Source organism: Thermobia domestica, chromosome 5, assembly GCF_964235325.1.
Source record: "Thermobia domestica chromosome 5, izTheDome1.hap1.1, whole genome shotgun sequence".
NCBI lineage: Eukaryota > Metazoa > Arthropoda > Insecta > Zygentoma > Lepismatidae > Thermobia > Thermobia domestica.
In genome coordinates this window covers 123,704,135-123,808,709 of record NC_137458.1, presented here as the reverse complement: position 1 = coordinate 123,808,709, position 104,575 = coordinate 123,704,135, and the positions used below count along the sequence as shown (strand labels likewise).

The 104,575-nt window shown below is 36.9% G+C and overlaps 1 protein-coding gene across 2 annotated transcripts; it reads left to right on the top strand.

Moving 5' to 3' along the window:
* Positions 1 to 49,227: 49,227 nt before the first annotated feature.
* LOC145686095 (RNA pseudouridylate synthase domain-containing protein 1-like) lies at positions 49,228 to 102,118 on the top strand. 2 transcript variants are annotated; one of them, XM_081759035.1, is made up of 6 exons: positions 49,228 to 49,384; positions 66,835 to 67,068; positions 78,970 to 79,213; positions 94,195 to 94,331; positions 94,991 to 95,130; positions 101,686 to 102,118. In XM_081759035.1, exons 2-6 carry the CDS (start codon positions 66,856 to 66,858, stop codon positions 101,876 to 101,878), a joined length of 927 nt encoding a protein of 308 aa, XP_081615161.1. In that variant the 5' UTR covers positions 49,228 to 49,384; positions 66,835 to 66,855; the 3' UTR covers positions 101,879 to 102,118. The 2 variants fall into 2 exon arrangements, with proteins under 2 accessions (XP_081615161.1, XP_081615162.1); XM_081759036.1 differs by lacking the exon at positions 49,228 to 49,384 and adding an exon at positions 49,597 to 49,747.
* The last annotated feature ends 2,457 nt before the right edge of the window (positions 102,119 to 104,575 follow it).

Below are 104,575 nucleotides of genomic sequence, written 5' to 3'. Positions count from 1 at the left end.
AAACCTTTACCAAGCGCTCATGGATTTCAATCGGCGCAATTCCTTCAGTAGTGAGGAATTCAATCACATATCGTTGTTTTATACGCACGCTCATATTAGGCTACATTTTGGAACACTCCTATGCTGGCACCAACCACCGCAGCGCAACGGGACCAACTGCAAATAAAAGAGGAATGTTCAAGCATTAGCACTACGCCAACGACATCTGGCACGGACATACAGTCAACACTATAAAGGAGGCGTTAATTTCGGAACGACCTTCATATTGGGAACTGGGCTATCACCCTCAAGGATTTGAGATGCACAGAAGAGCAATTACTACTGTTATTTCAACACGAATATAGGTGCTCTCAACCATCTTTTGTTTGAATGTGATCTTTTTCAGCATAATTGAATTTTTTCCTACATTGGCTTTCTTTCTAATAGTGGATCCCTTTTCATATCAACACACCGTGGCAACATAGAATTGGCTGGGTATCAGAACTGTTGCTTATTATCTATCAATGACAATAACATTTAACTTTTAAAAACTTTACCCTGTAATCTAAAATAAACTGCATTGGAATCACAAGGAATTAATAATCTTTTACTACAGAATCATTGGACAATGTTGCAACCTCTATGATAAGACTATCCCTGATGAAGATGGCAACATACGATGAAGATCATACGTCGCTCGATATATTCCTCCACCAACAATAGGAATGAAATCGTAGGCTATTCATCAACCTCAACAATACAACACTAATAGCCCATAATGATATGAAGTTTGGGCCGTTGTCGGTAACGATGCAGAAGAAGAAGTGCACACAAGAAGACAAAAGGAAGTGAAGAACTGACTTAAGCCATTGTAACCTTTGTAACTAAATCATCTTTGATTATAATTGCTCCTTACTTGTGTGTATGTTACTGACAGCAGTTGGTAATGCGACTTTAAAGATACTACAAGGATAAGATCTTTAAGTTTCGTTATATTGTACGGTAATAAGCAAATTGAAAGTGCAAGGACGGATTTTTGATTTCGCTTCGGTTGGACGAACACCTGTGATAGGTATACAGCAGATTAAGAGTGATTCGAAGTGTTAATTTAGTGGTGATATTGTGTTCTAGACTTGTGTTGTGTTCTTCAACTTTTATTTTCTTCCTGTCTTGTGCACTAGTGCAAGGTTTTTTCTTTCGTCGCTGCCTAACATGGCAGCCTCATCTCACAGACACGTGCTTCGGCCAACTAATACGGGTACTTCCCCGCCTTCCAATTCTTCAACTTCCCATCCATCCAATGTGTCCTATCCACATACTAACACAAATTCATATAAAGACGACCACCTTGGACCTTTTGTCGTCCACGTTGCATCTACTTCTCTGGGCAAATAACATCCCATGAAACTTGGTAGGCTTCTGTACAATAATAATCTAATTGATGTCACTGACATTCATACTCTCGACCCTCAGGGATTAAAGGTATTTTTTCGTACCGGCAAAGCCGCCAACGATTTCCTTCAACACCCATTATTGATGACACATAATTGGCGTCCTTACATTTCCTATTATGCTTTTCTTGTAAGAACATTTTACTTGGAGTCTACCCGTTCTTAACGGACGATGAACTCATTACTGCATTGCGACGTAATGCTCCTATTTTACATGTTCGCTGCATATTTCGTAAACTCCCTTCCTCTGATGATTCTTCTGTTAACCATTCATCTGACTCTTCTTTACCTTCTAACTCCCACCTTAACACTTCTGTTACAGATTCCACATACTCTTCAATCCCCACCGGAACAATCGTTGTTACTTTTAATGCCAGCACTCTTCCCTCTCATTGTACCCTTTTTTATTTTCACCTTCCCGATGAAACATATATCCCACGCCGAAACAATGTACTATTGTGCTGCCAAAATGTCTTGAGCCGTGGCAAAAATGCGAACTAAAGCTCACACCCCAACACACCCACGCGTTGAGCCAATTAGGGTTCAGCTGTTGCTAAGCGAGAGAGCCTTAGCGAAAGAGAGTAGAATTCCTTCAGCCGCTAGCAGCGCCTGAAACGGAAGACTAGGTGTCAAGTCAATGTGGTATATTTATAACTGTCTATTTTACTGCCATTTTAAGCAAGTCTCTCGTGGTAAGCAATCTTGTGTTGTGCAGCCAACTTGGCCACCCTTCTTCCTCCTGCTCTGAACCTTCCACGTGCAGGCACTGTGCTGGTGACCACGTGGCTACATTCCCTCAGTGTCCCGAACGCCTCATACAAATTCAAATCAACACCCTCATGGCTACTGAACACCTATCCTATACCGATGCTAAACGACGATATTTAACTACGACCCCTGATCAGCGCTCCTTAAAGGGAGATCAACCTCTCCATTCTCATTCGTCCTCTCCCGCCACTTTTAGCTTTACTCCGTCCTCTATCCCTACCTCTGCTTTTTCATATTCAGCCGCTATCACTCGGCCTTCCTCTTCACATTCTCCTTCCTCTCCTTCAGGTGTTAGAAAAAAGCGCTCTCTTAGTTCTCACTCTTCGCCTTCTGTTTCTGCCCGGCACCCATCTCTTCCAACTGAACGATCCCCTTTAGCATTTCTCCCCTTCGCAGTACCGTCACAGCTTTTCAGAACCCGTCATATGCGACAGATCCTATACGTTCTTTTTCCTCCTCTGTTTCTTCTATCCTTTCTATTTTGGAAAAATCTCAACATAAATTTTCTCCTCCCGATTATAAATCATGCGTCACCATACTCAAGCTATTACAATCTCATTCACTATAACATCATCTGGCTCACTCTTTTCCAATCTATTACAATGGAACATGAGGAGTTCTCGTAGTGAACTCTACGCCTTACATTACCTAATATTTTTATTCCATCCGTATTTTCTCCTACTCCAAGAAACCTGGCTTACAGATTCGTACCGCTTTAACATCCCTTTTTATCAATGGCTTCATGATGTTCGACAGGTGGTCGACGGGAACTCTCTCTCGGTATTCATAACACTCTACCTTACGTTCTTCACCCTCCTCCCATACAATACCCAGACGATTAATGCCAAATGGTCACTTCCACTCTCTCACCCTGGTTAACCTTTATATTCTCATTCACGTTCACCTTTTTGATCACTTCTGGCTCTATCTTTTTAATTTCTTTCCCCTCCCTGGATTTTAGACGGTGACGTAAATTGTAACCACCTATTCTGGGGAGCTCCCTTTTCCAACCCAGCTGGATCTGCCCTTTATCGCCTGCTTCCCACCTTATCCTGTACCAGGGCCATGCCGTGGGGGGCGAATGGGGCGACGCCCCGGTCGCCGAAGTAAGGGGCGAAAAATTCGGGAGAAAAAGGAAAAATATAGGAAAAATTGCTTGGAATATATGTATGGGGACGCCGTCGTATACTCTGATTTTCCACGGCACGGCCCTGTCCTGCATTCTTCTGAATAATGGCACTCCTAAACGTCTTCCCCGTTCTCACGAACTTCCTACTGCTCCTGGTCTTACCTTTTGTTCTCCTGCTTCTTCTAGCCACCTCACATGGACCGTTTCTTCTGACCCACATGGCAGTGATCACTTCCCCATCATTTTACATAACGATACTTCTCCTCTCTTTCCTTCCTTATCCCCTACAGGTCGCCCATATTCTACTAACCTCGATTGGTCCATTTATTCTTCCTGTTTTGACCATTTATCACCCCCTCCCTCGTTCCGCGATCCTTTACATCTTCACACTGCTTTATGCTCTCGCATTTCCCTGGCAGTATCACACTAGTAGATTGGTGGCACTCAAGAAGTTTTTTGACCTGTGCGCATGCGCAAACTGTTCCGGTTCCTGTTCCAGTTCCGGTTTCTGCTCCGACTCCTGTTCAAACTCAGGTTCCAGTAGCCGTTTCGGTTCCCCCAGAGCAGATTACGCGTCAAAAACACCACACAGGAACACGCATGCTCAGAAACATTACAGTTCGAATTACACACATCAGCAAGACTATGAACATAGCAGAACGACCATGACACTACCGGTAGTGTTTTTACACCTATTATATAACATCAGGGATGTACGTTCTTTTTTACGAGCACTTTCCTGATGTGGAAGAAAAGACAATGACAGCATAGTAGAGCAGAGATTTAAAAAATAACGACACCATTTAACAATATAGCATAAGCCTGGTTATTCACATACACACACACACACACACACACACACACACACACACACACATAAACACACATGGTTTAAGGAGAACTTAATCCCGCTCCAGTGACTAACACACAATCACACATTAAATTTCTCATGCACAGTGAAATTAAATTTTTAATTGACTCTGTAGTAGACATTAAACGCATGCGCAGAAAAATTACAATTCCAACTCCCACTTCCGGTTCCGGTTAAACACACCACCACCAGCAACAGACTACAACATAGCAGATTATGACCACAGACTACAAAAGCTACACAAGACTATGAACACACATTTCAACTCCTATTGAACATAGTAGAGCAGTGGTTCGCTACGCGTTTGCGTGGGTTTGTACGCCCATAGTATTCTCTCTCTCACACACAGACACAAATACACACACATACACTTGGTTTACTGAGCACTTGGTAGCGCATGAGCAAACTGTTCCAGTTGCAGTGCCAGTTCCGGTTCCGATGCAGACTATGCAACGAGTACCCTTTTATGACTGTGACCTATTGCAGCGATTGCGCAAGCAGTTCCGCTTCCAGTTCCGATTCAAGTTCTAGTACCTGTACCTGTTTTGAAACAGACTACGGAACGAGTAGGCTGTTACCATCCCTTTTTTAACCGTTGTAAAAGACTATGACCTATTTTTTCCCTTAATAACATAGTACACACACTTGTTTACGCATGCGCAGTTCCAATTTAGTAGAAATTACAGTTCCAGACTTCCACTTCCGGTTCCGATTGAACACAGCAGCAGCATGTGAACGGGGGGAAGAATTAATGTATGTGATGCATAAATTTGAAAAATAATTGACTAGAATGGTAATGTGGGAGGAAACATCACACACAAGCTAATAATTACTATGATAATGCGCACCCTTCCACTCACAAAGTTTAAATAAATGAAATTAGGTCAGTCGGTAGAGTCTGAATTCTTAATAACAAAATTTTGAAAAGATAATTTAGAATATATGCAGCATGAAACTCTTGCTTACAGGGATGCGCAGTTTTAACATCCACCCTGAGTGTGAAAATTACCCACAGTTACATGAGACATGCTCATCGTATTCACGGTTCGTGTTAAATTCCGGCATCTGGCCTGAAAGAAAACATAAGGACAGGAAATTTTAACACATACCTGACGGCAAAGCTGTCTGAAGAAAAGGGGAATCCAAAATTTCCGCTCCAATCCTTTTTAATGTGCTGAACGAACATTCCAATTATGCAAATACATTTTTGTTACAACGCACTCACGCGCAGACTCGAAGATAAAAAAAAATATTTTAAAAAAAAATTTAACTTTTGAATTACACTTATAGTGAAGCGGAGCTCTCGCTTATAATACCGTTTGTGCACTCTATTAAACCACTTTCACCGATGTCTTCATTCTTGAAGTGTCCATCTATGTGTGTCCCGATTCTCCTGCAACTCAACGCTGATTCCTTGGGCTCCCTTTAGTTGACGGCCAATGTTGTCTTGGGTTACCATATCCCCTCTTCTTCTGAATCTCTGGATCTCAGCTGTTCTCCTTCCGCAGGTGTCTGTCAGCAATAACATCTGGGTCTCGCTACTCCAGTGGCGGCTGTGAAGGCTGTCCTTCTGCATATGTTACTATTAATAATACATACTTGCACTGAAAGTTTTACTAATTCGCAGCAACACGAAAGCACTTAAATATTATAACTATTTACACGAAGGATGAGTACAAGGCTATAGACTTAGTCTTTTGTACGCGGGTACTCTGTGATCGAAACGAGCTGCGATGTATAGAAACATTGGTCACGGGCCTAAAAATGTCTGGCGCATTAAGTTCGTCAGGACCAATAAATTAGTACTTTTTAATATTCACTACGAATAAAATAAGAACATGCTCTCCTGAGCTTAGTATATGATCCCCATGTCTAGATTCTGCAGGGCACTTCACCGGTTAAGATAAAAACTGTCACTTCAAACCGAACTTGCCGCAACACGATGTGTATACCACCAAGACCATGAAACAACTGTCTCGAGTGTTATCCACTCTTTGGTTTTAATCCAAACGGAAGTTCATTGTCTGTTTGAACTCCGCGTCGGGTCAAACCACTTTCAGCCACTTCTACCAAAATAGGTAAGGTAGGTTTCACCCTCACAGGAAGCCTTCCTGTGACCTACTTAGCTTTTAAAATCAACAAGTTGGTTTACTTTTCTGCGTATTGTAGCTCTCACTAATTAAACTGTTTTATGTCACTATATGCGTTCGCCAGCTTATTAAATAAGTTTATATTTGGTGTATATAACTCACAAGCACTATATCCTGTTAATTTGCAATGTTTAATTAAACACAAAAAAATACTAAACTTGTCACTAGTCATGCTAGTTGACTTCTCGTGACGTGTGCTGCCATCTCGTTACGAAGTACTTAAACTCTTGTCCAAGTGACGTTTAGAATGTCATCAACCTGCAATGTTTACTTTTAATGTTTTAACTTTAGAATGGTTTCTCAGCGTAAATGAAATAATATAAACAAACTACACATATTACATAATATTAGAACAGTCCCTCAAGGGCTGTCATAAACTGGCACCTGAAAACAAGGATTGTTTCTTGGTTTGAGAGTTCCCTTCTTTAGCATCCAGCATTGGTATATGGTCGAGGTTTAAAAAAAACTAACGTTGGTGTTTGCCCATAAGTCACCTCTCAAAACCATCAACCAGGCTTATAATTGCTATTAGTACAAGCCATTAATATTATAACAAACATAATATCGATTTAAAATATATCTAAATAATACGGATCCATCCAGAAAGTTTATTTACACATTACTAAAACATACTCTTGTAGCAGACCATGCAGAGGAAGGCAGACGAAAATTACCACACACCAGAGACATCTGACGGGTGTTTATGAATTATTACAACTAGGACCAAAGTGGACTCTTCCAAAATTTCAAATTTCTTCAACTTCTCCGCTCCGGCAGAAGTTCGTTGGTAAAACGACGCATCTTGTATCTGGGACGTGAAAAATAGGCGTGGCTAGCAAAGTTCACACTCTATTGTATCGTCAATTTGCCACGGACACGCTAAAATTTCGTTTGCTTCGAACTCATTGTGAACATCGACTTGTTGTCTACACAGAATCAGTGTATGTTCCTCACAAGTAACACACTAGGAAGTGTGGCTCTCTGCTTATAGACAAAGTGTGAAGCTCATGGTTACTATATCAAAATAGGGTGGCTACAGTGGATAACTGTACATACCCAAGCTGCAGTCAGAACAAAGCCCCATCAGAGAAGCAAGTTTTCTTAAAGTTTTTTTTCTCTCTGAGGGCTTCTCTGCCTCTACGAAAAGCGAACTAGCGTATATGAAGCTCAAAATGTTCTATCTTCTCCATTATAATATGTAAATCATATTGAAATATCTCTGTCCTAGTATCATGTCCAGTCCTGATGTTAATCTACATATAATCAAATACGCTAAACAAACATTATATATACATAACATACTAATATGTCGTCTGCTCCCTGTGCTACATATGCAAATCAAATAGAATGAATATGAAAATTGTTCTAATTAAAAGATTAAATATTCCCATAATATAGCAAAAATTTAATATGCAAATAATATATAAAAACACTGTTAATGTGCTGTTGACATTATTCCCCTCCTAAGGAAATGCAACCGTTAATTACTTAATCGTTGCATTTTCTCAGAAGTGGAGACAATACATTTTACGCAAACATCATACAAGAGCCGTATATTCCTAAAGTAAAACCAAATAATCCTAACCTACGTAAATATATTCCCACAATAATGAAAAAGAAAGAAAAAACTAGAAATCAATACAACATAAACAATACACAACCTATTTATATACAAAACAACATTCAGCGCAACAACTCTCTTCTGCCAGCGGTGGAGAGGTGCGACCGTGAGTAATGGGATCATTCAGCCTTCCTTCCTGGATGACGCGTTTTGTTTACATTTCCTCTTCTACGACGTCATCGGATCAGCTGGTTCCTGCTGAGGCGCGGCTTCGCGCTGAACATACCTCTTCAAGTGGAACACGTTTCTTTTCATTTTTCTTTCTTTCGTCTCAGAGATGTTAGTTATCTTATGGGAACGCTATTTTGAATACTGCGTACTGGACATTACTCGGAACCGACAATAATGCGTAATTGTTATTCACATGCATAGGAGACTACTGTGGCTTTATTTCACTATGTATCTTAACGAGACTTTCTTCACTCATCAACCCTGATGGTTGTGTTGCACACACACTTACGAAGCACACCTCTACTTCGTACCAACTAGCGATTTCTTGAATTATCTAGCTTATACCACCGTGCAGGAAACTCAATTATTTCTGGCTGTTTTCTTCTACTACAAATGCGCAGTGATCCATTCTACTTTGGCGCTATGACCAGCGGACTCAGATAAGAAGTGGGATGCTTCTTTATGATTCCCCACGCCATCCATCGATTAATAGTGTTCGTGACGGAAGTTCTGTGACGTAACGGGTACGGATACATTCGGGTCTTCATTGGTCGGTCATCGGTCACTTCTATTGTGTGTTGGTAGTCCTTTACCGTACCGGGCTTCTCATCAAAGATCTCCCTATGTTTGTAGAGCACGGCGTACAACTTCTGTTTCTCATCCCCACTTAAGTCAGTATACTTTTCGACGTGGTCTCTAATGTCATTTGGTGTAGCCTGGGTTCGAACCTTCGCCCACTCCTGTGGCGAGTACACAACATTTGCAAGTTCGGCTGCGGTTGGGAATTTCCCGTCGTCCAACCGGCTGCGCAGAGTAGCCAACTCTTGCTGGTGGCATCCATCTGCCGACGCTAGCGCGAACTGCGGCGTAGTCAGCGGTCCCATCCTCGACGCGCACATACTACTTACAGTGGGATTACATAAATCAACCATATCATCCTCGAACTCCCAGGATAATTTTCTTATAACGAGCTCTTCTTCTTCGACCTCTATGTCGCGAAAAGAAACTTCTATGTGGTGGGGTTGATTCAACAAAAGGACGTTCCTCTCATAGTCAAGTATTGCCCTACTTTCTACGAAAAACTGTGAACCCAAAATGAGTTCACGGTTGAGCCCTTTCACAATTATTGCTGAAGTATAGAACTCCTTTCCCGCAATAATTAGTTCTAATAACACCTGACCAATGATCGATGCAACGGAACGACCGAACGCAGAACTGACACGTATATTGGATGATTTAATAAACGCTGGTGGGGGGTCACGCTGTCGTATTGTTTCCCAACATTGGAGCGAGATCGCAGAGATACTTGCTCCGCTATCCAATAATGCCAGAACTTTGTTTTCAAACAAGCCTACTTCTACTTCCGGTAGTGTCACTAAATTATTCGTAGGTAGTTTCTCAGTTGACGTCTCTAAAAGATCTCTAAAAATCGCATTCGTCTCATCGAACAAATTCCTATCAATTTTAATTTTGTCCCCATTTTTTTGAAAAACATTATTTCTGAATGACGAATGTCGTCGTTTCCTCCACGATTGAAATGTGTGGTGCCAATAATTCTCTTACATGTATCACAGTCCTCATTCTCTAGTGTACCTATAATTTTCACATATGTCTCACAACTATTTTCTTCCTTTTCTTCTAATACATGACTATGTTCCACTACACTATTACGCATATTCCCAGTATAAAAGTTCGCCGGTTCTCCAAGAATATTCAGCACGCTAGTATTCATGGTACCGTCCTGAGAACATGCGGACAGTTCTCAGTTGCTCTGAATGCTCCCTGGGCTATTCGCACGGGAATTGCCAGGAGACAAGACTTGTCTCGTGGACTGAGTAGCCCTCTGCTCGTGAACACGGAGCTCGTTCACCTCTGCAGCATAGTCACTGTTTCGATTGTTGTCTCGCTGCTGCATGTTACCACGACCCCGGTTCGTACCTCGCCTTTGCCCTCTGTTGCTTTGGTTCCCTGTTCGAGACCCTCCATCGTCATGAGATCGACCATTGGAGTTTCTCGAATGCCAATTACCGTTTTGGTTGCTGTTTCGATTATTATAGCCTCTCCTGTTACCCCTAGCCTGATAAGGACCAGTGTCCCTATGGAACCTCCTGTTTCTCGTGGGGTTACTCGGCCTACTGTTCCTTGGTGGGGGGAAGAGCGCCCTGCTTCTTCTTCTTCTTCTTCGATTGTGAGGGCATTGATTCCCCTCCGGTTATTTGAATTCGGTGGCTGGTAGGTGGACTGTAGCTTACCTACTATACTAAGCAACTCATCTATAGAGCGCGGTTGCGAAGAAACTATGCACCTATAGATGGAAAACGGCAACTGTCTTGGTAACACCCTTAACAATACTTGGGGTGGCAAAGGGGGGTCGAGAATACTGTTAGTATGTAGTAACTCCAACAAGTAGTCTGTAGGTTTCTTGCTGCCCCGTGTCTCGAACCTCGAAGTTAGAATGGAGGCACGGAGGTTAGCTAGCTTCTCTTCGCTCAAGTAAGCTTCGTTGAAGTGCTTTACGAGGTCCTGATAGCTCCGGCACTTCCCTATCGTGACCTGCACTCATTGTCTTGATATCTCACGAAAACAGTGGGATGAAAATGCAAGGCGCCTCTCTTCAGGCACACCAGTCAAGTCAAAGTAATTTTCTAGTTCGACCAAGAAGTTGTGGGCCTGTACTTCTGATTCTGACCCAGAAAAAGTGGGAAGAGATAAATCTCTATGCAGTAGCCCTAGCGCAGATGCAACTTGACAGGTAGAAACGTTACTACTGCCATTGTTGTTGTTATTGTTGTTGGTGGGAGGGACAGCCTGCTCATCTGAACTCTCACGTTTCGAGAGCTCAGGTGACTGTCTCGCATGGCTTGGTCCAGCGACCGGCGTGTCAACTCCATCATGTGAAACAGAGGCTGTGTTTTGACAGCTGGAACTACTCTCTCGCACCGACTCCCTTAATAGTTCCAACTGTTCCTCCCATCTTATTTCCGCACGTCTTAACTTTGACTGCAAGTGCCCTACGGAGCTCTCCACGGTGGCCTTTACACGGTCTACTTCGTTTGACATAGCGGTAACATTCTCGCCCACTCTCTCCATGTCACCACGTAAATGGTTGACATCTCGAGAGACCTGCGCTAGATCCGAACCAGTTACCTCAGATATTTCACCTATCCTATTCTCAGTATTTACTTCTAATTGGTTCACTCTTTCTTCTGTGGCCTCGACAGAAGTTTTCAGTTCCTGGCAGGATGCTGTGATCCGTGACTCAAGAGCTCCCGCTGAGGAATCAATCCTGGCCCCTAGCTCTGAGACATTTTGAAGCATTTCCTGCCTGAAACTGGCAGTAATCTGCTTCTCGACAGCTTCTAACCTCTCTAGCATAACTCTACTAGAGTTCTCCTGCCTGTGAGCTATTTCTTCTAACGTCTTCTCCTGTGCCCTTTCTTGCTTCTCTAGTTTCTTCTCGTGTTTTTCTAACCTATCTGCAATTTCCAAAAGTGATTTCTCATGTTTCTCAGAAAGCTCCAAAAGTGACTTCTCCTGTTTCTCCGAAAGTTCTAAGAGTGACTTCTCCTGCTTTTCCGAAATTTCTAATAACGTCTTCTCTTGTTTCTTCTCTTGAGTCTCTAGTTTCCCAGAAATCTCCCTTAGCATGTTAAACAGTGACGCGAGACACGGGTCAGTAACGGTATTAGTGACTTGCGCTGAGGTGGACGGAATCGGTTCCCTAACCTGTTCCGGTTCGTTTACTCTTTCAGTGTGTACTGTACTTTCTCCAGGCGGAATTACTTCCTGGAGAGAAGTATTTACATCGCCTATTGCATCACCTACGGTGTCCTGAGGCTCCGACGGGAACTCTATAACCTGCGCAAATTCATCTTGTACAAAACTGTTGTCTGCGGAACCCTCCATTTCTCTAGCTTTTCTACGCGTTAAAACCATAAATGTGTTATACCAATAATAATAACAATAAACAAAAATATTCTCTAATGTGCCTAGCTGTTCTCTAATATATTATTCCCCTCCAAAAGCTCTAAAGATGTCAACACACTTTCAAAATGCACATAAAACACAGAAGCAATAACACAATTTACGCACCGATAAGCAAACACAAATAAATTTTAAACTTTCTGGATGGCTTCCCGCGACAACCTGAAAGAAAACATATACTGACTCGCGTCTGGCTTGTCCTAATAACCGTGAATCCGGTGGGTAATTTTCTTCTCTCGTTGGGGCATCATAATCCAAATAAACAGACAAATGAAAATTTTAAACTTTACTTTCTTGCCACAACGTTAACTATCCAAAACAAACTTTACAAGGGACATTTATACAAAAGTTACACTCAGGTTGGTGTGTGCCGTGCCCCACGCTGGGCGCCAAGTTCTTTGTGAAAGGGGGGAAGAATTAATGTATGTGATGCATAAATTTGAAAAATAATTAATTGACTAGAATGGTAATGTGGGAGGAAACATCACACACAAGCTAATAATTACTATGATAATGCGCACCCTTCCACTCACAAAGTTTAAATAAATGAAATTAGGTCAGTCGGTAGTCTGAATTCTTAATAACAAAATTTCGAAAAGATAATTTAGAATATATGCAGCATGAAACTTGCTTACAGGGATGCGCAGTTTTAACATCCACCCTGAGTGTGAAAATTACCCACAGTTACATGAAACATGCTCATCGTATTCACGGTTCGTGTTAAATTCCGGCATCTGGCCTGAAAGAAAACATAAGGACAGGAAATTTTAACACATACCTGACGGCAAAGCTGTCTGAAGAAAAGGGGAATCCAAAATTTCCGCTCCAATCCTTTTTAATGTGCTGAACGAACATTCCAATTATGCAAATACATTTTTGTTACAACGCACTCACGCGCAGACTCGAAGATAAAAAAATATTTTTAAAAAAAAATTTAACTTTTGAATTACACTTATAGTGAAGCGGAGCTCTCGCTTATAATACCGTTTGTGCACTCTATTAAACCACTTTCACCGATGTCTTCATTCTTGAAGTGTCCATCTATGTGTGTCCCGATTCTCCTGCAACTCAACGCTGATTCCTTCGGCTCCCTTTAGTTGGCGGCCAATGTTGTCTTGGGTTACCATATCCCCTCTTCTTCTGAATCTCTGGATCTCAGCTGTTCTCCTTCCGCAGGTGTCTGTCAGCAATAACATCTGGGTCTCTCTACTCCAGTGGCGGCTGTGAAGGCTGTCCTTCCGCATATGTTACTATTAATAATACATACTTGCACTGAAAGTTTTACTAATTCGCAGCAACACGAAAGCACTTAAATATTATAACTATTTACACGAAGGATGAGTACAAGGCTATAGACTTAGTCTCTTGTACGCGGGTACTCTGTGATCGAAACGAGCTGCGATGTATAGAAACATTGGTCACGGGCCTAAAAATGTCTGGCGCACTAAGTTCGTCAGGACCAATAAATTAGTACTTTTTAATATTCACTACGAATAAAATAAGAACATGCTCTCCTGAGCTTAGTATATGATCCCCATGTCTAGATTCTGCAAGGCACTTCACCGGTTAAGATAAAAACTGTCACTTCAAACCGGACTTGCCGCAACACGATGTGTATACCACCAAGACCATGAAACAACTGTCTCGAGTGTTATCCACTCTTTGGTTTTAATCCAAACGGAAGTTCATTGTCTGTTTGAACTCCGCGTCGGGTCAAACCACTTTCAGCCACTTCTACCAAAATAGGTAAGGTAGGTTTCACCCTCACAGGAAGCCTTCCTGTGACCTACTTAGCTTTTAAAATCAACAAGTTGGTTTACTTTTCTGCGTATTGTAGCTCTCACCAATTAAACTGTTTTATGTCACTATATGCGTTCGCCAGCTTATTAAATAAGTTTATATTTGGTGTATATAACTCACAAGCACTATATCCTGTTAATTTGCAATGTTTAATTAAACACAAAAAATACTAAACTTGTCACTAGTCATGCTAGTTGACTTCTCGTGACGTGTGCTGCCATCTCGTTACGAAGTACTTAAACTCTTGTCCAAGTGACGTTTAGAATGTCATCAACCTGCAATGTTTACTTTTAATGTTTTAACTTTAGAATGGTTTCTCAGCGTAAATGAAATAATATAAACAAACTACACATATTACATAATATTAGAACAGTCCCTCAAGGGCTGTCATAAACTGGCACCTGAAAACAAGGATTGTTTCTTGGTTTGAGAGTTCCCTTCTTTAGCATCCAGCATTGGTATATGGTCGAGGTTTAAAATAAACTAACGTTGGTGTTTGCCCATAAGTCACCTCTCAAAACCATCAACCAGGCTTATAATTGCTATTAGTACAAGCCATTAATATTATAACAAACATAATATCGATTTAAAATATATCTAAATAATACGGATCCATCCAGAAAGTTTATTTACACATTACTAAAACATACTCTTGTAGCAGACCATGCAGAGGAAGGCAGACGAAAATTACCACACACCAGAGACATCTGACGGGTGTTTATGAATTATTACAACTAGGACCAAAGTGGACTCTTCCAAAATTTCAAATTTCTTCAACTTCTCCGCTCCGGCAGAAGTTCGTTGGTAAAACGACGCATCTTGTATCTGGGACGTGAAAAATAGGCGTGGCTAGCAAAGTTCACACTCTATTGTATCGTCAATTTGCCACGGACACGCTAAAATTTCGTTTGCTTCGAACTCATTGTGAACATCGACTTGTTGTCTACACAGAATCAGTGTATGTTCCTCACAAGTAACACACTAGGAAGTGTGGCTCTCTGCTTATAGACAAAGTGTGAAGCTCATGGTTACTATATCAAAATAGGGTGGCTACAGTGGATAACTGTACATACCCAAGCTGCAGTCAGAACAAAGCCCCATCAGAGAAGCAAGTTTTCTTAAAGTTTTTTTCTCTCTGAGGGCTTCTCTGCCTCTACGAAAAGCGAACTAGCGTATATGAAGCTCAAAATGTTCTATCTTCTCCATTATAATATGTAAATCATATTGAAATATCTCTGTCCTAGTATCATGTCCAGTCCTGATGTTAATCTACATATAATCAAATACGCTAAACAAACATTATATATACATAACATACTAATATGTCGTCTGCTCCCTGTGCTACATATGCAAATCAAATAGAATGAATATGAAAATTGTTCTAATTAAAAGATTAAATATTCCCATAATATAGCAAAAATTTAATATGCAAATAATATATAAAAACACTGTTAATGTGCTGTTGACATTATTCCCCTCCTAAGGAAATGCAACCGTTAATTACTTAATCGTTGCATTTTCTCAGAAGTGGAGACAATACATTTTACGCAAACATCATACAAGAGCCGTATATTCCTAAAGTAAAACCAAATAATCCTAACCTACGTAAATATATTCCCACAATAATGAAAAAGAAAGAAAAAACTAGAAATCAATACAACATAAACAATACACAACCTATTTATATACAAAACAACATTCAGCGCAACAACTCTCTTCTGCCAGCGGTGGAGAGGTGCGACCGTGAGTAATGGGATCATTCAGCCTTCCTTCCTGGATGACGCGTTTTGTTTACATTTCCTCTTCTACGACGTCATCGGATCAGCTGGTTCCTGCTGAGGCGCGGCTTCGCGCTGAACATACCTCTTCAAGTGGAACACGTTTCTTTTCATTTTTCTTTCTTTCGTCTCAGAGATGTTAGTTATCTTATGGGAACGCTATTTTGAATACTGCGTACTGGACATTACTCGGAACCGACAATAATGCGTAATTGTTATTCACATGCATAGGAGACTACTGTGGCTTTATTTCACTATGTATCTTAACGAGACTTTCTTCACTCATCAACCCTGATGGTTGTGTTGCACACACACTTACGAAGCACACCTCTACTTCGTACCAACTAGCGATTTCTTGAATTATCTATCTTATACCACCGTGCAGGAAACTCAATTATTTCTGGCTGTTTTCTTCTACTACAAATGCGCAGTGATCCATTCTACTTTGGCGCTATGACCAGCGGACTCAGATAAGAAGTGGGATGCTTCTTTATGATTCCCCACGCCATCCATCGATTAATAGTGTTCGTGACGGAAGTTCTGTGACGTAACGGGTACGGATACATTCGGGTCTTCATTGGTCGGTCATCGGTCACTTCTATTGTGTGTTGGTAGTCCTTTACCGTACCGGGCTTCTCATCAAAGATCTCCCTATGTTTGTAGAGCACGGCGTACAACTTCTGTTTCTCATCCCCACTTAAGTCAGTATACTTTTCGACGTGGTCTCTAATGTCATTTGGTGTAGCCTGGGTTCGAACCTTCGCCCACTCCTGTGGCGAGTACACAACATTTGCAAGTTCGGCTGCGGTTGGGAATTTCCCGTCGTCCAACCGGCTGCGCAGAGTAGCCAACTCTTGCTGGTGGCATCCATCTGCCGACGCTAGCGCGAACTGCGGCGTAGTCAGCGGTCCCATCCTCGACGCGCACATACTACTTACAGTGGGATTACATAAATCAACCATATCATCCTCGAACTCCCAGGATAATTTTCTTATAACGAGCTCTTCTTCTTCGACCTCTATGTCGCGAAAAGAAACTTCTATGTGGTGGGGTTGATTCAACAAAAGGACGTTCCTCTCATAGTCAAGTATTGCCCTACTTTCTACGAAAAACTGTGAACCCAAAATGAGTTCACGGTTGAGCCCTTTCACAATTATTGCTGAAGTATAGAACTCCTTTCCCGCAATAATTAGTTCTAATAACACCTGACCAATGATCGATGCAACGGAACGACCGAACGCAGAACTGACACGTATATTGGATGATTTAATAAACGCTGGTGGGGGGTCACGCTGTCGTATTGTTTCCCAACATTGGAGCGAGATCGCAGAGATACTTGCTCCGCTATCCAATAATGCCAGAACTTTGTTTTCAAACAAGCCTACTTCTACTTCCGGTAGTGTCACTAAATTATTCGTAGGTAGTTTCTCAGTTGACGTCTCTAAAAGATCTCTAAAAATCGCATTCGTCTCATCGAACAAATTCCTATCAATTTTAATTTTGTCCCCATTTTTTTGAAAAACATTATTTCTGAATGACGAATGTCGTCGTTTCCTCCACGATTGAAATGTGTGGTGCCAATAATTCTCTTACATGTATCACAGTCCTCATTCTCTAGTGTACCTATAATTTTCACATATGTCTCACAACTATTTTCTTCCTTTTCTTCTAATACATGACTATGTTCCACTACACTATTACGCATATTCCCAGTATAAAAGTTCGCCGGTTCTCCAAGAATATTCAGCACGCTAGTATTCATGGTACCGTCCTGAGAACATGCGGACAGTTCTCAGTTGCTCTGAATGCTCCCTGGGCTATTCGCACGGGAATTGCCAGGAGACAAGACTTGTCTCGTGGACTGAGTAGCCCTCTGCTCGTGAACACGGAGCTCGTTCACCTCTGCAGCATAGTCACTGTTTCGATTGTTGTCTCGCTGCTGCATGTTACCACGACCCCGGTTCGTACCTCGCCTTTCCCCTCTGTTGCTTTGGTTCCCTGTTCGAGACCCTCCATCGTCATGAGATCGACCATTGGAGTTTCTCGAATGCCAATTACCGTTTTGGTTGCTGTTTCGATTATTATAGCCTCTCCTGTTACCCCTAGCCTGATAAGGACCAGTGTCCCTATGGAACCTCCTGTTTCTCGTGGGGTTACTCGGCCTACTGTTCCTTGGTGGGGGAAGAGCGCCCTGCTTCTTCTTCTTCTTCTTCGATTGTGAGGGCATTGATTCCCCTCCGGTTATTTGAATTCGGTGGCTGGTAGGTGGACTGTAGCTTACCTACTATACTAAGCAACTCATCTATAGAGCGCGGTTGCGAAGAAACTATGCACCTATAGATGGAAAACGGCAACTGTCTTGGTAACACCCTTAACAATACTTGGGGTGGCAAAGGGGGGTCGAGAATACTGTTAGTATGTAGTAACTCCAACAAGTAGTCTGTAGGTTTCTTGCTGCCCCGTGTCTCGAACCTCGAAGTTAGAATGGAGGCACGGAGGTTAGCTAGCTTCTCTTCGCTCAAGTAAGCTTCGTTGAAGTGCTTTACGAGGTCCTGATAGCTCCGGCACTTCCCTATCGTGACCTGCACTCATTGTCTTGATATCCCACGAAAACAGTGGGATGAAAATGCAAGGCGCCTCTCTTCAGGCACACCAGTCAAGTCAAAGTAATTTTCTAGTTCGACCAAGAAGTTGTGGGCCTGTACTTCTGATTCTGACCCAGAAAAAGTGGGAAGAGATAAATCTCTATGCAGTAGCCCTAGCGCAGATGCAACTTGACAGGTAGAAACGTTACTACTGCTATTGTTGTTGTTATTGTTGTTGGTGGGAGGGACAGCCTGCTCATCTGAACTCTCACGTTTCGAGAGCTCAGGTGACTGTCTCGCATGGCTTGGTCCAGCGACCGGCGTGTCAACTCCATCATGTGAAACAGAGGCTGTGTTTTGACAGCTGGAACTACTCTCTCGCACCGACTCCCTTAATAGTTCCAACTGTTCCTCCCATCTTATTTCCGCACGTCTTAACTTTGACTGCAAGTGCCCTACGGAGCTCTCCACGGCGGCCTTTACACGGTCTACTTCGTTTGACATAGCGGTAACATTCTCGCCCACTCTCTGCATGTCACCACGTAAATGGTTGACATCTCGAGAGACCTGCGCTAGATCCGAACCAGTTACCTCAGATATTTCACCTATCCTATTCTCAGTATTTACTTCTAATTGGTTCACTCTTTCTTCTGTGGCCTCGACAGAAGTTTTCAGTTCCTGGCAGGATGCTGTGATCCGTGACTCAAGAGCTTCCGCTGAGGAATCAATCCTGCCCCCCAGCTCTGAGACATTTTGAAGCATTTCCTGCCTGAAACTGGCAGTAATCTGCTTCTCGACAGCTTCTAACCTCTCTAGCATAACTCTACTAGAGTTCTCCTGCCTGTGAGCTATTTCTTCTAACGTCTTCTCCTGTGCCCTTTCTTGCTTCTCTAGTTTCTTCTCGTGTTTTTCTAATCTATCTGCAATTTCCAAAAGTGATTTCTCATGTTTCTCAGAAAGCTCCAAAAGTGACTTCTCCTGTTTCTCCGAAAGTTCTAAGAGTGATTTCTCCTGCTTTTCCGAAATTTCTAATAACGTCTTCTCTTGTTTCTTCTCTTGAGTCTCTAGTTTCCCAGAAATCTCCCTTAGCATGTTAAACAGTGACGCGAGACACGGGTCAGTAACGGTATTAGTGACTTGCGCTGAGGTGGACGGAATCGGTTCCCTAACCTGTTCCGGTTCGTTTACTCTTTCAGTGTGTACTGTACTTTCTCCAGGCGGAATTACTTCCTGGAGAGAAGTATTTACATCGCCTATTGCATCACCTACGGTGTCCTGAGGCTCCGACGGGAACTCTATAACCTGCGCAAATTCATCTTGTACAAAACTGTTGTCTGCGGAACCCTCCATTTCTCTAGCTTTTCTACGCGTTAAAACCATAAATGTGTTATACCAATAATAATAACAATAAACAAAAATATTCTCTAATGTGCCTAGCTGTTCTCTAATATATTATTCCCCTCCAAAAGCTCTAAAGATGTCAACACACTTTCAAAATGCACATAAAACACAGAAGCAATAACACAATTTACGCACCGATAAGCAAACACAAATAAATTTTAAACTTTCTGGATGGCTTCCCGCGACAACCTGAAAGAAAACATATACTGACTCGCGTCTGGCTTGTCCTAATAACCGTGAATCCGGTGGGTAATTTTCTTCTCTCGTTGGGGCATCATAATCCAAATAAACAGACAAATGAAAACTTTAAACTTTACTTTCTTGCCACAACGTTAACTATCCAAAACAAACTTTACAAGGGACATTTATACAAAAGTTACACTCAGGTTGGTGTGTGCCGTGCCCCACGCTGGGCGCCAAGTTCTTTGTGAAAGGGGGGAAGAATTAATGTATGTGATGCATAAATTTGAAAAATAATTAATTGACTAGAATGGTAATGTGGGAGGAAACATCACACACAAGCTAATAATTACTATGATAATGCGCACCCTTCCACTCACAAAGTTTAAATAAATGAAATTAAGGTCAGTCGGTAGTCTGAATTCTTAATAACAAAATTTCGAAAAGATAATTTAGAATATATGCAGCATGAAACTTGCTTACAGGGATGCGCAGTTTTAACATCCACCCTGAGTGTGAAAATTACCCACAGTTACATGAAACATGCTCATCGTATTCACGGTTCGTGTTAAATTCCGGCATCTGGCCTGAAAGAAAACATAAGGACAGGAAATTTTAACACATACCTGACGGCAAAGCTGTCTGAAGAAAAAGGGAATCCAAAATTTCCGCTCCAATCCTTTTTAATGTGCTGAACGAACATTCCAATTATGCAAATACATTTTTGTTACAACACACTCACGCGCAGACTCGAAGATAAAAAAAATATTTTTTTAAAAATTTTAACTTTTGAATTACACTTATAGTGAAGCGGAGCTCTCGCTTATAATACCGTTTGTGCACTCTATTAAACCACTTTCACCGATGTCTTCATTCTTGAAGTGTCCATCTATGTGTGTCCCGATTCTCCTGCAACTCAACGCTGATTCCTTCGGCTCCCTTTAGTTGGCGGCCAATGTTGTCTTGGGTTACCATATCCCCTCTTCTTCTGAATCTCTGGATCTCAGCTGTTCTCCTTCCGCAGGTGTCTGTCAGCAATAACATCTGGGTCTCGCTACTCCAGTGGCGGCTGTGAAGGCTGTCCTTCTGCATATGTTACTATTAATAATACATACTTGCACTGAAAGTTTTACTAATTCGCAGCAACACGAAAGCACTTAAATATTATAACTATTTACACGAAGGATGAGTACAAGGCTATAGACTTAGTCTCTTGTACGCGGGTACTCTGTGATCGAAACGAGCTGCGATGTATAGAAACATTGGTCACGGGCCTAAAAATGTCTGGCGCACTAAGTTCGTCAGGACCAATAAATTAGTACTTTTTAATATTCACTACGAATAAAATAAGAACATGCTCTCCTGAGCTTAGTATATGATCCCCATGTCTAGATTCTGCAAGGCACTTCACAGGTTAAGATAAAAACTGTTACTTCAAACCGAACTTGCCGCAACACGATGTGTATACCACCAAGACCATGAAACAACTGTCTCGAGTGTTATCCACTCTTTGGTTTTAATCCAAACGGAAGTTCATTGTCTGTTTGAACTCCGCGTCGGGTCAAACCACTTTCAGCCACTTCTACCAAAATAGGTAAGGTAGGTTTCACCCTCACAGGAAGCCTTCCTGTGACCTACTTAACTTTTAAAATCAACAAGTTGGTTTACTTTTCTGCGTATTGTAGCTCTCACCAATTAAACTGTTTTATGTCACTATATGCGTTCGCTAGCTTATTTAATAAGCTTATGTTTGGTGTATACAACTCACAAGCACTATATCCTGTTAATTTGCAATGTTTAATTAAACACAAAAAAAATACTAAACTTGTCACTAGTCATGCTAGTTGACTTCTCGTGACGTGTGCTGCCATCTCGTTACGAAGTACTTAAACTCTTGTCCAAGTGACGTTTAGAATGTCATCAACCTGCAATGTTTACTTTTAATGTTTTAACTTTAGAATGGTTTCTCAGCGTAAATGAAATAATATAAACAAACTACACATATTACATAATATTAGAACAGTCCCTCAAGGGCTGTCATAAACTGGCACCTGAAAACAAGGATTGTTTCTTGGTTTGAGAGTTCCCTTCTTTAGCATCCAGCATTGGTATATGGTCGAGGTTTAAAAAAAACTAACGTTGGTGTTTGCCCATAAGTCACCTCTCAAAACCATCAACCAGGCTTATAATTGCTATTAGTACAAGCCATTAATATTATAACAAACATAATATCGATTTAAAATATATCTAAATAATACGGATCCATCCAGAAAGTTTATTTACACATTACTAAAACATACTCTTGTAGCAGACCATGCAGAGGAAGGCAGACGAAAATTACCACACACCAGAGACATCTGACGGGTGTTTATGAATTATTACAACTAGGACCAAAGTGGACTCTTCCAAAATTTCAAATTTCTTCAACTTCTCCGCTCCGGCAGAAGTTCGTTGGTAAAACGACGCATCTTGTATCTGGGACGTGAAAAATAGGCGTGGCTAGCAAAGTTCACACTCTATTGTATCGTCAATTTGCCACGGACACGCTAAAATTTCGTTTGCTTCGAACTCATTGTGAACATCGACTTGTCGTCTACACAGAATCAGTGTATGTTCCTCACAAGTAACACACTAGGAAGTGTGACTATCTCTGCTTATAGACAAAGTTTGAAGCTCATGGTTACTATATCAAAATAGGGTGGCTACAGTGGATAACTGTACATACCCAAGCTGCAGTCAGAACAAAGCCCCATCAGAGAAGCAAGTTTTCTTAAAGTTTTTTTTTCTCTCTGAGGGCTTCTCTGCCTCTACGAAAAGCAAACTAGCGTATATGAAGCTCAAAATGTTCTATCTTCTCCATTATAATATGTAAATCATATTGAAATATCTCTGTCCCAGTATCATGTCCAGTCCTGATGTTAATCTAAATATAATCAAATACGCTAAACAAACATTATATATACATAACATACTAATATGTCGTCTGCTCCCTGTGCTACATATGCAAATCTAATAGAATGAATATGAAAATTGTCCTAATTAAAAGATTAAATATTCCCATAATATAGCAAAAATTTAATATGCAAATAATATATAAAAACACTGTTAATGTGCTGTTCACAAGCAGCAAACTACAGACTACAAAGGCGGCAACATAGGACTATGAGCACATATTCCAACTCCTATTGAACATAGTAGAGCAGTGGTTCGCTCTCCACTTGTGAGTGGTTTCCTTACCAGCTTTCACACACACACACTTGGTGGCGCATGCGCAAAATGCTCCATTTCCTGTTCCAGTTCCAACTCCTGCTCCGGTTCCGAATACACAACACAGGAGAAACTGGAGCCGACTACGAACATAGCAAACGATTTAAGATTACGTAAGAAAGGCTACGCAACACATATTCCAACTCCCAGTCTAGAAAAGCTATGACCACTGGCAGAAATGAAGAAGTGGCCCCGTTTTACCTACTCACTCTTTTACGACGAAAATAGTGAAGCAGAGATTAAAACACACACACACAAACTCATGGATTATGGAGCACTTGGTAGCGTATGCCCAATAAAGTTACAGTTCCAATTTCGGTTCCAGTTTAGTAGAAACAACACGCATACGCAGAAACATTACAGTTCCGGTTGTTGTTTTTTAATTTCTACTCTGGTCCCGACCCCTGTTCCAATTACACACAACAAGCAGAGTACGAACATAGCAGAACGAGTGTGTTTTGTGACCTTTTACAACCACGTTTTTTAAAAGTTATGAAGTCGGGCAGTTCTAACTGGTAACGGCAAGAGACGGTCACGCAAGAGAAAAGCTCCTCCAATTGTAAAGTTTTGACCAATTGTAAAGTTGTTAAATTTTAAACATATACACGATATTTTTTCATAATTTTCATAATAGTTTTGAATGTTATACCAATGAATTTGATTTCTATACCAATGACAAACAGCTATTGAAGCAACTACAAATCCTGAATATCGCCCTGTTTCTACATTAACCTCAGTAGGATCTATTGAATTTGTTCTTCCGGGAGAAACAGGTGAATTTATTCATCCTGATATCTATATCTTTATGTACGCTGTAAAATTACAAAAGCTGATGGTATAACTTTAACTCAAGATGATACTGTTGCACCAGTAAATAATTTCTTACAATCTTTATTTAGTCAAATTGATATTTCTTTAAATGATAAATTAATTAGTTCTTCATCAGAATCTTATCCTTATCGTGCATATATTGAAACATTATTAAATTATTCTTATGATGCTTCTGAAACACATTTAGCATGTGCCATGTGGCATAAAGATACTGCAAAATATTTTAATAAATTAGTTAATACAAATGCTGGTTTTCAAAAAATACAAATGCTAATAAGGTGAAAAATAGTAAATTTTTGAGATGTATGGACGTCTTCATACTGATATTGTAAGTTTAGATCGTATGCTACCTAACAAAGTAAGTTTATGTGTAAAACTACACCGTATTAAAGATAATTTTTGCTTAACGTCTCCTGATAATACAAGTTATAAAGTTGCACTTGAGGAAATTATTCTTCATGTACGACGAATTGATGTAGCTGCAGATTTAAGCTATGCAATTAAATACACGAATGGGTTCGGAAACCGCCAAGTTGCCTCTGACGAGAGTGGAGACAAGATCTTATACTATACCTGCACGAGTAAAGTCTTACAACATTGATAATCTCATCTTGGGTAATATTCCTAAAAGCCTTGTTATTGTTTTCATCTCCAACACAGCCTTCAATGGGAAATCACATCTTAATCCCTTTGAATTTCGAAACTTTAACGTTAACAAAGTGCTATTATAAGTCCGCTCAAAATCATTTCCTCCCAAGCCCCTCACCTCTGATTTTAATAACGATTTATACCTTCTAAGTTACTATACTTTGATTTCAAGTACTGGTATATGTTATTAAAATTATTCACATACTGTTACTCCTGATGAGTATCCAAACGGATATCTTTTGTATGCTTTTATTCAATCTCCAACAGGAATTTTAGGTGATAACACGTGGGATGTAGTACGCGATTCCCATGCAAAATTTAAAAGTATCATTTTCAGAAACTTTAACTGAACCTGTTACATGCATTGTGTATGCACAATTAGATTCTTTAGCACAAGTAGACAAAGAAATATTTATACTGATAACACCTAATTTATTCAGTTGAATACGATTAGGGTTGTTGTACACTTCTCAGCATATCACGATAAAGAAGATGAGTTTATTGTAAAGGAGCTAGCCATTGTAAATCTTAACGTTCCCTTTCACCAAAATTGAATTTTTAAACCACCATTTCCTTTAAATAAGTTAGCTGAGCCGATCATAACTATAAACAAATATATACGTGAGAATGTGTATGGCATTACCTGGCACGAAGTCGATGTAGAATATTCACATCTTAAGGAAATACTTCAAACATATTGTTCAAATACTACAACCATATACACATACGGAATAACTAGAAAGTGTTTTCTTCAAGAAATTCTTCAAAGAGAAGTTATAAATTTAGAAGAAATAAACTGTCCAAAGTATATTGCATTAAGTTTTCACGTTCAACGGTGTGCACATAATAAGCACCGTTTCGGACAATATTAGGTGCACTGTTCATGAAGCATTACTATATAGTTAATATGTGAAAGTATGACTATGTGTTACATGTGAATATCAGTGATAGTTACATACCTACTACGATTAAAAATAATAATCTTCATCATGTATAGTGACGAATTGTTAAAAGCGTTACTAAGTGATAAAGTGACTGGTGCAAGTGTTACTGGAATTTACCCTATTGACAGACTTCTTGTAACGGTAGAACCTCCTGCTGCAGTTATGATTAATCTTCATACATGTGATACTGCTGGTTCGCATTGGGTTGCAGTGTACATCGATAAGATAAAACATGGCTATTACTTTGACAGTCTTGCTATGGACATTCCCAAGGAAATAAACTTTTTATCAAAAAATACTAAAATGTACTTTACGAATAATCATCAATATCAACATGATAATTCTGTATTGTGTGGATATTTTGTTTTATTCTTTTTGCATCATATTATTCGCACTCATTCATTTCAAAAGTGTTTAAAAATCTTTAATAAGAAAAATTGAAAAAGAATGATGATATTGTTTATAAACATGTAAACAAATTTTTTCAAAGAAGAAAACACAATTTTTATATTTTTATTATATATTAAAATTTTTATCATATATACAATTTTTTGTTTTTTAAATTTTCAATAATTTTTTAAAACACATCCCTACATTTTATTTACAATTCCTAAGAAAAGACATTACAATCTTGATAATGCATTAGTTAATGCTGTTGATCTTTCATATTTCCACCAAAAATTCAACTATTATGCATTACGATATTCACATCCTGACTTCTTTACAATATTTGTGTGAAAAGTACAATATTCATTGAATGTGTTTCCACATAATTCACTTAATGAAGGACAATGTTTTGTTTCTAAATCAATGAATTATCTAATAGAAATATTCTTTTAATCCAAAGAGATTTCTCTAAACCTTTACAACAAAGGATTGAATTCTTTGAACATAGTTGATATACAAGGTTTCGTATGCATGATACAGTATATCCAGTTTTGCTATTCCATTTCAAACCGTGTAAATTTAAAGTTAACTACTCAATTTGTTTTTGACAACCAAATGATAATAAATTATAAACTATTGGTGATTTCGCCAAGCAATCGAAATTTACTGTATCATCGCATTCAGTTAAACAAAACTTACGAATGATAAATTCGTTATCAGACATTTTAAAACTTTGAATATCGATAATATGCTGATTTACACAGGGTGAAATTTCATTTGTGTGATGAATGAAAAACGGAATAATCTGTCCAACAAATTCTGTATTTTTTAAAAGATCACAAATTTTACGCATAAACCATATAAATGAGATTTCAGTATGTTCTTGTTCAACAACTTTAAAAAAGTTCACTAAAAGTTTTATCAAGAGATAAGTACTTCGTTGCTCGAAGATTTAATTTGCATTCAACTGGATTATTGTTACGTAAGTATACTTTTATAGTTTTAATACACAATTCACATCAATGATTTCATCACTACATAACATACATGAAACACTAGATCTATTCAAATATATTTTTTTTCAATCTGGAATGTCCGATTTCCGTCTGTCTTTTCTTATGGAAATGTCCACTAATTCCGGAAGATAGTCTATATCACTTAATAATTCCGCATACGTTTCACAGAATTTTTCTCTTGTTAATATTCCAATAATATGCGTGTTTGCATAGAAGTAAAACACATCTTCTTCAACACTAGGACTTGCTATACTCCAAGCACGGGTTTCCAGTGATTTTGGTTGTACATTCATACAATTATGCGCAAAATCATGAAGAGATCTTTCTCTACATTCGTCGCATATTAATGTATCATTGAAAAGCCATTTTTCAATTGCCTTCTTTATACATTCACGATCCACCTTTTGAATATTACAACAACAATCTAAACCTCAAAATCGTGATGTTCTTGATAAATACAACTGCAGATGACGGTAGGGTTGGTGAAACTGTTAGCACTGTTCATTCTATTGCATCAAAATCATATTCTTCATCTGACGATGATTCATATATTTCTGTTTCAGCATCAGATATTGCTTCAGTGTTAACCTCGTAGGGTTCTTCTTTCTGAAAGAGATGCATGATGTCTCTCTATATATTTTCCGCTATAGCCCGTATTTAAAGTATTTTCATACCCACAAGGTAATCACGTGTTCCACATTTGTGGCCCACACTTCTTCTGTACTGCCAATTAGCATAGGGGCATGTTTAAACCTAACCCGACGCCAAACTTGATTTTATTACTTTGTCGGCACTCTGTGATGTCTACCCGACACGCGCCAGTTTTCTTTCGTATTTGTCTTCATGTTTTAACACGCACCTCTTACCCGACAACGCCAACTTCCACTCTCGCCTAACCTGTTTCCAAAAAGCGCGCGAAAAGTTCATGTCTTGAGTTCACCAGCGAAAGACGTACGAGAACCACGCTCTGTATATGTACTCCGTACACAAGCTTTTAGCACGTTCACACAGTGTTCGAGTAATCATTACGAGAGAATAAAAGATAGGATCCGTCGAATTAAGAAGTCCTGCATGAATAAAGTTTATTCCCTCCACCATTTTAATATGATCACAGCATAACTGTTCTATGGAATATGCTTAAGCATGCCATTTGGGAAAAATAATATGATCAAAACCAATTTTCCATTTACATTGCCAAACCCTTTAAAATATTAAGTCAGCTTCTGTCATATTGAAATTGTATTTAAAAAATCGCATGCGAAGGCGAAGATGACGAAAGACTGGAGCGACTTCTTGTACAAGTTTCGTAACGAAATGAATTCATCAGTATCATACTTCAGTATCATAATTTCTTTGTCATAGATGAAGAATGCAGAATTTGCAGTTTTTCTTTATGACATCATTCAGCCTCTGTCATATTGCATTCTCTCTCTTTAAATTATGTTACTGGTGCTTAGTTACTAAGATATCAGTCCTGCGTTTGTAACATTGAACTTGTCATTTACTGCAATAGGGATTACCGTGTTACCTAGTGATGCTATAATGTTGCATTGAATCCAATTTTTTCTGGTGCAAGAGGTTTTCAGTTCGATTCCTTTAGAGTGCTTCCCGTCGTTTTCATGGGATTATCAGTGAAATCATGTTACTTATTTCATGAGAGATCTTGCCAGTAGTGAATGATGCTACATTGAATTCAGTTTACTATGGTGGAAGAGCTTCCCTCATAAGATTGTAAATGAAGAAAGAAAAAACTGTTACGATACCATGGTTCGGCTTTTCTTGTGTAAAAGAAATGAACGATTTATCGTTATGATCTGATATTGTTTTGTACCGTGGTGCTGTAATGCGAGTGATTTGTATTAAATAACATTCATAAGGAGATCGATTCCGGCTGGAAAACAATTTCATAAAAGTGTACAAGTGCGAACATCTAATGCGAAAAGGGTTCTAGTTTGATCCTGCTGACGCTCACTATTTTAAGTGAAGTTTTGTACGATGAAAGTACTGCACGAACAGTCTGTGCCTACTGCTAAAACTTAATTACATTTTCATTGAAATCAAAAAGTAATATATTTGTATTCAAAAAATGTAATCAGTATGTAATAAACAACATTGTGTGTTTGTGTGTGTATCGTATGTGTATGTGTGTGTGTGTGAGAGTGTGATGTTAGTCTAAACAACAGTCTTTCATGAATGGTTTTTAAATTATAGTTGTGGTATCTGCTCCCCGAGAAAAAGCTGAGGCCTGCAAAATGATCTTCCTCAACTCAGTGACCTTGCTTATCATTATCGGTTTTACGTCGTGATGACTCAATGACAGAGGTGTATAAGGTCGCTGGTTCGATCTTAGCTAACGCCAAGTTGCTTTGTAGTGAACAAAAAGCCGTGTGCGCGAGTTTTCTAAGGGTTCTCCCCACTATATTTAATCCATCATTACATTTATTTCTCATAATCATCGTCTTCTTTAGCCTAGTTAGCATAACCGTAAGACGTAAAACTCAAAGATTTAATTTCATTTCTCTGAACCACTACGAGTGTTTTTTGTTCTCTTGACAGTACCGAGGACGTAAATCTTGTGTTCCTAGACTGCATAAGACGTGAACGATAAAATCTGAACCACCATAAATGTCTTATGTTGTCTTAACAATATCGAGGCTGTATAGGACGTGGACCTACAGTTCAAAGTGAAATTCGAACCATCATAAATGTAGCTATAAACACCAAATATTTGTTTCTATTTTACGTATAAGATGGAAAGCGTTTATGACCTTTGGCTGTATAAGACTTGAACGTACTTTTGTGGGTTGTGTACTTAAACCCGTAATAATAACGCCAAAAATCGAACCTGGACTTAGCCCCTGAAATCTCAAATGGGCTTAAGGAAAGATTTTTTTTATTGTAATGCATTCAACCTGGAAAATGCTGATTAGCACCTTGTCCTTCAAGTGAGAAGAGTGAGAGGCAAGGAAATACTTCCGTGCTTGACGTCACATGAAAGAAATTCTGTCCATCTTAGCATTTTGTTCGTTCTGTGCTTTGATCAGTAAGCTGTTATTCGTTTCATACAAGTTCAAGTGTTAGTGTGGCTAATATTTATTAAATCACATCTTAATGGTCGCTAAATTACGTAGTATTTCATTCCTGGTGATCGAACAGGCTATGTCCAGAAAAAATGGTCACGGCTATACAACTACAACAAGATTGCTTTCATGAGCTACGATGTGAAATCAGGCTATGGCTGGCCAACGGGTTCATTATATAAACGAACTCAATCGTTCTCAAGACAATATAAATCTTAAACCGTAAACTATGTTACATTACTAAAAGTTACTGCTTACCAAAGATCTTTGGCTAGCGAAACGATTTGTGAGTTAGGGTTGACTAGATAGTTTGTCTTGTGAGATGAGCTTGAGAGTTCATTTCAATGTTCCGTTACGAAATAAATGACAAGCAATGACTAGCCAAACGGTTCATCATCATATATCAAATTTAATCCTGAATACTTCTCCAAGATAATTTAAATTCAAATCAGTAAACCAAAAGCAGTTAAACTGACTGCACTTTCAACTTTAGCAACAATTCACAATCTACGATGTAATCTGTTTAGGTGATCAATTTCAATCTCTGTTAAAATTTTCGAAAAGTTTGAGTTTGATAATTGTAGTTCGAAAATATTTTTAATACGAAACATGAGTTTCAAATTTTAATTTTAAAACTTTCTGAGTTCGAAAATTTTTAGTTTGAACTTTGAGTTCGAATTTTTTAGTTCAAAATTTTAGATCGAAAACTTTTAGTTTGTAATTTTGATTTGCAAGTTTTAAGTTTGAAACTTTCTGAGTTCGAAAAAAATTGTTTGAAAATTTGGTTCGAAAAGTTTTTAGTTTTCAAATTCGATTTGAAATCTTGTTCGAAAATTTTAAGTTTAAAAAATTTCGTTCCAGAAAGTGATTTTATTTTATTAGTTTTAAAATTTTTAGATTTTCAAAATTTGTTTTCAAAATTTTATTTGAAATCTTTTAGTTTAAAATTTTTGTTTGGCATTTTCTGTTTAAATTTTTATTTGAAAATTTTAGTTCGAAAAATTTTTCGTTTTGAAAAGTTTGTTTAAATTTTTTTAGTTTGAAAATTTTTAGTTTTTCAAAATTTTTAGTTTTTCAAAATTTTTAGTTTTGAAAATTCTTGCACTCAGTGAAACCGATTCGAAAAAGAATCGGAGCAGTTTAGATTTTCAAGATCTGGCAACATTGTTTCCATCAATGAAGCGCTTACTGATCAACAAACGCTGAGATTTTAAAAAAATCGCTCGAACAATGAACTAACCCGATTTAAGCAAAGAGTCATCTTTTTATTTAATCCACGAACGGAAACGAGAGGTCCAAAATCACATCATCCCATCCCTTTTATCCTTCTCAAAGAATAAATATATCCTTTCAAAGTAAACCATTGACAATTAAATACTGTATATGTTTAATATGCAATAACAAAAGAATGGCAATGATACTGACAACGAATACGCAAACACATGTAATACAATATAGCTGACGTTTGCTTCTAAATATATGATTATAAGCCAATGCACGAAGAAGCTTTTTTAAACTTTGTATCATTTTTATTTAATCTGCGAACAAAAACGATATAAATTAATGAGGCCCGGAATAGTTCCTCCTTTACACTTCTCAGAGATATTCAATAAACGAACTGACATTACACTCTTCGTAATAGCAGATTCTGCAATTTCACAACAAACTCGTATGCGTAACAAAGAGCAGAAATGCTTAATGTAACATAAAATGTCCATGTTCTTTTCATACGTAAAATTGCTCACACCGAATGGGGCATGGTGGCTCAGCGATTGTCTCTAATGTGTGATGTCCCTGCTTCAATCCGCAAGCAAGTAAGTTCATGTTTTTTTTTCCTGTTTCGTCCTATCATTTCTCATCATCGTCGTCTTCCTTAGCCTCGAGGGGGCGTTCAACTCAACATTTCCTGAAACTAGCACCAAGAATCGAACTCGGGACGATTGCAATGTCTATAACGTAGTAATCAACACACGTAAGGTATCCATGTTCACCCCTAAAGCGGAACAAAATGGATCACAAGTAAATATCAAATTTAAGGAAATAATCTTAAGTACATCTCCAAATAATCATTTAACGTAATAAGGCTCCAAATTCAATCATTGATAATCATCAAAGGAAACGGATTATACATATAAGGTAAGAAATAAAGATAACAATCTCCAAAATTTTATACCCATAAAAGGAAACAAAATAAACCCCTCAGTGAAACTACCCCATAAAGGTAGAGCATGGCCTAACATCACGTGACCCCATAATGTAATCCTAAAAGCAATGCTAAGGTGCACGGGAACATCAAAGGGAACAAAAATAAGGTAGGCTATATATACACCCTATAAGGTTTAAAAAAAAGGAAATAACATTCTTCAAATTTATACCATAAAAGGAAACAAAATAAACCCATAGTGAGACTACCCCATAAAGGCGGGGCGTAAAACTATGTAAGCTAGAGGGGCTGTGGCGCAAAATTTCAGCGGGCGTCACACTCCAGGGGCTCAAAAGTTAAAATCAGGTAACACAAAATAAGCTATACATACACCTGTACTCCATCATAAGGTAACAATCTCCTAATTTTATGCCGCAAAAGGGAAAAAAATGAACAACCTACCCCATAAAGGCGGACGGGGTGTGGCCTAGGGGCGCCGGGGGTGCAAAAGTTAAAATTATATACAGCAAAGTAAACTATACATACACCTGTATTCCATTAAAAAGTGACAATCTCCAAAATTTTATGCCGTAAAAGGAAACAAAATCAACCCCCCTCGGTAAAACTACCCCATAAGGGCGTGGCCTAACACCACGTAACCCAAAAAAGGCATGGCCTAACATCACGTGACCCTATAACGTCATAGCACGTAATCCCAAAAATGGGCACCGGTGCCCGGGGGTGAAAAATTTTGGCGGCGGCGGCGCTCGCCACGCTCCAGGGGGCGGAAAAATTTGCCTCAGGTGGGCGAGTACTACTGTTAGTCACTGGAGCAGGATTAAGTTCTCCGTAAACCATATATATATATATATATATATATATATATATATATATATATATATATATATATATATATATATATATATATATATGTGTGTGTGTGTGTGTGTGTGTGAATAACGAGGCTTATGCTATATTATTAAATGGTGTTATTTTTAATCTCTGCTGTGCTATGCTGCCATTGTCTTTTTTCTACATCAAGAGAAATGCTCGTAAAAGAGAACGAGTACTTCCCTAATGTTATATTAATAGGTGAAAAAATACTACCGGCAGTGTCATGGTCGTTCTGCTATGTTCATAGTCTTGCTGATGTGTGTATTTCGAATCGTAATATTTCTGCGCATGCGTGTTCCTGTGTGGTGTTCATAGCCGTAAAAGGCTACTCGTTGCGCGTAGTCTGTCCCAGAGGAACCGGAAAATGTACTGGAACCTGAATCGAAACAGGAGTCGGAGCAGGAATCGGAACCGGAAATGTTTGCGCATGTGCAGTAGGTTTAAAAACTTCCCCCAAGTGCCACCACTAGGGATGCGCACGAGTCGAGACATGTCTCGAATCTCGACTCGACTCGACTCGAATTCGAGTCGAGACACACGTTGTAAAATTCGAGACGAGTCGAGACAAACGTATTTCTCGACTCGAATTTTCGAGTCGAGACACGAGTCGAGTCGAGACAGTTCATAAAAATCTCGACTCGACTCGAATGTCTCGAAAATCTTTCTATAATTTTTAATATTATTTTTAAGAAAGTACTCATTTAGAAACACTCGGCACGAGAATTTCGGAAACTTCAGGACTTGTCAAGTGTTCGTGGAGTGCTGCGGTGGGTGTCTTCAACAAGTGGTGAAACCAAGGGGAAATGACGTTCAAACGTCGAGGTGTGGGGCGCCCCCAATCTCATTACAAATGTCGGACGTTGTAGGCTGAGCAGACTGGTAAAACAGGACAGGCAGCGAACTACGTCGGAACTAACATCAGAGTTTAATGCTGGGCCAAGTACAAATGTGTCTGACCTAGTGTTGTAAAATTTCCGGAAATTTTGACCCTATTGGTAAAAAACAGGCTTTTTTTCGATTTCTTTCCGGAAACATTGGAAACATTGAAAAAAATTTAAAAATGTTTGTATTAGGTTAATTTTACTAGTAATGATATCTTTTTTTCAAACGCGTGAAAAATATAAGTTCAAAAATTTCAATGTTGCGAATATTAAAATATAGCACTCGAAAATAAAACTATTCCAATTATTATCTGTATTAAAATACTGGATTTACGCGTATATGTTTGTCTTACTGAAAAGTTTATATGTTTGTCTCCAGTCCTTTCGACAATGAGATATTGAACCCACAAGTGCTAGAAACGTGCCATTTTCATTGGTCGATTCCAAATTTTGAGTAAATTGTCCAGTTCTAATGAATATTTAAAAGACATGGCCATTAGTTCTTTATTAAACTTTTAGGGATACACTGGAGTATTGATTTTTTTTTAAAGTAAAACTCATACCCTACGAATTATATATTCCAACATCACATAGATGTATATAGGGAGTTGTATATCACTCAGGTGTTTGTTTCTTCATGACCAAATGATAAGAAAACGAAGGATAACCATTTCTCCAATCTCCAGGATCTTCATTCTTTGGAGAGTTTTCTTTAATGAACTCCGTATATAACTGACATAATTAATTGTGTATGTAATTTATTTACTTATTACATAATGCATGCAAAAAGAAAGAAAACACTGGTCATATATGAATTAGAAATTCCAACCACAAGTCGGCTCAAATCTTGGAAACAGTGCGAGATATTGAAAAAAAAAATAGTCGAAAAAATTTCCCCTTTATGATATCCCTTGCCGATTTTTATGAAGGCGTTCTTCACTTGTATCTGTAAAGGGACATATACAGATATGAGGAATGACAAGGAGATCCATGCTCATATGTGAATGAGCGCTGTATAGAGAGCGCAGGTTCACCTAGTTGAAAATTAATAGTCTGCACATATCCTTTATTCGTGGATGTGAATTAATTACAGAAGTTACACTTACATACAGTTACATGCATTAATTACAGTTACATACAAGCCTACCAATATGAAGTGTTCTGTTGCAACAAATAGGTCTCTTAAATAAAACTGAGTTCTCAATATGCTCTTTGGTTTGGTGAAGTTTTGTTAATTTTAACCAAATTACTTCTTAAGAGAAAGAGCAGTAGGCAAATTTCACTAAAACTCATGCACTAAAACATATAATTACTATTATTTAATATTTTAATATAGACACATATAAACTTTATGTACAAAATCCTCTTTGTAAACAAATACATGTTTTCTAGTGCGACAGATCATCTATTACAATCAAAATGAAAGTGACTTTGTTTCTAACTTAATAACTTTTGAATCATCAGACCGATCTCGATAAAATTTTCAACATAGATGAGGTTCGGGATGGTTTTTATCATTTTACTTTGAAGGTGCAACTTGAGGAAAGGAAAGAGAGAGAAATGACATATTAGTGTCGAATCCACAATTTTCGGGGTCGCTGAAATGAACAATGACACTTCCGATGCCATTTATTCAAAATTTAGCCCCACAACTTGGAGGAGGGAGGAGATAATATATATATATATATATATATATATATATATATATATATATATATATATATATATATATATATATATGGCGATTTTTCTGTAAGTACGCAACGGTACGACATACTGGCACCGTTTAATGTTAGCGGAATATTTCCTTTTCTGTCTTAAAAGTGGGTTGACAAGAAACTTAAAAATAATACCAAATAGTAAATGTAGAGGTTTATTGAAAATCAGAGTCTTTTTTTTTTTTTTTTTTTTTGCTTGTTTGTTTTCTTTTTCCTTTTTTCTTTCAGGAGAAAGAGCTGCGAATCTGTTCCTTCAGGGATCTTTCCTTTGCTGGTACGCCTCGCGCTTCCCACTGTTCACTCCTTTTTCGCACAGTAATATAAACCATAAAGGCTCTGGACCGACCAGATTTTTTTTTCTGAAAAGACTGATGTCTCCCAACAAATTTGTTTGTCGCTAATTCAATGGCCATTAGAGATGGAAAGTTGAGGGTTGAATTCCTGAGATAAATAAAGTGGACGGCGAACAAAAGTCACTCTCTCTCTCTTTTCATTCTTACAAATGGGCATTCAGTAAATGGAAATGTGCATTCAAGATGCAACATTCAACTATCAATACAAGCCGTTTTGTTTTGGCCACGGGTGCAGTCCAAACCACTCTTTCCTCTACCAATTTTACAATTTAGGATTTAGTTTCTTACGGGATGTGTAGCCTACCGAAGGACCACACAGATGTTATCGAAACTATTCTGCTATTGTACGCTTCTTTGGATATCGAAGCCCGCTCACTTTTGTTACTTGCCGACACGTTGAGTAAAGCAATTTAGTAAACCAAGCTTACTGTCTAAAATCTAAGTTTTTTTCTTCTTTTCCGCATTGAAAAGCAACTTCAACTCGTCGCGCTCTCGAGTTTGTGCTCAATTCCAGGTGGAAAAAATTGAAGCTCCGACCACAGCGGCTCAAGAGATTCTGTGAATCTGAACATTTTGCAAGCGGCTTCGGTTTCGGGGACACTAAAACGTCGTGGGATGAATTTTCAGCAATTAAGTATCTTTCATTTAGTTGGTCGTGTGATTTGTTGCGTGGTGTGGCAGATAAAAAAGCTGTAAATATTTTCGAATTATGAAAATTTTAATTGAATCTTAAACGTACGTATAAGTGTGTAGTGTGTAGAGGAACATCGAGTAGTTATCTTCAGATGTGACAAAAAATATAGTCGCTTTTTTAAAATTGCCAAGGACCATGTAAGTACATTTTTTATTATATGAACCATGTTTTAAAATATTATGCTGTCTTTTCGTAATTTACGTTGCTGTCTAGAATAGTCTATGAAAGGTAGATATTTCAAGAGGGACGAACGCAGGGAGTGAAATTTGGGGATCCGAACCCCCCGAAATCCTGATTTTTGTGCAAATTTAGCCTAATTCAAGGGGAAGTTTACAAATTTTAATATACTTTATCCTCAAATTGAACTTGAACCCCCCAAATACCTTTGACCCTTCCGAAATAAATAGAGGGCGCGGTGTCTCAGTGGTAGAGCGTTCACCTCCGATGCTTGGGGTCCCTGGTTCCATCCCAGCTAGCGCCGTGTGGACTTTGTGGTGGACAAACACCTAGCTCGTGGGTTTTCTCGGGATTCTTCCGTTTCCTTCCACTTTCTTCATTCCACCATTTCATTCGTTTCTCATTATCATCGTCTCCTTTAGCCTAACCAGCATAACCGTGGGATGTAAAACTTGAAGATTTCATTTAATTTTTCTTCCAAAAAAATTGCTGCGTACGTGCTTATATTTCAATTATCTTTTATGAAAATGCTGTTCTACTCAAAAGTGTAGGGTTTGAAGTCTGAATATTGGGAGCTAATTATGCTATAAAGGTAATTGAAAATTACCGACATTATTGTTGAATTAATAGTTTTGGGGCTTGATAAGTTCATTGATGGCAGTTTTGGTGCCCTTTATGTCCAAAATGAAACGTATTCTCCCCGTGCAAGGTATTAGGCTAGTGTGTAATAATAACGAACGGAAGTTTCACATATTCAAACCTTTAATATATTTCTCGCAGCTCAAATTTACTCACTTGTGCGGTATATCTGTGTATGTATAAATAAGATCATATCTCTTTTTGAGTTATTCGAAAAACATACAAATAATAAAGAGGGAGGATTTTATCAGAAATCCGAAAACTAAAAAAAGTAAAATTAATACCTGTTGCGTTAAGTATTTTTCCTGTTAGCAAAATACATTGTGTAATGCTGCAAACATGTTACAGCAAGTAAGATTACTAGCATCAGACGAAGAAATAGTTTTTAAATTATATTTTCCGGTTTTTGTTAATATTTCCGAACAAATTATTTTTTATTAATGGCTTCAAAATTTTTGGAAGTTTTACCGATCTCGATAAAATTTTCAACATAGATGAGGTTCGGGATGTTTTTATTATTTCTCTTTGAAGGTGCAACTTGAGGGAAAAGGAGAGGGGAAAATGACAGATATTAGTGTCGAATCGATAGTTTTCGGGTTCGGTGAGATGAACAATGACACTTCCGGCTGTTTAAATCCAAATTCAGTCTCATTAATACTCTAAGGGGGAATGGTGACATGGAAAAATAATTGAAAATTACCGATATTAATGTCGAATTCATAGTTTTGGGGCTCCATAAGTTTATTGGTGACAGTTTTAGTGCCCTTGGTGTCCAAAATGAAACGTATTCTCCCCGTGCGAAAAACGGGTATTCTGCTAGACTGTAATAATAACCAATGGAAGTTTCACATACTCAACCCTTTAATATATTTCTCGCTGCTCAAATTTACTCACTTGTGCGGTATATGTGTGTATATGTAAATAAGATCCTCTTTCTTTTTGAGTTATTCGAAAAATATACAAAGAATAAAGAGAGATTTTACCAGAAATTAGAAAACTAAAAATTAGAATTAAATCTTGTTGCTTTAAGTATTTTTCCGTTAGCGAAATACATTGTATATACAGTAGGACATCGATAATCCGAACGTCAAAAATCCGAACGCGGTCCCTAGAAACTTTTTACATTTTGTCTTAATATAACGCTAGCAATAAACAAACAATAGTGTGTCCGTCGACGTTGTGTGAAGTCAGTGTTTTTACAAAAGTTCATTCATACGTAATTGTCATACATATTTTTATTTTTTATTTTCTCTTAGGCCTATAAGTTTTAAGTGTGACTTACAAGATCAGTGTAATTTAGTGTACGAGCAAGTTCTTCAGAAACATTAAATGTAAGTAGCCTTTCGTACGGCATTGCAATTAGTGTATATACTGAATAACCACTGTATCGATAGAAGAATGTACCGTACAGTATATGTAAGCCTAAATGGCATTTTCTTGGTCATTTTCGAAAATCCGAACTACCTGTCATCCCAATTAGTTCAAATTTTCGACTTCCTACTGTATATGCTGCAGACATGTTACAGCAAGTAAGTTGACTAGCATCAGGCCAATAAATAATTTTTAAATTATATTTTCCTGTTTTTGCCAATATTTCCGGACAAATGATTTTTTTAATGTTTCAAAATTTCCGGAAATTTTACATAGAACAAGGAAGACATCTCTATAAAATACATGCTTGATTTAACATACTAACTAAAATGATTCTGGCCCTGTTATTTTAACACTTCCCTGTCATCAAGGGGGAACTTCATAAGATTGCTCAAGATAATTAAAGCGTCTATACTAATTAAGCTAACTAGGACTATATTTTAGTTTATTTTGTTGTCATAACTCCGTTCTATCACGGTGCTAATTTTGAAGTGTTTGGATAAGTTGCGCACAAAATTTCCCTGTTCTAATACAAGAAACATAAGTACTCAATTAGCTTAGCTCTAAACTAGTAAATACAAAATAGATTTAATTTTGAAAGCATAATATAAGAAAATATTCGAAAATTTCAATTTTACCCAAATTTTCCGGTTTTTTTTTTTTTGCAAGTTCGGGAAAACCATAAAAAACTGTTTTTTTTTAAACCCAAAATGTTCGTTTTTTCCCAGGCTTTCACAACACTAGTCTGAACACGCAGTGCACCGAACACTCCTAACAATGGGCCTCCGCAGCCGACGACCCATTCATGTGCGAATGTTAACACCACGATATCGGCAACTACGACTGAAATGAATACGTGACCATCGCTACTGGACCCTGGTATAGTGGTAGAGCATTGCATTGTCTGATGATCCCCGATAACTTCTTCATCATGACGATGGGGTGGTGCGAATCCGTCGTATTCCAAGGGAACAGCTCCTTGACACCTGTACTGCGGGACGCGGCTTAATTATTATCTGGGGAACATTCACGTGAGCATCCATGTATCTAGTAAGGCAAGAGCAAGGCACCATGACAGTCGAGGCGTATCGCACAATGCTTGCAGACTACGCACACTCCTTCAGGATGACCATGTTTCCCAACGGTAATAACATTTTTCGATAATGCACCATGTCACAAGGCCAGGAGTGTGATGGGGTGGTTCGAGGAGCGCAGAAGCAAGTTCGAAGTGGTTCTGGCCCCCCAACTCGCCGGATCTGAACCAATTGGACACATCTGGTATGTGATTGAACGTGACGTCAGGGTGCATCACCCCTTCCCCGGAATTTACGATAATTAGGTGACCTGTGTCAAGGCGTGTCGCCGTTGTTATCCGTGCCAAAGGTCGACATACTGACAATTAGGTAGGTAGTCATAATGGTCTGGCTGATGTGTGCGTATATTTTAACTCGTATATTTTGTCTCGACTCGAATTTCGAGACGTCTCGACTCGAATTCGAGTCGAGTCGAGACAGAGACTGTCGAGTCGAGACAGAAACATATTTTCGAGTCGAGACAGGCTTAAATCTCGATTCGACTCGACTCGTGCGCATCCCTAGCCACCACTCTACTCACACTCCCATCCTGATCCCTCCCACTCAATTTGTTCCTCCATTGTCCATTCTTATTATCCTAAATGGTGGACTAGGGAATGTCAGCAATAGATTTTTCGAAGGCGTCAAGGCCGTAAAACATACTTCGCCACTCGCTGCTATTCTAACTCCCTGCTATATCAACAGACCCAAGCCATTTCGACCCGTATTCTTCAACAACGCTGTCGTAATGCCTGGAGACAATTTTATTCAAGCCTTCGTTGTGGTTCCTCTCTATCCGCCATTTGGAAATTTTACCGGTCCCTTCGTAACAAGACGTATCGTCTTCTCTCTGGTGAATCCATTTCTTCTCCCTGGCTCCATCAATTCCATTCCCAATTAGCCCCATCCACGTGTCTCTTCCCTCCTCTCTGGCTTTCTTCTCTTTATTCCCTAGAACCATCCAGCCCTATCCATCTTCCTTTCACAATGTCTGAACTCACTCTAATCTTATCCTACAACACCTTCCTGCAACGTACCAGCAAGTCTTACTAACCTTATATAACACTGTATGGTCTTCTGAACGAATTCCCCCTCCGTGGAAAGACTACCTTATTATTCCCATCCTTAAACCCACAAAAAAAACTTGGTATCGGTGAACATTATCGCCCTCTCCTCATGTCTCTTAAAGGTCTTCGAACATCTCCTGAAACAACGCCTCCAATCGTTCTCTGAACACGACCTTTTATTTTACAAACAACAATACGGTTGTCGCCTTTGTTCCAGTGTTTCCGACTGTCTTTCCGTTCTTATATCCGATATTTGGCTTGCTTTTTCCCGTACCTAGTTGTTTTTGCCGTATTCATTGACATTTCTCAGACTTATGACTGCTCCCATTTATGACCTCATAGATATATTTTGGCAACAAGGCATTCCTTCGAAATATCTCCGTATTATATACAGCCTTCTGGTCTAACGTACCTTGCATCTTCTCTTCGGTTCTCAACTCTGATGGTTGCACCACTTCTCTAGGTCTTCCTCAAGGTTCTGTATTATCTCCTCTTTTATTCAATCTCTTTGTGACTCCTATTCTTCGCCAAACAAATAACATTGTACGGGTTCTTTCTTTTTTTATTGTGATGATTTAGCCTTCTATATTCCTTCTTCCTCCCTTCAACTTGCTATACCCTAACTTATTCCTGCTCTCACTACATTTTCCACCTGGTGTTCCAATCACGGCTTAAGAATAAATTGGAACAAAACATCCTTTCTCGTTTTTACCCGCAAACGCACTCCTGCCCTACCCTCCCTTACTTTTACCGATATTACCCTTCCTTGCCGTCCCTCTGTCAAATATCTCGGAATCGTCTTAGACGCTTCTTTACGTTGGATTCTCCATTATCAACTTTTACATCAAAAAACGTCTATCCTTCTTACGCTTAATTCGCTCCATTTCCACTTCTACTTGGTCTACAGATTTCCGTATTCTTCTTCTGTTATATAAACATGTCTACTTACCTATTTTAAAGTATGGTGTTTGTTCTTTTTCTTTCTCTTTCTAGGGTCTTTCAACGATTCCAATCTCTTCAATATTCTACTCTCTGCCGTACTCATAGCCTTCCTACCACCAATGCTGCAACAGCGCTTTATTCTGAGACCTGAGTTCCTCCCTTAGCAATTCAACTGAAACACGTCTCAGACAAATTCTGTCTTCAACTATTCCAACTTACCCGATCCTCTATCCTCCCTAAACTCACTGCTCCGTACCTTCATATAGCCCCCAAACGTTTTCCATATCTCGCATTTCTCCCTTGCATATACAAAGTTACCTTGACCTTGCACCACATCTGTTACACATCCAGCGCATGTATACTCTCCCTTGTTACTTCCACGCCTATCCTGTTTCTTCCCAATCCCTTTCTATTATTTTCCCCAATACCCTCCCGCCCATTTTTCCATTCCCGCCTCTTATCAACATCAGTTCTCCCTTTCAATTCCTCCTCTCCCTCAGCACACAGTGCATTTGTACTGCGACAGTTCTGGCCAGGGCTTGCATTTGGGATCAGCCTTTTACGATTCCTCTCTTCAGCAATGTTTCAGCTTTAAACTGCCTCATTATGTCACTACTTTTCTCACTGAAGCTTATGCCATATTTGCGACTCTTCTTCGTTCTCTTCAGTATCAGTATCCATGTATCTGCATAGCCACTGATTCTAAATCTGTCCTACAATCCCTACAATCTTCCCCCTGGACTTCGAAATCCTTCTGGATTCTTTCTGAAATTCGTTTCCTTCTACACCGTCGCACATCCCTCAACGTTACTATTTACTTAATCAGGTATAAAGATCATGCAAGTATACTCGGGAATTCCCTAGCAGATTCCGCAGCCCGATTCAGAGCTCTGCACGGCACTCCCATTGATTTTTCAGTCTCGCATATTGACCTTTTTTCACTACTAACTACGCTTAATTATCAACGATAGACTGCTTAAAATGCCTCATGTACAAAGGAACGTTGGTACTGGTGCCATCCATGTTCTCTCCGTTCCACATCTTGGTTTTTTCATCATAATTTCCTTCCCTCTTACCTCCATTTTCTTCTCCGTAACAGACTTCACATTCTATATACACCCCAACGCTTATACCTTCTTCGAAAACGCACAACTCCACTTTGTAACTGTGGTCTTGATAATGGCTCCATCAATCATCTCATTTTCTCTTGTCCTCTCTACCAGCAATATCGCCCACCATTTCTCGCCATTCTCTATAAATATCATGTTTCTAGTCTATGTACTATCGATTCGTTAATTTTCACCCTATCTCCACCTGTTCTTAATGCCTATTATCTCTATTTACAAAGATCTATGTTATTTCGCATTTCTAAAGGTTTATCTCATTCTTCCATCTTTAAAAAAAACACCAATTGTAAATGAAGGGAGGGCGATCTTGGAGAACGAGATGGAAGATGTTGTTACTGATATGAATCTGGTGAATTGTGAATACATTGAAAGCTAATAGTGAATCGAAGTGCATTTAAGTGTTGGCTTTTGCTAAATATTATGAACAAAAACTTATACTGTTAGCAAAAGTAATATAAGCACCTTATTATTCTGGTTAAGTCAAAATAAGTGTTGAAATTGCAAGGCAATCGTTCAGTTAAAAGATTGTGTGTTGTTTACAAACTTACTCAATTTTTACTTTAATATTAATTTTAAGATATAATTTTAAGTTATAATTAGCATGACTCTTGCATGAACTTTACCTGATCTACCTTTAAAGTAGATTAATAAGTTTTAGGTTAAGTTCTTGTTTCAAATATGGATGAGAATAATCATTTATCATCAACAGAAGCTTTTGATTCGTACATGTTGAACAATATGGCGGATCAGATAGATAATATGTCAGTAGCTGAAAAGATTGTGGTTTCAGAACTAAACCGGAAACTACCAGTATTGTCAAATACGGGAAACAATCTTATCTACAATTCCAATCCTAAACTAAAAAGTAAATCATTATTTGTAAATCAAAATACGAACTTTACGCAGATTGAATCTAATAAGTACAAAACATCCCACTTAGCACCATATTACGTTTTTATAAAATCAAAACATGAGGAACGGGGCAAGAAACACATAATGCCAATTAGCTGTAAGCTATACTTTGCGGAAATTCCAGGTAGAGAAAAAAATAAAGACATAGGTAGAAATCTTCTTAAAGTTCAATTCCGTTCAGGCGAGGAAGTAAATATTTTTTTTTAATGATATATCAATACAATATAAATGGAAAGCATTTATACCGAATCATATGATCTACACTACGGAAGTAATTAGTGATATTGATACTGATGTTACAATGGATCAACTACTAACAGATATTCAGTATGATGTTCCAATAACATCGGCGAGAAGAATACATAGAAAGGATACCAATGGCGAAATTCAACCGACCACAACAGTCATTGTTACATTTAATTCACAACAATTACCACTAGATGTTAAGCTATATTATATACGCAGGAAAGTTGACACATATATTCCCTTTATAAGACAGTGTTTAAATGGCTTTTACAAATACGGACATTTAAAACGAAATTGTCGTTTAAATAACACCATGTAAAAATTGTGGCGCTGTTCATCCATTTGAAACATGTACGAACCCAAGCAAATATATTAATTGTGGTCAACAACACATGGCAGACAGCATTGATTGTCCCGAGAAACTGCGACAAAGACAGATAGTAGAAATAATGGCAATAAACAAAATTTTCTTGAATGAACCAAGTAAATTAGTAAATAAAAATGATAAATCCAATCCTTCATACCAACTTTCTCAGGGAGTATTCTCAAACCCTATAGAAAATAGAGAATATCCCAATCAAATGAAAGCAAACACAACATATGCTAGTCTATTATATAATACATATACCCCTCAAGTTTTACAACAGAAAACCAATGTTAGGGATTCACCTCCGAAAAATAAAAGATGAAATATTGATGATTCACCAAATCTAATTTCCCTCCCTCTTCGGAATAAAACGAATGTTGGGAATGAATTTATCAGTAAACGACTTAAAGATCGTTTGTCACAATCTGAACATTCGAAATTTAATGAACTAGCTACAACTAATGTACATAAGGAAAATCGCTCCACCAAAAGGAAACAACCGTTATCCGAAATAATTCACATCACGAATCAGTGATAAGAACTTCTTTCATCAATAAAAGTCAGAAGATATTTTTAGAACCAAATAGAGATAAACCCTCAACTTCATTTCATGTTTTGCCCAAGACGGAAGGATTAGATACAATTACCGACATTAACAACAAATATGAAGATGCAATTAGAAAGTGCTTATCCACTTTTTGGTAGCCCTTCAGCAAATAAATTTGATACTCATTTAGAGTCTCTATTAGCATCTTTATATTTTCCTGTAAATTTAAATTAGGATGAAACAGAATCAATTTAATAGATTCACAATAATTCAGTGGAATAGTCAGAGTGCCAGGGGTAAAATCCATCATATTCATAATTTACTTCAAATTTATCACCCTGACATAATTTTACTTCAAGAAACTTGGTGCAATACCAAGTTCACCTCAAAAATAAAAAAATATACAGTTGTCCATCAATACAGAACAGATAATTATGGAGGTATTGTTATTTGTCTTAAAAATAAATACTCATATTCTACTTTTACACTTCCAAATACTACTAATTCTCCACATATTCAAACGCTTGGAGTCATTGTTAACAATATAAAATTTCTTAATATTTATATTCCACCTAAATCTCACATAGTTGATAATTTTTGGGATCCATTACTAAATAACAAATTAAACATAAATTACATTGGAGCAGATATGAACATACATCATGTCATATTTGGCTCAAATCTCACAGATTCAGCTGGGAAATTATTTCTATCGAAATTAGCAGGCTCTCAATATTTCTATTTAAATAATGGAGCTCCCTCCACAATTTCTTCAACAGGCTCTAGCAAGGTGTATAAAATAAGGCTCTATCACACCACTTCTAACATTAACAATGAATAATCACTATATCGAGACCGAATGGTGGATAAGTTTTACATCATGCGATAGTAACCACTTTCCAATATTTTTTAATACTCATTTATTTCCTTATTCAGATGTAAAAAAATATGCAGTACAATTTGGTTTTTAAATCGAAATTACAAAAGACACATGAAAAAATAAACTGGAATGAATACAAACATATATTGGATGAAAAAAATTTTAATACCTCATCTGAACACATAATTATCATCCTGCACAAATCTTTACTTTCATCAAATCAACAGTATATACTATTACCAACCATACTACAGTTACATCCTTTAATCAGGTTCAAAAGAAAGATAAAATTAAGCAAAGACTCGCATGGTGGAATCAAGTCTGTCAACAAAGTATAAACAATGCGCAAAAAGATTTTCGCACCTTTATTAATAATCCATCCAGGGATAATTTTCTCTATTTTTGTTCAAAGAAAGCTCAATCAAAAAGAGTAATACAACATAACAGAAGACAGAGTTGGCAGGAATTTTGTAATAAAAATTTCTAATACAGATACACTCCAGCAACTCTGGTATTTTTGGAGAAAGTACACAAAAAACATGTCTAATCAGAATACACCATTATATTTTCGACAATTAAATTGGATAGATAAATTTCATCAAAACTTATCACCACCTTTCGTTAACAATTCACGTCTTCTATTACAGAAACAACTTTTCCATAACCAAAACGCAGTATTAGATGAAGACTTCCTGAAGGAGGAATTAGAAATTGTACTTAAACATATAACAAAATCAATTTCATCTGGGATAGATGGGATGATATATTTCCATTACAAAAAATTAACAGTAAATGGTCTCAAAATACTTCTACAATATTTTCATAATATATGGAATACCAACGTTATACCAAGGGAATGGAAAAAGGTTCTAATTATCCCAATTCCAAAAGCAAAACAATCAATTGGCATAGCAGAGAATTATCGTCCGATTTCATTACTCACACGTGCATACAAAATATTTGAAAATCTCATCCTCAATCGATTAAATTGGTTTTTATAATATAATCAAATTCTGCATAGTAATATAACAGGATTTAGAAAAAATACTTCCACCTATGATGCTTTAGGCCCAGTAATATTAGCTATTTATTATTCTTTTTTATACAAGGCAATATCTTTTAGCAGTTAGCATTGATCTACAAAAAGCATATGACTCCGTAATCTTAGATATATATTAGTAGATAAATGATATAATCTAAAGATACGGAGTAAAATTATTCGTATAATACATAATTTAATTCATAGAAAAATTTATATAAAATTGGGAATACATACAATACGTCTCATACTACATCATTAGGGCTCCTACAAGGTAGCAAATTAAGTCCTTTACTCTTCAATATATACAATATATATATATATATAAATGATTTATTTAAACTAAACTCTGAATAAATACAATTAGTCTCGTTTGCTGATTATATTTTAAATAATACACTGGCCACTGACTTGGTGAGTGGGAAAAAATTTTCTTCAATCATTAGCAAACTGGACCCAGCAAAATGGATTACAAATAAATAGGAGAAAAACTAAGTTTATAATTTTTCACGCAGGAAATCGATACCTATAACGTCAATTAATATACAAAATAATCAATTAAACGAATTCATTCAATAATATATTGAACGAATCTCATATCAAATATCTGGAATTAATTTTAGATAAAAATTAAACTGGAATCAACATTTATGTCATCTTTCACAGAAAGCTATTAAATACTCAAAACTTTTTCAGTGCATAGCATCAAAGAAATATGGTATTAATCCATTCAGCTTATAAAATATAGTGAAACAAAGTGTTATGACAAAATTTATGTATGAAGGAATATTTTACTCTAATAATGCTAAACAATTTTATAAACGATTGGAAAACATCATTTATGATTTGCTTAAAATTATTTTCTCACAACCAAGATTCTGTCCAAGACAAGCACTTTTAGAAGAAACCAATTCAATACCAATAAGTATATTAATACAAAGATCGGCAAAAAGATTCATTTTAACAAGATTTAGCAGTACATCTTCATTAACGATTAATAATTTAAAATATATTGAAAATTAATTCAATAGAAAACAGATACCATATCTCAATAATCGGCCGTGGATTTATCAGCCATATAGTGGTTTAAAATATTTAATGCCATATATTTATAAAGTCCCTTTCCTACCATGTTTTAGCTGGTAATATACAACTAATTTAGTCAATATTAAAGCTAACATGAAAGCTAACATCAATATTAATGTCATGAAAATAGATAATCCAGAACTTCGTACTAAAATATATAGAAACATTTGGGCAGAACAAATCCGAAATGCTGTCTTGATATATACAGATGCATCCAAATATCCAGATATTTCAGTGGGAGCAGCAATATTCATTCCATCTAAAAACGTAGTCTTAAAATACAAATGACCATCATCAAATATCACGATGGCAACAAAAACAATAAACTTTTTCCAGGACATTCTTACTGGGAAGTAATTGAAAATCATTCCCAAAAACTCAGAAATTTTAATAATCATTGGTCAAGAAAAGAAATAACAACATATAGAATTATTTTAGGTACAGCACTTACTTCAGCAAATTATTTCAAAAAAAGAGATACTTATCAGTGTTGGTGTGATAAGGGTGTAGGTAGTGTTAATCATCTTTTATTAGAATGTAGTTATTTACAAAACCAGAGGTTAATTTTTCTTCAAAAGTTAAGTTACTTTCTTGGAATGGGTCCATTTTCATACAAATACATAATGGCAACTTATAATTGGAAAGCAATACGAACCATGATACAATTCATTATCCATAACGGTATAAATTTATAAATTTATTTTTAAAAATTGGAAAAATAAATTTTATAAATTAAAATTGTAAGAAGGTATATATATATATATATATATATATATATATATATATATATATATATATATATATATATATATATATATATATATATATATATATATATATATATATATATATATATAATCATGTTAAACTAAATACTAATAAAGAAGATAATCTGGAAAAATACTCATTCACCCGAAGAAAATAGTAATTTAAGTGGAAAAAGCTAAGGTTTGCCTAACAAATTCAATACTTATAGCCTATTAAAACTTTAAATAAGTTGGAGACTATAGCTGTAAGACTACTAATAATGAAGAAGAAAGAAAGAATATTATCTTCACAATGTACGAAGATTCTGATTAAGAAGAAGAAGAAAAAAGTGCAAGGACAGAAAGGTTCGCCAGTTCCGTAGTATGGATTGTTCATGTAAACAGAAGGTGTATTAAGTAAATTAGATCTTCCTGCGGCAGGTAAACGAGTGTTCTAAGTAATAATAAAACCTTGGGTGCAGTTTTACTATCCGGATCCACAGATTGAAAAATGTACAGAAAAATTTGGCAAGTCTTTAATTTGCCCATTTTATGTCAAGAACAGACCCAATCAACCCCTGCGGAGCTTCCAACTCGTTCCTACTTCTACGCCTAGTCCTCCTCCTACTACTACTAATACTGTGTATCTGTATAGTAAAACTGCAGGAAACTTTTTCTGTGTAGACCATTACTTGAAAGAAGCTTCTACCGTGTATTTGTGGTGTGCTTGTTCAACGGTAAAAATTGTTCAGTTTATCGAAGATTTAGTTAAACATGACATGCAGTTTCTTCCACATATAAGCAGTAAGTGTTTTGTTTGGTGTTGAAATCTGGTAGTACTAGTATCACTATACAAATACTAATAGTGTTCTGGTATGGGAATATATTGTTGATTGCTAGTATGCTTTCATGGCGTCAACAGGCATTGCAAAATATGTACCCAAAATGTAAATAAAAGTCGCCGGATCATACAAAAATGAATATTGAACTAAACAAAAGGAATATTGTTTAGTTTCTTCTGCAAACTACAAGGTTGTGATCCTGGCTCACTTGTTAGTGATTATTATTACAAATACAATGTAGACGTATGGCATAAAAACTAGTGCATAAAACACGAACCAACTTGTGCTAGGTGGCCACTAAAAAGCACGAATGCTATCTAAAAGGGCAGGCGCACAAGCGAATGAGTGCTTCCGTAGGGAGCAGGCGCGTCAGCTGTAGTGGGTATACGCATTATCGGGTATAGTGGAAAAACACTTTGTTTCAAAATATATAGCTTACGTGCTGCATAGCTGTGAGGAGATACTAAATGCCATCCAAAAAAGTAAACAGATTCTATTAGGTTTGGTTAGATGTTCCTCTTCTTTTCTGTAGTTTAAATTCGTTTCCACACTTGGGGCCGCGGTGGCTCAAACCCTGCTTCCGCCAAGTGAACTTTGTGGTGGACAAACACCGTGTGCGTAGGTTTTCTCGGGGTTCTCCCGTTTCCTCCCACTTCCTTAATGCCACCATTTCACTTATTTCTCATCATCACCGTCTCCTTTAGCCTAGCCGGCATGATCGTGGGACGTAAAACTCAAACATTTCATTTCGTTTCCACACTTACGATAAACCATTCGCCTGTTTAGTGGACTATGAGTCTCACACAATTTCAACAACTGACACACTTTACTTTTGTATAACTCGATAAAACTCAAATGCGATGTCAGAATCTTGTCATTTACGCACCATTTCCACACTGCCTTTCCCATAAATCATAACAAGTATACCTCTGTGCCAAATAGTCCCTTCCGCCTCCACATATAGTGCTGTTTACAGCATTAAAAACAACTGACAACTTTTTTCTTAATTTCTACTATTTCCCCTCATCTGACTTTCGCTCTTTCCCACAAACCAAAATAAATTCTCCAATTCATCTGGTAAATTTTCTAAAATTGGTTCGGCTATACAGCAGTTAACCCAAATAAAACAGCAGTCAGGTTTACAATAGACTGTAAAATTAAATAAATAAATTGAAAAAAAAATTTATGTTCGAAATTTTCTCTAAGACGTTCTGCACCGTTATTTTTTTAGTGCATATTTAAATGAGTACAGAATAATATGCGTGCAAACTGATGTGGCATGGAAATGATTACGTGCTATCCTATTACATTGTATCATATGCAATTATTTCATCAGGAAATTCACTCATAGGTTCTTAGAAATGTTTTTTAACCAACTTTTACTAAAGCGTTTTTCACAGTCCTTTGCACCTTTCGAAAACAAACCGCGTAATATGATGTATCATTGCGCGCACAACTATTTGCTGATTGGTGAAGACAAAATTGTTTCGTCTGTTTCCCGCAATATTTCTGCTGCAGCATGTGCATGTATTTCTGCTACAGCGATGTGCATTACTCGTCTCACTCTCATACCATTGCCATGATATAGGGCAAAATACCCAATACTATATAATCTCCCCTCCTTTAAGAGCAACTGAACATTGTTATTTTTCCCCAAACTGTAATTATTGATGAAATTACAATGAGTTATATCAAATTATCAACTGAACGATAAAGAGATGGCGCTGTTATGTAACAGCAAGCATTTATCATTATGGGAGATTATTTCTTTTTCATCTATTTCCTAAATCATTATGCATATCCATGACAAAAAAAAAAAAAAAAAAAAAAAAAAAAAAAAAGTACTTTTCCCCCTTAAGTTCAATTTATTGATGTGTTTTCTTACATTGTATAGCATGCGAATGTACAAATACTAACTTCAGTACTACAAAGTAAGTAAATAAATATTCCATGAGAACATGAAAATTAGCTATTATAGGTCTTAATTTTCTTCAAGTGAATTGAACAGCGTTGATATCGTTTGATAAAGTATTTGCTTTTCTTCTGCACTTACGGGTTTGCCTTGTTTGTGTTTAACAGACTAACTCGGAGCAGCAGGTAACCTGCTGGCTTCCTTAGGCGACATCTTTAAATTGTGGCGCGCACTTCGTGTGTTTTGTCATTTGTTGTAACAGTTTTTTCTTACAAATTCGATTTTGGTTCAAGATTTCAATCCCATATAGATATACTTTGAGTCGAAACCTAAATGTTCTTACTGCGCCTTAACAATACACTATGGCGTGGGAGACCCGGGTTCGATTCCCGGTGGAAGCTCATGTGGTTCGGATTCCACGTTAATCAGTAGGTCCACGTCTCATATAGCCTCGCTGCTGAACGAGACGTTAAACTTAAAATCAACTCAAGTCATTAACAATACATGACATTGCATTTGTTGTGTACTATTTGCTCATGGAAGAATAAACTGTTATTAGTCTCATTTTCAATGTTGCTACCTCATTGTTATTTTTCAGTTTTTCACAAAGAATGGTTGTCAAACAGTTGTCATTTCATGAAAATGGGCTAAGAAAATGAAAAAGAGAAATCAAGTGAACTCGCTGTTCTTATTGAAGATAATAAGTTCCTTATAGTATTTCAGATCTTTGTTTGACCTTTCATTAGAGATTAGGAAATAGTCAATTAAAAAGAGAGAAAGTGAGGTTGATAGATAGAAGTTAAAGAGGATAAAACCTGTTTTAGTGATTCATTACTAAGTAATATGAGGCTAATTTTTTTCAGCTATAATTTGTATATTGCCTTTTTAAAATGCGATCAGAATAAATGACCATTTAAAAGATGCAAAAACCGAATATTTGGTGCCAGAAATGAAATAATGTACAAAGGAATCTTCAACATTTAAGAATTTTTATAATATTGGATAGGAATGTTCATAACTTTTGAGTCTTTTTTTTTTTTTTTTTTCTGGCTGCAGTGAAATTAAGATAAGGTACTATGTGCATGTTAAATAATGTGTCTTTATTCCTATGTAGAATCTAAAAAGTTTCTTGGAATTTGTTGAATAAGGTGTCGATAGAGTCTTCATACTCTCATGACTGATATTAGTTTATAGCGTAACTTTTCTGTTAGATATCAAATGAAAGGATAAGTCACGAGGATTCAAAATATATTTTATAGGTATTTTATTACATATAACAAAGGAAATAAAATAATAAATTCTCTATTCAATAAATAAGTAAACTCAGTAGTTTTCAAGTTCTTGCAGAATGAACAATTGCTTGTTCCAAACACTCGCTCGCCTATAATGAAAACGTACAAGGAGCTCAAGTTTAAAATGAAATGAAATGAAATTTTTCGAGTTTTACGTCCCACGATTATGCAGGCTAGGCTAAAGGAGACGGTGATGATGAAAACATGAATGGAATGTTGGAATGAAGAAAGTGGGAGGAAACTGAAGTACCCAGAGGAAACCCACGCACACGGTGTTTGTCTACCACAAGGTTCACTTAGCGCGAACTTGGATCGAACCTGGAACCTCATTTTCCAGAGGTGAACGCTCTATTACTGAGCCACCGCGGCCCCCCAAGAGCTCAATTTTGAATAGAAGTCGTGAATACAACTGCACATGTTTCTAAATTTGATAATTAACTCCTTTGTGGTTATATGATCCGCGTACTCGTCGTCGGGCGGGAGACCCGCGTTCGATTTCCGGAGGAAATTCATGTAGTTCGGATCACTCGTTCGGCTTTAGGTCCAAATCTTATAGCACCTTGTTATTGAAGAGGACGATAAACTTTAATCCATCCATCCAACCATAGATCTGCTAGTAGGAACACTAAGTCATCATGTAATAGTGGCTCTGAATCCTAACATTTTAGGTAGGTTCTCAGCTAGATGAAACGTTAGGAGTGGGGATAGTAAGTTTTAGTTGTAATTTACACTGGTAGAAGAAATTCAACGTTCTGCCCTTCTTCCTCCTGATGCGTGTCTGCGTTTACATAGTAGTTCAAAGATTCAGGAGAGCAATGCGTACGCCACTGCAAACGGAAGAAAATGGTTCCTGATTCTCTTATCGCAAGCCCATGCCATTTTATTTTTAATCTCATTGTTTTTCTCCCTTCAGTTTGTTTATTCATTTCTTAGCACAAAATTGCATATAACATTTTTTGTTTAATTAGTTGGCAACATTTCTGCACTGCAATCTGCATTGTTTACAAGGGGTGCAAAGCTTCGTGAAAATCAGATTAAGTGGTCACTGAAAGCAAGAGTGTGTGATGCCTATATCCAAGTCAGGACAGAGCACATTCAGCGGAGTGCGTCGGTATTGGAGGCTATGTATAAGCGAAGGATGTGCAAAACACTAAGCAACATCTGCTAGCTGGCCCCTAAAAGAGATTGCTTAGCAACCAAGTCAGCCAAGAGCGCAGCAAGCTTTCCGCGAGGAGGTGCGCGCATAGGGAGCAGGCGCGTCAGTGACGAAGGGTATTAACATCAACGAGGATAATGGTATACACACATTATGTCTCTTACAAACAACGCACATGTGTACATGAGGGCAGTTTTCATGGTTTCACATTAGTATATGTTTGTGAAAATAAAATAGATATTTCCTACATTGTACAGAAACACTCCACTGGTGGAAATTGATATGGTACTCAATTGTCTATCATATGAACTCACTCATTATATCCGTAATATAATCCTTGTAACCTTACACTTGTAAACATAAAATACTGATTTACTGCCTTGTGTACAACCGCAGATGGAATTAATATCATAGATACTCTTCTTTTATATGCACTCACTCATTTTAAATGTAAGATTACCATTTTTATGACAGTCTATTGGGCGATTACTGCTATTTCGTTCAGTAACAACTTCAACTATTTCCCTCACTAGTCTTCCACTCACTCTTCCTCACAAACTAAAATAAATTCTCCAGTTCATCTGGTAATTTTTTTAATATTGGTCCGGCGATACAGCAGTTAACCCGTCTATTGGTATGCTGCACCAAAAATGAAGTGGAATTTAAGGACGATGATAATATTCATCGTAGTCACTTATATTCAGCTCAGTTGACATCCTGAATCATTTGGGACTCAACCTACATCATAATATAAATCGAACTCTATATTTGAGTCACCTGAAAATGACGGAAGGCAATTCAAATAGGCCAACGATATAAGATAGGACACGGACCAGTCCCCTCCTAAGAGTGGATGCTCATTCGTTAGGTTCTCCCTTTTGGTACCCTTCTTCGATATGAATACCAAAATAAATCTAGAATCATGAACCAAGATGCAATTGCTCCCCCCCCCCCCCAAGAAGAGGATTCGTGCTGAAAAAAAAAAATCGATAATTTTGAAAACCGAAATTGAATAGAATGATTGTATCTCATAATGAAGGAACAGCGTAGTTTGAAACCTAATCCATCTGTGAAAAATTAATAAATACGGTAAGTCGATATCCGAAATATTGTTATGTTACGCATGAATCACAACTATCTTTTAAAATTTCGTTTGTTTACATTCTTCACTGTACTAAGTTTCTATAGAACGCACACAGAGCACCGCAATATTTAATATTTTCGAACTTTTCTTAACGGGATGATCTACCTTTTCTCGGCACAAAAATTTTTATATTGGACCTTATGGGGAGAACACGGCTACCGAATTTCCTCAGTTTCTAAGGAACTAGGTATCTCTAATGGGGAAGAAAAATTTTGCAGCATTCTATAGAAGTTTATTAACGGGTTGAAATACTTAAATTGTATATTTGTCTGCTAGTTTAGCAGAAATAAATTATTAAAAAATAAATAAATTAGTTTCTTTTTATACAAATTAAAATATGTTTAACTTTGGAACCAATTATGGTAGAAAGATCAACTTTTTTTTGTTTTATTCCTTGAGAAGAAACGACTCTAATAGTTTTAATCACAACCATTTCTGATACGCCAATAAAAAAATAGTATTTTAATATAAGTATTAAAGTCCACCTGTCAAAGTTTGACGAGGGTAAGTCACGCCCCACTCTAAGCTTGGCCGCGGAATGGGCGGGGGTTGGTGAAATGGAGGGGGAAGGGGGTGGATGTCTGAATGAAACAGGTTCTCGACCAGTTTCTGAGATTACCTGTCAGCTGCCAAATACTGTTAGCTTTATAGAGTGTGTCTTCCTCAATGGTTCCATACTAAGAGACTGGACGATGTGGTGTGAAGTTTCCTCTTTTCTCCGTTACCTCTGGAAGTTCATCAAGATGCATTCTAGAGTGCGCGGGAAGAACAGTATATATCAGAAAACGCTGTTATTTTGGGATTTTTCCCCCTTCCCTACAAATATTATAGCATACAGTACTGTCGTAGAGAAGGGGGGCAGAGGGGTGTCCCCACAGAATTCCGACAATGTAAAGTCCTGGCCCCCATATATAGGTGTCCGTAAAAAAAATGTCCCCTAAGTTTTTTTTTTTTTATAATGTCTTGGGAATATATTTCAAATTTGAGGTGTTTTCCTGGTAGCCGCCGCCCTACGTAAATCTCTGTGTATATATATATATATATATATATATATATATATATATATATATATATATAAAGAGAGAGATCGTGAACCAAGGCACTTAGAAAGATAATTTTGGTGTCAAAGTATAGGTTTTTGAGGCCGATGAATTTAAATATGGCATTGTTTATTGCCACTTAGAAACCTTACAACCTGGCAGCACTGTTGTCTAACGATTAACTGTACAAAGTTACAAATGCGTATATGCACGCATTACTCTAGGATGTAGCGTACTTCCTCAGGACTAAGCGAAATCTACTTTGTCTGGTAGCTTTCATCACGACAAGACATATTTTACATGGTAACATGAGAGAACATTTGTCTAAATCCAATATGGCAGCCAATATGATGGCTAATTACTAGGCAACCAAGTAATGGACTTATTCAAATGCCTGTCAGTCCTAATTGGCCTAGAGCCTAGAGAATGGGAGAAAGAGGCAGGATACGGTCTAATTGAAGAAGGGTCTCCTGAGGGGGCGAGGGAAATTTAAAATACTCCATTTTTTAATGGAAAACACGGTTTTGCCTCCTTGTCCGCAGACAACACTGCACACCAAATGCTCTATAAGACGTTCTCTAAATAGCCCTGTTAGATCCAATCTGTATTCCGTGCATTTTTACGGAGGAACAGCGGAGCAAAAGCCCTGTTTTTTTGTGATATTTCTGGTTTCTCGTGCTTACTTCGCTAAGACTAAGCACTGTAAGCCAATCTCTAATTATCCTATAGCAGTGTTAATTTCAGATCATTTCCTCCGGAGGCACCACGCACAGAGGGGGAAAGCGACTAAAAATTGCGTGCTCCACAGAAATTTCTGCGAAGATCTCAAGCACCCGAGGGTGCATTTCGTAGCTCTTGGAAGAATTTCCCCCCAGAATCACCGCTGAAATCATCACTGTCCTAGGGAGTTGAAACAAGAAGCAGGATACGCAAAAAAGAACAAACTTTCAAAGCATTTAAAGTTTAGGCTCGTTGTGCTAAGCGCCTTCTTAGGACGAGGATATGGGATTTGAAAAATGCACGTTTTCTTTTATTTATTTATTGAAAAACATGTTTGCCCTTTTTTGTCCCCAGACAACCATGCAGACGACACACACCACTTGTCTTATACAAAAGTGTTGCCATGATAGCTCCTATAAGACCCATTTGGAACGGTGTCCATACTGTGCATTGTTATAAGGGGACAAGGGAGCAAAGCCCTGTTTTCTTTGACTTTTTCGTTTTCCACGCTTACCCCGCTAAGACTACGCACTGTCAGTTAGTCTCGATTTATCCTAAAGAGTTGAAACAAGAAGCAGGATACGCAGAAAAGAACATACTTTCAGAATGATGACGTCCTATGGGTGGGACCTACAGCTTAACGTAGGATCCGAACCACTTGTGTCTCCATCGGGAATCAAACAAGTGACTCCTTGATTATAAGGGATGAGCGTAACTATTCATCCACATATATATATATATATATATATATATATATATATATATATATATATATATATATATGCAGACTATAATAGACTATTGTACGTGGTAATAAATAGCTATAATAATATTCCAGGAACTTTTTGACAGTCCCCCGTACAATCTTTATTTTCTAGTAATGCATTCACATTGAAGGCTACGTCTTTGAAAATAATGTTGACAAATTACAAGAATTCTTTGAATAACTTCTATCGACTTTTTTCTGTAATAGACTATTGTACGTGGTAATAAATAGCTACAATAATATTCCAGGAACTTTTTGACTGCCCCCCCGTATAATTTTTATTTTCTAGTAATGCATTCACATTGAAGGCTACGTCTTTGAAAATAATGTTGACAAATTTCAAGAATTCTTTGAATAACTTCTATCGACTTTTTTCTGTAATAGACTATTGTACATGATTCTAACACAATTACTTAATATTGACACTTGTAATATCCAACATTTCTAGGATAGCACTGCAAATCTTTGATCACGAAATTAGTTTGAGGTTTCTCATTTAAACAAGCGCCTCTTTTAGGGTCTCTTCTCTTTTACATTCTTGAGTTTTTTGAAGGACCTGCAGCTCTAGGTTTCTGCTCTATTATCTTCTCCACCAAATTCAAAATAGAGGTTCTTCTACTCATGTTTTCCTGTGACAACTCTCTACAATATCCAGGAATTTACAGCTCTTGTATCCGTACGTGCACTAAGAATCGTCTTGAACCTACCCGAACGAAGCATTCTGGTCGCTTTGGTTGAGTATGTCAACACCATGTTATGTTGCACAACAGCTCTCCTTCCTTTTTTCCTTCAAATGACAGAGTTATGATACATTTCAACGTAGAGTATTAAGGACTAGCATCAGGGGCGGATCCAGGACGGACTTCTGGGGGGGGGGTTGTAATACTGCTACTTAGAGGTACTTTTAAGAGCTCCAAACTCTGGGATGGGTTTTATTTATATGTATAAAATAAGAAAGTTTCCTCTTCTGGGAAAAGGGGCGATCGCCCCCTGGATCCGCCACTGACTAGCATATATACGGTATATAGCTAGTCGTGACAAAAAGTATAGACCAACTCGAAATTTCAGAATCCTGCGATATACTTCCGCAATGATTTTTGAAGAGGTAGTTGGTGACTACTTCAAATTATATGCCCGTAGCTAAAGCCCCTCTATAAAAAATTGTTGCGTGAGTACCTTAGGATTCTGAAACATGTATTTTTGGATAGCGCACCTGTTAGTTCCTAAGTGGAGTCTTGACCCGACTACGGTAGGTCCGATAATTATTTCTTGTGAAAATGTCATATATTACCTTTTACAGCCCGTGACGACAGTAAGATTTCTGTGATTCGGCCAATCCCTGTTTCTACTTGCAAATGGCTGATTTATAGCATTTACGCTATTAGTAAGCGCTACTGAGGTCAATAAGAGTTGAATTAGATTTTTGCGAGGGGCGCATTGTTATAGCATGTTTTCTAACGCACAAAGGGATGTTCTGAATGGAGGCAGCTGTGTGTATGTTTAGCCAATGGAGCCATTTGTATGTTCATGGCTTTGCACTCTAACTCCAAATAATAATAATAATAATAATAATAATAATAATAATAATAATAATATAACTTTTGCCTCCTAAAAATAACCAGATGGTAAAGTTATGGTCGATACATTTTTGGAATTCCAAGGCATTTTAGAATGCTTGTCTATGATCTGGCTATCAGAAATAATTGATCACCATTTTCTCTACATAACTATAATTTTCTTACAGGGTAGAAACACCTCCTCGGAAGAGAGAGAGAAAAAAAAGAGGGAGAGAGAGAAAGTGGCCGAACTTGGGCTATTGAACGTGAGGACAGGATGTTTACATTCGCATTGACACCTGCTGTGAAAACGGTCTGTGTACATAGCTGAAAGAGATTTGTGAAGACCCTTCCCTTCATATATCTCGGGACGAAAACAAAAGAAAGGGGTGGGCGCGGATGCCTTACCCTCGTCAAACTTCTTGGCAGGTGGACTTTAATACTTATATTAAAATACTATTTTTTTATTGGCGTATCAGAAATGGTTGTGATTAAAACTATTAGAGTCGTTTCTTCTCAAGGAATAAAACAAAAAAAAGTTGATCTTTCTACCATAATTGGTTCCAAAGTTAGACATATTTTAATTTGTATAAAAAGAAGCTAATTTATTTATTTTTTAATAATTTATTTCTGCTAAACTAGCAGACAAATATACAATTTAAGTATTTCAACCCGTTAATAAACTTATGTAGAATGCTGCAAAATTTTTCTTTCCCATTAGAGATACCTAGTTCCTTAGAAACTGAGGAAATTCGGTAGCCATGTTCTCCCCATAAGGTCCAATATAAAAAGTTTTGTGCCGAGAAAAGGTAGATCATCCCGTTAAGTTGTTTGTACTGCGACTTGCATAAGTAAAGTAAATTGATTACTGAAGTTAGTTTATTTACAAACTGAATATTTGAGAAACGGCTAAACATGTTATTCTACACATTCTGCAGAAGAGCAATATAAAGTATTTACTGTGAAAATTCTGTGCATTTTCATTTTGTTTCCATTTTTCACGTGCTCAGAGGAAGAGCATACGTTATTTCACGTTACGACCTGCTTATTTGAAATGTATTCCAGGAGCAGCTAACTTGCAAAAGTAGTGCATTTCGCTGCTTAACTTTTCATGTTTATTGCATTTTAAGGGTGATGCTTGTTACTTTACTAATACACTTCATCCGACATAGTTTGCGTACATCAACATGGTATTAAACGTTGATGGGCACTGTTATATGTTAATAAATTACACGCCACAGATAAACAAAACACTACGGTATATGAAAATCTTACCGTGTACCCGAACCAGTTACTCTATAGCCATGAGCATCCTGTCATGTTAAAGTGGACAATAAGAGCATATGCTGCTCATTGTGAAGCAGTGGGAGTGTTAAATCAAGAACTACAGCTCTTCAGTTTGTAGCACTATTAATACAATTCATTGTGATTGCCTGCAATGACAAAAGGTCATTTGCAACAAATTTAGAAGTTTCCATAGACTTCGAACCTCAGTTGGCTTCTCACCTTGACATAGGAATTATATTATATGGTGTAGTACTGCCTAGGAGTTGCCCAAATATATCCAGAATCGTTGCCCAAATATATCCAGAATCAAGGTTTTATTTTCCGAAACCGATTTTTTTTTTGTTTGTTTGTTTGTTTGTTACTTTTCAGATTTCGGATAAAATCCAAATTTCAGAAAAGTTGCAATTTTATAAACAATTCGCATATAAAATCACAGTTACCCTTCTTTATAATTAGGTGAAAGATAATACAGACTACTCCTTGTATGAACAGAAATCAGCGAAGAAATTAAAAAAAAAAAAACAGCTAATGTGACCAAAGGCATTGTCACGGCTCTATACAGTATAGGTTTACTTTTATAAAGTATATATAAATGATATGCCTACTAGAGTCTAATCTCGAAACATAAACATTTGTATATTATTTGTTTTTAAAAATGAATTAGTACTTTTGAGGTCACATTCTACTAACATACCTAGTATAATTTGTTCCTATTCAGATAGGCCTAGATGTGTAAAAACAAGTATCGAAAACTGTTCCGATTCATTTCATAGTACCATATGCACAAGTTTCAAGCGTTACTAACAAAAGGGTTAAATTAATCTTTTAAAATTACTAATTTTAAACTACTTAATATCAGGGTGGATTGATTTAAATCAGTCTGATTTGATTTTTTAAATAAAAATCGTTGATTTAAATCAAATTCCGAGATAAATTAATTTAAAGTGAAAATAAGTAAAATCCCGTTTCTGTTCTGTTATTTCGATTATGGAAGTTAATAATCATAATACATTGAGACTCAAATGTACAGTATAGTATGAAAACAAGTGTCATGCAAAGGATGATTAGGGAAAATCCCGTTTGGAACAGATAAGGGAGCAATCCTGCTTTCTTTTTTTCGAAACATTGGGTTTGGGTTTTAAAATCGTTAACTATTTCAACGGGGAAATCACCATCGATATTTAAGACGAAAATTCTTTTTTGTGCGTGTCTGTTTGTTTGTTCCCAGATAATAGGGCGTATTTAGAAGGGTCCCATCCCCTCTCAAAACAAAAAAATGTTAATTTTATTATTTTAGGCGAAATTCATGTATTTCATGCCGCAAGCTAGTTCTGAGTTTTTAAAAATAGGCCCCTGCCAAATATCAGTAACTTTTGAGAAAAAAAGTGTCATTTTGATAAACGTTGCTGTACTTTTTCCTTAATGCTTAGCCTTTTAAATGATATCACCTATTTTTAGGTGATAAGGTAGAATCTTCATTATTCGGTTAAAAAAGTACCAATAAGGTTTTTTACTTCGTTTTCTTCAAGACTAGAAGCATTTTAAAACACGTTACATATGCTTTCACGCATTTCTACGTGGAGGCATAGTGCTGTGATGACGTCATAAATTTTAAAAGATATTTTTTGTTATGCATATTATTATTATTTTTTGGCAGGTTACATTTTGCATTCAGAAGACTGAAATTTTGCACACTCGTTCAGTGCATTCCTTAATAATTTTCAGATGTTTTCAGATCTCTGCGTGGAAACAGCGGGGTCCAGAGGGGCAAACATGTTTTTAAAAAGGATATTTTTAACAAAAATAGCTTTTTTCGTGATTTTCCCGCCTCAGATGGAGACATTTGAATGGTACCGGTTCTGTACCGAAGGCTGTTTTATTCTGAAGAAAATGATGTACGTACTATGCTCCTAGGATAAATAGGGATGTCTCAGGAAACTGTTACCTGAGATCCTGTTTTATACAGGAATCTGGGGTATTTGGGGAATATTATTTTTCGCGGGCTTAGAATACTTTTACACCTACAAAATTGAAATTTTGCACATTTACTCAGTGTACCCCTCAGTATTTTTCAGATTTGTTTCAGATCTCTGCCTTAAAACAGGGGAAGGAGTCCACAGAGGTAACAAAATAATAATAATAAATAAATAAATAAATAAAATAAAATAAAAAAAGATATTTTTAACAGAAAATTCCTTTTTTCGTGATTTACCCGCCCCAAATACGTGATGGAAACATTTGAAGGGTACCGTTTGAAAATTTGTTTTATTTTGAAGAGAATAATGTACAAATCATCATCCTAGGATAAATAAAGGATGTCTGAGAAAATTTTTATATTACATCCGGGTCATCTGGGGCATTGTGGGAATGTTCTTAGCTTACTGTTAAATAATTTTCTCACCCTTATTACTCCAGATAGAAGCTTGAAATTTTGTACACACATTTAGTACACCCCCTTAGTATTTCCCAGTTGATTTTGAGATCTGTGCGTTAACACAGGGGAATCCAGAGGGGATCAAAATTCAAAAAGTAAAAGAAATGCCGATTACTCTTAAAATTTCCCGCTTCAGGGACATGATAGGGAAATGTGAATGTTACAACTTCAAAAGCTGTTCTATTCTCAAGAGAGTGATGTATGTACCATGATCCTAGGATAAATAGGGATGATGCTGTAGCTGCTTGACTGAAAGTCTATAATTTACCTTTAAAAAGATCCATAATTTAAAAGGGTTAAGAAATATTGCTTGGGATTGATGTAGGTTAACGATTGGCGATAATTCAAAATTCAACCCCAATATTTTCACTTAAATGACATAATTAGCATTTAATACTAATTCCTAATGCTTTTTCTTCAGTTTGCGACTTGTACTATACGAGGAGAAAGATTTGATTTAAATCAAAAAAATCGATTTAAATCAAAAAAATCAACAAAAATGATTTTTTTTAAAAAAAATCATGATTTTTTTCCACCCTGCTTAATATTATAAATACTTGGAGGACAAGTTTCGCAGCCAGTTCTATGAAAGAAAGAGGAGTACGGTAGCCATAGTTACATTTCCAGCTAAGTACCAGAGAATGTATTTCACAAATCAGAGCTGCATTTCCTGTAATATGAGCTGGCAAATATTGTAACTCGTTTCAATGATTTTTAAAAATAACAATAATAATAATAAAAAATCGGAGTTTTTAAAACTTTTAAGACAGAATAGATCTTCGCAAAAACCAAAAGATATATAATAGGTCACCGTTCAAATAGGTCACCGTTCAAATTTATGCCGTGTGAGCCTAATGAGGCAGTAGAGGAATATAGTCATACTAGTGAGAATCTTAACTCCAAAAGAAATAATGTGATTCAGCAAAGATAAGTAGAAATTAATGAAATAATGTTCAATAAAGATCTATGAAAATGCGAAATGTAAAATTTATTTGAGTTTCCAATACCCTTCTCACAAGTAAACCTTACGTTTGGGTGAATCGAGATGCTGACTGAAATACATATGAGAAAGTAGTACTAAATGTGGTCAGTATTTCAGTGAAGTTGTAGGTGCGAAGCTCCATGGGTTTAGGAGATACAGCTACCAGAACATCACATGGAAGTACAGAATAGTCTTCATACAGTTGGAGGTAAAAGCTCTGTAAGACCTCTTGTAACGACAAAAGGTGAATAACAAATATATGGGTACATATTAGGACTAGGGGGAATTCATATAGTAAGGGTATACCTGACGGCAGCCATCTTGAAATCCGCCATTTTGAATTAAAGTTAAGTTTTTAAAATAGGAATAGGGTCATGTGATACATGATTTAAGGCGCAAATTTAATCAGAAGAACAATGGTGACGTTAATTTTGATTTACGCGCAATTGGTAAAAAGTTACAAGGAAATTAAATATTGTTGCAGCATATGTATTAGTCCTTTTCCCCACCTTGTAAATTTTGTGTTAATGATAATAATTAAATAAAAAGCAAGTGGATAAATATTAGGTCTATGGTAAGAGTTGCCTTGATGGCGGCCATGTTCAAATCTGCCATTTTGAATCAGACAAAAGTTTTAAACAAAACGCATAACAGTGACACGTTGGATTTATGGTAAAATTTGCTATTAATAAGGTGTTAATGTTACGCGTTTTGTTTAAAACTTTTGTCTGATTCAAAATGGCAGATTTGAACATGGCCGCCATCAAGGCAACTCTTACCATAGACCTAATATTTATCCACCTACTTTTTATTTAATTATTATCATTAACACAAAATTTACAAGGTGGGGAAAAGGACTAATACATATGCTGCAACAATATTTAATTTCCTTGTAACTTTTTACCAATTGCGCGTAAATCAAAATTAACGTCACCATTGTTCTTCTGATTAAATTTGCGCCTTAAATCATGTATCACATGACCCTATTCCTATTTTAAAAACTTAACTTTAATTCAAAATGGCGGATTTCAAGATGGCCGCCGTCAGATATACCCTTACTATATGACTTCCCCCTAGTCCTAATATGTACCCATATATTTGTTATTCACCTTTTGTCGTTACAAGAGGTCTTACAGAGCTTTTACCTCCAACTGTATGAAGACTATTCCGTACTTCCATGTGATGTTCTGGTAGCTGTATCTCCTAAACCCATGGAGCTTCGCACCTACAACTTCACTGAAATACTGACCACATTTAGTACTACTTTTTCATATGTGTCTCAGTCAGCAACTCGATTCACCCAAACGTAAGGTTTACTTGTCAGTACCATGGCCATACAAACCCGTCTGCCAAGTAGTACTCCTGGTCACAACAAGACCCGACCCCTTATGCGGTGGTGATGGTGGTGATGTTGGTGATGGTTGTACAGATGGTGATGCTCTTAATAGAATTGGTAAATATGTAAGACATTAAGAGATTTTTTTCATAGGTTTTATTTCCCAAAAGGGGATGACAAAAACAAACACGAAAAATATAACAACAAAATAAAATAACCTTGAATAAATGCAACAATCATGATAGTCATTCAATAAATAAATACAAGAATAAATAAGTTCATTGAGCTACAGAAACATTGAACTCAAACTTTTTTTTTTACGGCTGAACGCAACATTTCTTTCTTCGTCATTTCGACTTTTATCCGAAGAGGAAGAACCTGTAAATTCATCAAGTTAGAAGGAAAGAAAAAAAAGTATACAAAAGTTATCGTTATTCACCAACTCAGTTCACACACTAATTTTTATAAATGATTTCAATCACTAATTAAAATTAATGATACAAGTACACAGGAAGCCAAATATTCTGATATAATTTTCTAAATAATATAAGCCGAAGGTTCATTAAATATCCAAATGCAACTGTGTTTCATTTGTTCAGAAAGTAAAGTACTTTTGATTTCGATTTTTAAGTACTCTAGATCGAAAGTTCAATTAGATATCCAAACCAGAAATCCGAAGTATGTCTGCATACTATATAAAACTATCACTAACATTCATTAAATGATCCAACCAAATATAATACTTTACTTTGTTAGCTTCCTAGATTATTCCACAAACTGAAGGTATATCCAAAATAAGATTGGTAAGAAAATACTCAGTTTGGAGTTGTCGATGTCCAGTTGTCTATATAAAGAACGAAGGAAAATGCAATTCCCTCTGTACAGATCTATGGAAAATGTGAGGTATATAGGCTCACTGTCTTGGACTTAGTTTCTGAAAGGGATTCTAGGCTTTTGTGAACAGAAGTGTACATGTGGCATTTGTTTTAATTCGGATATCAGTAGTTTTTCTGTGCACCATCCATTCACTATGTTACTGTCCTTTGCTAGTAAGAAGCAAAAGCGCAGCACATCATATTTTTTTTTGTAATATCAGATCGCAACAATTCTGGTACTATTGGCCCCTTCCTCTTGACAAGACTAGGGAAATAGGAATTATAGTCCTGTCTCTCATTTCTTGTTACCCACTGCTTTCTGAAAATTACGTCAGAAATGTATTCGAAACTGATCTATTAACTTTTATCTCTACCAGTAATCTAACATGACACTTGAGACTAATATTATTATATTTTCTACACTCTTCCTTACTTATATAAGAACGATTTAAGTTGATGAAAAAAATTTCTGTTGAAAATAATTAAATCAAAAGATTTTTTACATTCATTTTTATTTCTTTTTTATTATTATAATTATTTTCTTTTTAGAGTTTCAAGTGCTGAACTTGTATGGAAGTGCTGTTTCAGTTGTTGATGAGGTTACTTCTTTGGAAGCTAGATTTATTCTGCAGCAAGTGGCTGGCTTATATTTGTAGATACAAATTGGGCGTTGCCCGCGAAGCAACATTAAATGACGTTGAGATTCTTCACCAGAGTCCTCATTTCTTGGTTCTGAACAAAAGATATGATGTACTAATTAACAGTGATGATCCTTCTGTAAAGGTAAGTTGGGATTCTCAACTGAAATGAGTGCCTGTCGTATTTTAAATCGTTAGCTATCCAAAACATTTATTATGTAAGATATTTGTGAATAAATACGAGGATTGTTACATAAATTCTAAGCCTAATAAAGAAATATTAGAACTGCACACGTAGTACTTTTAGGCCTATTTTTTCAACCTTTCTATGATATCGTACCAAATTTGGTATTAATATCGAATTTTATTCTGTTGTTAGAAGTCCAGAAAGACAGGAGAGTGAGCAAAGTATGACCAAATGGAGAAATTGAAGGCGAGAGCTGTTATTGAATATCCCCACAGGAAAGATTTAAAGCCGCAGGAGATCCACGCCGACGTGATTGCTACTTTAGCTGATAGTGTCCCTCTATATGCCACAGTGAAGAAATGGGCAGCCGAATTTAAGAGGGACAGAACCTCCATTGAAGATGGCACTCGATCAGGAAGGTCTGTGGAAGCACTAACTCAGGAGAATATTGACAAAGTGCATGAAATCATCATGATGATCGACGAATGACGATCAGGCACTTTCATACTGCAAGCGTTGACTGAATTATCACCCAGCATCCGGAAATGAGGGAGATTTTCGTGAGATGGGTGCCAGAACTTTTAACACCTGATCAAAAGCTCATCAGACGCATTTCAAGGGACAATCTTCATCTCTTCCGGACAAATCCAGATGCCTTTCGCACTTGATTCATAACAGTAGCTCAAACCTGGGTACACTCCTCATGCCCCTACCCCCTTCCGAAGAAGGCAAGTCAGTACCCTCAGCTGGAAAAGTAATGGGGAGATCTTAAGTTGACAAAACCAGAGCACCACACAATATGACGTCACTAAATGTGATAGTAAGTTGAGCAGTGTTTGCAACTGATTTGGTCTCAACTTATTAATTTTATACTTGAGTAACAGACTGGTAAATAAAATATGTATAAAAATGATTATCTGTTAATGAAGTAATATACTTAAAGAGATATTTGTATATTTGTATGAAAACATAGCATCTCCACACGCGAAATTTGATGATGTGCTCCGCGGAAGATTTGTTGCTACAAAAAATTTGGAGATCCACAATATATAATTGACATAAAAATTAATGATAGGTCTACATCATATTAGTATGTGACAGGCCCGTATCCATGGGGTCTAGGGGAGCGTTCCCCCTCTAAATATTTACTGGTCCCCTAAAATTTTCACAGTACGCTTGCAAATGAACTATAACAGGATGCAAAATTTGAAAGTCAGACGCACTCGCCAATCCAAAAATAATGGTCGCCAGTATCTCTTACGTACAAATTGAGATGTCCCCCCCCCCCCAAACGGCCTTTGGTTTGACAAAGAAAGACTTCACATTCCGTGTTTTCTCTCACTCAGTGACAATTATTTTCTTACGAAACAGAAAATGTGTTGCCCTGTGAGTTCAGGCAGAAACCATTCCTACTGAACACTGGTCGCCAGCTCTAGATTTCTAGTCGCCAATTGCAACTTAGCGACCGGAAAATTTGTGCGCTGATGATCAACTATAATGATGATTAACTATAATACGTTTGGATCGGGACCCACTCCCAAACTTCTACCGGGCTTCCCCTAGATTTTTTGGCTGGCTACCAGCCTAGTAAGTGATAAGTGACACGGCCGTAACTTGAGGAGGGAGGGGGCAAATGCATCCCCAAGGAAGCTCCCCGCCGTTCGAGGGGACCCATTTTAAGACAAAATGTTCTTGCTTCGTATACGATACGAACATGAAGCTATAAATCAAGCATCGAATATGTCCACTATATTACATAAACAAAACAACACATAAAAGGTAAATAAAACAAAAATGAGTCGTGGGCCCATTTCAATAAAAAAGTTTACTATTAGGGGCCCTAGAAATAATGTTTATTCGTATGGCTTTGATATTTGTCAATATTGTCCCCTTAATTAATTTGTCATGTATGGAACGGGCTCAAAGGTGTAACCGGGCCCATAAAGAGTAAGAGAAAGATGGAAAGAGAGAGCCCAAGAATTAGAGAAACAACTTTTTTCTAAGAGCACCAAAAACGCATATTAATGCTTACCCCCCTCCCAAGAAAAATCTAAGTTACGGCGCTGGATAAATGGATGCAGGTGTAGAATACATAAACACAGAAACAGTAATTTATCATTAAAATGAACGACTGCCTGTGAAAGAGGACTGTACTATTAATTTTTAAAAATTATATAACGTTTACTCTATGTAGAAAACGATGGTGCTGTCCTATTTTATGAATTTGAATTTGCAACATTTACGAAAGAAGTATGAAATATATTTCTCGGGTTCTGTAGGATTACGGAGAACCAAAACTACGTAAAAATACAATTTTTATAGGTGGAATGAGTTCATGTTGCGGAAAGATAATCGATATTGATATGTGAGTAATTTGTGAACTGAGTAGACTGGAAATACCGTGTGCGGAATGGAAAATTCTGCAATTACTATTAGCTATTAATTACAATGGACGAATAGAACGTGCATTGCGGCGTTCTAACCCGACTTCACTTGCTAGCGCTCGCTCGTCAATATTTATTTATTTATTTATTTATTTATTTATTGATACAAGTCATGGCCATTACCAGCATCTATGGCCTTAAGCACGTCACTTGGAGGGATGACATCCTCGGCGAGCACACAATCACTACAGGGAGGGATATAAGGAACGGATAAAGAAAGAAGCTGCCTGAGGCCTGTAAATTAGATACCATCCCGGCATTTACCTGGTGTGAATGAGAAAATCACAGGAAAAACCTCATTTAGGATAGCTAGCCTGAAAAAGCTGTTATACCTTTTCGATCGACTGACCCTGCCGGAAATCGAGCCCAGGACCAAAGGCGAGAGCATTAGCGACTACTCATGCTCAGCAATACTGTCTGAAACTCTTTAGTTAGTGGTATGTTTGGCTTTAGGTAGATTAACCTCAAAAACATTTAAGAAAACAGCAATGATTTTCAACAAAAAATGCTTTCTCCCCGTAATTAGACATATGGCTAGTTTTCAAAGCACATACTGAGAAAAAAATGTAGATAGTGTAAAAACGGTAGATAACATGCGTAATTCCTGTAGTTTTTGGACTTAACGTACAGCAAACGTATAATTGAAAACGCATGTTTTATAATACTTTCCGTATAAGTGTTCCATCTATACGTATTTTCCGTATGAAACAATATAGGCGGTCAGGATCTCACATACAAATTGACGCAGAATGTCAATAGTGAATAGAATATAGCTGCAGAATGTAACATAGGTGATATACGGAAAACTGTTAGATGTCAGACATCCTGCAATGGCATGATGTAACATCTAAGGGCAGTACGTATGTAGCATGTGCTCCATACTGATTTCTGTAGTAAGCAAGAGGATTTCGTATATTTGCACAATATACCGCTGTCCGGAGAAAGGATTTTTCTTAGTGTGCAGTTCATAAGCAAGGGCACTCATGTTGTGGTTTCCAAGGAAGGGGGCAAGTATAAGCGACGTTTCAAATATAGTTTCAAATTTTGCTGTAAGTAATGTAAAAATTCTATTGGGTTTTCAATATTCCCAAGTACAATTTCCTCTTAGGGGGCGAGCGCCCCACCTTGCCCCCCCTGATGGGCGCCCTTGTTCATAAGTAATGCAGTTATGTGGTGCTGAACCTGTGGGTTCAGTATTTCTTGATAAATCCATTAAATGTTGTGCGTGTAATCCACAACGGTCACAGATATAGGCGGGAATTCATGTCACTTAATGACCTTTCCATTTTAAGGCAGTAATAAATGCGAAAATTGTCGATAAGTGATTCGCTTACTTTGATTTTGCGAATAGTTCGTACTATGTGCGACTTTGTCCATGCGGCGTTTAGGGTATGGTCGACGTCGATAAGCCAGTGTGTGCGTAAACGTAAACCTCGTGTAGCTTAGGTATATTCTGCATAATTACTTTCTTACATCAGTGTTAATATGCATCCTTAAATTGGGATAGAGCAGTTTCTGCAGTTCAGATCAACAATACGTGGACAAATTCATGTTACTTTGAAACTCACATTTCTTTATGAAAATAGTGTCATCACGCCTTCTAGACTGTACATGTGTTGGCGCATGCCAGTGATCCACCAGGAACAGGTAAAATTCAGGGGCGCTACGAGAGATAATTGTTCAAAAATTACATTAAAAAAAAATGGGTGCACACTTAGTAGTAGTAATAGTAGTAATGATAGTATAGTAGTAGTAAGGCAGTAGTAGTAGGGTAGTAGTATAGTAGTAGCCAGGCCCGCAACCAGGTCCCCCTCAACTTTTTGTGGCCCCTCCAGACTTCAATACAAAATTTTATTAATACAAAAACACAATTTATATACTTATAAGATAATTTTAATGACGGCTCCCCGTAACATATTCACGGCCCTCCCAAACTTTGTATCTGGTTTCGGCCCTGGTAGTAGAGATGATAGTATAATAATAGGCTAGTAGGAGTAGTAGTAGTAGTATAGTAAGGCAGTAATGGTAGTAGTTGAGTAGTAGTAGTAATAATAGTATACTAGTAGTAATAGAGTAGCAGTAGTTCGGGTTAGGTTAGGGTAGGTTCAGGCAACGAAATAGTCATATTTCAAGTCCCTTGTACATTAGTTTGCAGCCCTGGAATAACGCCCTTATGGAGAGTTTCATAGAAATGAAAGCAACATCTTATTGCTGTATCTATGTTCATAGATGACTTACATATTCTGCGCCTTCATAAATAAATTCCCTAAACATTTGTCTTTTGTTCTGAATTAACACATTTTACCTATAAATTGTAATTTTAAAGATGTCCACGTATTCTTAATCCCGTTTCTGCCACTCCAAAACACTTACTAAACCTACAAGAGTTCATTTGGTGCTAAAATAAATTGATATATCATGAATGTCAGTACACTTATAAAATAGAACATAACTGAGGAAACCTGAAATTTCAATCTTGATACACGTATCAGTGCGCAGCACGAAATGAGAGTTTTTTTTAAAAAAAATCCGACGTTCTTCCCGCCTTTGATGGTACAAGCCGCAATTATTTACGCATTATTCAGTGCACTGATTTTGTATAATCTTGTTCATTTGTTGAATGTAAAACGCAACTCACACAACCGCTGTAACAACATAATGTGTTTTTTATTGTCCACCAGTACACGAACAAATTCCAGGTATGTCTTAAATTATAATCCACCTTGGCATGTTATCTCAGCCGTAATGCTGTCAACAGAGCTGCCGTGCTTATGGATACACTGCGCATGAGGTGCTCCAGGGTAGTGACGACATTAAGTGACGTCATGTCCTGTTGCTCTGGTTGTGTCAACTTAAGAACTCCCAAAAGTAATGGCTACAGCCTTCAGGGATTCAGAAAGGATAGTGATAGTGGATTATCTTCCAAAAGGAGGGGGGAGGTGGCTCAGTGGTAGAGCGTTTACCTCCGGTGCTTGGGGTCCCTGGTTCGATCCCAGCTCGCGCCCTGTGAACTTTGTGGTGGACAAACACCGTGCTCGGGGATCTCCCGTTTCCTCCCACTTTCTTCATTCCACCATTTCATTCATTTCTCATTATCGCCGTCTCCTTTAGCATAACCGGCATAACTGTGGGATGTAAAACTAAAGATTTCAAAGATCTTCCAAAATGGCTAACAATGACCGGGGAGTATTATGCAAGTCTTGTACGACAGCTGCGTGATAATTCGACAGAAGCGTTGTGGGAAACACAGTAGGTGTGCTTCTCCAGCAAGACAATGCCCCTACCAACAAATCAGTCATCGCAGTGACAGCAATTTACGATTGCGGCGACGGATTATTTCGCCCGATTTAGCATCTTTCATCTCTCCAAAGTTCAAAAAAGAATTTGGAAGATACTCATTTCGACACTGATGATGATGTCATGCATGCCGTAGGTGAAATTTTATACGCCTTCGACTTTTTTTTTTTTTTTACCAGCTGCATTAACGCACTTGTTCATCGATGCGTAAAATGTGTTGACTTGTCAGGGGACTACGCGTATGTTGGAAAGTAACACCATCCATAGGTAGACTTAGAACTTTTGTTAACAACCCTTGTAGTGCATTATTGATAGCACATATTTTGTAAAGTACCTGATACATTTAGTTTCATATACTTGATGTTAATGGTATTTACATGGTAGTTATAAACAAAGCACATTGAAAGTATTTTCAAATACCGACATTTCAGTATTTCTCGTAAACTTTACTGAGGTATCGAGTTACCAAACGATACTTAAATGCCGAAAGATGTTAAAATAACGAACAGTATCAGAGCCTAATAGAAGTTTTAAACTGTACTGAAAGATGTGTGAACCTCTACAGCTAAATTTATTATTTGTGCTTGTCTCTCTGGCTGGTAAAGGTAGATCAGTTCTTTATTATAGGCAAATTAATACAACAAAATAAATCGTTACTTTTTTAAAAAATGATATGAATGTGAAATTCATAGCCTAATAGTTACTTCATCGAAGTTATTTTCAAAATAACGACCCTCTGTTTGTGTCACTCAGTCATTGAAGATACGGGACACTCTTTCCAGTACTGTGTCTATCATGAAGTCTTTAATATTTGAACAATCCTTTTATTGTTACTATTTTGAATTTACTTAGTAACAATATTGTATCTATTAAAAATTGCTTTAATAAGTTAGTTTATGGACTATGTTATGCTTCTTCACTGAAAGATGGATTTATGAAACTACTTTAGAAGTATCTCACTGTTCCTGTACTCATAAAAATCATTATATCTGACTTCTAATGTATTTTCTATTGTTTTTGGTCGTATGTGTTTTGGTAGTTTGTTTATCTTCTCTTTCTGGCATTTTATTCACAACTTGCTTTCTCCCTATGTATTTAGCATTTTGCCATTATATGTTCTGATGTTTTCTTGTAGATATTTGTATTTATTTTGTTTCTTCTATTTTTATTTTTTTCTTCTATTGTTCATTTGTAGATATAGTATTAATTTTGTAAGCCTGTAACTTTGATAAACTCCTGTAATAGGCAACAATAATAAATAAAGTAAGTAAGTAAGATCTGTCTGCATACTAAAGAGAAACCTAATACTTGGGCTTCTATGCGAATATGTGTGTTGCCAGCAATGAAATCTAAAATATCTAAGTAAAGCACCCCTTTTCTATTGGAAGAATAATTATTAAGACTACTTTAGATTGACTTATCATTTTCTTTCTCAATTTTAATAAAAATATAATTCTGCTTTTTAAATAAATACCCTTCTTCCATAATGTGTTAACGTTCATAATATTACGCTCATTGTATGTAATATAAGAATTGTTTATTATTATTATTATTATTATTATTATTATTATTATTATTATTATTATTATTATCTGAATAGCTATTTTATTTCAGTAATAAATTTGATAGCACAAGTCCTGTTAATTTTTTGGGACTTTGACTGTTACTTTATTCCATCTTATTTTATGTAGTGTGTTTGCTTTTTGATCTAATGTTTGGTGTCTAGTAAGTGTTTTGATACTACTGAAACTGTTTCATTCATATCTGCCATCCCTAACATGTTCTTTTATCCCAGTTTCTATACTCCATTTTGTTATTCCGATATATGTTTGATGACAATCGTATACGTCCATGTATATACTGAATTTACTTTCTCGTCCACAGTAATTCTTGGAGCCTGTAGATCATTTCTCGATATTTATTGGATATTAAAACATCACCTTGTGGACACATTCTACCGCAGTGTAAACGAACCACCTATCCATAACGGAAAAGAAATTCATTAATTCTTTTTTATGTATGCGTCATTATGAATCCTTTTTGGATCAAAAGATCCAATATATTTCAGGCAAAAATTTTCTTGTAAACGCTATATCTGGAGAACTACATATAGTGTAGCCAAATCCAAATTATCACTTAACTCAGTATGATGTGCTTATTCCGTAAAAATTATGAAAACTCGATTTAGGAGTCGTTCAAAAATTTTGTGGCCCCTGATCTAAAAAATCCAATATATTTCATTCAGTCAAAAATTTTCTTGTACGCCTCATATATCGAAAACTACATATAGTGCAGCCAAACCCAAATTATCACTTAACTCAATATGATGTGCTTATTCCGTAAAAAGTATGAAAACTCGATTTAGGGGGTCGTTCAAAAATTTTGTGGCCCCTGATCCAAAAAATCCAATATATTTAATTGAATCAAACTTTTTCTTGTAAGCGTTGTATCTGGAGAACTACATATAGTGTAGGCAAACCCAAACTATCCTTTAACACAGTATGATGTGCTTATTCCGTAAAAAAATACGAAAACTATATTTAGGGGCCCTTCAAAAATTTTGTTGCCTCTGATCCAAAAACTAATTATTAGCCAAGATCGCAATCTTTTGATGCATTTTTTGGATCATTTCTAAAATTCTTGTTGTATATTTATTGCTGACTGTTTCCATCTGTTAAATATAATTTCCTATAGCTATTTTAAGTACCTAATTTATATATATTGATACCAATTTATGTCTTTGTAGCATATAATGGAATTCGGTATCCTTTCCAAGTTGCAAGCTGTCTCAAAGATGACATGTCAACCGCGTAGTAGATACACAAAAAGTGCAAGAGAAAGCGGTCCTCAGCATTGTATTTGGTCTAGGAATTAATTCGTGCGGTTTTACAAAAGATGGCGTAACTAGTTTATTGTCCCATAGTTTCGTTGATCCAAACATGCGTTGAAAACTACTGTCATTGAGCATCTTGTTTAGTATATGTCAGTTGCTTGAAGCGGAAACAACAACATTTTTTCTTCAACTGAAAATGGCGCATTTTGTGCCTGATAAAGTGTTTTTGCGGGGAGTTATTCTTCATTGCTTTAACATGAAGAAAAGTGCTACCGCAAGTCATCATATTTTAGTGGAAGTGTTTGGTGACCATGCTCTAGCTGAGCGAACGTGTCAGAAGTGGTTTGCACGGTTTAAAGGTGGTGATTTCAGCTTGGAAGACCAAAAGCAATTCGGACAGCCAAAAGAATTTGAAGATGAAGAATTGAGAGCATTGCTTGATCAGGATTCGTGTCAAACGCAGGACGAACTTGCAGAAGCATTTGGAGTTGAGCAAACAACAGTTTCCAAACGTCTCAAAGCCATAAGAATGATTCAAAAGATGTCTTATTGGGTTTCACATGAATTGAAAAGAAAGACGTTGAAAGAAGAAAAACCGTTTGCGAATTGCTGCTTCAAAGACAGAAAAGGAAGGGATTTTTGCATCGAATTGTAACTGGTGATGAGAAGTGGATTCATTATGAGAATCCTAAACGAAAAAAGGCCTGGGTGAAGCAAGGTGAACCAGGTCCTTCACAACCGAAACGAGATATTCATTGTGCAAAGGTTATGCTGTATATATGGTGGGATTTGAAACGTGTGGTGTACTATGAACTTCTGAAACTTGGTGAAACTATTAATGGACACCGCTATCGACAACAATTAATGCGTTTGAATCAAGCTCTGGCCTGAAAACGACCAGAATGGAATAACAGGCATAATAAACTTATTTATCAAGATGATAACGCTCGACCACATGTCGCAAAACCGGTCAAAACCTATTTGGAAAATGTCGGATGGAAAGTGTTACTCCACCCGCCATATTCACCAGACACTGCTTCGTCTGACTACTACTTGATCGATTGCATGAATAACGATTTGATTGGACAGCGGTTCACTTCTTCAGAAAATATCGAAAAATGGATCTTTGATTAGATTGCGTCAAAAGATGAGGAATTCTTTCGACACGGAATCCGTAAATTGCCTGAAAGATGGGAGAAAGTAGTGGCTAGCGATGGACAATATTTTTGTTAACGTATTCATTTACTTTGTTTTTGAAATAAAGCTTCAATTTTTATTAAAAACCGCACGAATTAATTCCTAGACCAAATAGAAAAAGTCATAGGTCATGTGCGTGGTCTTAGGGACACAGTGTGCAAGAAATCTTGTTAAGAAATGACGGAATTGCTGAAGTCTGTGTGCCCGAACGTGACGAACTACACTGATGTTTGTATGATTAACGTGACTATCATTATCATTTGAATTTTGCCACACACACAGACAGCTCTTCATCATCTGTCTCCCTGGCCAGAACAAATATACTAAAATTTTCCAAGGTTGAAGGATTAACCTTGTGACAAAAGGAACCCAAAATTAACGTACCGTTTATGCGTGATGCTAAATTCGAATTTCCGGCTCCCCTTGCATCGTATATCACTCTTTGTTCATTGCACCAATATAAATTTATATATATTCTTTTTACCGCGGGAAATAAAGGAAGCACACGACTGAGGAGGCTTAAAATTAAAATTCAATAGTATCATGCAAAAACTGTTCAACCGAATTTAATCGTTCTTGATACGAGAGTAGATCTTTGGCTTGGAGAACTTCATTGGCGTCTGTATTCATATTGGTGCGGTAGTCAAGAGCGTACAAAAAAAAAAAAAAAAAAATAAATAAAATAAAATAAAATAAAATAAAATAAATAAGTAAAAAATGAAACCGCCTTGGCCAATTTGGACCATATTTGGCGGTTCATGACATTTGGACGCGAGACGTTTAGACGCAAGATCTTTTATGGAATTAGGTTTATTTACCGACACATGTTATATTGTATTTCGTAAGTAGAGCCCGGATGTTTAGGTACAAAAATATGAAAATAGGCACTGGAAATTTCTAAAAACTTCCACAATTAATTTTGCAAAAACTAAAATTAACGTCTTGAACACAGCAAAGTTTTTGCGTATCATGCACAACTTGTGTCTACCAGTTGAAAAAAAATGGAAAGGAACTGCAGCAGACTCTCGACTATCCGGTCTCCGAACTATGGGTTTAGTTTTAAAAGTATATTTCTTTTTAATAATAATAAAAAAAGACATATATAATAAGGACAATGTTTGTGTAAAAAAAAACGTACGTTTTCGTTAATGTTCAGTTATTTTAAAGATGTGATTTAAAATATTTTCATTTTTGCACTTTCTTTTTCTATAATAAATTATTAAAACGCATGATACAAACCATAATAAATATTTATTAAATACTGACATGCACCACGTTAGAAAAATTGAGTAAGATCTCGTTTTGGAATAAAAATGGTATTTTGAATGCTATGTATGGATGGTTCAGGAAGTGATTATGTATTAAATGATGTTTGTTATTCGATATGCTCATTATGCCGGATAGTTGAGACACTATTGTATTAATGGAAAATTATTTCAGATTTCATAAAAATAGGCACTAACTATACACTAAAATAGGAAAAATGGCCCAAATAAAACTTACTGTAGGCACCCTGTGACACCCCAAAATAAACTTCTATCCTTTATAATATATATAACGTAAAGGAACGATATTGATCGATTTGGCGCTATGTTGATACACTTCGGAGGACACAAAAAAGCAGGACTTAATGATTTTATTTTTAATATAAATTACATTTTAACATTTTGTTCTCGTGGTTTTTCTCGGGGTTCTCCCGTTTCCTCCCACTTTCTTCATTCCACCATTTCATTCATTCCTCATCATCACCGTCCCTTTTAGCCTAACCGGCATAAGCGTGGGACGTAAAACTTAAAGATTTCATTTCATTTTTCCGGTAATTCTGTCAATCGTCTTTTTCAAAGATCCTTTGCGCCCCTATGGCCCTGCCTGTTACGTCCTTCAGGTATAACTTCCTCTCCTGGCTGAGAATCGCTTTCTCTCACACTTATATTCATCTGTTATGATGTATGACTCGGAAAGAACGCCGAATTTCATTATATGTTACATATATCTTTGTTTTGTTTTTATCTAAAGATTTCTCCCAAACATGGGAACGTGTATTCAGTTATATCCAGTAGTTAAAATCTGTTTACGCATTATTTGTAGGTGTCTTTGCAATCTCAGCTAAGAAGATTATATCCTGATCTAGCAAATCCAAAACTAGGACATGAATATTATTTTGTACATAGACTAGACTACCCGACGAGTGGAGTGATATGTGTTGCTCGACATAAGAAAGCTTGTTCGGAAGCGACACGTGCTTTCTGTGAACGAAGAACGAAGAAATACTACTTGGCATTATTGCGAGGCCATGTCTCCAAGGAATTAATCGATGTCAAAATGGGAATAGGTAAGGCCACTATCTTGTTTTGTGTTTGTTGTGGAAGTTTTTATCAGCATTTAGTTAATAGCATGGCACATTTTGCTAGTTTGCCTGCTCCGTACCTCAAGGAGCCCGGAAATTCATCGCCATAGATTAAAAAAAAAAAAAAAAAAAAAAAAAAAAAAAAAAAAAAAAATTTGCTAGTGACTTCTATTCTGTGTCAAGCCAATCCAGTTAAAATCTTTATTACACATTCTGGGTTATATGAGAATCAGTTTTTAAGCAGTGCGTTTGTGAATATTGTTAGAAATTTGCGTGCTGTTGAGAATGAATGCGCATGCAGCCTCCCATCATTCCTTATATGCGTTCGCGGCGTCAATCTGTACGCTTCATACTGCGAGATAAACATGTTTAAGAAAATCGAGCGGCCCACTGACTGTGAAGTATGGTCAGTCATTCGGTTTCTAATAGCAGGAAACATGACAGCTGCAAATATTCGTCGCTAGATATGTTAAGTGTATGGTGACAATGCAGTATAAAGTGCGAAGGTGGGTCAGATTGTTGAAAGAAAGATCGGGGAAACGTCCATGACGAATTGCGTTCGGGCAGGCATCTGTAGTGACTAACGATTTCGTACAGGTTGTTGAAAGCAGAACAAAACAGTCTTTTGAAACCATATCTTACACAATCTGAATATCTCCCTAGATCAGTGTTTCCCAACCTTTTTCAACTTGCGGCACACTACGGGTGTAACATGAATTCTCGCGGCACACTCGTAAATATCATATTTGTAAATATAAAATACCGTGATATATTTTCTATGATTTCTGATCTCCTTTTTACAGAGAAGAAAGCTCGATCACTGGTATTCGCCTGTGGTAAATTATTATGCTTATTTTTCATTCTAATTTAAAAATAGAAAACAATTGTAATGAAATATAGGACTCAGGTTGTTAAAAATACATTTTCGTTTTCGGAAACTGTATCCAACCTTTCACTAAGAAGGAAGATCATTAAATAACAAACGAACAAACAAATCTATTGTACTTTTAAAACACAAATGTGGGTAATTTATATGCATGTTTGCTTCGTCGGAAGGATTGAATGATATATTAAAATTTCAAGTTACGATATAGTCTGAAACAATAAAGAAGCAATAATGGTCATACTGATAACACATACAATTTTCAACATTAAAAATATACAGAAAAGTAACACAGTATAAAACTCGTATCTATTAACATGGTTAATATACGTCACATTTCTTAAATATTATATGAAGGTTAGAATACTTCAATATTACTAATGTAACAATTTTTCAGTAATATCTATTGAAGGATACAGTTGTTCAATAATATATGAAGGTTACAATTTTTCAAAAATAAGTAAAACAAGTTGGTGCACAAAGCAAAATTAATGTTCAACTTGCCCTTGATGTTCTTTCATAATCTTCAATTCTCGGCGGATAGTTGATAAACACACCCTTATATCGTGTTTCCGGAGTGAACAATTGTGACCTTTTCTTACACTTAATTGTGTTCATTGCAGAAAATCCTACTTTACTTAAGTAGGATGTAAAAAAGGAATGAGAACTTTCACTGCCATTGTGGAAATAGTTGGATATATTTTACGGAGAGAAATTCAGATTAATGTCATGTCTTGCTGTGAATATTTGAGCTTCAAACCTCGGTCATTCCTCATTTCGACCAATTCACTTTCTTCCTGGACATTTAATTCTGCTGACTGGAGGACAGAAGGCGCAAAAGGGCTCTTCACCCAGTCAAATTAAGTCAACTGAAGCATAGAAAATACTTCTCAACATTGGTGTGTATGAGGCTCCGACAAATAAAATTCTGTTTCCGAAATAGTATCTGCTACATTATTTGTCTTGTATTGTGTTGTATTTATTTTTCCGTTGTGGAAGTCCGTAGCAATGTGAAACACAAATATACATTTTTTCCTATGTCTTACAATCTCGTTGCTATAGAATTAATAATTTTGTTTCGATTTCCTCGCGGCACACCACCGGCTCATTCGCGGCACACCGGTTGGGAAACGCTGCCCTAGATGGCCAGCATTTAAACAGACGAAGAAGTGAAATCGACCTCGTTTAACGTTAAATGATGAATATTTAAACCGACAAAGAAATTACGCAAACAATTAGAGAATTGTATGTAAATTCAGAAAATAAATGTTATGTACAAAGCTTATGTGCTTCGTTTTTATTCCAAAATGGGTCTTAAAAAATAACCGCCCTACTAAGGTAATCAAAAACTTACAACAGGCAAAACTGTATATTTTACGCTGGACGTAACTAGTTACCAAAAATAACAAATAATAATAATAATAATAATAATAATAATAATAATAATAATAATAATAATAATAATAATAGACAACACTTGGAGAAAGTTCTTCTTTTGTAATTATCTTGATTTATAAAAATGTTGGTAAAATGAGTTATATTATGAACATCAGGTCATCTCTTGCCTATTTACAACTCAGTTGACCTAATGTTGTATAGCCAAACTCGGTCCAGTATACCTAGGTATATTGTTATCACTACTGGATCGAGTTTGGCTACTGGTACTAATAATAGTATACTAACTGGAGTTTTCTTGATCTGTGTTTAAAACGTTGTACGTTGGCTATGTCAAATATTTCATATGTATACATTAGGGTGGGTTGAATTCGGGTAACATTTTGATGGGGTAACGAAACATGTTGAAATTGGTGCTCCGTGACGTTCTGATAATGGGAAACAAAAGAATTTTGCATTTAAGTACTGTCTAGGGGGTCCAACCGTACTTGGAACAGATGAATTTTACTTCAATTACAGCCTGATATGGAGTACACATTGTATACGCATTCTGAACTGCTACCTGCAGTAGTATAGTGGTATAGATTGCAGACAACGTCAGATCGAAGCGCTATCCAGTTACAAACTAAACTGTGTTAAAAGTAGTTCATCCCAAATTCGTTTGTATATCTCAACATAACTTGCTTTTGTTGTGTTTTCAATTACTACCACAGTGTAGAGTGAAGAGTAAATATTCTCAAATTCTTACATGCTAAAGCAACTGGCAGCACAAACTCTCATACAAAATTAGACTTTGTCTGTACAAAATATATTTTTATTCTAGAAAATTTGGTTTGTAGTATTGCACCATGTCGTGAAGAATAACCAAAGACCCTAGTACAAACAGCGGATACATCTTTGACATTGCATTCAACATCGATCGAATGACACGCATACTTTGGTAGAATAATTTGTGTGCTTGATGAGAGAACAACTGGTCCAGCAACACATGAAGGACCTATTATCAACCTGCTGTTATTTGATCCTCAGACCAAGCGCATTACTGTTTCAATCTATTTCAGGCTCTGTAATTCAGAAAGATTTAAGTTCTGATCAGCTGTATTTACTAAGGATATGTGTATTAATTCAGCAAGGGGCGCAAAATTCAAATCCTAGTATTCTGCAATACTTGAAAACTACACAGCCAGGTGCCTTAAGCCATGCAAGATCGCTAACTAATCGCGCTAGACTACTTCGATTGTACATTTCAGACGAATCTCGATTAGAGGAAGTGAAACGTTTGGTAAGATTCGTACTAAACTTCTATGCTCGTATATGGTTCTCTATATCCCATCCATACTCTCAAGATGGTACAAAGACTTATTACTTCATGATATCACTGTATCAAAAACTTCCTCCTGAGAACCAGATCATAATTCTCCCCGTCCTCTTAAATAACTCCTATTTCTGCCATCCTGAAGATTGGTTGTTCGCTGGTGTTGCTGATGAACAGGAAAGTATAAGAACATTTTAATGTCGGTACATTCTTCAAGCAAGAAAGAAGACTCCAAGCAGTGTGCAAGTCCGCTGCTTTGATAAAAAGCAGCTAAAAATCAGTCTCAATGCTACTACCTATATGGGGCTAATAGACTGGGAGAGTACTCCCATCTTTCCTCCACCTTTACTTAAGCGATGATATTCTGGTACGTAATCAACAAATTATTCTACCAAAATATCCGTGTCATTCGGTCGATGTTGAAGATGTCAAAGATGTATCCGCTGTTTGTACTAGGGTCTTTAGTAATTCTTCTCAATATGGTGCAATACTACAAACCAAACATTCTAAAACAGAAATACCTTTTGTACTGACAAAGTCTAATTTTGTATGAAAGTGTATGCTGCCAGTTGCTTTAGCATGTAAGAATTTGAGAATATTTACTCTTCACTCTACACTGTGGTAGTAATTGAAAACACAACAAAAGGAAACTAACGTTGTGATCTGGAATGAATTACTTTTAAGGGAATCTTATACCTTTTGCGACTGGTTTCTCAGTCCCCATAAGATATCATGTAAATTTTACTTCATCAATATCTAACGAAATATGGTACGTAACAACTTAAAATTTTCCATATGTATACAGAAAAGCAATAGAAAGTAGATGATTGTTTCAATTTCACGCTTAATGACGTAGATAAAAAGTAATGAACTTTTTTAAAGTAACATTGTAATGGACTATATATATTGAAGGTTGTTTGTTCCAATGTGATCTTCGCGAACAAATGTGGATTCCCCTCCCCTCTTTAAGTCCTTTTCCAATGGGTGTGGTAGAACGCCGCGGGGTGCTACCCTCATCCCATTTCTTTCCTTCGTTACTGCAGAGCGGATAGAAGATTCATCCCATTTCTTTCCTTCGTTACTGCAGAGTGGATAGAAGATTTTCTGTAAAAATCACAAAGGAAGAATATTTGCTTTCAAGACAATTTGAAATATTTGCTTCTTGCGATTTCCTGCTGTATGATGTATACTGCAAAAGCAAAGATCAGGTAGAGAACGTCAATTTCTTCACTACTAATAACTCTAGTTAGATAATTATTGCTAGCCACTAATTTCGTATTAGTAAGTTTCAACTTTGTAATAACACTGCCTCAACAGTAGAAAATAGGGTAGGAATGTATACTTTGGAGAGCAGGATCAACAATTTGATACAGATCATGGTTGAAGTTTAGCTTTCCTTTGCAGCACTAAGCTTGTATGAGACGTTTGGATGGATACAAAGTACACAATTCCCTCTAGTAACTGGGATTTGAAATTCGTGGTGGATAGTTAATTCTACTTTTTGGCAACATTAACTATTTAAATAGTTTTCTGGAGTAATAAAAAAATCAACTTTACTTCAAGATTCATTCAACCGAAACGATGGATTGAACCTGATGAACCAACTTTCCCGTGAATAATCATACATAAGTAAAATTCTAAAAATACAACAGCCCTTCCCGTTCGTCTGTCTAGTGGCTAGCTCGAACACCTTTGGATCACGAATCTCTGGTTCGACATCCGGTGGAAGAGTCTTGAAGTTTCAACACATCACTAAGGATTCGGATTCCATTGAAGGCTCACTTCTCTTATAACATCGGTGCAGAAAGGGCCGCTAAACTCTAAAGCCACCAAACGAACCAAGCTAATAAAGAACGGACGTAGTAATGTCTCAATAATTTAGACTACGTGAACGATTATTTAGTGTTCAGATTATGATAATAAATATAATTGGAACAAGGGCCTCGAATATTTCTAGTTCTTGTTACTCGAAAATAAGCAGTATAATATATACACATGGTTGAGTTGAGTTGAGTGTGAGTTTTACGTCCCGTTCAGCAGCGAGGCTATGAGACATGGACCTACTGATTAACGTGGAATCCGAACCACATGAGCTCCCGCCGGGAATCGAACGCGGGTCTCCCACGCCAAAGGCGCGTACGCTGACTGCTTAGCCACGAAGGAGCTCTGTATACACATGGTGTCTGAAAATAACGTCTGGAAGTGAATCCTCGGACGAAAACATGAAAAAGCCTATAGACCAACCTTGGTGCACAATTGCGTTATTTCAGAGATATTGTCCACAGAAAATTGGTCGTAACGGTACAAGAAAGCAATAACTCGAGCAATATTTTGAAGTTTTCCGAAAACGCCTTAAAGTTTTGTTGTATTTGACTGCAGTATAATATGATTTAGTTCAAGAAATTTGGGCGAGAATCTTTTAGTGCGGTGACCCGTAACCTTCATTTTGTGTTCTCGTGTAAGGATTAATTTCTCTAAGTTGTTTGATGTCGTTTCCGAACACCCTGTGAAAATATATAGTGAGACGTTAGGTCACGAACTTCATACCTATTCCGCTGTGTGTGAACCAAAATTATTTTCCCATTGATGTTCAAATAAATAAATATAATTAGAATGTGTATGTGTGTATTAAACAAACAATTGATTTAAATCAATAAAATAATATAAATGGTTCAGAACCAGAGTGAACTCAAATGATTCATATCTTTATTCACTTCTTATATTTATATGCAAATTAAATTAGGTCGCTAAATTTCTGACTCTGTGAACTAACTTGGAGGAATGAAGTATATCTTCTGTACTTTGTACTGATTTCACTTGTGCAGGTGTTTTTTTTTTTTTTTCCTTGTAAAGTGACTCTTAAAATATTCACAAGTACAGTACATGCAAGATCGGTACAATATATCTTGATCAGGTGTTCTCCGTGGATGAGTCTGTAGAATTATCACTTTTGTAATCAGGGGTCCCAGGTTTGAGCCTAGCTAGAGGACAGTTTTTCTCGGATTCAAAGCAAGTATGGTCTCAATCTCAAGAAGTGACCGCAAACCGGTATAAATCGAGGTCAAAGGTCAACTAGCTCTTTTCGCTCAGAATCAAGACTCATTACAAAAATTTGTAAGTGCTTACGAATTTTATTGGAGATTATGTATTCTAATTGGATGTCACAGTAGCATGATAGAGGGTTTTATACTTCCCGCTTTATTCTAACTTAGGTTCTAATCAATCTATCTTATTCTCTTATCTATTTCTTAACTAGGTTCTAACCCAATCTATCTTATTCTCTTATCTATTTCTTAACTGTATCTAACCCAATCTATCTTATTCTCTTATCTATTTCTTAACTGTAACTATGTGAAACAAATACCCTCTCAGATGTTTACGATTTCTTATCCCTTATTACAAATCTAAAGTAGGTTTAACTTCATGCAAATAATCTTATATATTAGTTTCCCTAACTCAGTCCCTTGTTCAGACGCGCTACTCGGTTTGGCTTATTCAATCTTAAACAATGCTGAATGGGCAGACTAGTAAATAATTTGTGCTCTACTGATAAATCAATTGTAAAACTAGTTTACGTATGACCTCGAGTTTGGCTTATTTTATTGTTTAAAAAATAGAGGCCACGATTATACATAAAATAAAGAAAATGGTTCAAAAACAATTTGCAGTGCCACATGTACACCACGCAAAGGAGTATAGTTTCTGTGGTACGATATTTTCACAATTAATATTGAAACTGAAAATTGTAGTAGATTTCTACCACTTCCGGTTTTAGTAAATATTAGATAGAGACGAAATATATTCTTGGGACGCGTAATTGATTGCAGAAAACCGCTTGTTGTTATCTATTACAGTTCGTATTCTATAGCCATCAACGTTAAAACCGGAAGTAGTTGATTTCCACCTCTTTTGGTTTGAATAGAGGCTTAAGACAGAAAATAGTAGTTATTTTTAGAACACTGAATAGAAAGCAAAAAACCACTTCTCGCTTTTACCATTCCTGTTCTATGGGGGGCGCGGTAATTTTGGCACCAGTAGTTTTGACACGGTAATTTTGGCACCAAGAAACGAAGCAAACGGAAATTTTGGCACCATTTATAATTGAAGTACAGAAAATGTGAGAAAATACTCTGAATGTAATAGATATTTAAATTCACATGTTATTAACTAGGACTGTTCCAGCGCGACGAATCAAACCAGTGACGAATGTACAGTCAGCGACAAAATTTCTTTCTCTTCTGTAAAATTTATTTTGCTTATAACTTTGGAATTGATGGACTGATTTGAGAAGTTTTCTGTAATTTATGGAAAACTGTATCTTCTTTGAGTTGCTGAAGACTGCACTATGTTCACTGCACTGGGTTTGTATTTTACTTTCAAGTGCAAACAGTAACAGCTGATTCGAACCATGAAAATTGAAATTTAAAAATAAAGAAAAAAAAAAAACACGTTGGATATAATAGATATTTACGTTTACATCCATTGCTGCTATTTCAAAACCCATGACGTTTTCAGGATCAGGGAAAAGAGACAGTTCGTTGCATCGTTAAATTACGGCTCGAAACAATTCCTCGTACGAAGCTTGAGTCTTTCGTTCCATCAGAGCATACACTGTTGTGATGGACGTTTGTCTTGTCGGCACTCGGGTTACATACACTTGGGTGAAGTGTTTAGGAGCCATATAAAAGTTACCGTCCATAAGCCATGTTTCACTGCTGGATAATTCTCTGACAATTTTCTGTCCCAAAAATGATAATTCTAGATTCAGCTTCCGCTCCATTGTCATAGAATAAAAATGTTTTTGGCTCCGATCCTTTAGTGAGTGTCAATTCCCCTGAAAGAGCAAACAAAGGAAATTAGAATTTTTGGTACACCACCAGGAGATCTAATATAGTTATGTATGAAACTAAGCTAGAAAAATGTAGTCATAAAACTTTGATAGGCTCCACACAACTGATTAAAAAATGACCACGTTTAGGCCCTAACTTTCAAATGTTTAACCTTCAGTTATCAAATGTTTAACCTTCAGTTAATTACTTTGACTCCGTTACGAACGAAACACAGCACGCCTAAAATAGAATTAGCCGGCAACTAGCTTTTTTGTAACACAGGTCAGTAACAAAAGTTCTTTTCCTATGTTAAAATTTCTTCCGCGAATATCTCTCGAATGGACGGACAGATTTGAGTGCAATATTCAGCAATCAATATTTATTGAAACCAGAAATTATAGTTTATTTGAACCATTTTCGGTTTTAGTAGAGAGTTAATAATAGAGATTAAATATGTTCTTACGAAGCAGAAAACTACCGATCTCACTACATATTACCGTTTTCGCTCTATGGTGATCAAAGATCAAACCAGAAATGGTTTATTTAAACCACTTCCAGTTTGTGTAGGTGTTTTAATAATAAATTCAATTCCTAAGTCTTGACTATATTTTGAACAGATTTTGGTGATAATCCATCAAGCAATTCTTTAGTTTATTTTTTTTTTCTTTTTTTCACACACGTGCACACACACATATGGTAAATATGTAAGGGATTAATTAAACCAAATTATAGTTATTTAAAAACCAAACAAGAAAAAGTTTGTTTTTGCCATCTTTGCATACAATTAATCCGTTCTAACCACAGAAACATCGCACTGTCTGTTTTCTATGATAAATAATATAAAATGAAAAGAAACCTATCCTTCTAGAAAACAAAAGATAGGTAAATAAGAAACATTTATGCCCGGTTGCACCAAACGAAGATTAAGATGGATAAGATAATCCATTGATTATTTTTATTTTTGGATAAGAATCTTACATCGTTGCACCAACAGTTTGTGAGAAAAAATTAACTTATCCACGAGTAATCGGAAGCTGTATAAAACTATGACGTTTATGACATGACGTCATGCAATATCATGCATTTGATTGGCTAAAACAGTGCAGTAACAACTGAAAACTGATTCGCGTAGCATGTGGTAACTTTTGTAATAGATATGGGAAGAAAGCAGGCGAAGTTGACTGTTCGGGAAGGCAAATATGATTTAATGCTTTTGTTAACATACCCTTTAACAAAATAATTAAAAAAAAATATATAAAATAGTCATATCAAATACTAAAAAAGAAGCTGTTTCTGATATTCCAAAAAATATATAGGACAGCTTTTTATATATATATATATATATATATATATATATATATATAAGCGGGATGGCATGGAAGATTCGCCGGCGAGAGCTCATGTAATTCGGACCTTACATTGAGCTGTAGGACCGCATCTTATATAGCCTCGCTGCTGAATGGGATGCTAAACTCCAAACCAAATCAAATATAGATATCTAGGATCCAAATATTAAATTGAAAAAAAAGATAGAAGAATAGCTTTGTTCTAGCAGACCAAACTACTTATCCGCCTGTTAAGCGACATTTTCAACTAACGGTGGGTAGTCCATTTTTCTTAAATAATGTTTGACTACAAACAACTACGCTAAGCTTCACACAAATACCGTCTTGCCTAAAGTTCAACGTTCGGTTTTTGCACTGAAGTACAGGGTAGGATAGGGAGAAGTAGAGAATATTAGGGTAGAATACGGTAGCGTAGGGTAGAGTAGTGTAGGTTAAGTTAGATTACGTTAGCTCAATGTTTAACCATTATTTTCAAATGTAGGACAGAAAAATGAAATGAAATCTTTAAGTTTAACGTCACACGTTTACGCCATTTAGGCTAAAGGGAGACAAGTGAATGATAGAAGAATTGATGGAATGAGGATGTTGAAGGAAACGGGAGTACCCTGAGAAAACCCACGGACACGATCTTGTCCAAAACAAATTTACTTGGTCTGCAATCAAACAAGGGACCCCACGCACCATAGGTAAGCGCTCCAAATGTAGGGTAGAGTAAGTTAGGTTACGTTACGTCAGGTTACCTTACAATCAATATTTAGGCCATTATTTTGAAGTGTAGGGCAGAGTAGGAAAGGTTAGGATAGGTTAACTCATCATATTGCCGTGTCTCATCATCACACTGTATTAAACAATTATATGAGTATGAGTACAACGTCAGCAACGAGGTTGTATGTCCCCGCCTCGCCCCCCACGACTCTGTTCGGACAACCTTTTCAAAACCCTAATTTTGACATAGATTTACATTTACATCGCCGCGCCAGTTCCGCTGAAAAAAAAATAGCAATAATTTAAGTTTACATTTTCGTCGCCAGTTGGTTATACTTCATTCCAGAAAGTAGCACTGTTGTACTTAAATATGGTCATCTTAATTAAGTAAAGTTTATTTTAGTAGTTGACTGTCGGGTTTGCATAATGTTACCAATTGGCGATGCAGTATAGATTTACCTACGGATCCAGCACAAATTCCTTGCATATATACTTCTTTTTCAGTAAATCGACTTTTTGTATCTTAAATAATCATTCTTGGGGTGAGGACTTGTATTCCTTTGTACTGATTCATTTTAGGGGAACTTCAGTGTATGTATACGATAAGAACTATTGCGCAAAAGACACTAACCAACTCTTGCTAGATGGTCACTAAAAGCATGAATGCTATCTAAGCGAGTTACGGTAGGAGCGCAGAGGAGTGACCCGATCGGTAGTGAGGGTGTGCGTCAGCGAAAGTGGGTATAGATATAAATCGGAAATCCCACTCGCGCTTCTGTTGGTCCTACCCTTACTCGAACTGGCTTGCTGCCACCTGGCTCCCAGGTTTTGTAAACCTGGCAGCCAGATGGAGGGCCCTGATTAACTGAGGGTAATTGTAGGATCGTGCCAAAGGCACGTGAGACCCCATCTGCTTTATTTGCTTTAGAAGGTACATTAGTGACAACAAAGTTATTCAACAAAAATACAATATGCGCTATTGGTAAAATATAATGAACTCTACAAATTCTTTTAGTAAAACAATTTACAACAGCAATGTTGTCAGAAAAAATGTGGACCTTATGACGATAATACAATAGTGCGGCGATAGGATAGTGCAAACACTATATAATGGCATCAAATTACCTTACGTGAATAACGTACTTGTACGTTACTAAAAACGTTATAGATAATATCCCGATATTTTTATTGCTTGTATATTTGTGTTCCAAATTAAGGGTTAAGTGCTGTATCGCCGGACCAGTTTTAGGAAATTTACAGGGTAAATTGGTTAATTTATTTTGATTTCTGATGAAGAATGATTAAAAGTCGTGTGATGGGAAAGTGTCTGTTGTTGGTTGTTTTTGATGTAAGCGACATTTCATATGGAGGCGGAAGGGACTGTTTGGCGGAGAGATACACTTGTTATGATTTAGTGGCAGATAAGGCAGTGTGGAAATGGCGCGTATGTGCCAAAGTTCAGACACTCGTATTTTATTGTTATCGAATTATATCCTAACTAAATTTAAGTTAACCAACCTAACCTGCTAGGTGGCCACTACCAGAATATGTTTCTGCAAACAGTGCAGACAGTGTATTTTATGTTTACTAGTGGATAGTTATTAGTATGAATCCATGACAAGTGCTATTGAAACTCGTATCATTACCAAAATCCACATGTTTTCAGTACCCTCGCTTACGCGCGTACACGCCGTCGTTGATGCGCTCGCTCTCTTCGGATGCACTTCTGCGCTATCGTGCGTCTCCACTAGCTTCGTCCTGCCCCGACTCGGTTAGGTAGCATTTGTGCTTTTTAGTGGCCACCTAGCACAAGTTGTTTTGCTTTTTGCACTGTAGTTTTTGTGCCATACCTATATCCGGACTCCATATGTATACGAATATACTGATTTTTTATTCCAAGTTGTAAAAGTTTACACGTATCTGTTTTCAAGATAACTGACTTGTAACCCAGCCTAACCTAACCTAAGGCTTAAGTTTAGAGTTGCTCCTCCAGTTTCATACCCATCAAAAAGCAGTAAAAACATCAAAACGTGCAATTTTACTATACGGATCAATAGTATAAGTAGTAGTAGTAGTAATAGTAGTAGTAGGAGGAGGAGGAGTAGGAGTAGGAACGGGTTAGAAGCCCCGCAGGTGTTCATTGGGTTCTGCTCTTGACATAAAATGGGCACGCTGCTGAATCGTCGAACCTTCCGCGTCTTGCAAATAGTACCCACTTCCACATATCTCGTATTAAACATAACCTTACTGCCGAAGTTACACACCTAGACAGCACATAAGAACTTCAAATCATCTTTTCTTACCTCATTTCTCCTGTAAATTTTCCTAATTTATATATATATAAACTTAACCCTAATCTAGGATAATGTTATGTAATTTAATCTAACGAAATATAGTACATTTTGGTATTGTTTGTTTCGATTTTCTTGTGGTCCGGCGATACAGCACAAATGCCCAAATTAACATAACACATTACTAACGTAAATTTCACCATTATATAAACCTCTTAACGCTCAGACATTTGTCGTTGTCGGCATGAATTAGCACATTGACTTCAGATACTTTACTTCACATACTACTTTAAAAGCTACTTTATAGGAAAATTCGCGCATAACAGGTTCGACTTTCATTAATGTATTTTTACGTAGCTATGTATTTGGGATGTCTTCAGGTAAGAAGACAACATCTGTTAAATGAACGAATGTGGCAGTGTATGCCATAAAATATAATTGACCCCAAGAGAGTGTCTTGCAGCAAGGTCGAATCTTATAAATATAATTACCTTAAATGTGAGGTAAATTTAACCTACTATGTCCAACTCTACTAGGTAGCCACTAAAAACTAAATTTCTTCAATTCACAAACTACAATAAATAAGTCAATGAATAAAATAAATAATATAATAAATTAGTGCAAGTATGCTACTTTAATTGGTCCATTGTAGTAATGACAGGTATTTATTGATACAAATATCACTTTCTTGCTTTAGAAACAATTGAAATAAGGACAGTAACACCATTTATATCCACATAATCACATAAATAACCATATAAACAGCCAAATTATTGATATAATCTTCTGCAAGCAATCCTGCAACAAAACGCTGTACAGCATCCAAAACAGAATACTTCGACAGGCGAAAACGATTACAAAATGCATCATTGTTGAAGTACTGAAAAGGATTTTCCCTGTCTCATTATTCTTCTAGGTCGGATAGCATCTTCTATCTGTTCAAGCACTTCAAATTCATCTAAAATATCCAAATCTTTTGCAAGCATATTCACTCTACTCACATCTGATCACGACGTTATCAAGGATTAATCTCCCGTTTATGATGGCTAATCTTAATTCGACGATTTGGCGATATAATCTTCAGATCAGTGTTGGTGCAACACATTATCCTCACTTCGATGATTAACTTTAGTTTAATCCCTATCCACGGATTAATCCTCGGTTGGTGTAGCTGGGCATTAGACTTTTCTTTGCTGTATAGTTATGAGCGGCAGAGGTGAAAGCTACTGCTTCGAAGAAGAATCCTTCCGTTTCAGCAACAAAAGATGTAGAAAAGCAATTGAAAACATATGCTCGATACTGAGATTTCAAAGATCATTGTTCTACCAAATATTTTGTTGACACGTGAGTCAACCAGCTTCCACCGAAAAGGCAAATTCAGATAGTTGCCGTCGTAAAGTTGTAGGAACTCAGTTGGAAAGTGGAGGTGGGGAGTGGGAAGGGAGAATGCTCAAGGCGTAAAAAATTATGAAAATGGAGGTGGTAGACATGAGTTTCGATTCTCAAATTGCCACAATGCATCCCTCTCTAGCATGTGTTCTTCGAAGAATGTCACCCGTAGTAATTTATGAGGTATGAAAGTGGTCTTTTGATCCTTTACCTGGAGTAGTGATTGCCTGATTACGGTAGTAATTATTACAATTAACCCAAGACATTAAGTTTAAAATTGAGATAACCATCTCCTTTGTATTGCGCTTTGGCATTCATATAGAAAATTGGAAGTTTCTAAGTGGAGTATTTTGTAAGATATTTGTGAATTAAATTTTACATGTTACTTTATGGAGATTCCGAAGCCTCTGATGATGGGTAGACATCCCCTTAACACATTTTAGTTTGTAACTGGATAAAGCTCTGATCTGACGTTGTCTGCAATCTGTACCACCATACTACTGGAGGTAGCAGTTCTGAATGCGTATACAATGAGTACTGCATATCTGGCTGTAATTGACACAAAATCCATTTGTTCAAAGTAAAGTTGGACCCCCTAGACAGCGCTTAAATGCAAAATTCTTTTGTTTCCCACTATCAAGACGCCACGAAGCACCAGTTTCACTACGTTTCGTTACCCCACCAAAATGTTACCCGAATTCAACCCACCCTAGTATACATTCTTTGTATAGATATAAGGAATCCTGAATCACCATTTCCATTGATTTTGTTTTCTAAAAGTAGTCTATTGAGAGTTTTGTGTTAATATTTTAGGTGATGATTTGCGTGAGGAGCATAAAAATCATAGAATGTGTACTGCAGATAAGGAGTACTGTGGTGCTCCTCGTAAAGCACACACACGGATCCTGGTCCTGGAGAGGGGTTTATACGAAAAATATCCCGCAACAAAAGTAAGTTTATTATTTGCATTTCAATCCATAAACTAAAAATATTTACTTTGAAACATTGTATGTTTATTAATTTTGTTGCTGTTCTTGATTATTTTGGCCTAAGGGCAGTCAACAGAAGTAAATAATGATAAAATCTATGTCACTAGCTTTCGGAATTGCTTCGTTCTTGCAAGTTTTCACTGTTGTATTTACCCTTGCAAATTTTTACTTCGATTCGTCGATTTTACCAACATACAAGTACAAAGTGGCAGAGAAAATCAGATGAAGATAATAACTAAATATGAAACATTTACTTTCTACCTATTTTTAGAGGATTTGTTACAAAACGTTTCGAGAATACGTTTCCAAATATTCTGTCGCATTAATTTTCTCAAACGATCTGCCGCACAAATAAGATATTATTAGAATTTATTAATACATTTTTTTAAAATTTTTTATTCATTGTTCACTTTAAACTCGGAACAGCAAATTATCCTTAAAAAGAAAAAGTAATAGGATGGTGGAAGTGTTCTTCCCTCAAATGTAGAAACATTTAGCATCTGGCATATATAACACATTTGTTTCGATAAAAAGGAGAAATCTACATTGTACAAAAGTGTACCAGCTCCTGTGTTAAAATTTGAGCATTAATGCTAACTCATCTCTTGTGAATATTACAGGTTATGCTACGTCCAATTACAGGTCGCCGACATCAACTACGAGTTCATTGTGCGGAATTGGGACATACCATAGTAGGAGATTTTACATATAGCAACAAGAAAGATATTCTTCCTTATAGAACTTTCCTACATTCCTATAGGTAGGTAGTACTTCACATGTTTCTCATATAAAATTACACTGCGCATTTAAATAAATATTTGTAGGAGCTTTGATATTTCAGTTAATATATCCAACACATTTAATTGAAATTGTACTTCTAATCAGAAAATAAGCCACATGTAACGTTGATGGTATGTACAATATAGGAAACACATTTAACAACTTCCAATAGGAATTAAGTAGTGATGGGCACGAACTCCGTTTTGGTTTTATATATATAAATGGTTTCGGTCTAACGCTTTTGCCTGTGATGCCAGCTGTTTCAGGTTCGATTTCCGGTGGGAACACGCGGCTGAAAATGTGTACCAGCTTTTTCAGACCAGCTGTTGAGGTTTTCCTCATTCACACCAGACAAATGTCGGTATGATACCTAACATACAGGTCGCAGGACACTTCCTTCCATCCGCCCTTCCCCAGATAGGTGTTCGCCGATGGGCATCATCCGTTATATGTGATGGACAAAAGGCCCTAAATGTCGGCGATGCCCAGAAATATGTATAAATATTTTTTTTTTAATACTTATGCGTTAACTTGTTTGGAAATGAGTACAATAGATACCGACTTTGGTGAAATTCATTGCTTTCCATAAAAATTCAAAATCTAAGAACTGAAGCTGGTTTCGGTGAGAGACTGAAATGTCGGTTTTTAGAAAAAAATGGTTTTGTCCATTCCTAGAATTAGTATACCAGCCCAACATTGATACACAAGAGGCTGATAGTCGGTAGTAATGATCCCATAACATCTGTGGCAATCCTGAACTTGTTATTTAGGCTATTTAAAAAACGTACAATACTTACATTAATACCACATATAACTACCTACTGCTGTTGGGGCAGGTAGCCAGTCGTTCAAACGCTGAATGTCTGGAGTACCAGGGTTGTAACTAGAAGTGTGCAGGCCTCTGGCATATTTTAGTAGTAGTCCTCTCTTCTGATTTCGCTAACTGATAGTTGACAGCCTTAGAAGTTACAATAATTCAAATATTTTTATAATCCACATATTAGAAATACGGAGCTCTACACATAATTTGTGTGCAAATATTTAGAAGTGTTAATGTTTTATAAACTTATTGTAGAGCTGCTTCGTGGCTAAGCGGTTAGCGTACGCACCTTTGGCGTGGGAGACTCGGGTTCGATTCCCGGCGGGAGCTCATGTAGTTCGGATGCCACGTTAATCAGTAGTTCCGGTCTCATCTAGCCTCGCTACTGAAAGGGACGTTAAACTCGAAATCAAAATCAATAAATTTATTGTAATCTTCTATAACATTTTCTATGTCTTAAAATTCGTTCCTTGCTTTGAGTGCGGCAAAGTTGTCAGTTATTTCTTCGAAGTTCAGCGTCCTAGCCACGTATATATATTAATTTTGAAAACTCGACGTTCTGCATTGGCAGGTGTGTCAGGAATGGCCAGAAACGTTAAACCTGTACAGACTTCCGGAAAATTATATAAATGGAAGTGATTTTTCATTATAAGAAGAAAAGCTAATTTAATGATTGTTGTCACTTTAAAGATATCGTTACTAAATGCTGGCTTGGAAAAATCTTATGAGTTTGTTACGATAACTTAAGATTTAAGAGTGACATGCATTGATATAATTATAGAAGGGATTTTTTTCTTTTTTATTATCTGTTTAATCTCTTTAATGTTAGGAGTACTTTCTTGAAAAACAAATAAAAACACTGCCAGGTCAGAGGTGTGCGTCTTCATGTTGTAGGCCCCTGGATATTTGCCAGTCCAGCTATCCTGCAGTTACGCTTCTTTCTAGCATGGTATTTCGTGCTCGCTATAGATCTTGCGAGCTTTCTTCATTTCATCATCTTACCCTCTCCCTTAGCCCTGGTGCATAATCGTGGACGTTAAACAAAAACAAGCAAACAACAAAAAAGAAAAGAAGAAAAAAAATCTTGGCATAGCTGGACAATAAACGTTCCCGAAGCCATGTTAGCATTCAGGCGCTGGCCTACATATATCACACGTGCTCGATAGACCTTAGTTCGGAAACCTAGCAGGCCAAGATAGAAGATGTATATTGAGTAGAGCACGCTGAGCCCTAATGGTATGAAATGTATGACTTGTCATAAACGATTATTAGGCGAGACATGTGAGGCCTGGCCTCATCTATTTTATGAATGAGTACGTGAACATATTTTGATTTTACTTGCAAACATTTCTTTTGTATTGATGTACACTAAAAAAAAACCTGTTCAAACCAGAAGCGGTAGAAATTAACCATTTCCAGTTTCAACGTTGATTATCATAGGTCAAAAACGGTAACAGATAGCAACAAGCAGTTTATATATATCCTATAAACTGCATCTTTCTCCTATAATTAAAAATGCTAAAAATTTACTACGACTTCTGGTTTCAATATTGATCTCCATAGAGCGAGAACGGTAAGAGATAGGGACAGGTGGTTTACTGGAATCGCTCTAACAACACGTCCCACCTATTCTGTTAACCCTATATTCAAATAAGAAGTAATGAAAATTGTCTTTTTTCGGTTTCAACGGTGTTCACCATAGAGCAAAAACGGTAAGAGATAGTGGGTGGTCTTTTGGCATAAATTGAGCCTCCCAAAAATAGATTCTGTGCCCTCTGTTAACTCTCTATTCAAACTGGAATTGGCAGAAATGAACCATTTCCCGTTTCATCGTTATTCATCATAGAATATAAACAGCAATAGATGGTGAGAAGCTATTTTTTTGAAATTGATTTCGTGTCGTAAGATTCTGCTTCTGCCCTTATTTTCTTCTACTAAAACCACAAATTTTAGAAGTTTACTACTACTACTACTACTACTACTACTACTGATCTCTATCGAACAAAAACAGTAAGAGATAACGAGGAACTGCTTTTTGACATTAATTCAGAGTCCACAGAATTAGTTGTCTCGATTTTTATCTCTAGGTTCAAACCGAAAAGATTTCCAGTTTCAGCACCAAGCACTATAGTGATAAAAACAGAAACAGCAACAAGCAGTTTTTTGGTATGGATTCAGTACCGCAAGGATATGTTAAATTTCTGACTTATTTCTCTGTTGCAGCCGAAAGTAACATATATCAACTGCCACTTTCAATATTAATCTCTGTAAAGCAAAAAGATGTAAGAAATAGAGGATAATTGCCTTTTGATATGGATTCAGCGTCTGAGGAACATAGTCTATCTGTGATCTTATTACTCTATTGCAGCCAATAGGTATTTCTTCAAGTTTCAGTACTGAATTCACAAAGTTTGGAAATCTACGTTGTTTCACACTTCAAAACGTAACCCCATATCTTTCTTATTTTATTTTATTTATTTATATACTTATTATTAAATACATCCTGCATGTAAAATATTTAATTTGGTAGAAAATGTTAAATTAAAAGCTATATTCATGTAAAAAGGGAGCGACATAATTTAAAGGACAGTAAATTTCTTATTTTATGTTTCTTTTCAATAAAGTGCAGTGCATATTTAATGGTTGTGTATAGTGCGTGCATGTGGTTTACAGAATACAATGTTATCAAGTGAGAATTTGCCACACCGGTATGTCGATTACGTATGGTTTACTGTTTATAACAGATCTATTTGTTTTGCATTATTCTTAGGCCTGTTTATTCTTGTGAATAAATACAAGAAATAAGCACGAAAACTAGTATACATATATGAAATAAGTTGGTGCATAAACCAAATGGACACATTTCCATCCAGATAATGCAGCAAAGAGTGGTAGAAGAAGTTTGGTTATATTAATTAGCAAATAATTTCTAACTTCTGTCTGATTTCTAACTTCAGGAGAGAACTTAATGAAAAATTATTCCATCTGAAAGCAATGAAATATTCTTAACCTATGGATGCATGAATTCACTTCTAGGCAGGGGCGGACTGGCCCACCCTGCTACCCTGCAAATGCAGGGTGAGCCCCCCAAACAGGTGGGCCCCTCCACCGATTTTAAAAAGATGTGCTCAGTTAAACCTACCAGCATCAAAAATATGGCAGGGTAACTCCCGCAAACTTGTGTTTTGCATAAAAAAGACGAAAAGTTAAACTTTTCATGAACAGACCTTATTCTTCTTCACGTTTATCGACTTGAAAAGGTTCCGTCTATGAGACAATCAGGCCCTGAAACATTGCGGGGTTTGTGATACAGCAGCTGTTAAAAACGAGCATGTTAACTAGTGCTTTTTTAAATATAAGAAACACAGTAAATTTCAGGCTGTTATTGGATTTGGATACCATTGCCTACTCCGGTCCTTTTACAAGCCGGCGAGTGGCGATGTTTTAAAGAAACTATAGTTTCGTAGATATTGTTATTGTGGAAAGTGGAGGTGGAGCCGGAACGCTTTTGAACTGCATTGTCCTCAGACCAACCTTCGAAGAAAGAAATCGGATCAGGCTTCGGTGTTTGTTTGTTTTTTCAGTGCGGTAAAGCGAAAAGAAATTAGTTGCCACTATCAACGATTGTTTTATACAAACCTCAAACAATTACTATGAAGTTGCTGCCCTCGGCTCGTGTTTTATTTGTATAGGTATTACATCGAAGAGCATATCCGATAGCAGCAATTCAATTATTGGAACACCAGTTACGTGTCGTTTGTCGTGGAAGACAGGTGTAGTTGTGTCAGTATGGATGGTAGGAGTGATTGTAAGGTAACTGTAAAGAAAAAATATAAAAGTGGTGCTAAAAAGCGAGAACACAAATGAAGATGTGATTTACAAAAAGCTGCATCTGACCCAAAACAACGTAGGCTATTTGAATCTGTGAAGCCCCAAGAAACAAATGGACGTGAATGTGACTCACAAGGATGTTATAAAACAGAGGATCTGCCCGTACAACAAAATCGTGAAGCCATACGTCACAGCTTCGCCACACCTACTCTGCCCACTCCGCGCCACTAAGATCGCAATGTTTCGAGCCAACAATCATGGCGGAAACGAGAGTAACCAATCAGACGTGCCGGCTCCGACGATGCTCAGTTGTTTTTTGGCTTCATTGAGTTCATATGAAAAAGATACGTATGGGCAGATCCTCTATTTTATAACATCCTTGGTGACTCATTCGAGTACTGCAGGACAGTTTTTTTGTTTTGTTTTGTTTTGTTTTGTTTTTGTTTTTCTGTCTAAGGTGTTTATAAATTATAATGTATACACCACGTCTTTGGATGATTTCAGTCAATTGTAGCTTATCTTTTATGGCTATTTTTACTTGAAATTACACAACTTTAACACTCGAACACGAAATTAACTGAACTGTTTGCTGTGGCGTAGTGCTTTCAAACGGGTCAGATCAGGCTTTCATGGGTTAGGGGTCGAGTCAAGCCTGCTTGAGACATGGGTCGGGTCAGGTCACCTACGCTAGGGTCAGGGCTGCTCTAGCCACAGGTCGGTTCGGGTCAACTTTCTTATGCGCCGTTTCGGCTAAATCCTTCTCGGGTCGAGTTGAACTTCGACCCGACCCGACTCATGACCCGAATAGGTTTTAGCCGAAATGACGCATAAGAAAGTTGACCCGAGCCGACCCGTGGCTAAAGCAGCCCTGACCCGACCTGTGACCCAAGGAGGTTCGACTCGAGCCCTGACCCGATGAAGCCTGACCTGACCCGTTTGCGAGCACTAGCTGCCGGCACTGGGTCCAGTAAGCGTTGGTGTAACTTCTAAAAGTGCTGAACACTTATGCTGTCAGTCAAATTAGTGTGTATATCGTGTAAATCCCTTTAGTTATTTAAAGTTAATTTAAAATAAAAGTGTAGTAAAATGTAAAAATTATTTGTGATGTGCAGAGTAGGTATTCATATGAAAAGAGAAGTTGGGACCAGCCGAGGAATGGGAGGACTACAATAGACGATAGACGATATCTAATCTTCTTGCGACATGAAGATATGATATTATGACTTACTTATGTCAAGGAAAATCTTGCGTTTCGAAATCTATCGCAAATTTACCTTCAATCGCATTGAGATCACAAAGTTACAGGTTTTTCAAGTTTCCAACACTGACGCCATGTCTGTTGTCTCATCTGACACGCTTGGGGGGAGGGAGTTGTCTGCTAAGAGCGGGGTATGCTTCCTCGAGATTATACACCAATATTTATACGAGTTTGTGTATGTGGGTTACAACATTTTCTTCTCGCCAAAAAGACAGGTACAGAGAGGGATTGCGGCACATTCGCGAGTAGACTCCCGACTGAAGTAAGTGGAATGCCAAGTACATTTTTTACAGTTTTATACAGTGGGCCCTCATTTCAATTTAGCAGGGTGGGCCCCATGGTTGCCAGTCCGCCCCTGCTTCTAGGGATCTGTGTTCGCCGTTTATTATTATTATTGTTTAAACAAAATATTAAACCAAAATTCAGATTATACACTTGAGTGCTCGTAATATGTAATTGTAAAGTAGTAAGTATAATAAGGAATCTTGAAAACGGTAAAACGTTGATTTCTGCAATATTTTTAAAACTTTGGAAGTGTAAACCTGGAAACTGGTGAATATTGTAGTTTTGATGTTATTGATAAAAATTGTATTTTGAATAACTTTTTTCTTTTCTTTTTTTGTCAGATTGATCTTGCCTAATGCAGTTGAGCATCTGGACGTGAGAACAGACGATCCCTTTGATAGTGCTAATCCTATCAACAAGTGGCAGCCGATTGAGAAAGTGAACGTTCTCAGAGATGATGTATATAGAAAATTAGACTTAAAAGAAGAAATTAGAGACACTCAAGTTTCTTGTGAAAATTGTGAAGTTTATTGATCTTGTTAAATATATACATTTCTGCCATAATAATAATAATAATAATGTGCCAGGAAGCATACACGAGAATGAACAGTAGCGATACTGAATACATGCCAGATATTTATGTCAGTAATATTTGTATACTTTTTGAGTGAAATGGAATTTTTATGAGTAATTGATAAGATTTTGAATATTTATTCTGCCATCTATCCATGTATTTTGAAACCTTATTATTAAAGATCTGTTTTATATTGTAAAGTTTCTCTCTCTTTCTCTGCAGAAACATATGCATGTCATAATATGTTGTGCCCATAAAGGCCTGGGGAAACTAAAATTATGTGGCTTGAAATTGAAAACTATTGAGTTTAATTAAATCAAAATTTTGCGTGTACTTTCAGTAAGCTTCAAAGTTTTTTTTCCTTCTTGTTAAGATTAATCGCCCAACCTCCAATTGTACAATATTCTGACGAACAAATATTGTTTCAGTCTTTTGTGAAACCGAGAATTGCGTGGCGACGATTTTTATCCGTGATATTCAGAATCGCATAACTTACTTTGTCCTTCAGATCGTCCATATTAGCTGGTTTCTATGCATATCCCTCCTCTGTCTTTACAGTCCCCACAAAGTGCTAAGTTTTGCAGACCAAGGTATGTGCCTCTTCCGTCAATCCATCTCTGCCGAAATTGTTCGTTAAGAAGCTGCCGAAGTTTCAAGGGCAAAATATGGTGGTGCCTCATTTGTATGTGAACCTCATTAATGATGCCTAACCTCTCAAGTTCTGATACAAGAAATGTAACATGTTCAGGTAACCCAATTACAGTCTCTTTCTCGAAGAAAAATGGACCAGTGGTATGGCTCGTTGAAACCACGCAGCACACGTTGACTGTGGGACTACCCTACACATTTTTTACCTCTTAAATTCGTCTGTTGTGCCTGTTTATCTTTCCCAAAACACAAAAACGTGATCTTATCTGAGAACAGAATTTGAGACAGGTCACCATCATTTTGTAAACAGGTAAGTGCTAAGGCAGAAAAGGTATGGCAATGGATACACGTAAATGTATAGGAAATCGATTCTATTTCTTGAAGCAAAATAACAAGAATGAACTTGCGTGTATATATGAAAATACTAACTAATGGTTATAACACCAGGAACTACAAAAAAAATACGAAGTACTCCTTTGGTTATCAAGTGCGTGCATTGTGTTTTCCTGCTACGAACGACAGCAGCTTACTCATGTTTATCTATATTGAACTACGCGACACGATACACAGTGCGCAGACTCGCACACACATCCAGCCACCTTCGGGGTAGTTCCACCTCTCTCTCAGAGATGGCGCAGGCATACACATAAAAGATTTTAGTTTACTTCCAACAATAGGCACAATTCCATTTTCATATCAGAGATTTGTCTATCAGATAGTGTACAAATTTTAACATGAAGGGTCAGGCCTTCATCTTCTTGCGTACGATCTTGTGTAACTTTGATCGTGGCATTCCCTTTTTGATTTAAGCGACTTCATTGGACTCCGTCCCGTTCTCTCCTGCACTGTTTGAGTCACACAGTCATTCGTTCCTGGCCTTTTATTGCATGGCAAATTTAACACCCTTCCTGTAGTCTTGAACTTTTGGCATCGTCTCATGATACTTGAATGTACTGGGTGTAGTTTCCAATACTTTGTTTAGAATTTTCTCGTCACTGAAACGCAAGATTTTAACTTCATTTTCTGTATGAACACCATCTTGAGTCACTTGAGTCATACAATCACCAGTGCAAGCGCCATTGAATAATGTGGGCAGAATAACAGTTTAAAGTTTCCTTCTCTTCACCCAAAAATGTATTTTTGAACATAGTAGTTATATTTTTATTGAGTTTTTGTTTCATGTAGGATTTTATGTACTCCCTGTATATGTACATAGAACAGTTTCTTTCGTGCAAACTTTCAAGTAGTTATTTAAATGGATTCCGAAATTACGATAATTTAAAGTGATTATTTAAAAGTAGTATCGAAATTGCGAAAACAGAAATGTTACTAACTGGGAAATAATAACTAGTTAAAGTGCCTATTCTTTGCTCAGTAATAATAAATATTGATGAGACATAGTTGAAACATATACAAAAACTTCTGGCTCGTTTTGATGCATAGGATGCTTACGACTTCAAATTAGGATATTGAGTACATAAAGCTGAAAATATGGAAGTGTATGTAGGCTAGGAATGGAGAATAAACACACCATTTGCCGTTGCTGTATCAAATTTCATAGCATTGCAATATGAGTGCCGCAGCAAACCTTCAGAAAAGTTTTCGTGCTATTGGAGGCAAGTTAGATATACACTGTCGTTCGGCGGTTCTATGCAATCGGTAAGATGAAAAGGTTGAACTCACCGGTGCCACATGAGTTGACATCGGCCAGCAAGGATCGCTGTCTGGAGGTGTGGATGCAGTTCTCTGACAGTACGGAATAACCCGGAAGGTTTCCTGCATGGGATTGTCACTTTTGATTAAAAATAACTTCGCTATGATAATCGTGAACGGCTAGGACGATGGTTGGGTCGTGATCAACGTACAGGACGGTTTCAAAACCATACCTCCACTGCAGAAAATGTAGTTGGTAGAATGGTGATCGTAGGTGGGGGTAATCAATCATGTCTTTCTCCGGCAAGATACTATCACTACAGATCGTTATAGTGCTAAACTTCATGAAATGCATC

Excerpts from the sequence above, each read along its gene's own strand:
- LOC145686095 (XM_081759035.1), top strand. The coding sequence starts at position 66,856 with ATGGAAGTGCTGTTTCAGTTGTTGATGAGGTTACTTCTTTGGAAGCTA. Across the intron at positions 67,069-78,969 it reads GTGATGATCCTTCTGTAAAG|GTGTCTTTGCAATCTCAGCT; the intron begins GTAAGTTGGGAT and ends CATTATTTGTAG. Across the intron at positions 94,332-94,990 it reads AAAAATATCCCGCAACAAAA|GTTATGCTACGTCCAATTAC; the intron begins GTAAGTTTATTA and ends TGAATATTACAG.